The 139,338-nt window shown below is 37.2% G+C and overlaps 21 protein-coding genes and 1 non-coding gene across 41 annotated transcripts in view; 12 read left to right on the top strand and 10 right to left on the bottom strand.

The window, feature by feature from the left end:
* The window catches only part of LOC109723540 (glycine-rich protein 5-like), a 16,442-nt gene extending 10,880 nt beyond the window's left edge, over positions 1-5,562 (top strand). Inside the window, exon 2 of one of the 2 annotated variants that reach the window (XM_020251956.1) lies at positions 5,011-5,562. In XM_020251956.1, coding sequence (XP_020107545.1) covers positions 5,011-5,414 — 404 coding nt within the window. In that variant the 3' untranslated portion in view covers positions 5,415-5,562. Of the gene's footprint in view, positions 1-5,007 lie in introns of both variants that reach the window. The other variant, XM_020251954.1, reaches the window with a different exon arrangement.
* LOC109723388 (rho GTPase-activating protein 5-like) lies at positions 12,375-17,152 on the top strand. 4 transcript variants are annotated; one of them, XM_020251729.1, is made up of 6 exons: positions 12,375-13,276; positions 14,897-15,017; positions 15,098-15,217; positions 15,582-15,812; positions 16,315-16,597; positions 16,682-17,152. In XM_020251729.1, the coding sequence occupies exons 1-6, from the start codon at positions 12,810-12,812 to the stop codon at positions 16,909-16,911; spliced, it is 1,452 nt and encodes a 483-aa protein (XP_020107318.1). In that variant the 5' UTR covers positions 12,375-12,809; the 3' UTR covers positions 16,912-17,152. The 4 variants fall into 4 exon arrangements, with proteins under 4 accessions (XP_020107318.1, XP_020107319.1, XP_020107320.1 ...); XM_020251730.1 differs by having other exon boundaries at positions 12,376-13,276; positions 16,758-17,152; XM_020251731.1 differs by having other exon boundaries at positions 12,376-13,276; positions 16,315-16,669; positions 16,758-16,880.
* LOC109722810 (protein FANTASTIC FOUR 3) lies at positions 19,053-20,657 on the top strand. Its single transcript, XM_020250955.1, has one exon. It carries the CDS (start codon positions 19,348-19,350, stop codon positions 20,101-20,103), a length of 756 nt encoding a protein of 251 aa, XP_020106544.1. The 5' UTR covers positions 19,053-19,347; the 3' UTR covers positions 20,104-20,657.
* On the bottom strand, positions 21,946-26,192 carry LOC109722950 (N-carbamoylputrescine amidase). Its single transcript, XM_020251127.1, has 9 exons — positions 25,964-26,192; positions 25,024-25,072; positions 24,069-24,160; positions 23,801-23,952; positions 23,668-23,714; positions 23,514-23,547; positions 23,157-23,323; positions 22,924-23,020; positions 21,946-22,779 (listed from the first exon to the last, which is right to left on the bottom strand). Exons 1-9 carry the CDS (start codon positions 26,056-26,058, stop codon positions 22,598-22,600), a joined length of 915 nt encoding a protein of 304 aa, XP_020106716.1. The 5' UTR covers positions 26,059-26,192; the 3' UTR covers positions 21,946-22,597.
* On the top strand, positions 26,796-28,899 carry LOC109722951 (40S ribosomal protein S25-like). Its single transcript, XM_020251128.1, has 4 exons — positions 26,796-26,952; positions 27,045-27,119; positions 27,221-27,355; positions 28,574-28,899. The coding sequence occupies exons 1-4, from the start codon at positions 26,950-26,952 to the stop codon at positions 28,685-28,687; spliced, it is 327 nt and encodes a 108-aa protein (XP_020106717.1). The 5' UTR covers positions 26,796-26,949; the 3' UTR covers positions 28,688-28,899.
* On the top strand, positions 29,453-32,988 carry LOC109722952 (small nuclear ribonucleoprotein Sm D2-like). Its single transcript, XM_020251129.1, has 5 exons — positions 29,453-29,570; positions 31,518-31,542; positions 32,169-32,243; positions 32,492-32,596; positions 32,690-32,988. Exons 2-5 carry the CDS (start codon positions 31,519-31,521, stop codon positions 32,804-32,806), a joined length of 321 nt encoding a protein of 106 aa, XP_020106718.1. The 5' UTR covers positions 29,453-29,570; position 31,518; the 3' UTR covers positions 32,807-32,988.
* Positions 33,003-34,795, bottom strand: LOC109722949. The gene has a single exon (XM_020251126.1). It carries the CDS (start codon positions 34,673-34,675, stop codon positions 33,449-33,451), a length of 1,227 nt encoding a protein of 408 aa, XP_020106715.1. The 5' UTR covers positions 34,676-34,795; the 3' UTR covers positions 33,003-33,448.
* LOC109722772 lies at positions 43,457-44,654 on the top strand. Its single transcript, XM_020250906.1, has one exon. It carries the CDS (start codon positions 43,633-43,635, stop codon positions 44,569-44,571), a length of 939 nt encoding a protein of 312 aa, XP_020106495.1. The 5' UTR covers positions 43,457-43,632; the 3' UTR covers positions 44,572-44,654.
* On the top strand, positions 45,610-45,681 carry TRNAC-GCA. Its single transcript has one exon. It is a non-coding gene; the product is annotated as a tRNA-Cys (tRNA).
* Positions 45,791-47,771, bottom strand: LOC109723292 (alpha carbonic anhydrase 1, chloroplastic-like). The gene is made up of 4 exons (XM_020251617.1): positions 47,617-47,771; positions 47,194-47,432; positions 46,764-46,958; positions 45,791-46,088 (listed from the first exon to the last, which is right to left on the bottom strand). Exons 1-4 carry the CDS (start codon positions 47,690-47,692, stop codon positions 45,939-45,941), a joined length of 660 nt encoding a protein of 219 aa, XP_020107206.1. The 5' UTR covers positions 47,693-47,771; the 3' UTR covers positions 45,791-45,938.
* LOC109722704 (glucan endo-1,3-beta-glucosidase 14) lies at positions 57,606-63,109 on the bottom strand. 2 transcript variants are annotated; one of them, XM_020250817.1, is made up of 4 exons: positions 62,090-63,105; positions 59,826-60,853; positions 58,813-58,952; positions 57,606-57,961 (listed from the first exon to the last, which is right to left on the bottom strand). In XM_020250817.1, exons 1-3 carry the CDS (start codon positions 62,160-62,162, stop codon positions 58,896-58,898), a joined length of 1,158 nt encoding a protein of 385 aa, XP_020106406.1. In that variant the 5' UTR covers positions 62,163-63,105; the 3' UTR covers positions 57,606-57,961; positions 58,813-58,895. The 2 variants fall into 2 exon arrangements, with proteins under 2 accessions (XP_020106406.1, XP_020106405.1); XM_020250816.1 differs by lacking the exon at positions 58,813-58,952 and having other exon boundaries at positions 62,090-63,109.
* LOC109722777 (protein BIC1-like) lies at positions 70,185-71,745 on the bottom strand. Its single transcript, XM_020250914.1, has 2 exons — positions 71,058-71,745; positions 70,185-70,466 (listed from the first exon to the last, which is right to left on the bottom strand). The coding sequence occupies exons 1-2, from the start codon at positions 71,471-71,473 to the stop codon at positions 70,394-70,396; spliced, it is 489 nt and encodes a 162-aa protein (XP_020106503.1). The 5' UTR covers positions 71,474-71,745; the 3' UTR covers positions 70,185-70,393.
* On the top strand, positions 76,205-85,854 carry LOC109722833 (transcription factor TGA2.2-like). Of its 3 annotated transcripts, none has more exons than XM_020250990.1 (13): positions 76,205-77,404; positions 77,518-77,740; positions 78,175-78,263; positions 78,653-78,726; positions 78,862-79,074; positions 80,101-80,154; positions 80,507-80,566; positions 80,681-80,758; positions 80,860-80,905; positions 81,011-81,282; positions 81,805-82,044; positions 83,732-83,874; positions 85,362-85,494. In XM_020250990.1, the coding sequence occupies exons 2-13, from the start codon at positions 77,592-77,594 to the stop codon at positions 85,405-85,407; spliced, it is 1,464 nt and encodes a 487-aa protein (XP_020106579.1). In that variant the 5' UTR covers positions 76,205-77,404; positions 77,518-77,591; the 3' UTR covers positions 85,408-85,494. The 3 variants fall into 3 exon arrangements, with proteins under 3 accessions (XP_020106579.1, XP_020106578.1, XP_020106577.1); XM_020250989.1 differs by having other exon boundaries at positions 76,207-77,404; positions 80,104-80,154; positions 85,411-85,854; XM_020250988.1 differs by having other exon boundaries at positions 76,207-77,404; positions 85,411-85,854.
* Positions 89,146-94,232, bottom strand: LOC109722835 (uncharacterized protein YnbD-like). 4 transcript variants are annotated; one of them, XM_020250994.1, is made up of 3 exons: positions 94,053-94,232; positions 91,092-91,674; positions 89,146-89,617 (listed from the first exon to the last, which is right to left on the bottom strand). In XM_020250994.1, exons 2-3 carry the CDS (start codon positions 91,627-91,629, stop codon positions 89,439-89,441), a joined length of 717 nt encoding a protein of 238 aa, XP_020106583.1. In that variant the 5' UTR covers positions 91,630-91,674; positions 94,053-94,232; the 3' UTR covers positions 89,146-89,438. The 4 variants fall into 4 exon arrangements, with proteins under 4 accessions (XP_020106583.1, XP_020106582.1, XP_020106581.1 ...); XM_020250993.1 differs by having other exon boundaries at positions 91,092-91,669; positions 94,053-94,231; XM_020250992.1 differs by having other exon boundaries at positions 94,056-94,231.
* Positions 94,749-100,344, top strand: LOC109722834 (ACT domain-containing protein ACR12-like). The gene is made up of 10 exons (XM_020250991.1): positions 94,749-95,017; positions 95,645-95,699; positions 96,212-96,334; positions 96,938-97,032; positions 97,570-97,648; positions 97,728-97,787; positions 98,508-98,563; positions 99,295-99,400; positions 99,492-99,560; positions 100,011-100,344. The coding sequence occupies exons 1-10, from the start codon at positions 94,818-94,820 to the stop codon at positions 100,071-100,073; spliced, it is 906 nt and encodes a 301-aa protein (XP_020106580.1). The 5' UTR covers positions 94,749-94,817; the 3' UTR covers positions 100,074-100,344.
* Positions 101,624-102,539, top strand: LOC109723171 (germin-like protein 2-4). The gene is given in 2 exon segments (XM_020251446.1): positions 101,624-102,001; positions 102,004-102,539. Coding segments are annotated over 2 exon segments (636 nt in total). The 5' UTR covers positions 101,624-101,703; the 3' UTR covers positions 102,342-102,539.
* On the bottom strand, positions 102,764-107,342 carry LOC109723170 (pentatricopeptide repeat-containing protein At5g16640, mitochondrial-like). 5 transcript variants are annotated; one of them, XM_020251443.1, is made up of 4 exons: positions 104,857-107,342; positions 104,686-104,772; positions 103,669-103,957; positions 102,764-103,554 (listed from the first exon to the last, which is right to left on the bottom strand). In XM_020251443.1, exon 1 carries the CDS (start codon positions 107,171-107,173, stop codon positions 104,927-104,929), a length of 2,247 nt encoding a protein of 748 aa, XP_020107032.1. In that variant the 5' UTR covers positions 107,174-107,342; the 3' UTR covers positions 102,764-103,554; positions 103,669-103,957; positions 104,686-104,772; positions 104,857-104,926. The 5 variants fall into 5 exon arrangements, with proteins under 5 accessions (XP_020107032.1, XP_020107033.1, XP_020107029.1 ...); XM_020251444.1 differs by having other exon boundaries at positions 103,669-103,834; XM_020251440.1 differs by having other exon boundaries at positions 104,686-107,342.
* Positions 113,274-114,726, top strand: LOC109723441 (protein SELF-PRUNING-like). Its single transcript, XM_020251797.1, has 4 exons — positions 113,274-113,589; positions 113,727-113,788; positions 114,070-114,110; positions 114,262-114,726. Exons 1-4 carry the CDS (start codon positions 113,389-113,391, stop codon positions 114,477-114,479), a joined length of 522 nt encoding a protein of 173 aa, XP_020107386.1. The 5' UTR covers positions 113,274-113,388; the 3' UTR covers positions 114,480-114,726.
* Positions 121,684-122,270, bottom strand: LOC109722748. The gene has a single exon (XM_020250873.1). The coding sequence runs from the start codon at positions 122,213-122,215 to the stop codon at positions 121,841-121,843; it is 375 nt and encodes a 124-aa protein (XP_020106462.1). The 5' UTR covers positions 122,216-122,270; the 3' UTR covers positions 121,684-121,840.
* LOC109722747 (probable aspartyl aminopeptidase) lies at positions 123,180-133,313 on the top strand. 2 transcript variants are annotated; one of them, XM_020250870.1, is made up of 10 exons: positions 123,184-123,442; positions 123,532-123,622; positions 123,699-123,834; positions 124,521-124,793; positions 125,011-125,161; positions 125,275-125,514; positions 126,156-126,288; positions 126,375-126,556; positions 127,547-127,659; positions 133,057-133,313. In XM_020250870.1, exons 1-10 carry the CDS (start codon positions 123,248-123,250, stop codon positions 133,163-133,165), a joined length of 1,623 nt encoding a protein of 540 aa, XP_020106459.1. In that variant the 5' UTR covers positions 123,184-123,247; the 3' UTR covers positions 133,166-133,313. The 2 variants fall into 2 exon arrangements, with proteins under 2 accessions (XP_020106461.1, XP_020106459.1); XM_020250872.1 differs by lacking the exons at positions 127,547-127,659; positions 133,057-133,313 and adding an exon at positions 127,147-127,443 and having other exon boundaries at positions 123,180-123,442.
* Positions 133,320-134,735, bottom strand: LOC109722749 (protein LITTLE ZIPPER 3). Of its 5 annotated transcripts, none has more exons than XM_020250874.1 (2): positions 134,210-134,735; positions 133,320-133,766 (listed from the first exon to the last, which is right to left on the bottom strand). In XM_020250874.1, exon 2 carries the CDS (start codon positions 133,735-133,737, stop codon positions 133,507-133,509), a length of 231 nt encoding a protein of 76 aa, XP_020106463.1. In that variant the 5' UTR covers positions 133,738-133,766; positions 134,210-134,735; the 3' UTR covers positions 133,320-133,506. The 5 variants fall into 5 exon arrangements, with proteins under 5 accessions (XP_020106463.1, XP_020106465.1, XP_020106464.1 ...); XM_020250876.1 differs by having other exon boundaries at positions 134,287-134,735; XM_020250875.1 differs by having other exon boundaries at positions 134,466-134,735.
* Positions 139,276-139,338, bottom strand: part of LOC109723289 (purple acid phosphatase 22-like) — a gene marked incomplete at its 5' end in the record, with an annotated part of 1,952 nt that continues 1,889 nt past the window's right edge. The window contains one exon of the mRNA XM_020251614.1: positions 139,276-139,338. This exon is cut by the window's right edge and continues 1,058 nt beyond it.

Below are 139,338 nucleotides of genomic sequence, written 5' to 3'. Positions count from 1 at the left end.
CAAGCCTAACGCAAAGGCCCTTCCAGAATTTAAAACTTTTTAATGGTACCAAAGTCTAATCTTCGTCTCATTTTAAAGTCCATATTAGGCCCACACAGCTTGGCCCTAACAACTGATCTTACCAACGTAAGTATCATAAGAAAGACATGCCATGCGTGTTACTTGTAATCTTATAATGAAGTACCATACCAGATCATGTACACCAAAATTACCAAGTTTTGTATATAAATTATGAAACCTACATTTTTACTACATGCGTTTTATCTCTAGTTACATTCCTCAAGTGATGAAATTATGGTTTTCATTATCCTCTCTTAAATTAAAGTGTAATTCGCACATTATATCATTTCCTTATCTCCACATTAGTCCATACTTGCTCAATTCTATTCAATGCATAATCTAACAATCAGAGAAGCAGTACACTAATAACAGGTTTCTCCTAAACTGAAAACAGAACCAAAAACTCAATCTATATGTAATTGTCTTTTTAGCACTAATTATTATATGCCTGATAATAAATAAATCTATTAATGGAGCTCTCCATGACGCGTGTGACACCACCAAAGCACCAACATTTGACTCAGGACAGAACAATCCATCAAACTATAGAGCTAGAATGAGCTATTTAACTCGAGTAATCTCTCTACTAAAGATTAGGCTTAGCTGGATTTGGAATAAAAATATTTATTAATAAAGTTATTTGATATACCAGTTCATTATTTTTTTTGGTATGATGGAAAGTTAAAAGTTTAAATTTGTACGATTTAAAAAGATTTTGAATTTATAATGTAATAAATAACAACCTAAATATACAAGATATAATTTATATTATTTTGACAAAAGTATACATTTAAAGGCTTAATAAAAATATCTATCATGATATTTCATCACATGTTCTGCAAAGGAAAAAATGTACATTCAAATAAAACCGACAATAGTGTACCTCAACAATTTTTTTTTTTCCGCCATCTTACTTGAAAGCCTCTCTGTTTATTTTATTCTTGTTTGTAGTCTTAATTTATATTTTAATGAATGAAACCGTATAGCATGTTTATTTTTATTTCAAAAAAAAGTAATTATTAAATTTGTTTACATCTCTCTCTCTTCTAACCCACATATACAAGTTATCTTAATTAAAATTCAACACACAGCACCACAAAAGGGCGGTAGAGAGAGAGAGAGACGAGAGTAGGAGAGAGAGAGAGAGTCCCTCATTCGAAGCCTTCGTTTACCTTCCGATTCCAGTGCCCACTTCAAAATTCCAAAGGCACCCACCCACGGTACCCAACTGGTAAAGGAGAGAAATAAAGAAGCGGGAAAAAAAAAATGTGTTATATTATTTGCTAAAAAAAGATAATGATTCCCACGTTACAATCCAACTCCGAAAACTCCTTCCTTCAACAACTTCCACCCCAATCCTTCCAATCTCCTCGTCCTCGCTCAGCCAAATCCAAAACAAGCAAAAGAATTAAGAAGGACAGACCCCCCACACATGTTCACAAAAAATCCATTTTCCCGTTTCCCTTAAAATGATCCCAATTTTCTTTTTTTCCTTTCTTCCATCCGTATATTTGCCCAACCCACACCCCAATCTCGTCCCTCCACTATACGCATAAACCAGCATGACCGAGAGTGCTAGGTCCCCTCCTCAGCTCCCTTCCTTCTCCAAAGCCCGTTTCGCTTTCCCTGCAACCTCTAATGATTATGGTGCTCAGACCCATTTAAGGAATGGGGTTTAGGGGAGGGGCCCAAGTAGGAGAGGAAGACTGAGAGAGAGGAGGAGGAGAGGTAGTAGTAGAGGAGAGACAGAGGAAGAAGAGAGAAAGAAGAAGAAGAAAAAGAAAGAGAGGAGGAGGAGGAGCGAGGAGAGACAAGATGAGGACAGTTTATCGTGTTGCGCGCTTCCTGTTACGCTGCTGAAAGTCGCTGCTGGGTGCAGAACGGAAGGGAGGGGCAGCTCCGTTACGATGGAGATCGGAGTGGCCCCACGGATGTCCGATCACGTAGGCGCACAGTCACCTTCGACCGCTTCATGGACTTCCTCGGCCTCCCCGTCGATGCGAGCCCCGAGGTCCCCGTAGAGCCCCAGAGCGCTCAGCGTTTTCTACTTCTTCTTCTTTCCTCTCCTCCCTCCTCCTCCATCTTCTTTTTTCTTTTTTTCCCCTTTTTAGGATAGCTTAAAATGCAGGCTTTTCCATCAGATTTGGGTTTTTTTATTACAACAAGATTAGAATGTCAACGATTTATTAAGAAAATCTGATTTTTTCGATGATCCTGATCTTTGAATTTGAAAGTGCGGATAGAGTGAAGAGATGTTTTTTTTTGCGGGGGTGACCAGGCTTTAATGTTTCTATCAGGTTGAGTTAGATTGTTTTCTGGGAAGAGAAAGAAGAGGAAGGTTCCGATTTTGGTAATGAGATCTCTTTGAAGATTCACGATGGATCCCCCTTTACCACGTCAAGCAGTAACAATCATAAATGGTGTTTTCAATTTAGATGCATTGCTGTTCTTCAGCTCTAAGTCCACCACTTTCATATCATTTCTCTTCTCTCGCTATTTAAAACATGCCTGTACTTGGAGGGGTCACATTATTTTTTTTACCTTTTTCTATAATAGGCTGAGCTTTTTATCACACAAATGACAGAACGCACCACTATAATTTCAGTCTTGAAAGTTGTTCTCAGCACTGCAATTACACATGTACTTGTTTTCGTCCTCAATTTCTGCGGCAACGAGAACACAAAGCCATATCGGCTTAATTTTCTTCCGAATGTTTCATCATCTTCTTTGTGTTTTCTTTCTTAGCCGATTTTCTTTGTGTTGTTCTCTGTCTAAGACTAGACTCTTTCCAAATCCATGCATCTGACCCCACTTTTCTAATCAATCTACTTGATTAATCCTCTGCAAGTTATCGTTTGTAAAGGGATTCTCTTTCGCAAGTCCAGTGGGAATGTTGTGCTTGGCGGCCGGTTCTCGGTTTTAGTTTTTAGTTTATTTTAGATTTTTTTCTTTTTATTATTTGAATAACTTGGTCTTGCTACTTGTATGCTCACGCAAACGCAACAGAGTGTAGGAATCAAGATTGGATTCTATGTTCAAGAAGAGCGACTTAAGGAAAGCAATTGTTTCTCTGTTTAAGTTTAATAATGCCCTTTTGCGGTATTTAGGATTTATGATGTCAAGATCTTTGGTTGGATTTGTGCGTTGGTTGTACAAAAACTCAGCGGCATTAACATAAGTCCATGGTTCGTTGGGATTGGACAATGTTTCAAGAGTTAGGTAGGATGACTGATGTGGAGATTAGGGTGTCATAATGAAATCTTAATGTTCATTTACGTGTTCATCATATGAATGTGATGTCCACTTTTCTTCTATTCAGGTGCTATCTTTTCTGATGATTGTGATAATTTGATGCAATGTGATCTTGCCAGATTCTATACAAACCAGGATGCTAGAGTAATAATCCAGAGTCGATTCCTGTTCCATCTACAGAGGTTTTACATCTCTGATTTTTTTTTAAAAAATCCTCCTCCACAATCACAGGAACAAGCTCACTGCAGCCACTTTCTTTGTCTGTCTATGCTATTCTGGAACTGAGAGGTTCATTTCTGAGATATCAAGGAGTTCTAAGATTCGTGCAACAAATAGTGTTAACTTTTAACAACCAACCTTGCATGGGTTCATACCAATGTGATATATTTGTCAACTGTGGGTTCCTTCCTTTAATCTACTTCTTTTCGATTTTTTGTGCAGTGCAAACGTATTGGTGTTTCCCGTATCATGCATCTCTTTCTTTTGGAATCTAGTTTTTAAATCATTGAATTTAAAATTTAAATAGTAATATGAAATTCCTCTAGAGAAATCTAGTTGTAGAAATCTTACTCTTTAAGTTTTTTATGCATTACGTTTTAAACTGGTGCGAATAAACTGTATTTTAAATCTTGGTAGAAATTTAGTTTTTAAATAGTAATATGAAATTCCTCTAATTTAAATTTCACTTTTAAATTTTAAATATTTAATTTTTAAAATTTAAATTCATCGTATTTAGAAATAAAACTATTTCTAAAATTTCTATAATTTAAATTAATGCATAATTTGAGAAACACTAAAACATTTAAAGTAGATTCTTAAGTTAATGCCTAATAATTTCATAAATTTGGTTAATCAATTAATTTCCTAAATTAGTACTAATTAATGTATAAATTTAGGACCTCAATTAAAAGTTTCTTTAAATATTGTATTATTTAATTACCAAACTAACCTTGAATAAAATAATCCTTTTACCTGCTAAGTATTAAAGTTACATTTTTACCCTCTATTAATGAACGGTTAAGATCTTTTTTATTTTTTTTTAAAAAAGTACCGAATCATTTCTCTAAATACTTAACTCCGATTAGTTTTTGATATTTTTACGCTTCTCGTATTATACGGTTATGATTTTTGGTGGGACATATTTATTATGACAAAATTGAAAAAAATAAACAGTTCTTTAGAAGGATATATTTGAAAATATGAGAGCTTTTGTAGGAACAATATATGAAAGATTAATTTTGTAGAGATACATTTGTTATTCACTATATTTGTAGGAATCTATATGAAATTAATCGTAAATAATAATGAGCACGAAAAAAAAGCCCAACTGGGGAATTTGCGAGGTCCATTGGATTGTTGTACAGTACACAGGCCCAATCGTAACAGGCCTCAGGCTGAAGTTTGGTCCGATGTTTCGTCGGCCAGTCAGAATCCAAGAAGCCAATGTTTTATTGGGCCAGGCTACATTTAGAGTGGCTTCATCTGAATTTCAAAATTCTCTGTCGTAACTTGATTAGTCTCCTTTTGGACCGTTTCGTTTTCAACCTAAAACAGAAAATTTTGAGTAATCAACATGAGCAATCCAATGTCCAAATAGGTTCTACAAAAATTTATTAAATGATTAAAAGCAATTATACAACCAACATTGCTGTAGTGACCGGCCAGTATTTTTCGCCAACTGCCTATTATCTGCAGCAGATATGCAAGACGATTCGGGAAGAAACGTAGCACATGCCGAGAGAAGAACCTTAATATTTGGAGGCCGCACCGGCGGAGGCGGAGGCGGAGGCGGAGGCGGTGGCAGCGCACGTGGCGGGGGCAGTGGAGGTGGCAGCAGCAGTGGCGGTAGCAGTGGCAGATCATTCGGTGGTGGTTTTGGTAGTGGAAGCAGCTCAAGAGGATCACCTCGTGGCAGCGGCGGTGGCGGCGGGGGAAGAACACGCGGCGGCATCATACCGGTGGTGACAGGAGCGACCGACGACTCCCACGGGCATCGAGAGCACAATGCAGCAGCTACTGCTGGTTCTCGCGGCTGCTTTGTTGTGGCTTTTTTCTGCTGCTTTCTTGCTGCTGCTGCTGCTGCTGTTCTGAGGTTTCTGTAGGATTTAGCCTGTCATTACTTGGATATACTAGTGTTTCTTTTTTTCTTTTTTTGGTTTTGTAAATAAGTGGATATATGATCAGTTTTGATAGGTTAGAGATGTATACCATTGTTTCCTTTGTTGGGAAACTTGATGGTTTTGGTTAATGCATGGGTTAACAAGCTATATATAAACCAAATTTTTTATAATAAACTGATTAAATTAAATATATCATAGAATTAAATAGTACAATAAAATAATTTTTGAAGTTCATATATTTGTTTTAAATATGCTATAATCTAAGTAGGAGGTGTGTATATAAATTTTTTTTAAGAAAAAACGTATTATCCGCTTTGTTTTTTTTTAAAAAAATAAACTTAGCTAAAAACATAAAGCAACTTAGACTTCAGATTTGAAAGTACCAACCAATGCTAGGTACTATTCTTATAGAAGTGTTCAAATCTGATTTTTAGGATGCAAATAAGAGAATTTGCGGATTTTTTTTTTTTTTTGAGAAAAAGGTAGCACGCTACCTGCTTCATTCACTAAGAACAATGAACTAAGCGTACAAGATGGAAGCAGCTTAGACTTCCTTTAGAAAGAACTTAGGGGAGTTACATAAAAGGGAATAAAGAGACAAAACAAAGACGAGAAGGGAGTCAGGGGGAGAGAGGGGGAAGACAGTAAATGGCAACGTTGCACGATTTATAGGAGCGAGATCCAGGAGTCGGACAGCGATGATCCTCTATCCAAGGCTCTAACAACGTTCGGTAGAGTTGAAGAGAAGACAAAGCTGTTTTGCTCGGTTCAGACAACCCACCAGGTTGCCGCTAGCTTGGTTAATCCTTTAGCTCTTGCGATGGCATCCGGGATAAGAGATAGAGAACTTGCGGATTAGAATCAGTTTCCATTGGTGGGGTTCACAAAATGGGCGAATCAACACAATTTGCTATGACCGACCGTCCCTAGCGCAAGTGACAAAGAGTTTGGTGGTTGGTACTCGAGGTCCCAAATTCGAATCCTAATTGGTTCACATTTTCAACTAAATTTATTTCTAAATAAAATAAAATAAGTAGATAGTATGCTAAAACAATTTGCGATGATCAGTACGTGCCGTATCGATAGCATGCGGGCATATCTCATGGTAATAGTGCGACACAACAATTTTGACTAATTAAATAAGGCGACCTCTTTAAATAGAGCCTAAGAACCAAAGTTTTCTTCTAATTTTTTTGAGAGAAAAGTTTTCTTCTAATTTTAAAAGAACACATTTTACTTCTACTCACATAATGCCGAAATTGTGGGCAAGTTCAATGATCCGAAGACGCTGAAGAATACTACATCAGGATCTTGGTTCCTTATCAATAGCAAATCCTAGCACTAAATTTTATTATCACAAGGGCGAAAATTTTAAAAGCAAGAAGATAAGGCAACTTTAAATGTATAATAAATTCGTTTTAAAAGAAAATTACATTAAAAGCGGGCCCTCGTTCGAAACTGGAAAGGCGTAAACTGAGAATCCGTACAGCCAATCAGGTTCTAATTAGAAGATCTTCGAGTTCATGCCCAAATCTTTCTTTTGCCAAAAAGACCCTCAGCTTCCCACTATTTATACTCTCCACCCCCCCCACGCACCGCTCATAGGCTCATATATACTTCAGCAGCCCAAAAGAGAGAGAGAGAGAGAGAGAGAGGGAGAGAGAGAGAGAGAGAGATGGGTTCGTCGAAGCCTTTCATGGTGGCCGTAGTGTTGGTGTTGGCCCTTCTCGTGGTGGGCCCACCAATGGCTGCTTGCCACGTGGCTGAGGCCCCAGCTCCGAATTACAGCGTCATCATCCCCGACCTCGTGCCGGCGCCGGCGCCGGCGCCGGAAAGCGCTGCGTCCTCCTCCGTTATCGGATGCGGCGGCGTCTTCATGCTCGCCGCCGCCTCCGTTGCGATGCTGCTTCTCTGAGTTGTTATGATTCATGCCGCATAACCAGAGACTAGAGAGCGTTCGCTGTGATCTTAATTAATTATTCATCTCTATATGGTCTGTGTGCAGTTGCGCGCTCTCTGCTTTGATGGTGCAATTATTATATTATACTTATTAGAGGGCGTTTTCTTTTGGGTTGAAGTATCGTGTGTCTCTGGATGATACTATAGTTATTATTATATAATGTTACAAAGCTTGTGTGTTTTTGTTATACATTCGTATGGTCGATGAGTAGCATAATCCGATGATTTTAGTTTCTTTTGGAAGTCGACCTCCTTTTCAAAAAGATGATTAAAAAATAGAAATGAAAAATGGAAGAGGCAATAATCTATTCAATATGAAATTAGCCAGTTTAATTGTTGCATTAGAATAAGCCCAGCCCAAGTACAACCCAAAGCGATTATTGGGCCGAGATTCGGCCCAAAAGCCAAACGCACCCTCTTGCATTCAATTTGAAGCTGATTAGCCTCTCCGTACTTCATGCGGTGGTTAGTTAACTAACCCCTCCGCGTGCAATAATAGCCTTCAGCATGTTTTGTAACAACAGTGTTTTTTCTCTTTTTCTCTTTAATCTTATTTTTCTATCATCTCCATATCCGCATGCTTTACAACAAAGATGCACTATAACAGCTAATCTAATATCATCCAAAAAAGCTAGAGCTTCATATGCACTGCTTTCTTTAGGATTCGAAACGTGTAATAAACTATATAATGGTACTTATGGTCATAGTGTTACTCACGCATTTCTACCGGAGGAAATGCAGGCTTCTCATGCCCAGTGACAATGAAATTTGTGGATTTAAATGGGTCGGATCAGTAAATAAAGTTAAGAACGATAATTTATAGCTTTTATACATTCAAACATTCTTTCATAAGCTTTAGAAATTAATTTTTGTACTTCCATTATGTCTCAACGGTTGTGTCAGTAATTATCCCGCCCTCTTTTGAATTCAAATTGATGCCCTCGTTTTCAATGGACTGTTAGCTGCAGCAATACCTCTGCTTTATGTTATTTAAACTTTTTGTACTACCAAANGAGAGAGAGAGAGAGATGGGTTCGTCGAAGCCTTTCATGGTGGCCGTAGTGTTGGTGTTGGCCCTTCTCGTGGTGGGCCCACCAATGGCTGCTTGCCACGTGGCTGAGGCCCCAGCTCCGAATTACAGCGTCATCATCCCGGACCTCGTGCCGGCGCCGGCGCCGGCGCCGGAAAGCGCTGCGTCCTCCTCCGTTATCGGATTCGGCGGCGTCTTCACGCTCGCCGCCGCCTCCGTTGCGATGCTGCTTCTCTGAGTTGTTATGATTCATGCCGCATAACCAGAGACTAGAGAGCGTTCGCTGTGATCTTAATTAATTATTCATCTCTATATGGTCTGTGTGCAGTTGCGCGCTCTCTGCTTTGATGGTGCAATTATTATATTATACTTATTAGAGGGCGTTTTCTTTTGGGTTGAAGTATCGTGTGTCTCTGGATGATACTATAGTTATTATTATATAATGTTACAAAGCTTGTGTGTTTTTGTTATACATTCGTATGGTCGATGAGTAGCATAATCCGATGATTTTAGTTTCTTTTGGAAGTCGACCTCCTTTTCAAAAAGATTAAAAAATAGAAATGAAAAATGGAAGAGGCAATAATCTATTCAATATGAAATTAGCCAGTTTAATTGTTGCATTAGAATAAGCCCAGCCCAAGTACAACCCAAAGCGATTATTGGGCCGAGATTCGGCCCAAAAGCCAAACGCACCCTCTTGCATTCAATTTGAAGCTGATTAGCCTCTCCGTACTTCATGCGGTGGTTAGTTAACTAACCCCTCCGCGTGCAATAATAGCCTTCAGCATGTTTTGTAACAACAGTGTTTTTTCTCTTTTTCTCTTTAATCTTATTTTTCTATCATCTCCATATCCGCATGCTTTACAACAAAGATGCACTATAACAGCTAATCTAATATCATCCAAAAAAGCTAGAGCTTCATATGCACTGCTTTCTTTAGGATTCGAAACGTGTAATAAACTATATAATGGTACTTATGGTCATAGTGTTACTCACGCATTTCTACCGGAGGAAATGCAGGCTTCTCATGCCCAGTGACAATGAAATTTGTGGATTTAAATGGGTCGGATCAGTAAATAAAGTTAAGAACGATAATTTATAGCTTTTATACATTCAAACATTCTTTCATAAGCTTTAGAAATTAATTTTTGTACTTCCATTATGTCTCAACGGTTGTGTCAGTAATTATCCCGCCCTCTTTTGAATTCAAATTGATGCCCTCGTTTTCAATGGACTGTTAGCTGCAGCAATACCTCTGCTTTATGTTATTTAAACTTTTTGTACTACCAAACGCAGATTCCTTCTCTTCAAAAGAGGAGGAAAAGGTGGGCATTTGCTCTCCCCAACTCACCATTGGCCCATGGCAAAACAAAAAAAATGCTTTTTGTATTTTAATTTTAAAACCTCACACCCCTATGTGGACATTTGATCTCTAGTGAAGTTTATGAATCCCAATGTGCATGCAACAACAAAAATAGGTTAATTTGGATGCAACTTACTAAGGTCAATCCTTTGAGACCCTCACATTGGTGAGATGCCTTAGAAATGACAAGGAAAGAAAAATGTGGGGATATCTAAATTGTTTTAGGAATGTGGGTTTGGGATAAGGACATCCACAAGTCAAGCAAAGTTGCTGAGCTGATCCTATTGTTTAGCATTGGTTTGGGATAAGGACGTGTAGAAGTTAAGCAACATTGCTCAGGTGGTCCTATGGAACGCTACTCAGGTCCACCAATTTGTCTCCATTCATTCAACTTTTAGCCTCTTACAAACCAAACAAGTTTGTAATACCACATCCATGTAAAGCTTGCATGCAATGCGAGATGTTTAGAACTATCAATGGAGAGTAGTTAACGAAACCCACCGACACACATTTGCTTAGAAGCGCTTCTTGTTCAATGTTCTGTTTTTGCTGCTGTTTAAGAAAACATGCGCGAGTCCAAGATGAACACTATATATGTAGCGCACTTCTGAAAATGCACCTCATTTGTTCTCTGCTACTAACAGAATTTAATTTGAGGAGTAACTATACTGTTGTGGTCTTCTAATACGTTTTTTTTTATGTTAGACATTTTTCTATCGAAGTACTAGGATAGTGAAAATTTACAAACTAATATATTTAGAAATCGGAACTGAATCAACTTGGTTAAACCGAACGGAATCGAATTACTTATTTTACCAACTTTTTTGGATCGTTCTTACACGTGGAGTTCACAAAGGAATAGAGGACCGGAGAATCATTACCTGTAGTGTTCACAAAGGAATAGAGGACCAAAGAATCGTTACCTCTTTACATAATCTATCAATGGTATTGGACCAGAGGAATTAGCTACGGAAGGGAGGAAGAAAGAAGAAATTTTTGTATATTACAATGAATTTTATGATATTCTTCTCTACACAAATAGAAGAGCAATATACCTAGAGCTGGATGGGCAACTTTGAATCCAACTTTATCCATATCTTCCCGGACAAATTGGAAAGAGATAAAAAACAATAGGGATGGATGTAAAAATATGAATTCAACATTATCCGCTATCCACGCCGCTCATCCTTATCCAGAACGTATTCGCTCAATCCTGATGTGAACGAATCATATCGAGTCGAACCCAAATCAATTGAATTTAACCCAATCCAATATGGACACACTACATGGCATCATTCTTAATAAAATAAGTGATTGTTTCAATCTCAGTTAAATAAAACAAATGCACTAATTTATTGATTGTTAGATCTTGCTACCGCTTCGAACTCATTGACCATCACTTTACCTACCAAGCACGAGAGAATGTACCTTGCAAGGAATCTCATCTCTCAAGCAAGCTAACGCAAAGGCCCTTCCAGAATTTAACTTTTTAATGGACCAAATCTATCTCGTCTCATTTTTAAATCCAATATTAGGCCCCACCACAGCTTGGCCCTAACAACTGTTCTTACAATGTAATTTATGAGAAGCACATGCCATGCACGTGTTACTGTAATCTTATTAATGAGGTACCATACCAGATCATGTACACCAAAATTACCAAGTTTTTGTATATAAATTATGAAACCTCTCATTTTTACTACATGGTTTTACCCCTAGTTACATTCCTCAAGAGTGATAATTATGGTTTCAATTTCCTCTTAATTTAAAGTGTAATCGCAATTAATCCATTTCCTTATCTCCACCATTAGTCCATACTTGCTCAATTCTAGTTCCAAATGATACATACAATCAGAGAAGCAGTACACTAATAACAGGTTTTCTCCTAAGCTGAAAACAAAACATAACCCAATCTATAGGTATTGTCTTTTTAGCACTATTATTATATGCCTTGATAATAAATAAAATCTATTAATGGATGCTTCTCCATGACGCGTGTGACCACCACCAAGGCACCAACCATCTGCTCAGACAACAATCCATCAACTATAGAGCTAGATGAGCTATTTAACTCGAGTAATCTCTCTACTAAATTTAGGCCTTAGCTGGATGTTGGAATAAAATATTTATTAATAAAGTATTTGATACCATTTTATTTTTTTTTGGTATGATTGAAAGTTAAAAGTTTAATTTTGTACGATTTAAAAGATTTTGAAATTTATAATTTAATAAAATAACAAACCTAATATACAAAATAATTTATATTATTTTGAAAAAAATAATTTAAAGGCTTAATAAAATATTCTATCATGAAATTTGATCACATTACTTGCTAAGAAAAAGAATAATACATTCAAATAAAACCGACAAGTAGTAGTACCCAACAATTTTTTTTTTCCCGCCCATCTTATTTGAAGCCTTTGTGTTATTTTATCTTTGTTTGTAGTCTAATTTATTTTTTTAATGAATGAAACTGATAGCTTGTTATTTTTATTTCAAAAAAAAGTATTTATTAAATATGTTTTACTCTCTCTCTCTTCTAACCCACATATAAAGTTATCTTAATTAAATTCAACACCACAGCCCACAAAGGGGGTTAGAGAGAGAGAGAGAGAGTCCCTCCAATTCCGAAGCCTTCGTTTACCTTCCAAGTTCCAGTTGCCCACTTCAAAATTCCAAAGCCACCCAACCCACTACCCAAATCTGGGAAAAGGGAGAAATAAAGAAGCGGAAAAAAAAATGTTTGTGGATATTATTATGCTAAAAAAGATAATGATTCCCACGTTACAATCCAACTCGTAAACTCTTCCTTCAATCCAACTCCACCCCCAATCCTCCAATCTCCTCGTCCTCCTCAACCAAATGCCAAAACAAGCAAAAGATTAAGAAGGCCAACCCCCACACATGTTCTAAAAAATCCCATTTCCCCCCCTAAAAATCCCAATTTTTCATTTTTTCCTTCTTTTCCATCCTATATTGGCCCACCCCCCACCAATCTCTCCCTCCACTATACGCATAAACAGCCATGACCGAGGTGCTTAGGTCCCCTCCTCAGCTCCCTTCCTCTCCAAGCCCTTCGCTTTCCTGCAACCCTAATGATGGTGCCTCGACCCATTTAAGGAATGGGGGTTTAGGGGAGGAGGGCCCAAGAGAGGAGAGGAAGCGAGAGAGGAGGAGGAGGAGAGTGGTAGTAGTAGAGGAGAGACGAGAGGAAGAAGAAGAAGAAGAAGAAGAAGAAGAAGAGGAGGAGGAGGAGGCGGAGGAGAGGAAGAGAGAGGAGCAGTTATCGGTGTTGGCGCTTCTGTTTACGCTGCTGAGGAAGTCGCTGCTGGGGTGCAAGACGGAGGGGGAGGAGGAGCTCCGTTCGATGGAGATCGGGTGGCCCACGGATGTCCGCCACGTGGCGCACGTCACCTTCGACCGCTTCCATGGCTTCCTCGGCCTCCCCGTCGAGTTCGAGCCCGAGGTCCCCCGTAGAGCCCCCAGCGCCAGGTTTTCTACTTCTTCTTCCTCCTCCTCCTCCTCCTCCTCCTCTTCTTTTTCTTTTTTTCCCCTTTTTAGTGAACTTAAAATGAGCTTTCAATCAGATTTGGGTTATTTTATTAACAAGTAGAAATGTCAACATTTTTAAGAAAAATCTGATTTTTTCGATGCTCTGATCTTTGAATTTGAAAGGTGCTGTAGAGTGAAGAGATGTTTTTTTTGGGGGGTGCCAGTTTAATGGTTTCTATCAGGTTGAGTAGATTGTTTTCTGGGAAGAGGAAGAGGAAGAGGAAAGGTTCCGAGTTTGGTAATGAGATCTCTTTGAAGATCACATGAATCCCCCCTTTTACACCAGTCAAAGGTCAACAATCATAAAATGGTGTTTCAATTTTAGTTGCATGCTGTTCTTCAGCTCTAGTCTCCACTTTCCATCATCTTCTCTTCTCTCTGGGCTATTTTAACATGGCCTGTACTTGAGGGGGTCACCATATTTTTTTTACCTTTTTCTTATTAGTGCTGAGCTTTTTATCACACCAAATCGACAGAAGCCACCACTTAATTTCAGTTGAAAGTTGTTCTTCAGCTGCAATTACCAATGTACTTGTTTTGGTTCCTCAATTTCTGCGGCAACGAGGAAACAAAGCCATTCGGCTTAAATTTTCTTCGAATTTTCATCATCTTCTCTTGTTTTCTTCTGTACCGATTTTCTTTGTGTTGTCTCTGTCTAAGACTAGACCCTTTCCAAATCATGACATCTGACCCACTTTTCTAATCATTCTACCTGGATTAATCCTCGGCAAGTTTCGGTTGGTAGAGGGGATTCTCTTCCGAAGTCCATGGAATGTTGTCTTGGCGCCGGTTTCTGTTTTTAGTTTTTAGTTTTTAGTTTTTTTTTTTTGTTATTTGAATTAACTTGGTTTGCTCTGATGCTCACGCAACCGACAGAGTTGTAGGATCAAGATTGGAATTCTATGTTCAAAGGAGACGTTAGATAAGCTATTTGTTTCTTGTTTAAGTTTAATAATGCCCTTTTTGGAGCTTTTGTATCTTCAAGATCTATTTGGTGTAATTTTGTTGCGTTGGATTGGTTGACAAAAACCTCAGGGCCATTAAAACGTAAGTCAATGGTTCGTTGGGGATTGGGACAATGTTTCAGAGTTAGTAGGTAGGGGATTGGATATGTGGAGATTAGGTGTCATATGAATCTTAATGTCATTTAAGTGGTTCGTATATGAAAATTGTTATGTGCCACTTTTCTTCTATTAGGCTGCTAGTCTTTCTGATGATTGGAAATGTTGATGCAATGTGCTTGTGCCATGATTCGTTACAACCGATGCTAGTATAATCAGAGTCGATTCCTGTTCCATCTAGAGGTTTATCATCTCTGTTTTTTTTTTTAAAAAAATCCTCACTCCTAGCAATCACAGGAAACAAGCTCACTGCAGCCCACTTTCTTGTTCTTATGCTATTCTGGACTGAGAGGTTTCATTTCTGAGATATACAGGAGTTCTAGTTCTGCAACAAAAGTGTTAACTTTTAACGCAACCTTTGATGGGTTCCAATACCAATGTGATATATTTGTCACTGTGGGTTCGCTCTTTAATCCTATTCTTTTGATTTTTTGTGCAGTGCAAACGTATTTGGTGTTTCCACCGTATCAATGCAGTGTTCTTACGACCCCAGAGGGAACAGCATCCCAACAATACTCTTGCTAATGCAAAGACGTCTCTATGAACAAGGCGGGCTTCGGGTATTTTTCCATTCCTATTAAATTGATTGATTATAATTCTCAATGCTTGTCCTGAAATCTATCCTTGATTTAATTGTAAGGCGGAAGGTATTTTCAGAATTAATGCCGAGAATAGCCAAGAGGAGTATGTAAGAGACCAGCTTAACAGTGGAATTGTGCCAGATGGTATTGATGTTCACTGTTTGGCAGGTCTGATTAAGGTAATCTCGTCAACCCTTTGCTGTGTTATGCATTTCACTCTTCGTCTTTGGCAGTGTTTTCTTCTGAATCATGACTAGAAAAACCTACCCAAAACCGTGACAAGAAAGCTTTTCTTTGGCATGCATGAGCAACCAATGTTGCACTTTTTCTTTGCAATTTCAATTACAGAATATTCTGTTCAAAAAGTTGTGAGCCTGAGCATCTCAACTGGCCGCCTCTTTTTCATAGTGTTATGAGCTTACCATATGCGATGAATAATGCTGCAAACTTTTCTATTTTATGTTTACATGGGCATATTATTCTCATCCGATGTCTCTTTCCTATGAATTCTCACTTTCTTCTTGTCTTCTTTATTTTTGATAGGCCTGGTTTAGGGAACTTCCAAGTGGGGTTCTGGACTCTCTTCCTCCCGAGCAGGTGATGCAGTGCCAATCAGAAGGGGATTGTGCTCAGCTTGCTAAACTTCTTCCTCCCACAGAAGCTGCTTTACTTGATTGGGCCATTAATTTGATGGCTGATGTTGTCCAAGAAGAACAAACTAACAAGATGAACGCACGCAATGTCGCCATGGTATTTGCTCCGAACATGACACAGGTGCTTCATCCAATCTTTGCTCTTCTGAGTGCAGCAGTTTTTATGGCATTTGAACTCAACTTGTTTTTCCTTTTTTTTGGCAGATCTGCTCCTTTCGTTTGATTTTTTTTTTTTTTCCCTGGCCCCTCTATTTATGTGGAGCTACCAGCTTGGTCAGTCGTCTCTTTTCGTTTTCATCATCTAAACTACAAATCTGTAACAAATCACCAGGAATATCTTGCAAAGTCAAAAGAGAAAGCTATGCCTTTGGTCCATAAGAGCAGTACTAAATTAGTCACATGCTTGTTGGTTGTCCATTTTACCGTCCTTATCAAAACTGATGACATGTATACTTGAAAGAGAATATTGAAGGTAAATCTATTTGGCAAAAGAGAATGAGGTCAAAATTGCTTAAACATTTGCAACTTAATTGGATTAAAAGTAGCTTAGGGTTAATTTAACTCTTCCACTTGGTCTTCATTTTACATACTAATAGCCGGAATATCTCTACCAATTAATGCAGATGGTAGACCCTTTGACTGCATTGATGTATGCCGTGCAAGTGATGAATTTCCTCAAGATGCTGATCACGAAGACACTCAAAGAGAGACAGGAAACCAATGTAGATGATGCTTCACTCCCATGTATTGACCCATCTGATGAGAATGGCCCTAAAAATCCCCCACTTCTTCTAGAAGTTTCTGGTGAAGAAGGATCCGAACAACTTTTCCTTCCCAACGAAGCTCTTCTGGACAGCCCAACAACACACCTTCGTGAAGATAATTTAACCACTGATAAGCCATCTGGTAGTTCTCCAGCTTCTGAGAAAAGTGCTTCCCCAGGAGCAGCTGCAGAGAATCCGGCTAATGAACCTCTTTGTGAGATTGCAGCTTTAACAAATGGTACAACTAGCGGCCCTGAAACTGCTGCTAACGGCTCTAACGTAACTCATGCAAATTCTCGTAGGAACAAAACAGGACGATCAAGCCATAAAAAGGGTGCAAGAAAAGCTAAAGGCCATTCTGCTGGCCGGGCAGCACTTCCAGCTGAGAAGTCAAGAGGTGCCAGCATCGTTTGTCGTATAAATTCAAAGGTGGAGCGCATCGAAGCATGGAGGTGAAACATTTACCCAACTGACATGTAACTTTCTAAATAGGATGGGCTGAGTTATTTTGTTTTGGCTTTTGATGATTCTGTTTGTGGTTGAAGAATGGTTTTGTTGATTAAACACAATTTCACAGTACACTAACTGCTGCTATCTTTGTGGTTTCTCATGCACTTGTATTTGAGTGACTAAAGAATGTGCTTGTTTCTCTTGTAAAATTATTTCTCGTGTGTTTTTAAACTGGAATTTGTGGCTTCCTGAGAGGCTTGCTTGTTTGGCTCCCATAAAAGTGTGTCATTTGAGTTGAACTGTTGAAAATAACCACCAACCAACCGTCTTTTAATCACAATATTACACTAGATCTTTTGTTGGTGGAACTCTCGAAACACAATTTTAGCTTCTCACTACACGAAAAGTTTCAGATTCTTTCGTCTGTCGAATCTCAGGCTACTATGATGGGCACTTAAATGGACTTACTCTAATGCCCCTCCGCAACCAATTACAGAAAATATAAGCAAGCAAACATGAGTTCTATCCGTCCATCTTACCTGTAACAGTTGCCCTAAGATAATTCCATAAATGGATGGTTACTTTGAAAGTGCTGGGTTTGTCTACGCCTTCTGCATCTTGGGCCTATCATGGAAATCTATTGTATTCTTTGACAGGAACAGCATCCTTATTCCTTGTGGGTTCGTATATTCCTATTCATCTACACATTCCCCTTTCTTTCCTTACTTCTCATTTTTTTCTACATGATTGATGAATTATCACCACTGTTATTCGCATGAAAGATACAGGAACGAACATCGAGTGGTGGCACAGAGACAAGGAGGGGCTGTTATCGGCCCATGCAAAGAGCCCGGGCTCAGACACGTCGGCTCTTCGGCTAACACAAATATGGGTGGCTCCGATTCGCGACTGCGTCGTTGTTAGCCCAGAATCTTATCATCTTCGCCCGTAAATTGGGAGAAAAATATTTGGACCACATCCAGATCAGCGAGTCATGCCAAATGACAACTCGATTTTAGCTTATGCTTCGGAGAATTGAAGTGACTAAAAGCACTTCGTTAAGCTAGGACTAAATGTGGGGACCGTACGTATGATGCTACTTACTAACATATATGTTCCAATGATGTTGGAAGAGACGCTAATAAAGATTTTGTTGAACCCACTTTAGATGTTTGTGGCCTAACGCACGGATATCTGATACCAAACTCGTCTTTCTGATCCTCAGAATCACAATACACAACTATTCGAGCAGTGTTACTCTGGCTCCTAGAAGTTGCCTAATCTAAAGCTTTTTTAAAACAACTAATTGAGTTAAGTTGTTTGAAGCAATATTTTTAATTTCCTTTTTTCTACGACTCTGGAGCAGCTTTTTTTTGCTACATCAAAAGTAAAAAGTATCTAAACTTAAAGATTTTACATTGGGAGCTCAAAAACTCATTTTTTATTATTATTTGTATTTTTTTTTGAAATTGAGCTAGAATACTTTTAGAAGCACCACCTTCTCGATGCTTCTAAATTTTTAGTCATTGGATCTACTACTTGATTATTAATAGTCTTTGAATCAAACACTATTCCATCTACCCCATCATCCCAATCCTACATTTCTTCATCTAAAGCTAAAAACTCAAAAGCACCACCTCTTTAGTGCTTTTCAAAGTATTCTAGTTCGACTCTTTTTTTTTGTCCTTTATATTTTTCTGCAGAAGATGTTTTTAATATGCAACTTGATTGCGTTACAAACTATTCAATACAATAATAATAATAATCATAAATCTTTCTATCATTATAAATTTATATTTATATCCATATAGGATCTAATTGTTTTTTAATTACTCAAACATACTGTAAAATATTTTATTTTCTAAAATAAAAATTTATTCGAAAAGTTACTCTAATAAATAATCTAAATCTGGAGCTAAGGTATAATAATACTATTAATAGTAAATAAATAATATCTGGTATTAAATTTTGGCCGCCCTTTGAATAATAATAATAATAATAATAATAATAATAATACTATTATTACTAAATAATAAATTTTAGATAAATAATAAGATACTATGCATCTGCTATTAATAATAGTGGTATAGTTTTTCTAGATAGCTACATGTGGAGAAGCCCAAGCCTAGACACCACCTGCTCTTGAGCAGAGGCAGTTATATAAGCGGCCAAGCCATGCAGAGGAGTCTCAACCCCTCTCTATCTCCACTTGTCGCCTCGCTCCTCCCTCCTAGTCCCTCCCTTCCTCCCTCCCTCTTTTCCCTTCCCCTCCCCACCTCTCCTCTCCTCACTGCTGCTACTACTCATTTATTATCAACTCCCCCACCCCCCCGTATATACTCTCCACCTCGCTACTCGTTTATTATTATTTTTTTAATTTAAGAAATAAATAATTGGAAAAGGAAAGAAAACAGAGAGGGGGGTGCGCGGGGGGATAAGAAAATGGCTACCTGTGGGAGCTTGAGATCGCTGTTCGAGAAGCCGCTGCTGGAGAATCCGACGCTGATGGAGTCGCTGTCGTCGTGGAACCAGATCAAGCCCAAGAAGCCCGCGGCGGTGGACCCTGCCTCCTTCACCGAGCTCTTCGGCGAACTCCACTTCCAGGAAAACCCACCTCCCTCTCCCTCGCCCTCTCCCTCCTCCCCCGCATTCTCCGATCGGATCCCGCCGCCGCCCAAACCCGATAAGACGCCGCCACCCCCGACCCCCAACGCCAACGCCAACGGCTTCTCCAAGAGCTCGTACGGGTGGCAGCTGTGCACGGAGGGGCTCGGATCCGAGAGCTCGGACGACGTCGACGACCCGATGAAGAGCGGCTGCGACGACGAGGGGACGGGGGAGAAGGCGGAGTCCGAACGGAAGGCCGCTGTCTCTAACGGCGACGGGGGTGGTTACCCGTGCTGTTACTCGGACGTTAGGGCTCGGAACCGAGGGGGTTTCCCGCCCCCGATCTCGTCGATCGGGAGGAGCGGGAAACCGTGGGTGTGCTTTAGGCCGTACAGGGAGGAGGGGAGGTTCGTGCTGCGGGAGATCCGGATCCCGAGCCAGGAGTTCCTGCACGTCTCCCGAGAGGACGGGAGGCTCAAGCTCCAATTCGTACACCCCGATGAGGATATTGAGGAAGGAGACGACGAAGAAGAAGAAGAATATGAGGACGACGACGACGACGACGGAGGAGGAGATGCAACGGCCGGGTGAGATACAGTGATGGATTTAATTGGATTGGATACTTGGACGGATGAGATTTTGCGTAAGCAAAAATCGGTAAAACTAGCTTGGCAATGCGCACAAGAGCTTTTCCAGGGGGGAAAGTGTTATTATCAGTGTAAAATAAATATGATCTGTTAAAAATGAGTGGTGGGTGAAAAAAAAAAAAAAAAAACAACAGAATTTGAAACATTCGACTGGTAATCTATGTGTGTAGTCGGCGCCTGCCCTTCCAACTCAAATCGGTGAAAAGTTAGCTCTTGAGTTACAACTTACAACTAGTGTGGTGGTTTGAATTCGAAATACCAGACTGAGAAAAGTGCCTGCTAAATGAAAATTTCAAAGTTCTTGTTCAGTTATTTTCAAGGAAATGCAGAGTCTGGCCCAACTATGCTGATTTCTACAGTTAAGAGTAGTCAGAAAGCCGTGGAGAGCCGTGGTCCTTCATTAGATCGAACTATTCTGCTCCCGAAGAAAAATAGATTGCCCGTATCCTGCAATTTGTACAGATGTGCACTGCCAATCTATATACCTTCTTCTCGTCACTTAAATTTAATCTCAACTGGTGTAAAGACCCGCGCGATGCAGCGGGTAGTTAATAAAAATAAAATTTAAAAATTTTAATAAAATTTATATTTACAGTTTATTAATATATAGAAAGTTATACAATATTAAGCGCAACCAATTTGCATAACTAAATTCACATGGTGAGCAGGGTCACCGGCGCGGATCGGTTCAGTGGGCACTTATATGGGCCGCAGCTCGGTTTCGCGGGACGATACTTCTCGAAGGAGACAATATTTTTCAGAGGCTCTTCTTCTTCTTCTTCTTTCTCATCATCTTCGTTAACACAAAGAGAGAAAGAGAGAGATGAGTGTGGAGTGGGAGATTAGACGATGATGTTTTTTTTTATGGTGCATACAAAAGAGTTACAAAAGAGAGGGGATAGGAGATTAATGGAGGAGGGGAGTGGATTAAAGTTATAAAGCCCACTCATTGATAGAATATTAATATGGTGCATGTAATTAAATATTGCACCTTACATGTAATTAGAATAGTGGGGAGGTGAAGATTTCGGCATTGAGAAGAGGAAAATGTGGTTTAATTTAAAGTTGGGTTTAAAATTACATATAATTAAATGTTGCATCTTGCATTAATTAGAGAAATGGGAAGGTGAAGAGTTGTGGTTTGATTTAAAGTTAGATTATAAAAATAAAGGATAATATGCCTATTGTGGCTTCATATGGGTTTATAGATTGCCTACTTTTTAAGGTTAAAAAAACTGTAACTTAGTAGAGGATAAAAGAATGACAAAAAGAAATAAAAGCAGCCTCCCTAATTTCAAGACAACGACAGAATACAGATATGCTTTATGTGGTACGGAAATTCACTATAAATAGAAGGATGGTGGCTACTATTCAATTAATCACTCACCTAATTCTAGAAAATCACTATCATTATAATCGAGCACCACTTACATTCTAACCGCACAACCTTTTATTTAACAGCCGAAAATTTATAAGTATAAAAAAATTATACTCGTAAGAGCATAATAATCCTTGTCGTATTAGTAATACATTATTATTGCCCTATAACAATCTAAAAAGTCTAAAATTATAATATAATAAATTAAAGGTCACCAATCACAATATCATGCGCCTCATTATTTGAGAACTAACAGTGCAATTTAGCCTTTATTTACGAACTGAAAGTTGGCCATTGCACTTTCTAGATGTACAATACAAAATGCATGCCCGTACTTCATCTCGTCGTCTCGCAGATTGAAAAGAGATGCACTTAACAAGTTTTAATAAAGCAAATATGGGCGTGGCATTTAAGTAAAACAAATTTATCTTTGATGAAAGAACAATGACCAGCAAACAATGACAACCACATCACATGATTCAGATTCCACGGCAGGTAAAGTAAGCCCATCAAAGGCATGGACTCATAAACAACCCCCATCAAAGAACCCTCTACATAGCAATATATCTAATCACCTTTGAAGCTCCCTACCTGCTTGGTCCTCGACCACCCATTGTGGCAGACACTCGGCTGAAACCCAACAAGCAAGATTCACAAGAATCGCGAGCCTTTACCCATAAAGAACCATACCAGAAAAAAGTAAGAAAAGGCACATGTGAGCATCAGTAAATGTAGTGGGAACACGATTTTTCAAAGATTACCCAAATCTTCAACCTTTGATTTTTTCCCCCCCGAAGATGACATTTCAGCGGATGCTTCACAAGATTTTGTTCACTCAAATCAGTATAATTGTGCAATTTACCTGTGCCCTTTCGATGGGTCACTAGGAACACACTCTGTCACAAAAGATGCAACACCATAGCTGGATGAATCCAGTGGTGTCACACGAGTAGGGAGGAGATATTTTTCTCCCCATGCGTTCAGCAGAGGTGGATCTTATTTTTGACAGTTTAAGATTGATCTTTGACATAAGTTGCACACTCACTATATATCAGACCCATCAAGGACCGGAAGAAGGCTTTTGGCCATCCGAAGTCAAAAGGACTTTGTATAAATCCGGTCGCCGATCCCTAAATACGCCCCAACTGTGCCTCTGATACTTGATTTTGTCCAGGTCGAACTCAGCTACTACAATGTCTTCATCTTTGTCATTTGCAAGAACCACTATTTCTCCTGCTGGCCCTGTTTTTCACATGATTGTCAGGCTTTATACTGCAAAACTTGTGCTATTCAAAGAAGAGAGCTTTTTCAAATGCCATGCCAAATTGAAAGTAAGATGATTTCACAATATACCGTAACAAGACCGTATTAGATGACAATAAATACCTGCTATGAATGAGTTCCCATAGAAAGCTATCACACTATCACCATGCTCTGTCTTGATCGTCTCTGTTCCAATCCTATTAGAAGCCACAATTGGAACCTGCATTATCCCAATCACACTAATCCAATTAATGGGGGAGAACCTACAACCATCGACGAAATAAGATTGCTCAAACCATTTGAGTTGAGCCATTTGCATAATGATTAAATGATCAGGAGAGTAAGTGGATTATTACCAGATTAGCCCCAGCATGGCCTTGCATCACGCGCTTCCAATGCTCACGAGAGTCGAGTGTTACATCCTGTGGTTCAGATCCGATCGCTGTAGGATATAACAATACTTCTGCACCTTGAAGAACCATCGAGCGAGCAGCTTCTGGAAACCATTGATCCCAGCAAATTGCTACAGCAGAAATAAGCCAAATTGACTAGATTAATAACCATCTGTTTGTAACAAAGCCAATAATTTTTAATGTTTTGCAGCGTTCATAATTAATAGAGCAGTTTAAGTATGCCACACTCCGCATTCCCTTTTCAACAACTAATATAGCATATTATGTTGATGACGAACTAAACGATGAGGAACGACTTACCAACTCCAATTTTCGCAAACTTGGTAGCAAAAACCTGCTTCGAGTGGCAGCATGAGGGCATTGTTAGTATCAGAAGGGAAATAAAAAACCAAATATGTTTAGAACCTCAAACTACAATCTATGAATAAAGAAATCCGAATGAAACAAATTTCACCTTGAAACCAGTGTCACCTGGATTGAAATAGAATTTCTCTTGATATCCTGTATAAGAAAAATCATAAATTAACATGAAAACAAAAAGAAAGCAGAACAGCAAAAGTCAAACAACGATATGAAAAGATACATGCCTGGTCCATCTGGAATATGTGATTTTCTGTATAATCCAAGATCCGTTCCGTCGGCATCAATGATAGCTACAGAATTGTAATGAGCATTATTTGCTTCCTCGAAGAAACTCACAGGAATCACAACACCCAACTCCTTTGCAAGTGTCTGCATCCTTTGAACGCAAGATCCAATACAAGATTTTCTAGAGTCAATACCCTCGAAGTTTCCAAGTCAATATTACACAAGATTTGTACACTCAATTAAGATGCAAGAGTTGCTCAGGCCTACCTTAAAATTGTAGGATTCCCTTTGTAAGGCTTAGCACGTTTAAAGAAATCCTCCCTTTGAGCTTGACAGAAATAATAGCCCTCAAACAGTTCCTGGCGTATTTGACATTAGGTTTACAAAAAAAAGAAACAACAAAACAAATGTGCATCTGTTACTAATGTAGCTTATTTCAATTTTCCTTTCTCATGTTCCATTTTGTGTCTGAGATATATTAGAGTGATATGAACTTTCATTCATCATCAATCATGTCAAGATGGGTCCTATAAACAGCTAGCCACAACTTGCTATATGAAACTTCATCATAACAAAATGAATGCCATGCAACAGAATGCAAAAGAATAAATAACCAACCCATTGTGTGAGAAAACTATATCCCAAGTGAGATTCAACATTAAAAGACAACCTCCATTAAGACCCACAAAAAACACGAAGATAATTGCACCAGAGTTGATTTGGTTTTCCGTGGGGATAACAGCAAGAAAGGGAACAAGGATCTAGCTAAGTCAAAGACATCATATTACAACAAACATTCAGGTTGATGACTGCGTGTTTTCATATTGAAAAAGGTCAAACAAAAGAACAGAAATGCAAAACATATTTTGGGGAAAACTGAATTATTCCATTTTTGACAGTTTCAACTCTTCAGGCAATTATCTTACATGAAGCAATAAAGAGTACATGCAAGATGAAATCATTGAACAGGGACAAAGTACGAATATCAAGCAATTATGGAATCAAATTAATTGTATTAGTTGCTGTGAATCATGCAATTGCCTCAGCAACAAAATGAACATAAGCAACTCATAATCTTCTAACACCTTTCAAAGCTGAAGATCTAAAAAGAAAAGAAAGAAACACTCTCAGGTGAAGTCCCGACTATAATTGCTTAAAAACAAGATAGAAAGAACTTGTGAAGTCTCGTAACCGATCTAAAGAGAAGTTATATGAATTACACCTGAATAAGAACAATGTTGGCACCCTTCTGATGAGCTTCTCTAATTAACCTGCAAAGGGCGGATACCACCTTAGTGTCTAATTTAAATTGTAAGGGAAAATCAAGTGCAACATTAATATTTAAGCACGTAAGTAGATAAGGTGTACACAGCATGCACAAAATGCCTTTGTCCCAGCATCTCTAATAGAGGGGGAAAAAAGAAAAAATGTAGCAACCAGCTAATTTCTACACAAAATACTCCATCTCAGGACACAATGCAGAGAGTGGCTTATGTTGATCTCAAAAGGTTCTTTGCAGTTCCCGTTCCGTAAATGTGAAGCTCAAATTTTCATAGAGAAATACTATTATCCCCATCAGCGCAGTAAGGAATATTTGGAATGTAAAGCAAGACATACGGTAAAGGTTATTAGTCAACACATCTTTAGAAGGGATAATCCATTATTCAGAAAAGCCTCTACCAGTCTAAGATAAAACTCCAAATACTCACATCCCTAACAACTCGGCTCGGAGCAAAATTCCAACTGAAACTCGAAGCGTGATCTCTACGAACATGATCTTATAAAATTGAAGCCCTCGGGCTCGTTCGGTTCAGGGGGCAAATTTTATGCCCAGATTGAAACACTGGGTTTTTAGTTTTCACTAGCAAAATAAGTGAAATTAACGCATAGGATTGGCATCCGTGGAAAATTCTCGTTATGTTATCTGACTTATCCTCGGCCAAATTGAGCTAAGGAATATCATCCATTCCGGTGATCCACGGTCCCTCTTCAGGGCTTCTACCTACTCCTAACGGGAAAACAAAGAACGAAATAGAAATAAATACTAAAAGTGACCGTATAATAGCGACATCACCTTTAGAAACAATCGCCCCATGTGTTTCATTCATTCATTAGAGAACAACACAAAAAAAGAAAAAAGAAAAAGAGGGTAATGGAGGAACCGTTCGGCGCGGTCGACGTTCTCAGATTCGGAGTCGGAGCAAGCGAACTGTACGGCGGCAACCACCACCTTCCGCCCACCGCCGCCGTTCTTCATTTTTTTTTTTTTTTTTTTTTTTTTTTTTTTTGTTCTTCTTTCTTCTCCTTTCCCACTTTCTCTCCCGTTAGCGGTCCTCCGGACTCCAATTAGCGGTCAATCCTGTACTAGTCGACTTACCGACTATGGTATAAGACGCTCGATAATTGGAGAGAATATTTTGCTTTATCTTTCCATATATAGGCCTTGGGTCTTGGGCCTTAGGCCCAGATTGTGTTGTTACTTTTCAAAATTAGTGTAGCTGATTGTGGCAACAACCAGAGCAAAACACTTGGGCATTGTTTGGTTCCAAAATTAGGAGAAAAAAAAATAATGACTTTATTTTTTTTTTTTATTTTCAAATAAAAAAATTTTAATTTTTCTCTTATGATTGGGATCAACAAGTGTATTGCAGGTATATTCAACTAATAAGCAATTCTTTGGTCACGCTTCAAAGTTTATTTGCTGTTCAACTTTTGGAATAGTTCCTTTCTCAAGAAGTAAAAAGTCAGAATTCGAACAGAAATGTTCGGCCGAATAAGAACAGCAAGAGGTTCATTCTCTCCAATACTCAAATTCAATTATACAGAATTTATGTTGAAATTTTTTAAACTAGGGAGACATAGATTAGATTTTGGGCCTTGAAAGGCCACACCAAATAAATTAAGTTCAGTGTATAGCTCGGCCGGGTCCAGTTTCACCTTTAGGTCGACCCAATTACGGCGTATACCGTCCCCTGACCCAAAACAGGCCCACTTCCCGACCCAATCTAAGCTGAAACCCTAGAGGGAAGAACAGATTTTTCGGCTTCTCCCCCCTTAAATCACAACAAACTCTTCGTCTCCCTTCGCCGCCGCCGCTCTCCTCTGCTTCGCAAGCTCCAACACCCTAACCCTACAAGCCCCATTCGCGATGGTAACAATTCTCTCTCTCTCTCTCTCTCTCTCTCTCTCGATCGAATCCATGTCTTGGTCTCTAACATATATAAGCTTTGATTCGTGGCTCAGGCGCCGAAGAAGGAAAAGGCTCCTCCTCCGTCCTCAAAGCCGGCGAAATCCGGCGGAGGGAAGCAAAAGAAGAAGGTAATGAGTTAGGGTTAGGGTTTTCTGGGAGGAGGGGGGGTTTTGTCGTTGTTCGATTACGATCCGCTTCTCAATTTTTTCTGGTGTTTTCGGAATTGCAGAAGTGGAGCAAGGGGAAGCAGAAGGAGAAGGTGAACAACGCCGTGCTCTTCGATCAGGCGAACTACGACAAGATGCTCTCCGAGGTCCCCAAGTTCAAGCAGATCACTCCATCCGTGCTCTCTGAGAGATTGAGGGTAAAACACATCTCTACTACTGCTCGATATTTTGTTTGTTTACTCAAATCCCTTCTCAACCGTGATTGTTGTTAGGCGGAGCAAATTTCGATATCTGAATGCTTTGCAATTTAAAGTACTGCTAGTGTTATTTGATCTTGTTTCTATTCTCTTTGTTTGATACTTACAATGTGTTGTTGTCTGGAAATTATTTTTGCTATACGTACGGTGATGTTGTTGTTGTTTTTTTTTTATTGCTTCTCTTTTCTGTGTTACTATATTATTTGTTTTCTATGTTGCAGATCTAGTGGTTATCTCTTTCGTAGGTTTTTGATGCAGTATAATAGATTATATATAGCTCGAAATTATGAAGCAAATGACGAAGAGTCAAACTCTTTATGGCAAATTGTGTGGCCTGACGCATATGCCTTTGATATATCTAAAGACTTTAGGAATTTCACTGTAGTCTCATGTCATGTGTAGGAAGATATATATAATTTTAAGTGTTCTACACTCATGAGCAGCATAACCTTAGGGCTTGCCTGATAACTTTGCATCTTATAGAGCTGATTTCTTGGTTTGATTTCCTTATTTGGCAAGTGTTGGGAAAGCGAGCTAGTAAGATGGTACTTTCAGACCATGGGTAACAACAGCTAAATCGGTGAAGTGAAGGAGATATTTTTCATCTTTCCTTAATTCCCTTATTTGTAAATTTGAAATTTACAATGTCAGATCATAGTGCTCACTTCAATGCAAGTTAAACATAACAAGCTGCAAACATTGTTCCCTGTCTAGCTATCTAGATTGTATTATTGAATAGCTTATCTCTCCAATAATTTAGCAAATATCTGGTGGATGATTTTTAAATATTATTCTATAATGTGGTGGATTCTCCTTTTTTGTAATTACTATCATCACCAATATTGCCGTCATGTTGAACGCATTTTCCTTTCTGGTACTCTTATTCTCTCAATTATATTGTAATGTACACCTGAAAATCATATGTTGAATGAACGAAATGTGTTTACTTCCGGATTTATTGCCTATGGTTAGTATATCTTTTGCTTTTATAGTTGAATGCCGTATTTTTGGTTGTCTCCCATAGCGTGCTTATGTTGTCGAAGTTCTGTTGGATTTACTGAATAACTTTTTTTAATTTCTAATATTATTGCTCTGTGTTCTATTGTTCGGGTTGTTTTTCTACCTAGATTGCTTATATATGCTTCTATCTGTTTTCAGATCAACGGATCCCTTGCCAGGAGGGCAATAAAGGACTTGATGGCAAGGGGCGCTATCAGGATGGTTTCTGCCCATGCCAGCCAGCAGATCTACACTAGAGCTACCAACACCTAAGATGAAAAATTAGATGCTTTCTTAAATCATTTAGGAGTCGTAATCTCTGTTCTCGTATCTTTGCCTCATTTTTGTGTGTTAAGCGACTTTTTGCTTATATGTTGCACTTCTTGCCGCAGAACAAGGCTATTGAAATTTGGATTTGTTCCCTTTTGAGGTTGATTTACTTCAGCTGCTCTTGTGCTATCTATGGTACTCCTGGTTCCTCTGTCCTGAATGGTCTTTGCTCTGTTTCCTGTTGCTGAGTCGACATAAAACTGAAATTGAGAGATGATTGGGTGCCTATTATTGGGATGCCTCCTTTTCGTGAATATTACTGCAAACTGCGATGACTGGAAAACATTTTCTTATTTATAGGGTTCTAACAGTTTTTTTTTAAAAAAATTGTTAGATTATCTAACAAAGATTAGAACGTAACGAACCTCCATGACTAGCATCTACAGTGTACGGTTCTAAACTGCTGAATTTGACATTTCTCTGCTTATGAAAATATTTAGAGCTGACCTAAACTGCAGTTCCAAAATTTTCTGTAAACAAAATAGTTTGTTTGAATTATTATAAGGAAGCTAAATCACACAACATAATCGAGCACAATTCAAATAAAATGGAAGTTAAATCACACGACAGAAGCGAGCACAATTCAATGCCCGTGAAGCGGCCCACCATTCTCTTCGGGCCGGCCCACTTCTGCTACATTACGTTGCCCATGAGCACTTCAGGGGCATTTTCGGAATTCTAAGATCCCTCTCCATCAAAACCCCTGCGCCTAGGGTTTTCCTCCTCGCTATTCAGATTGCTTCTCTGCAAATAAATCTTCTCCTCCTCCTCCTCCTCCTCCTCCTTCGTGCAACCGCTGTAGCTCACCGACACTCACTCATCTCAGGTGAGTACCTTTCCCTTCTATTGTCCTCATTTTGTGTTCGAATCCGGTGGTTGCAGATTAATCTTACCGTTTAATGTTACAATCCTTGTTCGATTGAAACGGAGAGAAAGAAGGGGAGGTACTTGACGCGATCTGGTTGCTGTATTTGATTTTTTTTTTCCTTTCCCTTTTTTAACCACCTTTTCTAGTTAACATAAGCATACGGTGTGATCAGATGACTAGATTTGTCAAAATATCGTCCCTCCAACTTTCCCCAATTTGAAGCTTTATGTGATGTCCTTACATCTTCCTTGCTAGGTCTTCAAATGGCTGCTCCTTTTGCTTTAGAATGAACTACAAAGTTGAATATCGTACCAGTGATAGTAATAGTATAGAACTAAGATGGTTGCTGATTCTTACTCATTTGAAGGATATTTGAAGTTAGTTTCAGAGTTTTGAACTTTACCTTTTTACAAGTCCAATTTATGTGAAACCTTATCATTTTCAACTGATTGGCAAAAACTCATTGATTGTCCAGTTCGTAGTAACTCAACCAGCTTCCGGAATCAGAAACTTCTTTGTGACTTTCACCATGTGTTGAACTTCAATTACAGCGCGCTTTTATTAATTACAAAACTCAACAAAGAAGATATGTTCTGAGAACACGTGTGTGTGTGTGTGTGTGTGTGTGTGTGTGTGTGTGTGTGTGTGTAGAGAGAGAGAGAGAGAGAGAGAGAGAGAGAGAGCAAACGGGCTCTGTTGCCACTCATTTGTTTTCGATGATCGAGTCTTCAAATCGACGATCAATACTGTTTAATATGATTTATATCACTTGAAGTATCTAGAAATGAAATTTCAAATCTTTTTTACATCATTAGCCTAATGATCATAGCGTTTCAAAATTTATAATTTTAACGGTCAATATGAGATGTTCTCATTTAACGGCGTAAAGATATCCAAATCAGTTGAATTTTGATNAAATTTCAAATCTTTTTTACATCATTAGCCTAATGATCAAAGCGTTTCAAAATTTATAATTTTAACGGTCAATATGAGATGTTCTCATTTAACGGCGTAAAGATATCCAAATCAGTTGAATTTTGATTAAAATTTTTTTAAAACTATTTAAAATAAGATCATACTCTTGATCTTGATTAGAAGAGTCCTATCATCATTTTTTAAAGGATATTCATTTTCAACCGTTCATTTTTGTGTCTATTTGATGGACAAGAGAACGATATCGAAAAAGAATGAAATTTGATTTCTAGATGTTTCAAGTGGTATAGATCATGTTCAAATTGTGTCGATCGTCGATTTGGAGGCTTGATCATTGAAAACAAATGGGTGGCAACGGAGCCCTTCCTACCGATAGTATTCCAGTATATATATACTTTCTTTAAAAAGAAAGATTTATAAAGACATGACAGAAAGAGTCAATTTTTAGTTCATGCACTTATGAGGTTCTTAGGGCGTAGATCTTTGTACAGAGTTGTGTTTTTATAATTGTGTTATGAAGTTTATTCCTTATCTTAAATATTTGTTTCCCTCGTAATGTTTCTTTGTAAAAATAGCTATTGTTTCTATTTTATAGAATAAATTCTTGTAAGATGGTACATGAATAGTTATTTGGTGTCATATAATCTTTAAATACTCGTGTTTATTTCCTCTCTTTTACCTTCTGTTATTGCTGTTGTCCTCATTATCCAAGCTAAATTTTCAATAATATGGAGTCCTGGAACGTATTTTGAATTTGAATAGTTTTCACAATATTAAAAATCTATGAAATAGCTAGCAGCTTGGCGTCAACCCTCCGGTAATCCTATTTTTGCACATATTTTAGTCTTCTGATATCCTAGTATGCTTTATTACATCTTTTACAATTCATTTATGCTAATGGAAGTAAAAGTAGAATTCCATGATTTTCGGTCGGTATTTCTCTAATGCCGTTTTCTTTTCTTCGCTTTGCAGGATGTCAATGGAGGAGGATACAACTGTAAGTTCTTTCAACTTGAAACTTTAGAATGCTTATATATTTTAATTGTGAAGGTGCTTCATCCTTAAATCACTTTTGTATTGCTTGAACTATTACTAGAAACTAGTCCTCCATACCTAGAGTTTCATCATAATTTGCTGTAATGCTTATGAGCCTTACCTGAACTATACAACATTTTAAAATGAGTGCTTAAATTTGAAAAGTTTGACTTTGGAATCTACCCTAGCCATTACGTTTGATTTCAAAGAAATACATCAAATTCTATCGGAGAGTAATGGTTTCCTCAAAAATGTTAAAAAATGTTTCATCAGGTAACAAAATATTCATAGTATTAATTACACAACTTCTGCTTGAGTGGTACTTAATATACTATTTTACCGTGTACATTTGTAACAACCTAGTGACTATAGTACTGGAAATGAAGATACTCGAAGGGCCAACTTTAGTTGTAGATGCGTATAAGCTGAACTTTCTGAATAATGTGTCAATCGTTAGTGCAGGCACCTTATGCTAAAATGTATTTAGTCATTGTTTTTTTTTTCCCTAATTGTACTTATCCTAACACACTTTTTCTTACTATTCATAATCCCTTAACATTACCATTTCTTACATCTTATTGATGACAGGTAAAGAAAGAGGAAGAGGAATTCAATACTGGTCCTCTATCAGTTCTAATGATGAGTGTGAAGAATAACACACAGGTAAGAGGCATCACCTTTTCACCAGTCATGTTTATGCAGTTATAGTACAAAAGAATTGTGACACTTTATCTAGCTTGCTTAGAGAATATAATGCTAACAATCTTGCATAGTGAGTAAATGCTTCTTATCAGCCTATGTGAACTCTACTGTGATTGGGAAGAGAATAATAATTGCCCTCTTTCATTTCATGGAATAACCCCTTTTGTGCCACAATTCTAATTTGTGAACTTGTCTCTCTGCTGGATCAGGTGCTCATCAACTGTAGGAACAACAAGAAGTTACTTGGTCGTGTCAGGGCCTTTGATCGTCACTGCAACATGGTTCTTGAGAATGTGAGGGAGATGTGGACTGAGGTATATTCTTCATGCACAGCGACTTCTTTCCTTCCTGTCCTGTCATTTTTTTTTTATCATCTCAACATGTGTGATGATTTTTTTTTTTTTCAGGTACCGAAGACTGGTAAAGGCAAGAAAAAAGCACTTCCTGTGAACAAGGATAGGTTCATCAGTAAGATGTTCCTCCGTGGGGATTCTGTTATAATTGTTCTCAGGAATCCAAAATGAGAGAGGGACTTATCTTTACTCTGTAGTATCTTTTGAGAGAGTTTTGTAAGAAAGGCAATTGAGATTCCCGCTGAGAGCAAATTTATCTCTTTTCGAAAAGATATTTTTGTATGCTATTACTTCGTAGTTTTTAGCGTATGAGGTTTCATCTCACTTCCTAGCAAACTGGAGTGCTTCTCGTACTGATTGTTCTTGTGGGTGGTATGGTTACAGCATGCCTTTATATGCGAAGCCTATGCATTGTGCGGTAAATTCTTGTAAAAAGATGTAGCGAGCTGTATGCAGTATTTCTGCATTTCGCACACTAGTGGAGTGTCACAACTGTTTTAGTTCATTAGCTGTAATATACATACATCATGGTGAATTTGCCAATTATACATACAAAATATGACATGTAAGCATAGTTGCAAAGAGTCTGGGGACTCGGACTCGGACAAACGAAGTACGAAGGGATATGATCGGAAGAAGAAGAACACAAACTAAATTAACGTTGTTTCATATAATTCCAAGTTGGTAGACCACAAACAGCATGGAAGGGTAGACATTAATAAATCAACCCACCGTCACCACCTATTTCAAGATATGTAGTCAAGTAAAAGAACTAAGAGAAGGTGTAGGACTCGGTTATCGTACTACAGCGAATCAAACTGAACAACAAATCGGGCAATGGATCAACCCATTCTCATTGCACTCCCCACACTTAACCATCTTCTTCTCCTCCTCATCCAACACCTTGCAGCTCCCGTTGCAATCCCTGCACATCACAAACCTCACCCCTCCGCACCCTTTGCACCACTCTTTGGCCCTCTCAATCCCCTCCAACATAACCCCCATTTTCCCGTCCTCTTCTAACTTGAGCACCTCCTCCGCTCCGCCGATCAATCTCCCCTTCACAAACAAAACTGGGACTTTCACTTCCCTCGTACCCATCAGCATTCTGAGCTCTTCTCTATATCCCGAATCCATCGAAAGGTCTCGCTCCACAATCCGAACGTCGTGCGATTCGATCGTCGATCTGACGGCATTGCAATCCTCAAAGGTTTTTCTGATCCCTCTCAGTGTTGTCGTGTAGAGAACAACAGAGTTTTCCCCCCCAGGCAGGCACTTCAATTCAAAGGAATTGAGAAGCAAGTTTGATTCTTGTGCTTTTCGACTACCGGGTTCCGAAGCTACCACCTTTTTGATCTGCTCTCCTTCATCGAAAAGGAGGAGCTCCCTTTCCATGGAAGCGAGAAGCTCCGGGTCGAAGAGAGGGCTGAGGCTCCGTCTCGACGAAGAAACCGAAGAATCATTCCCTGACCTGTGAATGCTTACACTCAAAGGAGTACTTGCGCTCAAAGGAGTGCTCCTTTTCGGAATCGTCGAACTGAGCCCCACACATTTCGAATTCTCCGACGAATTCAAGGGTTTCAAGACCCGATTCGAATCGAGATCGGATTTTTCCGAACTCGGCTGGAGTGGGCTGTTGTTGTTCTCCCTCCCCAGCGTCTTCCTCTTCGGCTTCTTCGGCGAAGCCGCGACAATGGCTTTCGCCGGAGACCATAGATGGATCGAAACGTGAGGTTTAGCGGGTTTCTTCTTCTGAGACCAAATGGGCGCCTCTTCCTCGAGATCCTTCATCAGATCCCACGCATTGATGATCTCTGGAGCTGCTTCTTTCGAAACCCTCTTCTTCGATTGGGGAACAACGAAAACATGGGGTGATCTTCTCCATTCCTTCAATGCGCTCTTCTCTTCGTGGCGTTCGAGGTTGAGCAAGCCATAGGTGGTGGAGGTGAGGGAGACGACATGGTTTTCGTTGGTGGGGAACTCGATCTCTCGATCGAAATCCGCGGTGGTGGCAAGTAATTTGGAGGAGATGCAACCCATCGCTGTAAAAATCAAAACTTGGTCTCTTTCTTTTTCTTTCTCTCTCTCTCTCTCTCTCTCTTATCTTCTGTGTAGCACTCTTCCTATTATGGTAGTTTCTTTATACTCTCTATCTCTTTCGCATTTGCTTTTCTTTTTTCTTTTTAAAAAAAGCTTTGGGATCGGGGAAGTTCGCGTTGTGTTTGAAATGCAACGGTCGTGGATTTCGCACTTGTTTTCTAATGAGTTCGTGCAATGATGCTCCCCCAACGGTCCGAAAAACTAGATCTCGGGGATTCCGACTCCACCTTGGGCCTTCTAATGGGCCGTACGGAAGAAGTTCGTAAAGATCTAAGTGGTTCAAAAGTGAGCCCAACTTGAATTTGGCCCAGAACAAATTACAATTTCTGTGATTTTATGGGTCAAGGCCCAAGGAAATATTAGTCTTAGAATATTAATTTGAACTTTACCAGCATAATAATTTTCAACTAACATCTATAGAAATAAGTTTAACACAACTTGATGATGGTTTTTTAATTTTTAAGTAATGAATTATATATAGTGACTCCACTAAGAATAATTTAGGAAGAATAAGTTTTAAAATGACTCCACGACATGGAGATACCAACATGATCAATAAAGACATATTGTGATCTAAAATGGAAGCTTCTTCTCTGGGGCCCGATGTGGACCCATATAGCACTTGAGTCGCCAACACCGACCCTTTTGCGAGTGCTGATGCGTGGCTTGACCCCCTTCTCTTTGTTGACTCATATTGGTTTAAAATGTTCAAAAAAGAAGATTTATAATAATGTTTAATTGATGTGAGTGGGACAAAAAGGCAACCAAGTCCAATCAAGTAAACAATTCATTCTTTCCCAAAATTAAATTTTGATCTAAAATTGTGCAATACGAAACTTCCAGAAGAAAGAGTTTCCAGAAGATGCTTTCAATTTACGACAAACTGCGGAGTACTTTTGCGACCAATTCTAATGCATGGAGCCCTTATGGCCTTACCATTCAGCAATTGAAGTCCCACTTTGTTTGTTTAACCTTTTCATTCCGTTTCATAATTGTGCAGTACCCGGATTGATAACTTTAGAAAATTATAGTGGTTAAAGCATCAACATCCTACAGTAGAAGTTTTGGTGATAATTTTCTCGTCCAAAACAAAGATGTCCTTCCGTGCAAAAATTGACAACCTGTTCCTATGGGAAGCTAGCGGAGCGCTGGAGCAACACAAGAATGGCATTATCTGGACAAGCTAAAACCATTTTCGACCTCTTTTTCACTGCGGGCTGCTGGGAGCTATGGAACGAGCGGAACAGAAGAATTTTCAATAATCGCCTTTGCCAGAGTGAAGTTTTGAGAAGAAGTGTTCTTTGTACGGTGCGACTGTGGAAATCGACAATTCAAACGCTTCAGACGTGACACTGCTGATATTTTCTTCTCCTTTAGTATTGCTTTTCGTTTTTTTTCTCCTATTTCGACCTTGTTTTGTAGGCTGTCATGCACTCTCTATTTGATGCCTACCGTGTTTTTCTTATCTCTCTTGTCTCCTAAAATAGGGTATATCTCTGTTTAATAAAAAAAAATAAAGATGTGCTACAATAGAAGCTTTGATGATTAATTTTTCCGTCCAAAACAAAATGTTTGTGTTGATAACACCTCAATCACGCTATTGATATTTTGAAAGCCGATATTTTTTAAATATTTTGAAAGGTTTAATACTGCGGCACCATAGAACTCCTAAAAATTGAAAGGCATGAACAGCATATCGATCGGACCCAACGCGACTTGGTCTGACCTGTTAGAAAATTGCGTACGGTAAAAATGCAGCGGAAAAAGAAATCAAACAAATTTGATTTTTGAAAACTCTCGAGATCCAATCTCAAAAACCACGCAATTAGGATCCCTCATGTTTAAGATTAAAGAAGAAAAATAAGATCGAATCTTTACTTTTTTCGCGGATAGATATTCTCCTCAATTTGATGATCGTGGAATTCGGTTCTCTTGAAGCCGCACACGCGTCCGGCCTCTATAGGTATCCACACGAGATTCTTGATTTGATCGATGTCCTCACAGGGGTGCTAGCTCCCTTACAAAAGGACGTCTTTCTTGCTAGAAGATGGAAGAGAGAAAAGAGGATAGATGACGGCTAGGATTTTTTAAAAACTCCCGTATATTATATATAGGAATATAGTCCTATTCCTAATAATATAATGACAATTAAGGATAAGTATAAATTTNCTCTCTCTCTCTCTCTCTCTCTTATCTTCTGTGTAGCACTCTTCCTATTATGGTAGTTTTTTTTACTCTCTATCTCTTTCGCATTCGCTTTTTTTTTTTCCTTTTTAAAAAAAGCTTTGGGATCGGGGAAGTTCGCGTTGTGTTTGAAATGCAACGGTCGTGGATTTCGCACTTGTTTTCTAATGAGTTCGTGCAATGATGCTCCCCCAACGGTCCGAAAAACTAGATCTCGGGGATTCCGACTCCACCTTGGGCCTTCTAATGGGCCGTACGGACGAAGTTCGTAAAGGTTTAGTGGGCCAAAAGTGAGCCCAACTTGAATTTGGCCCATAACAAATTACAATTTCTGTGATTTTATGGGTCAAGGCCCAAGGAAATATTAGTTTTAGAATATTAATTTGAACTTTACCAGCATAATAATTTTCAACTAACATCTATAGAAATAAGTTTATTTTTAAGTAATGAATTATATATAGTGACTCCACTAAGAATAATTTAGGAAGAATAAGTTTTAAAATGACTCCACGAGATGGAGATACCAACATGATCAATAAAGGCATATTGTGATCTAAAATGGAAGCTTCTCTGGGGCCCGATGTGGACCCATATAGCACCTGAGTCGCCAACACCGACCCTTTTGCGAGTGCTGATGCGTGGCTTGACCCCCTTCTCTTTGTTGACTTATATTGGTTTAAAATGTTCAAAAAAGAAGATTTATAATAATGTTTAATTGATGTGAGTAGGACAAAGAGGCAACCAAGTCCAATCAAGTAAACAATTCATTCTTTCCCAAAATTAAATTTTGATCTAAAATTGTGCAATACGAAACTTCCAGAAGAAAGAGTTTCCAGAAGATGCTTTCAATTTACGAGAAACTGCGGAGTACTTTTGCGACCAATTCTAATGCATGGAGCCTTTATGGCCTTATCATTCAGCAATTGAAGTCCCACTTTGCTTGTTTAACCTTTCCATTCCGTTTCATAATTGTGCAGTACCCAGATTGATAACTTTAGAAAATTATAGTTGTTAAAGCATCAACATCCTACTATAGAAGTTTTGGTGATAATTTCTTCCTCCAAAACAAAGATGTCCTTCCGTGCAAAAATTGACAACATGTTCCTATGGGAAGCTAGGAAAGCGCTGGAGCAACACAAGAATGGCATTATCTGGACAAGCTAAAACCATTTTCGACCTCTTTTTCACTGCAGGCTGCTGGAAGCTATGGAACGAGCGGGACAGAAGAATTTTCAATAATCGCCTTTGCCAGAGTGAAGTCTTGAAAAGAAGTGTTCTTTGTACGGTGCGACTGTGGAAATCGACACTTCAGACGCTTCAGACATGACACTGCTGCTATTTTCTTTTCCTTTAGTTTTGCTTTTCGTTTTCTTTCTCCTATTTCGACCTTGTTTTGTAGGCTGTCATGCACTCTCTATCTGATGCCTACCGTCTTTTTCTTTTCTCTCTTGTCTCCTAAAATAGGATATACCTATGTTTAATCAAAAAACACAAAGATGTGCTACAATAGAAGCTTTGATGGTTAATTTTTCCGTCCAAAACAAAATGTTTGTGTTGATAACACCTTAATCACGCTATGATGATATTTTGAAAGTTGATATTTTTTAAATATTTTGAAAGGTTTAATACTGCGGTACCATAGAACTCCTAAAAATTGAAAGGCATGAACAGCATATCGATCGGACCCAACGCGACTTGATCCCACCTGACCTAGCATAACTCAATAGTCCAACATGGGTGATCAACTCCTAATTACCATCTTAAAGTTATTGTAGCTGGGTTAGCACGCGCGTAGATGGTTCCGTGGTGTTTGTTTGTGGTTACCGACTTAGAAAAGATGTCGTTTCTAGAAGAGTAGAAAGAATCCATGTATTGTATTTTGTACGGATCTCGGCTGCTGCTGCTTTTTTTTCTGTGGGAAGCTGTGAAGAAACCTTTGTCCTCCTCCCTTCCTTTAAAATCTGCTTTTGACTTTTATAAGCTCCATTGTTTGACCTTCCCTTTGGATTTTAGACTCTGGTAATTTTGTAATTTTTGTTTCCCAAAGAAAAATGGTTTTCAACATTTTTCAAAGTCGCAAGACTCAATCCAAACATGTAAATTTGGTTTTGTGGATTTCTTTTTCTATTTTTAAAGAAAAAAATAGCACGCTACCAGTTTCATTCATTAAATAAGTGAATTAAGTTACACAGAGTGAGACAGCCGAGCCCTTAGAAAATAAAAAGTCAAAAGAAAAAAGAGCAAGAAAGAAGAACCCAATACAAAATAAGAACAAACAACAAAAACGAATGGTGTGCCAAACACCAAGCTCACACAACTCTATAAAAATCGGCCCACTCCTTCACCGGTAGTCCAATACGGTGAGCAGAAGGGATAGCGTCTATTGATAGATTTCGAAAGATAACATTATTTCTTTCACTCCAAATCGTCCACCATGTGGCTGCCACAAGAATTTGGACCTTCGCAGTGTCACCCTGTGACCTCTTCACTGCCAGTGCCTCCCAAGCGGTGTTGACATTCTCTGTGAAGGTGAAAACATGAGAGTCATCAAGGAGTGAAATAAAAAAAAATCTACTAACAACACATCCCATCAACAAGTGATCTACCGTTTCCAAATTATCAGCACAGAAAACACACTTGTTATTTTCTGATCATCCCTTTTAATCAGATTGTCTACGGCAGGTAGTCTTTTTTTTTAAACTAACCAAAGAAAAATTCTGACTCCCAAATGATTGTGTGCAGAATAAAGTTCGGATTCGAACAAAAAATAAGTAGTATTTTTTTTTAAAAAAAAAAACTACACAATGGTGTTGGATCTAATTAATTACTACTTAGAGTGGACCAAATCCTATCCCATCTAGTAGAACTGTAGAAACCCTGTCATGGGAGTGTTTGGGTAGAATCTAATAAATGCTCAGTAATGGTTCGGGATAGGTATGAGTAAACTAAGTCCTAATTAAGTTATTAAGGTGACTAGAGTGGCAATAGGAACAGGATAGGAGACCTATTTGAACATGGCTCTTACAATTAGACCCTAGTGGCCATCCTTTAGAAATAAATAATTAAAGATGCTCTAATATTCCAGCTCCATAAATTTCGAGGCTTTTAAGTGAACGGGACTATTTTACAAATGAAGTTAAATTTGGTATCATAAAAATTTATTAAGTTCTCAAGTTCAAATTCTATTTGATTCACATGTCAAGCTAAATTTATTTTTTAAAAAATAAATGAAACAGATAGCACGATACTATTCTTTCAACAAAAAAAATTCGAATTATAATTAATATATTATTTTTAGATAATAGTAAAAGTATATTTTTAAAAGATTTTGTGCTAATATAATTGTACTTGATTGACCTGGGAGCTGTTGATCTAGGCAACACAGGCAGTATATTTCGCAATTCTCTTTACACGCTATAGAGAAATGTCCGAAGAATTGTAATGAAAAGCCAAAAAAATTATGGATGGGCCCTGCAGAACTGCCCAGTCTACTAGTACCTAATAACTCGTTATGTTTAAATTATTATTTCAAAATTTTTAAGCTTAGTTATTAGTAATAATATGCTAGTTACATATAAGTCTTTTATATTCTTCCAATTTTGACATAAAGATCACTTTCAACTGCTAAACCAGGTTTGATACTAGTTATAACAATCCGATCTTTTAAATAATAATTTATTAGATGTAAACAATCGACCTAAGATATTTAAATTTATTAATTTTTTTAAAGAGAAAGATAACATGCTATTATTTATTTATTTTTTAAAAAAATAAATTGAGCCAGAAATATAAATCCACTAAGATTTAAATTTGAGATTTCGAATACTAATTATCTAATTTTTTGCCATTTGTGCTAAGAATGGTCCGTGCGTAAATTCAATTGTTAGTTACAGTACATCTTTCGTATATTAACTTCTCATATTTTTCAGATAAGTAATGCTTCAATACATCATATAAATCTTGACCATTTATTTTTCTTAATAGATGGTTTAGATTTAATATGACTCTAGAGATGACCTACTATTGAAGCATAGACACAATTCACCAGGTACCTATTTAAAGAGTATTTTGGTCTTTGTAAAATTTTTGGGTCTACAAAACCAGTTTTATCCAACTAAAAATACTGTGACCTTTTCAAATGCCTACAACAATAGTTGGATTTCAAATTACAACCAAATTGTAAATTTAAATTCAACATTTAAAACTTAATTATAAATCAAATTCAATTTTTTTAAATATAAAACACAAATTTAAAATAAAACTTTCAGTTTCAATTCAAAATTTTAATTTAAATCAAAAATTAAAATTTGGCTTTAAGATTAAAAGTTCAATTTAGATTCAAATTTAAAAGTTTAATATAAATTTCAAAATTAAAATTTTACATTACAATACCAACTTCAAAAATTAAATTTAAATTCAATAATTTTTTAAGCTAAATACTTAACAAATTAAGTATTATCTAATTTGGTAAGTTACCAAAGTAAATCAGATTTTTAATATTTATAGGATGCTGACAAATTTGGTATATATTATTTATTTTTTTTCAATATTGTCATATTGACTATTCAAATTGGTAACCTATTCAACAGATTACTTTATATAAAATTTAATTATATATTTTATTAATTAAGAATTAAATTTTAACATTTATGATGTATGGAAACATTTCTCTTTTCATATTATCTGATACGGGGATCTGGATCTCAAACCGTTCATTCGGTGGGAATCTCGATGACTATGAGACGACCCATAGCCCGGCTATCTCATGAATGCGTCCCATATATATATTTTTTCTTTTGCATTCAAATATATAATGTTCCCTGCGGTATGGGCACGTGCTACGATCTACCGAATTACCGAGATTATTATCGTCCATATTTTTATTTTTTTATTAAATAATAACCGATGGTATGGAAAAAAAGTGGGCCCCACTTGTGGAGAGTCCAACGTCGGAAAATTAAGATAGTACAAAAATTCTAAATTCCGACGTCAATCTCGAGATTGTACACGCCACCCACCCCGTCTGATTATCGAGTTCGTCAACATGATTGACTTCTTCTTAAAGAAACGAAATTGAAAGTAAATTTTGTGACTAGCAAATTCAATAGTTTAAATAAGCCTTCTGAACTATTAATGCTAAAAAATAAGACTACACTAATTAGTGCGATAGTGGAATGTAAATTAATTTATCCTCGTTTTTTGAATGTCTAAATAGTATTATTTTTTTGTATTATTCTCTATTTGAATTCTTATAAGAAGCGTAATATACAACATAATGAGTGATTTTTTTAGAATTTTGGAATCACCTCANTCATTTTATAACCTAATCTTAACGTCCGTTAGAAAAAAGGGTATTCATGATAATTTTCTACATTTGAAGGGATATATATGATATTTTTAATTTTATAGGGGTATTTACGATATTTAGATATTTAAGAGGGGTAGTGGTGAAATTGCCCTATATTCTATATATTTTTTCTTTTGCATTCAAATATATACTGTTCTCTGCGGTATGGGCACGTGCTACGAGCCTACGATCTACCGAATTACCGTGATTATTATCGTCCATATTATTATTTTTTTATTAAATAATAACCGATGGTATGGAAAAAAAGTGGGCCCCACTTGTGGAGAGTTCCCACGTCGGGAAATCAAGATAGTACAAAAATTCTAAATTCCGACGTCAATTTCGAGATTGTACACGCCACCCACCCCGTCTGATTATCGAGTTCGTCAACACGATTGACTTCTTCTTAGAGAAACGAAATTGAAAGTAAATTTTGTGACTAGCAAATTCAATAGTTTAAATAAGCCTTCTGAACTATTAATGCTAAAAAATAAGACCACACTAATTAGTGCGACAGTGGAATGTAAATTAATTTATCCTCGTTTTTGAATATCTAAATAGTATTATTTTTTTGTATTATTCTCTATTTGAATTCTTATCAAAAGCGTAATATACAACATAATGAGTGATTTTTTTAGAATTTTGGAATCAGCCTCACTCAAACTTTAATCATCTTATTTTATTGAAATTGATTTATTGAATGGGTTTAAGATAAATCTAACTTCTCCTAACTTCTGCTTAGGAATAATTAAGTCTTCTTTCTCAGAATTAAACTATCTAATTTAATTATGAATTTTGGATTAAATTGATTGTTAAAACAACAGGGTAATGCAAAGCACATTTTTGTTAACGTGATAAATAAAGGAGATGCGATGAATTAACATAGTTGATATAATTAGAAAAGCAAATACAATTTAGGGATCATGTGGATCGTACGTACGTCCTAATTAATTAATTGGATGATAAAAGGAAAAAAAATAGTATTTTTGTTGTGAATAGTTAGTCTTTTGTGTGTGTGTGTGGTAAGTAGTTACGATGTTGCAATTCCCTCGCAAGCCAATTCAATTTGGGCTATGCATTGATTGGATGGTCGCGTGCGCCCACCCTCTGCGAAGTAGACCTTTTACGCAAATACATACACCTGCGTGATACGACCTCGCCCCACTCTATTACTTACTATCCGTGTGAAACTGAGAAACCCAATCGCATATCCAATTCCACCTTATGTGATTATGTCCTCCCCCCCTCCTCTTTTCTTCCTTGTATAAAAACTACCTTCCCTTGTTCCCACGTCTCCTTTGCCCCCTTTTCTCTCTCTTTTCTCTTCTCTCTCTCTCTCTCTCTCTCTCCGTGTTTCTCGTGTGAGATGCCACAGGTCGACCTCGAAACCCTAGTTTGCGGCGGCGGCGGCAGCGACGGCAAGGTGTCCTGCGAAACCCTAATCGGCGGCGGAGGCGGAGAGGAGACGGCGGCGGCGGCGGCGGCGGCGGAGGACCTGGACCTCCCGGCGGAGTCGTATAGGCTGCGGATCGGGGAGGATGTCGATTGGACGGATGTGAGCGCCGTGTACGATCGGGACGACTCCACGAAGGGGAACACGAACCCTAAGTCGCAGCAGCACCAGCTGGCGAACCCTAGCAAGGCGAGGTCCAATTCGCAGCGGTTCTCGGGGAATCTGAAGGCGAAGGCGCCCCCGATCATCGGCCTCCCGGGGAAGATCCAGCACTCGAGCTACCTCGGGAGCAGCGCGCGGCGCCCCGCCGCGGTGAGGATCTTCCCGAAGAAGGCGAGGACGGGGGCCGGGGGGAGGAAGCCCGCGGTGCCGGAGTCCGAGCCCGCCTCGCCTAAGGTCTCGTGCATCGGGAAGGTGCTCTCCGAGAGGGAGAGGGACCGGCGCAGGCGGAGGCGCCGGGGATCGGCGGAGGAAATGGAGGAGGACGACGAGGGGCGGAGCGGCTGCTGGGGAGGCTTGGTGGCGGCGCTCCGCTGCGCCGCCCGGTGCGGCGGCGGAGGCGGCCACGGCGGGGATACGGCGGAGGACTCCGCGCCGTCGCCGTCGAGAGACTCTACGGCGAACCTGGGGAGGGTTGCGGCGCCGGAGGAGGCGGCGCCGCCGCAGGGGCCGCCGGGGCTGGGAGGGATGCAGCGGTTCTCGTCGGGGAGGAGGGAGGCGTCGTGGGGAGGGGACTTGGGCGTGGAGGGCGACGGACGCGTGGCGTTCTCGGCGCCGTTGGATCAGGAGGAGGCAGCGACCCGGCGGAGGTCGGTGGGGTCCATTGAAGATGCTCAGCACGATTCGGATTGAGGGGGGAGTGGGGGATCGTCCTTTGTTTGAACGAACTGCTTTTGTACCTGCGTATCCTAAAAAGTGTCTTTTCTTTTCTTTTTCTTTTTNTTTTTTTTTTTTTTTTTTTTTTGTTTCCGCTGCTCTTTTCAATTCTCTTTCACCTATATTTTGTTTCCTTTATTTTACTTCTCATTGAAGGGCTTGTAAGTACCACTAGAATTAGATTGGATTGGATTGAATTTTTCTGTTTTTCGTTTTCCTTTTTTGTACTTTTAATCCTTCTATGTACAGTTTTTTGGAGTGCAATGAAACTATTTGAGTTTATATGGATTCCGGGGGCATATTAAATGGCTTGATTCAATTATTTTTCATGGACGGTCCTTAACGCGCAAGTGGCAAAAATATTTGGTAGTTGATACTCGAGACCCAAGTTTAAATTCTAGTTGTTTCACATTTCCAGTTAAGTTTATTTTTAAATAAAATAAACGAATCAGATAGCATGCTATCTTTCTCTTAAAAATAAAAATTCAATTATTTTATGTGCCTTCATGTTTTTCTAACAAAATGGTTTCAATAACAAATATTCGCTTGTCGTTCCAATAAGTTAGTTCACAATCGTGCATTGTAATCAATTGGAAGAATAAGTTAGTTCACAATGTGGCAGGCAAGAAGTTAAACTAAAAGGAATCAATAAGTTAGTTGTTCACAATCGTGCATCGTAATCAAATGGAAGAATTTTCTGTATCTCTCCCGAGATTCAAATAGCTTTATTCAAATTATATTTTGTCAAACTATATATTAGAACCTGTGAAATGAATGATCGAAACAGCAATACTGTTGAAAATGTGATCATATTTTTAACATATGACTTGTTAGGGGCAGTTGGATATATTAAGCCTCTTTGTCCATTGATGGACGAAAATAAGTTCATTTCAAAATTTCAATTGGAAACTAAATTTCCCTTGACAAGTTAGGTGCAAATTTGTAATCTGAGCTCGGGTCTTAATCAGTAATGTTAGTGATATATATACATATTTGTTAACAATTGAACAATTTGGGTCCATAGCTCAGTGGTAGAGCATTTGACTGCAGATCAAGAGGTCACCGGTTCGAACCCGGTTGGGCCCTTTAAAGTTTAAATGTTATAATTCTTTTTAAACAAACTTTAACTCATTGGTTTGAACCCCGTTGGGCCTTTTTGCTTTTTTGTCCCAAGAGATGAACAAATAAATTCTAATTCACACCAAAAAATCCTTGAAATCAGGAAACACCAATTCATAGCAAGTGAAAGATTACACCACACAACACTCACAAATCTCAAACCCATGATGGTGATCAGATGATCACTCACATTATGCCTCAAATTACGACGCTGCTTTACAGGACTAATGTGACTTGCTACCGTAGTACCGGGCCTCGTCGAAGAACTCCACTGTCCTTCCGTTCAGCGGCTGTGTCGGCCTCGAGTTGTTCTTGTACTCCGCGGGCAAGGGAGCTGTAATTAAATTTGCTTGCTCCTTGGTCAATTCTCTCACCTGTAAAAGGATCACACAATTATAGGAGAAAAGAACAAATTTTACAGGATCACACAATTGTAGGAGAAAAGAACAAATTTACGATCTCTGATGATTCCGCCTTACATGATTGAGTTAGAGAAAACTTTTGGATAGGTACCTCTACATTTGAATTGAACTATTTATCATCAAAAAGCTGGAGAGAGAGAGAGAGAGAGAGAGAGAGAGAGAGAGAAAGTTATTGCTATTTATTCTGAAACAACTGGGACATTTTCTGGAAGGTGTGGATTCTGCTCTTAGTGTGGTCTTTAACTAGAGTGTATGGAAACATATATAGGTTTAGTGGAATAGGACGGTATGTGATATATTCCTACATTAAAGTGCACTAATTTAATCTCTCAAGCTTGTTATATGTACCAATTAAATCCTTCGTTGGGTCTACAGTCTAAGAAAATGCCACATTAGCACTATCACTAGATTCCATTGCTAAAACTGAAAATTTCACGACGGAATTGAAACTGCGATCAAACTCTAGGAACGAAATTGAAATAGATCAAGGTTCAAGGATGAAATGGAAATCACGGACAAACTGCGGGGACCGACATTTTGCATCGGAAACTCTTGGGGACCAAATTGAAATTCAGGTCAAACTTTTATTAAAGGACTAAATCCATGCTAATCCTACAAAATATATACCTTGCCAAGGACGTTCCAGATGACATTTTCAGTGCAAGGAGGCGTGGTGAGGGACCCAATATATCTGAAGTACTTGCGGGAGCGGCGCTTGAAACTCTTTGTCCGTGGTCCGCCGACCGAAACTTGGGCCTCTTCATCTTCCGAGCAGGAGACTTGAGCCAACTCGGCCAATTTGTCCTTTAACTGCGCTCCGCAAACAAATCAAGCTTGTTTAAGAACAAAATACAAAAGCACCGTTACGAGAGTAAGTGTTGTTCATGAAGTATTAAAATCAGTATTCTCTTGTTGCTCAGTACAATCAATTGTTTCTCAAAGTTCACCNCAGAAGATCCCAGAATTTTTTTTAAAAAAAAAAAAAAACAAAGAGAGTTATCTGCAAAATACAGAACAAATTTACCAGGATTACGAATATTCGCATCATTCAATGAGAGAAGAAGATCGAATTTGAGGAACAAACCCCGACGTTGAAGCCGTTATTAATGAGAGTGGCATTTGTGGCGACGTAATCCCTGAGCAGAGATCCTAACTTTGCGTTGTAAACCGCATCATCCTTCACGATGTTGATCGGAGACTGGTTGCTTCCCTTGGTGCATAGCGAGAACTCGGGGCTCAAGCTTCCCCAGTTCTTCGGGCCGGTGGATCCATCATTATATCCAAATCTCACAAAATCTGTCATATAAAAATGAAAACAAAAATGAAATGATAACATGGTAACATCAAATGCTTTGTTTTCTTCTTCTTCTTCTTCTTCTTCTTCCCATATGTAGCTTTTTTTAGAGTAGAGAAAGATAATTACAAAAACAAATCAAAGTGACAAAGTGTTGTACATATATGCATATATATATATATATACCATGTGCACTAGAGAAGGCAACAAGAAAGGATGATGCGAGCAGGGCAAAGATGGCATTGTGGATAGCCATTGCCATCTCTGTTTCCTTCCTCTCCTCTGTGTTGTGTACTTTTAACTATTGTCTTAGGTGAGGAGGTGGGCTTAATATATATATTCGAATACAAGCTATATTTGCATAGCAACAAGAAAGGGGTTAGTTTTAGACCAAGCTAAAAATAAGATTAAAAGTTTGCAAAAGGAAGGTTGAAGCTTGTGGTAGTTGTTTCCCCGCCAACCTCCTCCCCACCCTTTCCCGCAGCTAAATATAGAAAGATGGTTAAGCTAAAGATAGCTCTACCTATTGATCACGGTGATGACGTAAAATCACGATCACAATCATCAGCGGAAAAGCATGTATGTAATAACTACACGAGATCTTAGTCCTCCAAATTAAAGAAAAGTCATATGTTATTTTTTTTTTCTTTTTCTTTTTTTTTTTTTCTTTTTTTTTTTGAGAGAGAGAGAGAGGTAGGTAGCACGCTATCCGCTTCGTTTATTTCATTTAGAAATAAGCTTAGCTAGAAATGTGAATCAACTAGGATTCGAACTTGAGTCTCGGGTGCCAACCACCAAGCCCTTTGCCACTTGCCTTATAAATTTCTAGGGCAAGTGGCAAAGGGCGACCCAAGTTCGAATCCTAGTTGATTCACATTTCCAGCTAAACTTATTTCTAAATGAAATAAACAAAATGGGTAGCGTGCTACCTATCTCTCAAAAAAAAAAAAAACTACCCACTATTTTTTTATTATTCTTAAACTATATATATATATATATACATTTATACACAAAAAAACAAAGGGACAATGGGAGATTGGACAGGTCCACGTAAAGATTCTAATCCTATTAGGCTTAGCCCATTTTGGTTAAACGACATTTTGATAAGTTGGTATATAGACCAAGCCTGATGTGAATAGGCAGGGCCCAGATATTGATCCAAGCCAGACCTAACCCAGAGGAGTTTGCTCCACTTTTAGGCCCGAGTAATTCCGTTCAAATTGGCTTTAGGTCGTACGGAAAAATTCCTACCCAAATGTATGCTAGAGATTGGAACGAGCCTGATGAACCCGACCAGGCGCATTAGGCTCAAATGTTGGGAATCGTATCAGATGGATCGGGTCGAATTTGCTCGGGCCCATGTTAGGATTAGAAGAGCTCCGTACAATAGATGTTTGTCCAACAACACCAATTGCAACGAGGACAAGTTGTAGTAGTAGGTGGCCATTTCTCTTTCCTGCGCAAGATCAACTGTAACCCTCGACAGCTCCACAGAGAGAGAGAGAGAGAGAGAGAGAGAGAGAGAGAGAGAGAGAGAGCACTCATTGCTGTAACAGCCTGTAACGCATTTTACCTCCTCAACGCGTTTCTGATAGAGCGGATCATAGCAGCGTCCGGGAATTAGGGAAGTCGATGGATATGAATATCCGAAATTTTATTCGAATCCGAATTCGAATAAAATGGATATATCCGACGGATATAGAAATTAATTCGGATATGGATATAAAAAATAGAAACCCGACGGATATGGATTCGGATATAGATTTTGATTGTACCCGATCTGAACCCGACCCGAACCCAAATTTATTTTGTATTTTATATATATATATATATATATATATATATATATATATATNATCCGAACCCGAATCCGAATAAAACAGATATATTCGATGCTAAATGGATATGGATTTGAATATGGATATCAAAAATAGAAACCCAACGGATATGGATTCGTATATGGATTTTGATGGTACCAGACTAGAACCCGAGCCCGAATTTATTTTTTATTTTATATATATATATATATATATTTGATATTACATTTGAATTTGTATTTTAAAATTTTAGATTTAATATAATATATTTTGAAATATTGAAAAAAGAAATAAGTGTTTCGGGTTCAAATTTTCGGGTTCGGATTCGGGTTTCGAATTTTTGGTCAGGTTCGGGTTTGGATATGGATTTTTAAAATCCGTCGGGTTTGGATTCGGGTTCGGGTCTCGGGTTTGGAGTCGGGTTCGGGTTCGGGTTCGGATTTTTAAAAATCCGCCTCGAATCCGACCTGTTGACATCTCTACCGGGAATGTTTGTTTCTTTTTTATTTAGAAAAAGTTAATTAGCCAGTTATTTACCATGTTAATTTTAAAAACAAATTCAATAAAATGTGTCAAGCAATTAACTTCAAAATTAAAATTGTAGTGAATTGTCACTAAATCTGTAGCCAACTACGTTAAGTACTGTCAGTTTATTACGAAAGATGTCAGATATCTTTGCACTAAAAAATTTGTCGTCCATGAAATAAATAAATAAATAAATAAATAGCAGTGAATTGTCATGTATACACACTACTTTCTCAAAAATGATTATTAAATGGATTTAGTTATTATAAAGAAGAGGAAAGAGGAAGAGCATGCATATTTTCTTGTGCTTAATTCGCTGCAGAAATCGAGGCTATCATTCACTGCTTTGTTTTAAATTCATCTCTTTTGCTCGCAAAAATATTTCGGCCTGCGCCGCCCCCACTAAGGCGGAAAGCACTGCTAAGCAAGTCGCGGCAAGTCGCCGCGTCGGCGGATCATGGCCCACTATATATGGTCCATAGCCTTTTTTTTTCTATTTTATTGGGAAAAAGAGATCCCTACGATGAACCATTCATTATCATTAGTATAATAATTACTGTACAAATATGTACATTGAAGGCTAAGTTTCCTATTAAAAAGAAAAAAAAAAAGGGTCGACAATAATAAAGTGAGCCGCAAAGAGCACAGCTATATTAATTATTTTTTACTTCAATACATTGAATAAATTATCTCTAGTGGACACGGGGAAAGCAGTGAAAGGTATCTTAGTGGGGTGTGGAACGAGAAGAGAGCCTCCACACTTTTTATGCCCGCTACAATAAGCAATATCGATTGCGTTAGCGTGACGTAAATGAACTCGTCACTGTATCTGATATCTCCTCACGGTTCGATCAACTTCTTTAATCAGAAAGAAGAAGTGCGATTCTTAATTAGTTTGGAGTTACCAACACCAACATGCATTTGATCTTCTACCTGTAGACAATTAATTTTGTATATTTTGTAAGTAGAGATATCATAAATGTCTACTTCATGCATGCCTTGTATGTCCATAATTAATAAGTTGATCACTCCACATTAACAAGAGAGTGCCAGAAGAAATATATATATAAAAGCTGCTAACTTTTTTTAATCAAATTAATTCATGCATAAAAACATAATTAATTTTACAAAGAATAACAATTATAGTAGTACCCACCGTCCCTAGAGCAAGTTGCAAAGGGTTTGGTGGTTGGTATCCGAGACCCAAGTTCGAATCCTAGTTGATTCACATTTCTAGCTAAGTTTATTTCTAAATAAAATAAACGAAGCGAGTAGCATGCTATCTATCTCTCTCAAAAAAAAAAAACAATTATAGTAGTACTATATTCAAACATGTATATAACTAAATTTTTTAGTTAAGCGAGTTTTTAATTATAGATATATCACATTCCGATCGAGCACGTGTTATTCGACTATATTTTCGTAACATATTCATGCTTGCTTTTTTCGCGTTCTTGTAGTAGTCAAATTCTTTTCTCCCACTTGATCAGCCTTTTATTATAGGATTAAGAAGTTTGAAGCAGTCCAAAAAGAAAGAAAGAAATAAATAAAAAAAAAGATAAAAAGGAAAATATTCAATGAACGGTGAATATTTGGTATTAAAAAAGAAAAAAAAAAAACAATGAGATCGTTTTCGGACCCCACTAACGAGGTGCATGCGTGCTGAGCCGGTTGACGACACGATCCCACCACAAAGCTTAAAGTTCGCCCCGAAGCAGGCATTGCTTCTTGTGGGCCACGTCTCTCTCGCGCAACCGCCCTAACCCGTTTAATTAGCCCCTTCGACTTTCCCATATTCTCAAATTTGCCATTATTCCTAGTACTGTATATTTTGAATAATGAGTTGAGCTGTTGTACTATCTTGGATAGTATTTGCTGTTAACTTTTTTACCTCTTAAATTTACAATTTTATTATTACTATTAATAATAAAATTAATAGTAGTTCTCGGTTAGGGAATAGGACTAGAAATAGGCCCTTATCCCTCGTTTATATCCAAACGCTAATTTTTTATTCGAGAATAGTAGTTCTTGGTTATCCCCATCAACACCTTCATTTTCTATATAAAACTATCTAAAATTGTTCTTATCCCCGGGAACAATCCAATTTTCATTCAAATACTATTTTTTTTTAACCCCATATTTGTACTTATCCCTGTAATAGCTAGTTCTTACTTATACCCGAACCAAACGGTACTATAATGATTAAAAAGTTGATAGTAAATGTTGATTAAATTTCTGTCATTAATAGTACAGGAGCTTAATTTGTTGAACAAAATCTAGGTTAGCCACAATGACCAGAATGATCAGATTAATTTTAGACAAGGTTTAAAGGTAACGACAGTAATACCAGTACAACAAGAATTATTATTGTTGATATATTAGCAATTGCATTAAATCTAATCACTATCCATATAGTAAACTTGGTGGATTCAAGATTTGTAAATAATTATCTTTTGAAACAAATTATGAAAATAAATCGTTTTAGAGGGAAAGGATGAGGAGCAGCGAGAATCTAGGTCGGCTAAGAATGATATTTCATTTAATTAGGGTTATACCTCCTATTAAAGAAAACAGAACAAAACCAAAAACAAGATTGAGATGCAATTGAGCTAGAGTATAATCGTAACTTAATAGACTAAATAAATTAACACAATGATGAGTAGGAGAACTAAATTGATCACTTCAGTTTTAGCNAGAGATATCATAAATGTCTACTTCATGCATGCCTTGTATGTCCATAATTAATAAGTTGATCACTCCACATTAACAAGAGAGTGCCAGAAGAAATATATATGAAAGCTGCTAACTTTTTTTAATCAAATTAATTCATGTATAAAAACATAATTAATTTTACAAAGAATAACAATTATAGTAGTACCCACCGTCCCTAGATCAAGTGACAAAGGGCTTGGTGGTTGGTACCCGAGACCCAAGTTCGAATCCTAGTTGATTCACATTTCCGGCTAAGTTTATTTCTAAATAAAATAAACGAAGCGAATAGCATGCTATCTATCTCTCAAAAAAAAAAAAAACAATTATAGTAGTACTATATTCAAATATGTATATAACTAAATTTTTTAGTTAAGCGAGTTTTCAATAATAGATATATCACATTCCGATCGAGCACATGTTATTCGACTATATTTTCGTAACAGGTTCATGCTTGCTTTTTTCGCGTTCTTGTAGTAGTCAAATTCTTTTCTCCCACTTGATCAGCCTTTTTTTATAGGATTAAGAAGTTTGAAGCAGTCCAAAAAGAAAGAAATAAATAAATAAAAAAAGAGATAAAAAGGAAAATATTCAATGAACGGTGAATATTTGGTATTAAAAAAGAAAAAAAGAAAAAGAAAAAAAAAACAATGAGATCGTTTTCGGACCCCACTAACGAGGTGCATGCGTGCTGAGCCGGTTGACGACACGATCCCACCACAAAGCTTAAAGTTCGCCCCGAATCAGGCATTGCTTCTTGTGGGCCACGTCTCTCTCGCGCCACCGCCCTAACCCGTTTAATTAGCCCCTTCGACTTTCCCATATTCTCAAATTTGCCATTATTCCTAGTACTGTATATTTTGAATAATGAGTTGAGCTGTTGTACTATCTTGGATAGTATTTGCTGTTAACTTTTTTACCTCTTAAATTCATAATTTTATTATTACTATTAAATAATAAATTATATATATATAATGATTAAAAAGTTGATAGTAAATATTGATTAAATTTCTGTCATTAATAGTACAGGAGCTTAAGTTGTTGAACAAAATCTAGGTTAGCCACAATGACCAAAATGATCAGATTAATTTTAGACAAAACCAAAAACAAGATTGAGATGCAATTGAGCTAGAGTATAATCGTAACTTAATAGACTAAATAAATTAACATAATGATGTGTAGGAGAACTAAATTGATCACTTCAGTTTTAGCTTTATTAGGCTCAAAATGCACATGTAATAACTATGCGCTTCTTATACCACACATGTACTCGAATACTTGGAAAACAATAGTGGGTGTTTCTAGATGCGACAATGACATTTACTCTCTCTACTCTTCTATACACTTTTTATACACATCTACGGTGCACAACTATAAAAAGAGGGATAAGGGCCTATTTGTAATGAGATTACGAGTAAGGATCTTTGGATTGGTCAAAGTCGACGCGGAGTAACCTAGTGGTGGTAGTGGTGGCCATTAGATCATATCATTGTTGGTCAAAGCACTTTGCTCCCCTGTGCGAGGGGGCGCGGTCACTCTCAATTACCTTCCCAATCCCAACCACATGTGCCCCCCACTAATTACAAAACCCCACTGTTTCGTGCACTGCTGTTTTTTTTTTTTTTTTTTTTTTTTTTTTTTTTTTTTTTTTTTTTTTTTTTTTTTTTTTTTTTTTTTTTTTGTTTTTTTTTTTTTTTTTGGTATGAATCAATGTATGTAGGGAATTTTTTACATCATTGGTCACTGGACTTTTTGTAAAAGTTTATTGCAATTGCTGAATTTTAACTTTCTAAAGCTTTTATGCTAAATCTTATTTTGTGTTTCAACTGTGTTTTTTTATCAGCATTTATTAGACCAATTCTAACAAAGAATAATATTACAATCAACTCAAATAATTTTGAGATAATATAGCAGCCATGTTAACTGCTAATTTACTGTTATGTTATCTTTTTTATATTACTCCCAGATTTAGTTAGACGTATTAATAATTTCTGCTAAAGAATTAAATAAAAGTTTGAGAGAAAATCACGTTTATAACTACATAGTATTGTATGCTTTCAAACAAATATCAGAAATTTCTACAAACCAATTTTATAAGTATATATAATACATCTCATTCGTAGCAATAAGTAAATCAAAATTTTCTAGTGATCGTTTTGTTATTAATTTTTCCGTTGATAAAATGAAAAGAGAAAAAATGATTAGCCTAGGGAGCGGCCTAATTAAGTTATGAATCATAGGTTAACATTAATAATTAGCCCATTTACTTAACCAACCCACCCAAACTGTATGGAGAATAAACAAAAGGCAAATCGGTGGGTCCCGGGAGTGCACTTTGTCGATGGCATTCTTGCAATAATATCACAAAGATGGTGACATTTCTCTCACCCCTCTTCTCTTAAATACCAACCCTCCCTCTACCTTCCACCACCCTTCTCAGGGCTCAACCCAACAACGCAACTCAAAAAAAGAAAAAAGAAAAAAGAAAAACTTGCACTACACAATTCCTCTAAACCTATGTACAAACGGAGTTGATTATTACAGAGAATTTGCGTGCATGGGGAATTGCTTTGTAGTTGAGGAGAGAAAGGTGGCGAGCGTAACGAAGATGGAGGGTGGTGGTGATCATCAAGTCCCCATGGCCCAATTAGGTGGTCGTGATCATGATCCGACGGCCGGTGTGGGAGGAGGGGGCCAACTGAGGATAAAGCTGGTTGTGAGTAAGCAAGAGTTGAAGGCTATGTTGAGCAGAGAGGTGATCTCCCTCGAGGATATGATCTCACTGCTGCACAAAGAAGCAAACAAAGGAAGTGAGAGAGACAAGGAAAGAAGCATGCAAGGGTGGAGACCTGCTTTGGAAAGCATACCGGAAGGGAATGATTTCTCATCCTAGCTATATAGGAATCATCTATTATATATTGCTTTTCCTCGGAGAGTATATATATATATATATATATATATACATATAGGGTCCGGCTACTATTCTATTAATAGGATTGGGACCCTTGTCCTATCAAGTCGATTTGAATGATCGAAACTTCAAATTAATAATTATACATGTAAATATATATCTATATATATTTGTAGTTTTCTGGTTGCAAGGGTTCTCTTTCTCTTTTCTTGGCACCTTTGGATGCTTAGAAAAGGCAGAGATAACCCGTAAGCCTTATAGTGCAGTGGTTTCTCTTCTTCCGGGGTACGTTGCATGAAATTCCTAACAGGGATTGAAGTTATACCCGAAGTTTGTTTTTTGTTTTTTTGCTTTTCTTTTTTTCCCTTTTCCCCTGTGAGTTGAGTAAGTTACCTAAGTGAAGGCTTTATTTGGTGGAAACAATTATTTTTCTTGAGTGACATGGTAAATCTTACAGAGGAATGTTATAAATCACTGAGCATTGATCACCTCTGCAAGATTTCTGGTGGTTTCAAGTGGATATATTTTCCTTTCTCTCTCTTTTGTTGTTGTTTGTTGCTGCTGCTGCTAGAAGACGAATTACATATTGCTTTACAATTTGCCCCTTTAACAATTTCCTGCCTCAGTGTATCAAAAGGCAAAAGTGGTAACTCTACTGTGGGGTGTTACAGGTTCGATTCGGGGTTCAATTGCTAGTTCTTACATAATCTGAATCTGAATCCAATCTAAATATAAGGTGTCAGATGGGCTTGGAAAATTAAGTATTAGATCCAAAACTTCGATTAAAAGCTGAATCCTTAAATGAAAAGCAAAATAGTTATGCCCACTTCCAGAAAATGGATGGTAGTAACTCAAATAATTGATTTTTGCCATCATTGGGAGATTTATTTAAAATCTATATGCTCATGAAGGAAATCTAGCTAGGATCCACACCGAGTTCTGGTTGGGCTCAGATTCATGCGCTTGTTGGTTTATTGGGTCACATCAACAACATTCATTATTAAGATAAGGGTTTGAACACATGCTGATTTTCTATTACGCCATCGCACTCAAAGTTATGATTGCCATGGCATGGTGTTAAGGGTGCGTTTGGTTTGCATTATGAAAGATTACTAGGAATAAAAGATATCCGAGAATCTTATTATTATTCATTCTATTATTAAGAATGTGAAATTTTTATGTTTGGTTTGCACGGTAATATTAATTAGCCATATTATTTAATATTACAAAAAATAAACAATTAACTAATTAATTAATTAATTTAATTTTAGATAATATTACCAAAAATTTTAATATCTTTTTAGAAAAAAGGAAGAGAGAGTATAAGTTAAAGAGAGAGAGCATAATTAAAAAAATAGAAAGAAAAATATAGTCGAAATTAGAGGGAGTGAGAGAGTTGAAATTTTAGAAAGAGAGAGAGAGAAAGCTTAGTTTAGAGAGAGAAAAAAAGTTGAATTTTAAAGAGAAAAATAAGTTTAGAGAGAGATATAAGGTTAGAGTGTAAAGAAAAATAATATCAATTAGCCGGCGGGTAAGAAGAAAGAAAGAGATTAGACATATTATAATTACCCCAATTCATTAATATGAGGATACCCATCCTTCCTAAAGGAAATGAGATTAGTACTTTGGGATGAATCTTATTCTCAAGTGAATCCAATATTACCAACTAGATTACTTAGTACGTTTAGCCAAATACCGTCATATTTTTTTTATTCCCATTGAATTATTAGAAATCTTTAAAAGATAGCGCGAACCAAACGCACCCTAAGTGTTATCCAAATCCGCAATTGAAATATCTTGCTAAGTCTAATCTTTGCCTAAGCTTACATGGGATGAGCTCAAAGCTGAGTGATGCTGAAAGAGACACAGCACATCAAAATAATTTCATTCTTGAAGGAATAATTCTATCATCAGTGGCTTATCTTGGAACAGGAGAACATTGAAAGGGATAAAAGGTTTAAGACCACTTTTATTTTTTATCCTTGTAAGAAGTGACACCATAATCATAAAAACAATCTAGAATGAAGATTTTCCAAATTCAACTGACTATTGCAATCTTGTCCGCTATTGTTTATTATATAGGAAACAGTAGTAAATTCACTAAACCCAAGTTATTTTGTGCCTTAATAGAAGAAAAAACGCTTCCCTTCATGCATAGCTTGAACAAAATGGAGGAACATGAATGATCGCAATAGAAAATATAGTGCAGTGGGTAAGTTAATGATCCTTCTGTTGGAGTTTGTCCTTTAACCATTTATTCAATGTCATAGAAAAAGAAAAAAAATAAAACTTTTTCTATGAGAAACAATATCCATCAAAAGCTAAATGCAATTTTGCACACTAGACAATGCTTGTTCTTCATCAAGCAGTAGTTAAGCTTAGGTATGCATTCTAGCTTTCCCCTACTCCTTACTGCTGATTGAACTGCAGATTAAAAATTCTGGAACGAGTTCAATAAATTTAGTCAGTTCTATTTCTAGAACCATATTGGAGTCGGCACCGCCAAGCTCAACGTAATAAGGAGGTTTCGGCAGCAACTATATACATTTGAGAGTGAACTCAGATTGACCTGCACAAATGAAGACACATCTTGTTTAGATTAATATCTAAATAGGATTGCTGTGAAACATAAGAATAAATGCAATAATTCCTCATTGAAATAGTAGCTACATTATACTCCCGTGACCAAACAAAAGGGCGATGATGGGACGATAAACTTGCCAAAACGGAAAATTCTTAGAGAAGGATGGACCGACAAAACAGACTAAAGCCTTATAAGAAGTAGAGCTATCAGAAAAGGAAAAGACGATGAAAAGAAAGGGCGGTATGATATCTGGAATTTTTGGTTGCATATTTTGCTCCAAGGTGCTTGAATAAAAGGATCAAAAATAGTGCAAGAGAAGACAAATGACCCTTCAAAGAGCACGACCATAAAGGAAAGCTCCTGTTTATCATGAAGAGCCTAGTTGGATGTCGGAACAAGTTATAAGGGGATAGCATTTGTTTGGCAGTTCTTTCGTGTTGTGATTACAGCATAGAAGCTCGACTTTAAACCATTGCATTGCGAGATTTTGATAACGGTAATGCTGTTAAGAGATCTAATTTTGATATTAAACAAATAAATTTATTAAGTTTGTTCACTATTCAATAACTGTCGTTTATCAGATAAAATAAATTTGATCTTCCCATACCAAAAGCACATCTGCTAATATCACTTCCAATAATTATGATTTTCCAAGATAGTGCATTATTCTATGAGGTGATTTATTGTATTTCTAAGGAAAAGAGATTACATTTTTCTAATTGCTCTCCTGTAGGCATCTTTTAGTGTCTCTTAACAACAAAAGAAACTAAGCTAAACTAAAGGAGATAAAGAACCAAAATAAAAAAGGGAAAAGAATATTCAACGGAGTAATTTACCTCACTAATTTCCGATATAATTGCTGGAAACAGAACAAAAGAGTCGATAATTCCCCCACTAAAATCATCTGAAGTATATGCTCTCAGGCTAAGATCAAAGCTGTTGATACCAACACAAAAAGGCCCAAGAAGGGAACAGCCTGGAGGAAGCGAAAAGCCAAGCAGAATGTCAAATGGCTTAAGATAACTGTCGATTCACCAACATTGAAGTAGCTTTAAAATAGATTGTAGATTTGTAGGTCTAACTAAAGTTAACCACCAACTTACTTGTAGCACTTTAATTGACCTTTAGCCAGACACTAAGGTCGAAAGAAGAAACAATTTCCGATATAGTTAGCTAAACTGGCCAAATGTTATGGCAATTTGCTGATGCATGTCTAGTTCCATATTTACTCAAAAATGTAGAAAGGTGTTAACCTGATCTTCTTCAGAGTGGCTTTATCAACTGCTATGCAAATCTACTACTTGGTGTATCCTTGGTGGCTCTCAAACTTTAGTCACTTAAGTATGAAACATGTTGGATATATGTCTTCTTTTGTATAGGGCATAAAGAGATTTGTTTGGCCCATAGATTTTCTAAATGCGAAAGAGACATGAATATAGAAGTTGGTTCATAGTGCAGTGGATCTATCGAAGTCCTTTAACTGTGAATGGGATGATTTTAATTGGATGGTGAAGTGTGTTTTCATGAAACTCATGCATGTTGTGTTTGTCAAAAGCCTGGGTATAGGCTAATTAAGAATGTTGATGCAAGTTGCAAAATTTGATATGTGCACGTATGCATATAAAAGGATTGCCATACTTCACAGGTAATCAGAATTAAGTCGCAAATTGCCTAACCACGTAAATTGATATCTCTTCTTTGTGTATTTCTTTTCTATTTTTTTTTACTAATTCTTTATTCGTGTAGTTTGTTGACAGCACATGCAGGACAATCCTAAGCCAAAACAAAACAGAGAAATGGAAGAGAATGAAAATGATAGAATTTGTATAGAAGAATGTGGATATCTTACCATTAGCTTGGAAGATGATGACATTGGTGGAAGATATCCACGTAATCCAATATTATAAACAGGGGTGCCATCAGGATAAAACAACCCATAATTCCTTTCTGAGGTTGGTCCCGGTTTTAAATCCTCGTTAAACAATGCGAAAACAAATATATCAACTGGTGCAGATGGTTTTAATGGCGTGCCTTGGTTCATCGCTATTCTCTGCAACAAATTCCCATTATATATTGCAGCATATTCAGGGGTGGCTCCTACCTCATCAGGATCTCCTCTGGATGGCCACCCTGTCTCTGATATCCTCACATCAATATCCGTGTGCCCCATAGCTTGAATAGCAGAATACACTGAATCGATCTGAGCATAAAGCATGTTATCATAGTTCAGTTTTGTATTTGGGTCAATTACTCCTGGATTGGGTTGGAAGAGCACATACTCCAACGAAACACTGCTAGGGTCTGCCTTGTAAGCAAAATAAGGATAGGCATTAATGAGAAATGGGGACTTAGCCATCGAATGGAAATTTAGGAGGGGTTGGATGTAAACTGCAAGATCCTGGCGAAAAGAACTAGCCGATGGAGGATAAGAGTTCCCCAAGATATCAAGGGAATGGGCAGTAGTGACATTTACTTGCTTGTCCAATCCAAGAGAAACAAGAACTTGATATACAGATTGCATTGCTGGTAAAATATTGGCCATTAAAGTAGTATTATTGCCAGTGAAAACCTCATTACCGACAGTGATACAAGTAATGCGGGTATGTGGAAGGTAAGGCAGGACATGTTGTTGAACCCATGCTTGGGCTTTTGAAGGGTCAGTCATCGTTGCTACATTCTCATTGCCGATTCCAACTATGAATTCAACATTAGTATTGAGGAAGGCACTTAAGACATTCTGGTCAGCATCATAGAGCTTTACTCTGCTGACGTTGAGGGATTGAAGGAACCAGGATACTCTGCCTGGGGAAGGGAGATTGTTAGCAATTTGCCCATAGTTGATCCCAACCGTGAGTGCAAGTGATTGGCTTGATGGATCTGCAAATGTGACAACTTTGAGAATCTGTTGCAACAGCTACATGCAGGGGAATAATTATTGAGCCATTTTAGAACGCACTCCATTCAAGAATATAAATAATATTAGATGAGAATTATGGAATTTTCTTTCTATGTTGAATCAGATCAGCGCATTTTTTTAATAATGAGTTCCGAAAATAATTACAGAACAAATAATAAGAAATAAGATCATCAATAATATATACTCTATTGTTTTGAACAGAGACTCGCTTAAAGGCGGTTACCACACAGAAAAAAGAATTAGGCATTTAATATTAAGGTGATGAAGAAAAAGGCAATTGTTTATTCTGCCCAATATATTATTGTCCTAATCTATGTTAACCACAGATATTTCTTAATTCTATAACTGGAACAAACTTCCACTGTTCCACATGATCATGCGATTATGGCGGTGCTGGAAAGTACACTTTTGATACTTTCATTCACCTCAACTAATAAATATGATAATATTGGTAGTACCAAATTCTCTGGTTCGTTTTTTATTATTATTAACAGAAGACCTACATAACTAAGCAACACTAGTTTGGCTGGTCATACTACAATCAAAACCATGAATTAGTTTAATAATGAGCTCTTCCAATTTGGATCCTGCTCAGATCTACATACACGCGATATAATGGACACGAGACCTTATTTAAATACTTGACGCCCCTACTGTAGCACTGATTAAGCACCTAGGGACGATGTGATTAAGCGCCTTATGAATAAATTATAGAATCTAAGGACAACTTAATCACACTATTTTTACAAAGATTACATAATATTAATTTTCCTTTTAGAAGACGAAAAGTGAAATGGATCTCAAAAATTGCTTAGAAAATTTACAAACTTATCTTAACAATGCCGCCTCAGTGGTTGAAATTGTTCAACCGAAATATAATGCCCTGAATTCGACTTCTTAGGAGCAAATCTTAAAACTACGCACACTGAATAAATCAATCAAAAAAAAATTAAATAACAATCCCGGAGAAACTAAAAGATAATAGATGCTCCGCTTATCGACAGGTACATCAATCGATCGCCATTTTCACAATGGATTTATTGCACGGCGCGATCTCTAGAAATGTTAACATGAAATGCGACGAAGGCGATGTAATCCGAGGATAATGGAAGAGGATTCGCTATGTTTCTCGAAGGATCGAGAGAGAGAGAGAGAGAGAGAGAGAGAGAGAGTGAGAGAGAGAGAGAGATGCGAACCTGAGAGGAAGAGGAGTAAAAGAGAGAGGAGATGGAGGAGGAGGAGGGAGAGAATGGTACGCGTCTCCGCCATTGTCTCCAGGGTGTGAGCTTCGATCCCCACTGACGCGTCTGCCGCTTCCTCTCCCACTCCACTTGCCACCTCATTTAAGAATCTTGTTTTGGTGGGGGGAGAGAGCCTTCACGAGTCTCGTGCTTTCTCACCCCGTTTCGACACGTGTCGTTACTGTTCCCGGCGCGTGTGGTCATAAGAGCATTAATCTGACCTCTCTATCCCTGGAATTATCTATTCTCCGACAACAGCAGCTAGGGGGGATGGGAGGGTAATTTCGTCCATTAAGAGTTGAGCCGGTGACAGGGGGTGTCAACGGAAAATAACGTCTTCCACTAGCGAGGAAGAAGGTGGGGTGGGGAGGTCACCGACAGGTGGCGGTGGGAGAACGTGGGAAGAGGAGTGGGTGGCCGACGCGGGATGACGCAGTTCCAAGTAGATCGCACGTGTCGTTGCTTCCAACTCGGCAACTAAGTCTTATTGGGCCGAGGAGTGGGCCCACCTTTTGGGCCCGGCCGTGCACCGAGCCAATGGCTATTCGTTGCTATCCCCGCTTTCTCCGCTTTAAATGAAACGCCGTTTAGTCCGTCCTTATTCTGTATTCTGTTGCTACTCGCTAGGCGAGCTACCCAGAATCCCAGAATGGAAATCAAATAATTAAAAGTCAGCAAATATAAAGCCACCCGGAATTCCCAAATGGAAATCAAACGAAGTATATACTGCTGGTGAATCAAGTATCATCCAAGTAATGCATGTACGAGAAGCATTTATCATAGCCCTTTCAACAAATTTCGCTTGCACCAAAAGTGAGAGCACCAAATTGATACTTCTACTTTCGGGCCTCAAAATCTCATTTTGAGATCCTGCTGCGGTATAAAATTATGAAAATGATTTCCACTAAGAGCAGATGAAACCAAACAACTATTTAGTCCTTTACTGTACTCTATCACCCTGTGCCCTGTGGGTGGAGGAAAAGAGTACAAATATTTTACTTGCCAGATTCGCCAGAGTGACGGTGAAGCTTTCCACTGCTTTCCTCTCCATCCGTCAAGCTTGCCTCAACATCCTTTGCTTCCAGAGATAATACCCTGGACCCGGTCCACGGCATCAGTCAAAAAAACGCCCCTTACCAATTGATCGAGAGACGAGAGGGATAGAAAATCAACTTATAAATCCTTGAAGTAGTCTACAATATCAAGAAAAAATCTACATGTCAAAACAACATTAATGTTTTCAAAAACCAATTGCCGGAGCATCTAAAAAGACTATTGCATTTCACACTTACAAACTACCGTCACGTTTTTAAGAGGTTTAGATTTGGGTTCTAGAGGAGAGCCATGATGCACCAGGTTCAGGTAATGGTCAACCTTTTCTTACAGCCTTCTCTTGCATAATAAGTCCTTTAAAACATATAAACTATAATAATAAAGGGCTAAAAAGAAATACCAAAATGGTAAAAAAAAAAAAAAGCTGGTCTCACACAGGATTGCAACTGTCAATTGTGGACAAGGTCAAGGTGTAATGACTTGAACACCATGATTGCCAGATCAGCAAACACACCTTCGGCTGAATAGCCCTGTGAGCAAACCACTAATTTTTTTTTTTTAAAAAAAAACTGGTTAGAATTTGGTGGTTATCAAAATAATTCGACAAAAGAATAGAGAAACAAGAGCATCTCCACTGAACTTTTGATTGAAAAATCACATGCTATGTCTTAAGAGTACAAAATAAAAAGAAAAGGAAAAAATATTGAATAAGTTTGGCATACGGGCCCTTCTATTATTCTCACTTCCTATCATGATCAACAAGCTTTTGGGGCTTTATCTTGTGCCTATCCTTGTAATCTGTCCTCTAGCCAAAAAGTTCTAATTATTGCATTCAACTATACTTTCTTTCGGCGATGTGATCAGTTGCTGCAATATTCTTGGCGGATATTGTCAGGCTTGAATATGGGCAGCAGGTTTTTTGCAATCTATGTCTGATTTTGACTTGAAACAACTTTAACACAAACATATTCCAAGTTATCCACAGCAACATCAGCAGCTAAAGCTTTTGTAGCAGTGTTATTTGTGTAGAGCTGTATCAAAAAGGACTATCAGGTTTTTAATTAAAATCCTCAAGCAGCTTCCCCTTGCAGCAGAGACAGAAGCTTTAATTTGGAGAAGCTTTTGGAACACAAAGGCTTATTTTAGTTTCCTAGTTCCTGCAACAACAAAGGTTTTTGGTTTTCAGACAGCTGATTATAGCTTCCCAAATTACAGATGCTGTTTTAGCCAACTGGCCAAACAGACGCTTGGGTTTGAAGTAGAGAATTATTTAACTAAAAAAGAATCCAATGGACCATAAGAAATACAGGTAACAAACTACAGAGAACTTGAGATCCTGACAGCCAAGACTCAAAAGCTTACATAGAAGATTACCAATACCAGATAACAGAAGCTTAAGGACGATCAAAACAAACTTCAAGTCAGTAATTGCATAACTAACTCTACGCAGATCACATGAGATCTCAGTTGTGAATCATTTGAGCAATATCTTAATCCCTTTTCTTTCTTTTCTTTTATTTTGTTTATTTTGTTTTTTTTTTTTTTTTTGAGAGCAATTTCTTAATCATTAAAAAAGTTGCCATGTTTATCTTCCTTGCATGGTGATGGCCTGCCTCAATGAATGGAGTTTCTGAGAAGTCCCAAGAGTCTCATGTTCCCTAGTTACTATGAGAAAAAAACAGACGAAAAGCTAAGCTAGAAGGATCACAAAGATTTTATCAAATGCATAGAGCCAAATGGTAAAAGAATTAAATGGTTCAGTTAGTCTCCTAGCTCCTTATCTTCTTGCAATTCGTAGGTAACTTAAAGAGTTGCTCCAATTGTCTCACATTCTACTCTGAACCACGATCGCCCAGTTTACCAAGTAAATATTGCTTTAGTGGTGGCAAATATTATATCAAAACACTACTATTAGTTTGAATGAGGATATGAAGTACAACTAGGCATCAACTATAGCAGAATCTGTGATAAATACTTTGCCAACTCTCTTGGGAACATTCAGATACGATATTTCCAGCATGAGATCCTTGTCATGTCCACCATGAATTCCACAACCTACTGTTATTTGCTATTTACATCCCCCACTCGACAAAGTACAAGAACTTCAAACTACTAAATTATCGCACTTCTCCAGTAGATTACGCTCAACATGCTCTATTTGATAGAAACCATTACTGTAGAAAATCCATGTGATTAGGAGCAAAAGAGCGATGTGATAGCGTCAACTCGCACACTATATAAAGCCGAACTATATTAAAGACATAAATCAAGACCCAGCAAAGCTAAAGCCATAATATCTGGACTTCAATACTACTCTTACGGGGTTTTTCAAGACAGAAGTTCAGACCCATCCAAAAATGTATTTTTCGATCCAGATAAACCAGCTATGATGATTTGAAAGCTATAAGGGGTTACGACCACGGTAACAACTTTGCCATTCAGCTCCATCACTAGCGATCTCAACAGTATTTAAACTCACTCCACAATAGAACAAATTCTTTACATGAGCAAATCTACTCGAAATATTTTGATCTTCATGAAATGATTAGTTTGTTCAAATCTTTCTAATCTTTGAGGTGTTGCTCACTACTTCCCAAGATTGTCAGTGAACTACGAGGAGGACTGCCAGTTCTTGTGCTAACCTCCCTTCCCATAAGAAGAAGCATCTTTTTTTTAGCCCTCATGAATCGTTCTAATCCTAAGGTTCTTAGAACAAACACAGACGCATGCCATAAGTCTGTATTAGACAAACAATACGAGCACGCAGATATAGTTCCAAGGGAACTTCGCACAAATTTTCAACCTTACACATTGTAAAGAGTAATCGACTTTAAAAATGACAAAAACTTCATGGTTTCATAAAGCAAATACGCAAATATAATATTGAATACATTGAACATATTGTACAGATTACGAATCTAACTATTTAATAGCGCGAAAAGGAGCTTATTAGCAGAAAAAAAACAGAGAAACAAGGAGAGGCCTCCTTTTAAACATCGAGTAAAACCCTAGAAACCTGGAGCGGGACATAGATACGTTGAAAAGGAGAGATCGTACAGATCGTGGCGGCGAACGAGAGTTGGAGAGAGGAAGAGCGCACGGCGGAGAAGAAGAGCAGGGGACGAGAGAGAGAGAGAAGCGAGCGCCCGAGTAGGCGATAGTGACGACCCTAAACAGAAATTCGGTGGCGAAACATCCAAGCTTGCCGACTTCACTTATTAAAGTGATATCGGTGGCGGAAATATGTGCTTTTGCCGAGTTCAGTAATTGTGGATTTCTAGGAGAAAAGAGTGGGATGTAAAGCATATACTTTATACATTAAAAAATTTATATAATTTTTTTTGTATTGTTGGTATTAAATAATTAGAGTTATGATAAGACTAGTATAATCAAATGAATATTTAGATGAATGAAATGTAAGACTTATATTTACTTTGAATGTATGGTTAGTATTATTTTTTTAGGATTCATGTAAAACACTATTTTTAGCCAACTTCTGTAGATTTATGGTAGGGTAAAATATATGGGTAGCATGTTTATGTTTATGATATTACAATTTGATCTGTATTGTAGCGTGGGAAGTATTTATATATACACAAAATTTTATATCATGAAAAATATCTAAATATTCCAAAATATACGTAAAGCGTTACAGTATAAAAAGTATCTAAATATTTCACTCGGAGTGAATATGACATAATTCCTAAACACTCTACGGATTTTCTATTCAAAGTAGGAATATGGATATTTTTACAATTTGTAAGGTGATAGTGGAGACATTTATAATCTATAATCTTCTATAATAACTTTAACTATATATCAATTGCCAGCCCTTGGAGCCGTGTCGGAATCATATCAATTTAGAATCGTGGGGCCCATGTACACTAAATGCTGGGGCCCACCTACTTCACACTTCTTAACTACGAAAAATTATTAAATACACCTGGCCTACAAGTTTATAAAACATCTAAGCCAATAAATTTAAAATTTTATAGTGGGATTTTAGGAACGAGGTGTATAAGAATTACTTAAACAGCTGGTGCAAGGAATAATTTCACTCTATTTACTATTCTCAACTGTGAGAAATTATTACCTACACCCGCACCCGCCACGGCAAGTAGTGTACTTATTTTTTAATAATTAATATTACCAAATCAATATCTCATCCTATAAATTAAGATTACAAAATCAATATCCAATCCTATAAATGTAATTTATGCCGTACAAAAAAAAAAACTAATGTATGACAATTAGGGAGTTTAAATTTTTATAATTGGGTTTAGAATTATGATGTATAAGATATATTTATACATCTGGTGAAGAAAATAATTTTTTTCTCTACTATCTGATCTTCCTATCATACTATTCTATTAATTAAATACTAGTCAATTAATTTAATTAAATTATTTTAATTAGTTTTTTATATAATTTTCTTATATTTTTATACATAGAATAATTTAATTCCTAATAAGCTTTTACAAAAATTTATGTGGCACAGATCTTCCAATGTTAAATTTTTAATTGATTTACTTATTGAAATTTTGTATTTATATTAATTTATTAATAATCAGCTGATAAATTGTTTAAAATTAATTAAAAAAAACTAAATTTTACTACTAAAATATTTTAGATTTGTGGCATTGGATGGGAACTTAACTATATTTATTATTATTCTCTGTTTTTTTTTTGTTATAATAATGTACAAGAATCTGAGGGAGATATTTATTAACCTATATACATTTTCAATATTTTTTACCATATGGCAAGTTATTTTTCACCCTTACTAACGCGTGACATTTCTCATTTTTTATGAAAGTTGTTCTTTATCCTTACCAGCGTGTGACCCTTCCTATTTTCTTCATTAAACTTTTAATTAATGCATCTAATTAATATATCTAAACGGTTTTACTACCAAACTTTCGATTAATGCATCTAAATGGTTTCACTGCCATCTACAATTCTTACATCTCTCTCTTCAATTAATTCATTATGATCCATTTTCTTCCCTCCACCAGACTTCTAATTAATACATTTAAATTATTCATTGCCATTTGCTAATTAATACATTCAAATTATTCATTGCCATTTGCAATCCGCACCTATTCATCTCTAATTAATTTATCAATTCTCTCTCCCTCATTTTTTTCTACACACAGTCACTTTCTCCCCTCCCTCTCTCACTAATGTGTGCCTATCTCCCCTCTCTGTCGCGGCCGAAAGGATTGTTGTCATCTTCATTATTACCATCGCCAGAGAAGGCATCGTCGGTCCCATTCCAGGCACCAATTGTGAGGGACCTTTAGTGACTGTGGTAAATAAGATATACAAGAGAATGTTTAATGTTCTCTTATTATTAATTACTTCTATAATTTCTACCCGCTGTGAAGGACGAACTCCTTCACTAATTTATCATTATTTTTTAATAGTACGGCGGGAAACTCAGGTGGTGAAAATTTTAAAAATGCTGAGTCTCCTGAACGGGACAGCAGGGGCAGGGCCCTTTCCCAGTCCCATCCGTTTCCCAAATCTTTTCAGTTCACACGAATTGAGAACGGCACCCATACGTTCTCTTTTGCCGAGTTTGGAGATTAAAATTTGCCGAATTTAGGAGTCTAGCGAAGTCTCTTTTTATTTTGAGAAATAGGAGTCTAGCAAAGTCGGTGGGGAAAGACACTCGTTCGCCGACTTTTTTTATAATGACTCTTACGCAAATTTCGCTGGCCAAGAGCCTTGAAATGCCGAGTTGCCTTGAAGTCAGGATGAGGCTCACTCCAACCCTTTGATTACTGATAAACACTTCATGGACCACTTCCTTTTGGAAAGAAACAAGGCTGAGCCTGAAATGAACCGATGAAGCTACATAGCTACATGTTTTTTTTTTTTTCTTTTTTAAAGAGAGAAAGGTAGCATTTTATTCGTTTCGTTTATTTTTAAAAAAAAAATTAATCACCAAGTTTTTAGCTACTTGCGCAAGGAATGGTAAATTACATATCTACATGTTGGGGGGAAAAATAATGGATTTACCTCTTTTTTTTGGGGTAAAGATCGATAAGTGGTTGATCTTATTTTCAAAGATATCTGGTTATGTACTTAAGCAATATTAGTGACTTGAAGATTTGGTTTACAATCTCCCGGTGTGTTATGTTATCTGTTCTTAAAAAAAAAAAAAAATCAATTTTTGCATGGAATACATAGATATTAATTATATAATATTATAAAGGCATAATAAACCTTCTAGTCCATTTGGTTCAACTTAAAATCGTGAAAAATAATTTTGCATAGAAAAAAAATTTGATGGGAAAATTTTTTTTACATTTAATAGTGTCTGGTTAATTTGTAGGAAAAAAAATAATTTTTTATCGATATTTATTTTATTGAAAGGAAAAAAATATTCACATTTATTTGGTTCATTAGAAAAAAAATGAATGAAAAAACTTATGCAGCTTAAATGTTCTTTTTCTGTCGAAAAAAAAAGAAAATTGAAAATTTTAATGTTTTTCTAAATCCATATAAATACTTTTATGAAAAAATATGTTTATGTTGAATCAGGTAAGCAGAAAAATATTTCTCATGCCAAATTTTAGTTTGTTTTATGTGGAACCAAACGCCCTTTTAGTAAAGTCTCAAAGTGTGCGGAGGAAAAAGAGAAAAAACAAGACATTACAAAAAACTAAACATGAAACCATGAAAGGACAAATTGCTACACTTTGAACCACGCGACAATAAAGTACAAATACGCTATATCATACTGGAACTTTCAAAGTTTTCTGAATGAAAGTAATTACTTTGATAGATGTTTTTGTTTCAAAATACTAGGGTGCATTTGACCTAACTGAAACTTTATGCAAGCGATAAAAGTAAAATTGTTTTAAAAAACACTGCAAGGTTGGTCTCTGTAAAGATGTTTCAGTGTACTAGAACTAATAGGTTTTAAGAGGCTATAATTTTTAGCCTAGAAACTCATTTAAATTTTCTATCAGAGCAAAAATTCAATATATTTATTTGTCAAACGACGTATAATTAGTAACCAGTGAAACAAATATCATATATATACATCTGTATTAACTTCATTAAAGCATTATTAACACTATAAGAATATTTGTTTTCTACAAATTAACCTACTGGAAGACTCTTTATTCCTTTGAAAGTTCCAGATATACTTCACATATAATATGGAATCAAACGAGAACACTCTGCATGCCAAATCTATAATTCCGATTGTCCCTTGAGTGAAGGTTTTACTGTAAAAATTCTTGGTCTCTGCTCTCCGTCATGTCTCCTGCAGCAAAATGATTACTTTAGATTTAATTCGACACCCTTGTACTTATATTTTGCTATATATGTAAGTATACAAATCAAACAAAGATAGGCAGAATCAATTGTAAATTATTATATAAATTAAATTTATATTATCTTAACTATAAATATCCCAAATCTCAACATGTATATATAGATACAGGTGATAATACCCACAATATGTAATTTGATTACGTGGTTACTTTGGGCACCTTGAACCAGCTCAGGCCCCAAAAGTGCCACATGTTATGAATACAACAACAGATACATGAATATTCACCAGCAAATTGTTTGAAGATCAATACATGCATGCATGTACCGGAGTTCTTTAATAAGTACATTTGCCATTTAAAGATGACATAAAATTAAGCATCAAACTAAATATTGTTAAAAGCATTCATCTTTCTCCTAATAGCAAGCATAATCCTGGTTCGTGCTTCTTATTAATCCTTATTATCTTCTGATCATTTGACTAGTCAAATAAACCAATTCGTACAGTATCTAAGACAGGCCAGAATGAAAAACTGAAAAGAGCTAAGAGTCCGCAACAATCATGTAAAGACTCGATCCGCACCGATTTTGGATCTGCAAAGGCCTCGCACTTGTCTGGCGCCTACACTCGCTGACCAGGGCCTCCCTCGCCGACACCAAGCCGGCGGGGACGAGCGAGCTATCGAAGGCGGCACAATCCACCCAATCCTTCAGCAGGCTCTCCTGACCCCACATCTCCGGTATCCAAACTTGACCGCCCATCTCCCTCCTGTGCCTCTTCAGCCTCTCCCTCGCGCACTCCGCCGCCTCCTCCTCCTTGGCCGCCGCCGCCGCCGCAGAAGCATCTGAGCTTCCGGGCTCATCCAAATTCTCCGCCTCGCTCTCTACGGCAGTAACGGCCTCCGTCGACGGTTCGGAGACATTAGTGTGCTCTTTCGGCAAGTGGGTCGTCTCTATTTTTGGCAAAGGCGCCTCCTTGGAGTAGTCCGAGGGCTCCATGCAGCTTTGGTCACGAAACCTATGGTCCTTCTCCTTCTCCTTACTCTTCTTCTTCTTCTTCTTCTTCTTCTTCTTCTTCAACAAAGCTCAGTACTTAGTTGTCGGGGAAATGAGTGGGGAAGGGGGAGGACACGTTAAGGAGAAGAGTATGCATATGGTGTGTGGAAAGGGAACGTGGCCGTGTTGGGAGGGGTTGTGTGGCTTCTCCTGTATCACAATTCATAGGACGGAGGGGTGTGAGGTTGATGAGGGTCTGGGCATTTCTGGGGGCGCAATGGAGAGGGTGGATTTGATTGGATGGATATTTTTTTCCCTGGGGGGTGTTGGGTCACAAGAGATTCTCTCTAGCTGTGATGTTGACCCACCGTAATGGAATTTATTGAAGGGAATTTGGCTCGTGAAATTCCCCCACATGCGACGAGCACTTCTATATATGGACTCTCCTTTGGCAACTCTATTTGTTGCAAATTAAGTAAGATATGTTTCATGCATCATTAAACATCACGTTGAAATTTCCTATATAATGAACTATGCTAGCCTTTTGATTGAAAAGAGTTTATTGTTGGTGGGTCATTTGGGACTTCAGGAATAGAGCGATTTTCAGAATAATCCAAACTGACCCAACAATCGATATCTACAAAATTCAGCAGCTGACGGACCTGTGAAAGAAACTTAGTCCAGAGGAGTGGCCAAACTGTTAACATTTTTTTTTTTTTTCGCACCACACGTTGAGGCTCTTGTTGTCTCACCCATATAGCTTAATTCACCTTCTTACTGAATAAAACTGGTAGCGTGCTATCCTTGTCTCAAAAAAAGAAAGTTTATTGTTAAATATAAAATAGATAAACACCGTTCTCCAACAGTTAAAGAACGGTGTTTATATATTTTTATATTTAATATTTATGCCATTTAATTCTTCTCAAGCCTCCGCAAAATGATTTAAATATAAAAAAAAAAAAGCTATGCAAGAGGAAAAAAACAAGCTGGTGAGTATCAGAGGAAACGACGAAGAAATTACTCCGAAAGAGAAGTCGATGGTAGTTTTGTTAACTACGATATGGACACGCCATCCGCTGCCACATAATCTATGAACCAAACAAATTGAAGCTTAGTTTATGTAGTGGTTAAAAATACTTATTTTATATAAGGAATGCTTCAATACATCAGGTAAATTAAATCTAGTCGTTTATATTTTAAGGACGAGATTGACTTTTGTATACTGGTTACCTGCTCAATAGGTTACCATTCATAAGGGTAATATGAGAAAACAAATACAAACTAATTACCAAATTTGATCAACCATATACAAATATTTATTTTTTTGTTTAATTTTTTTACTTACCAAGTTAGATAGTGAAATTTGATAAGTAATAAACCTTTATAAAATTGAATTTAAAAATCAATTTTAGCTTAAACTTTATAATTGTGTACATTAAATTCAAATTTAATTTTAATTTTAATTTTCATAATGAAAAAATTTATGTTTAAATGAATAGTATATTTCAATTTAAATTGTTCATTTGATATTAAAATGACATGAAATTTCAAATATATTATCTTATTTTAAATTGTAAATCGGAATTATAAATCTGAATTATGTTTGAAATTATGTTTGAATTATGTTTGTGGGTGAAAACTTTCCAAAAATTGAATGAGATATTTTACAAAGATGGCATGTTATGAGTATAGAAATTTACCAAATGTCATTGCAAACTCCATGTAATGAAATTTTTTTAGCCCTCGTTAAAGAGGTGATTGGTACCGATGGTACCAAGTGCAAATCACCCTCTTTTAAAAGATGCATTATTACCGTCAATTTAAAAAATTTTAATGGTTAAGATTTGTTTGGTGTATAGGAGCATTGCTCATTTTATATTATAATTTAAAAAACCCTTTTAAATAGGGTATACCCATGTTTAATAAAAAAAAAAAAGTTTTAAAAATAAAAATTATTTTAATTTTTCTTCTTATATTATAAATTATGGTTGTAATCGAAAATTTTAAATTATTGAAGAGAGGAAAGGAATTAAATGCTTTTATTTTTATTTTTTGACCTTCATACTATAAAAACTAATGTTTTTTGATCACACTATACCAAACTAGATCTAAATAGTAATATAATCCAAAAAAAGCGTAACATTTTACGCCTTAGTTGTTTTTTTATTTTGATAAAATTATATGATGAAAACTATAATGATGACGGATTGTTCCCATTAATACACCATGGTTTTTTTGCACTTCTTGAAGAGAGAAATTATTATAAATTTATGCAACTCTTGTCTTTCATTCATCACTTAAAAATTAAAAGAAAGTTCATATGCATCAATCATTTGCAGGAAAGACAAGTCGATCCACACAAAGATGCAGTAAACAGTTGTGCTTCAAAAAAGGGATAATTAACACTGTTATAATAAGAGTATTTGATTTTCTAAACCGCTAAGTAACTTTTTTAGAATAACTCATATGTTGTATCATGCTATTTGCTTCTAAAAATTTTGCTAATCAACACAACAGTATTTTAGGCCCAGTTTGGATTGAAAAATAAGTTATCGGTGAATAAATTATTTAGTATAAAACTTTTCTTGTGATAGAAAGTAAAAATTTAATTTAATTCTTTAAAAAGTCTTTCACATACGATATTCATTCTAGATAACACTCTTTGAAAAATAATTAGAAAGTGAATAGAGATATTCATTCTAAGATATTTGACCGTACTCTTTATCTATCAAATACTACAAATTTTCTGAGTATATACATACTGAACAAGATTTATATGCCATTCACACATAATCTAATATCATAGTCTACATCTCCATCTAATCTATAGAGTCGGTCTAAACAACAAATTCCTTCTTTACAAGCAAAGTTCAACAACTTTAAAAGCATCAGGTTCTCCTCAGATTTTAGCGGTGACGTTGCAAATCGGCGTCAACGGTCACGATCCGCCAATTATTAAATGTGTGCCACGCGCGCCTCTGGGCCCGACGATTGTAACGGCCGAATAACCCTTACATGCGGCCCATTAGGTATTATTGCATAGGCCCAATTAGAGGCCTTCTTGTTGTCGGAAACGGCCATTATTCAGGCCATATCGGCGACCCTCGCGCCATACAACAAGCTGTGGCGGCTTCCTCCGCTCTCCCCTCTCGTTCGCCCACAATAATATACGCGTCTCACCGCACGTCCGCCATTGCTCGATAAAATGCTCTTCACGACGAAACATTGAGCTGCCACACTTTACCGAGGTGACAAATCCATGCTTTTGATTAAAAAGCCATCTCGTTTGCCTCTAAACTGTGATCTCCTTTTGTGATTTTTAATGTTGTTAACGAATGATTAGTATATTATTGGCCCTACACGATGATCTACATCAGTTAGTACCCTTATTAAATTTCATGCTTAATTCATGATGGTTTCGCAGTTTGTAGAGGCAATGCTTGAAGAATCCTGAAATATTTTGGTGGTACCGAGTTATATACTGCAATTGTAGTTTAAAATGCCGTTATTTCGTTCTCTTCCTTTACAATTTTGGCGCACAATTATGGCTAGAAGTGTTTAACTCCTCCATACATGTAAAGCACACATTGCTCGAATCCAACTAACACACCAAAATTCTAATTATTATTATTATAGCTAAGAAATGGCTTTAGTAATTGGCTAGCAGCATTGTGGATTTAGTAGTATTCCCAGAATCCCAGCAAGCAAATGATTGGCTAGTGTCATATTGTTTGAGGGAGGAAATATTAATTAACATCCGATATAACAAGACATGCATGCATATGCTTCTGTGAGTACCTTGATAACGATTCTTCCAGTATGCAAGTAGCTAGTGTGTGTTCTTTGGGAGAGACATGAAAACCTTTTTAAAGATGCTTTTATTTTTAGCTCAAAACAAAGGTAGTCAATTGCCCTGTATGCTTTGAAGTGTCTTCTCACTCTCTTAAATTACATGTAGTTATAGTAAACAAAAAAAAAAAAAAAAAAGGTAATCAGACTGTAGCAAATATTGTACAGTAGCTTATTAATTTCTTTCCCCGTCTAATCTTACATTAATTAAACACGGGGGGTAAAATCATCAGCTTAATATAATAGATATAGTTGTCATATCATGCTGTTCTTCTTTTCTTTTCTTTTTTTTTGGAGGGGAAAGATGTCAATGCATGTTATTTGACTTCACATTCTTTTATCTTTGAGGGCATTTAAAAAGTCGGATGATTAGACCTAAATAACATCAGATGCAGGGGCTAGTGTGTGATGCTTCTTTGGTTTATAAAGTGAACTTCCTCGCTCCATGTGGGTTGCTCTAGAGCTATTACTTTATTTTGGAAACATCAAATCTCATAAACTGCTGAGGTGCTGTAGAAAAATGGACCGGAGCTAACCCCAGCTACTTGCCATTCTGGAGGTCTGATTCTAGATTTTTCTACCCTAAAAATGACCAGCCAAATAGACTCTCAACTAATCTTCCATCCCAGAAACATGATGTTGTTTCCTGTCAGAGCTAAGATTGCAAACTCTCCTCAACTTTTTTAGGGTCACCTAATCCATGGCCCTTTAGAATTTGTGCCTAACCTTTTTTAGGCGCCTAACCGAATTATCCACATCGTCTGTATGCGTTGACTATGACTGCCCCCCGATCCACCGCCCATGCTGCACCTCAACCTCCCCGAGTGCGAACTCCCCCCCCGCTCCTTAACGCCGCCCCTTGGTCTCCGTCCTCCCTCCCCCCCCCCCAATCATTGACAACCATAGAAATAATTGATGAAGGATAGGTGCAACAATTAAAAAAACAGATAGAATACAACTTTCTCCATCCAGATTTTTTTTTCACTAAGAAAGGCATAAGGCATATATATAATTATATCAGAAAGGCACTTCATTATACAATTATATCAGAAAGGTACTTTGTTATTCTATTTTTGTAGACCCCAATCGGTGAGTGGCAAATCCACGCCACCATGCCTAATAGAAATATTGAACCCTAGCTAATAAGGGAGAGAAAGAGGACAACCGCCCCTAAAGAGCATAAAAATGAATAGATGATCACCACTGAACCTTTTGTTTAAAAATCTGTTTGAGGAAAAGAATCTTGTGTGCGGCATGGCTTTAGGTATTGTTGACAAGGCATGGATGTTGACCCTTCAACAAGAGGATTTAAAAAAAAAGAAAAAGAAAAAAGAAAAACAAGAGAAAAATAAGAGGAGGATAATACACCACAAATTAGTCCATTTAGAAAAGATTTTGGATTATCAAGTGGGTTAGATTATTGTAGTGTTTTAGTTGAGAGGTTATTGGGGCGATGTGTGGATTTGAGTGGTTAAAGTAAACCGCATAAAATGGAAGCAGACAAAGCTCCCATGCCCCCATCTCTTATATTATTATTATATAATAATGGAGGGGTTGCTTGTCTCCTGTTGAATGCTGGTTTTGGTTGAGTACTTTTAAATCCCCTGGAAAAGAAGGGCCCCATAGGGCGGGCCAATGGGAGATCACAGTCGGTAACAAGGAGTGGAGTAGGAGTCAGTGATTCCAGTGGCTCCTTCCCAAAGACCCAACTTTTTATATTTTTGCCATCTCTCTCTCTCTCTCTCTCTCTACACACTTTTGAGGCAAGGCTGCAAGGACAAGATCTTCTCTGCGCTGTGGATTAGTTTCAGAGGTGAAATTATTGCTAGAGATCAGAGCGGACAAGAACCTAAAGCTGCAGAGCAGAAGAGAGACAAGGAGAAGAAACTGATGAATGGTCAAGGTCCAACATCAGATTGATTAAGTTTCACCTTACCATAGTGTTCACTGCAACAAAGCTGAAGCCCCAACATCGAATTCCACCACCTCTCTCTCTCTCTCTCTCTCTCTCTCTCTCTCTTTATAGAGTTTGGGTCAAGTAAGTTTCCTCTTCTCTGGAGCACAAGAGAAAATGAGTCCCCCATGGTATGACCTCTTCTTAATCTAGCTTAGCTTTTGATATCTCCCTCCTCGCTTTATCTGTCTGTTTTTGTTTTCCAACCCTCTCGTTTTTTTTCTTTTGTCTTCTCTCTTTGCAGAAGGGAGCAAGAGGCTTGATGAGGAGCTTGATCAATTGAAGTTTTGAAGATCTAAAGCATGGGAAGCATCACTGATGGGAGTTGAGAATGTTGTAAGGAGGGAAAAAGTCTCTCAGATGGCAAGTCATGGGGTTGGTGAAACTGGGTTTCCAGAAACTGGGCCTTCAAGTCAACCTCTCGGATATGGAGCCCATGCCATCTCACCTGCCGCCATGAATTTTTTGTAACATTCTTTCACTATTTCTTCTTCTTCTTCTTCTTCTTCAAAATTAGAGGGAGAGATACAAAAGGAAAGAGGAAGAATAAGGAACAAAAAAAAAAAAACTTTACATGAATTGTATTTCTTAATGCCTTTTTTTTTTTTTTTTTTGCCCTACAGTTTTATTTTATTTTTTTCATATTCTTTTGGTTGTTTAGTACTATTACATAGAAAGAATTAGATAGCTTCCTATGCTGAGCCTTCTTCTCTTTGTTATGATAGTGCAACCAGTACTTTTTCATGGGCCAACACTTGTTCCCACCATTATCATAACTTTTTACAGATTTATTTATCCACAAATTTCATTTTCTTTTTTTTTTTAAAATCTTTTCATTCATGATTTTTGTCTATACTATTTTCATATTCATGAACTGGGTCTTTTGCTGATTGATGATCAGTGATCAAGATGGAGCTGCTTATTTTGGAGAGCTGGAAGAGGCTCTCATGCAAGGAGTTGTTGGCATTAGAGGCGATGGAGAAAGAAAATGTATCTCTCTCTCTCTCTCTCTCTCTCTCTCTCTCCAAAACATAAGCCACCTGCCCAGAAGTGCACTCCTTTCATATTCTACCGTAGGAGTGAAGGAAGTTTGAAATAGTCCTCATAAAAGGCTTCTTTGCCTTTTCCAATCTCGGTGGTCACATGAGGCTGGGAGAAGTTGGAATATATGGTGTGATACACCCCACTACACAGAAACCAACTCCCTCCCCTCTATTAGTATCTCTCTGCAACACTTGCAGAAGGAAAGGAATAAGTTCCTTTTCTAACACTGACACCTGCTCATTTCCGTTTCTTTCTGATCCTTAGACAGCTTTATTGATCTTCTGAATCCTCTCTCTCTCTCTCTCTCTCTCTCTCTCTCTCTCTCTCTTTTGTAGCCTTCTTCACCACCAGACCCCCAACTCTTGATATCTTCCCCTCATGGCCAATGAGATTCCACCAAACTCCCAAGGTATGCGCGTACCTTTGCATTTTGACTTGGTTTATTCATGAAGAAGAGAATCAGGAAACTATGTAGAAAACCAAGACTCGTGTTGTTTGGCCCATTTAGGAACCTAATTGCCTTGTTTATTTTAATGGCCCCCAGGGGAATGCACAATCAGCAGAAAGCACTGATTCAGGATCAGCTCACCATACAATTTCCCACCTTGAATCTGCCGAATCCCCAGGGAGTAGCAGAATGGCTTCCTCAGAGCTACGGCAGCAGCAGCAGCAGCAGCAAGGGCTGGTGGTGACAAGTGCTTCCCCGAGAAGCAGCACAGGAGAAGCAGTTACTTACCCGCACAGAACCCAAGAGAAGGTACTGTTTGAATGTTCTCCTTCAATTCTCTTCCCCATTATTGCAGGGCCCTAATCCCTAGAAAGAAATAAAGTATCTGTTAGTACATTTAACTTTCCTGTCCCAAGGTGTCTTCAGTTGACTATAATAATAGTCATGCTTTTATTATTACTTACGTGGCCTAAGAGTAATGTAATGCTAGTATTATTGTCAGAACTAGCATTATTGTCAGAATATCAGTAACTCTATCGGCAACTTTTCGTTAACTCCCCCGGATCCAACCTCACCTATCTTAGCAAATTTTAATAAGATCTTTAAGAGAAACCATAGTAGCACTCTAATCGATCATAGCTAGCGCGGTTAGTTAAGAATTTAATTGTTGGTATTTAAAAATTTTCATTTGAAAATTAATTATTTTATATAGTTGAATTTATTTTTTAAAAAATAGACAAAATAAATAATTTACTATTTTTTTCTTAAAAAAAAAGAAAAAAAATCATGGGAGCACTCTCATACTAATGGGAGCTTAAAACCCGAGGCTTCAAGAACTAATTCCAATAGCCATTTACGGGGTTTGACCACTAATAAAACCATTCTAAGAATAGTATTTTGGCACACATATCCCAAGGAGCATTGTGCCATTCTTGGTCTTGTAATCTTGTTAGGTTGGATCCTCAGTATTTACTGACTCCAAGAAGATTGACTCAGAGGTTGACCATGGGACAGAATCTGGCTCTTTTACGGGAGTGGATTTGCTGTAACATGTTTGTTCGTCATGGTGCATCTACAAGTTGAAAAAGGAGTTTAGGCTTTTATCAAGCCTATTGCTTTGTCATCATAAGGCGTGTAGGACCAATAAAAAGGGCATTTTGCTCTAGTGGATTTCTCTATTTTTATATATCTAAGTGGGCATCGTTAAATAAAAAAAAAGTAAAATGTCCAGCTCTCTCTAGTAGCATTTCTCTTTTATTTTTACCTTTTTGTCTCTTCTGTCTCATCTCTCAAGCTGTTAAAACCCATTTCATACACGTGCATCTCATGTGACAGAAGAAATCAGCTGGTTCCTCTGGGGAGAAAGATGGCAAGATACTTGACTCAAAGGTCATGCATATCTCTCTCTCTCTCTCTCTCTCTCTCTCTCTCTCTCTCTCTCTCTCTCACACACACACACACACACACACACACACACATTTGTACTTGAGCTTAGTTAGCTGGAAGGGTCACTGAGTGACTCATCATGCATGACTACATATAATGCAAGCATGCATGTGTATATATATATATATATATATATATAGAATTGAGCTCCTATGCTTTTAAAAGTACCAAGTTCTCTCTCTCTCTCTCTNTATATATATATATATATATATCTACATGCATGCATATGAACCATATTAATTATATGGATGGAATGTATATAACCAGCTGAACCATTATGCTTCTTTCTCAACAGACACTGAGACGCCTAGCTCAGAATAGAGAAGCAGCACGTAAAAGCAGACTCAGGAAAAAGGTATCTTAAATTGGCTTTGATCACTAGCAATAATCACCCTCAAAACTTTGCGAAATGGCGGAACCTCTTCTATATATGGTAATTTTCAGATATTAATGATTTTAATATTGCCAGGCTTATGTGCAACAGTTAGAATCCAGCAGAATAAAGCTTGCTCAGTTAGAACAGGATCTTCAGAGAGCGCGCTCGCAGGTATAAAGGAGAGTATATAAAGTTCAAATATTTTGCCTTTCGAACCACGTTTGTATCACTGTTTACAGTATACAACTTTATTTAAACATTGTTTTCTTTAGGGTCTCATCTTAGGGGGAAGTTCTGCAGGTGGAAATATCAGCTCTGGTACATACTATGTTCATTTTCATCAAAACTTTCTACGACGAAAAAATAATAATAATAAAAAATGTAATTCTACCTTATACTTCACATTAATGTATTTATGTGTAGGTGCGGCGATATTTGATATGGAATACGCTCGATGGTTGGACGAGAACTATAAACATATGACTGAGCTAAGAGGAGTCTTGCAAACCCACCTGACTGATGGAGAACTGAGAGTCATAGTAGATGGATGTCTTACACATTACGACGAGATCTTCCGGCTGAAAGGTATTGCAGCAAAATCCGATGTGTTTCACCTCATTACTGGGATGTGGAAGACGCCTGCGGAGCGGTGTTTCCTCTGGATGGGCGGGTTCAGACCCTCCGAACTCCTCAAGGTCCAACATCAACCATCATCACTATATTTGATTAACCATTTGGTTGAACGCCCTTAATTCCAAGTTCCGACCATTAGTCGTTTAGAAACAATACCACGAGCATCGAGTTTTTTCCGTTAAACCCCTCAACTACAGTTGCCAACAAGAAATGAATCAATTATAAATCTCAACTAATGTGTTATCTGCTTCTGAAAAATCCTGTCAGGTTCGGTCCCAGCGTAAGGGTTTCAGCCAAAAGTTATATAATATTGATCTCGGCAAGGAGTGAAACATTCTATTAATTAGTGACTCCTATCAGAAGCTTTTCTAGATAAAACCACGCTATTTGATGCCCAAAAAAAAAAAGAAAAAGAAAAATCTGTTTCCAAAACCATAAATTTCGCCAACATATTTGTCCTTTGTAAATAGTTTTTCCATGATCGTACATTGCCTGCATCTTCGCTTCAAAAAAAAAAAAAAAAAGGAGGCCAGCTTCAGAATTCGATGTTAATAATATTTCTGTGGTTATTTATGTTGATGCAGATATTAATACCTCAATTAGATCCTCTAACTGACCAACAACTAGTAGGGATCTGCAACCTGCAGCAGTCGTCACAACAGGCAGAAGAAGCTCTCTCACAGGGCTTAGAGCAGCTCCACCAGTCTCTCTCTGAAACAGTGGCGAGCGGATCTCTTATCGAATGCATCGACGTCGGCAACTATATGGGCCACATGGCCATTGCATTGGAGAAGCTCGCCAACCTCGAGGGGTTTGTGAGACAGGTCCTTTCATTCTCTCTACCCTATTTTCTATATACGTGACATAAACTTAATCACTAGATTTAAGACCTATATTCACATTTCTCTTAAAAACTAGCGTCCATCGAACCATCATATTCATGATCGCATAGAATCTTGCATTCCTCGAACCATCATTTTCATGATCACATGGAATCTTGTATTCCTCGAACCATCATATTCATGAGCACTGGTTGTCGAAAACTACATTACTATCAAATTATGCTGTTCAATAGATGTTTTTTTTGAGAGATAGGTAGCATGTTACCTGCTTTGTTTATTTCATTTAGCTGGTCAATAGATGTTGGACTTAAATGTCATGGGAGTGGTTACCTATATTGTTTTCTAATCAACTTGAACAGTAAATTTTCGGTCTGAATTATTCAATACCAATGGGTACGTCTTAAGAGGTACATCCACATTTACAGGTATAATGGACACTTTTAGACTGCTTATGGTCTTACAATTAATGCAAGGTTCAATAGATAATTTAGACTGAATCAAAATATTGTGTTTTTTTTTTCTTTTTCTTGTTCTAATATGCCATTGTGCTCTCTTAATTAGCATACTCCTAAATCATATGTTTTGAAGATGTTATCTGTAGATAACAACTTTATTGTTTTTCCTATGCGCTTTGCTAGAGAAAAAGACCACAGGTTTTTTTTTTTTTTATAGTAGAATTATAAGAGCTTGGCCCTTACACTGTTCCCCAGATTATATGAGACTCGAACCCACACCCTCTCTGTTGCCAAGCGATGGCTTAATTGACTTAGCCTTGAAACACTATAATGGTTCGGCTCAGTTTAGTTTTTTTTTACTGCACCAACCGTTCCTAGAGCAAGTGGTAAAGGGCTCGATGGTTGGTACCTGAGACCCAAGTTCGAATCCTATTTGATTCACATTTCTAGCTAAGTTTATTTCTAAATGAAATAAACGAAGCGGGTAGCGTGTTACCTATCTTTCAAAAAAATAAAAAAAAGTTTTTTTTTACTGCTCATGAGTGCTTCTTAAAATATTCTTTTTTTTTTTTTTTTTCCTGCTCTTTCTTTCGCTGACCTTCACCAATCACCAGCCATCTGCTCTTCCAGACTTACTTTCTAGCCTCCCCCAGTGAAGCCAGCATTAATTAAGCTACCTTTTGATGTTGTATGGCTTTGCAGAATGTTCAGAAGTCGCTGTCTCTAAACAGTACTAAGAAAAGGACCCAACAACCAAACCCTCTTTGAGTTGTTTTCATACCCATCTTTGAAAGTGTCCAAATTCCATGAACATGACAAGCTCCACCCGTTAATTCAAATGATGCCTTCATATTTATATCTATCTGCCTATCAGTTTATTTATTTATCAAATATATCTATCAATATAATTTATTATATATCAATTATATATGCATACACAAATACACAATGTTTATTATCTCAGCTTTTCGCTGTCTTAAGGCGCTGACTATTCTTCAACCACCTTTTAATCTTAATTTATCGAACCTTAATTACTCTCTCTTGAAGCCATTTCCTCAAGAAGTAAATAGCTTTTCCATCTGAGTCAGAAAGGCATTTCTTAATACAACATCACTCACACCAATTCAAAATGAATAGAATTTATTATAACTGATGCATATTCGGACTCGAACTAGTTTTGTCAACCAAACTGACTTATTTTATAACTCTTGCAGGCTGATAATTTGAGACAGCAAACTGTTCATCAGCTGCACCGGATATTAACAATCAGACAAGCCGCGAGGTGTTTATTAGCAATTGGGGAGTACCACAGCCGCTTCCGTGCCCTCAGTTCCCTCTGGGCTACACGCCCGCGAGAGTAAGCACTACTTTCACGGTTATCATCTGATACAATCTGCTTTATTTTGGTCTACGGTGGTACCATGTATGCTTGTCAATCAGTAGATCCACCTGCAATAGACGTATTATTGGGTCGATTGTGTCAACTCATGGAAGCACTCATTTAATGCTATCTTAATTGATATATGACCCACTCAAAGGATGTGGTGAATGGAGGACCACACTCTTACCTGTCAAACATCAAACAAGAATGATGGCTACTTTGACATAAATGCACTGCTCAATCTGGGTCCAAAATATGCAACAAGGAAGTAATGGACCACAGTCAGATCAAAAGTTCTTAGTCTCTTTCTTTATTGCTTTCACATATATATATCTCTCTCTCTCTCTCTCTCACACACACACACACACACACATATATATATATATAGTAGGACTGCTGTGCTCTTAAGAGCACAGAGGCCTCCGTTTCCCTGAGCCATTTTCGATAGTGGAATTCCAAATCAATAATCGGCTTTGTTAGACTTAATCTAGTATATTTGAAGTTTATAGAAAATAATTTTTGTGATTTTTCAATATTATTTACCTAGCACTCAAAAGGATTTAATATCAACGGCTGAAAATAAAAATCCTATAGAAAGTGGTGATATAGTATTAAAATTTTCGATCAGAGATATTGATCTTGTTGTAGATAGTGTAAAAAATTTTGAATCAAAATTTTATCTGATTTCAATGTTTCTACACCGTTAAACTTGAAAATGGTAGATATTAACCACTAAAACTTATTAATTTTGAATCCTCTTTCGACTACTAGGTAAATGATATCGAAAAATTGTAAAAATTATTTTCTAGAAATTTCAAATATGCTAGATCAAGTCTAGCGGAGCCGATCATCGATTCGAAAATTCTATCATCGAAAATGGCTTAGGGGCACGAAGGCCTCCGTGCTTCTAGGAGCATAGCAGTCCTGCTATCTCTCTTTCTCTTTCTCTCTCTCTATATATATAGAATTACGCTTATATACTATTATAGTATCAAACACTTGGTGCTATTCAGTTTTCGGCCATTGGATGAAAGGATAAGTGGATAGGATGATAGTGGTCCTCTAGGATTGAGTAGATGGTTTGTTGAATAGTATAATCTAATGGGTGGAAATAATCAAATGATAGATCTAACGGCAGAAAATTCGATAGTACCAAAAGCTTGGTACTATCGATAGAATAATAGCTGAACTCTCTCTCTCTCTCTCTTTCTCTCTCTATATATATATGTCCTACGGGACCACTATTATACTAATTCTACGTACAAATCTTCATCTAAAGGTCAAACCTACAAGCGCCAACGACTTGTGCTTTTAAAAGTATAGAGAGCTCAATTCTTTCTCTCTCTCTCTGTATATGTAACCTTTCATCACAAAAGCAAATATTTATTTAAGCAGTGTTGTCCCTATGATCGAATTTGGTCTCCCTTATAATTTTAGCTGCGTCTTGTTACTCAATTTTTCAGTAGGTATGTGAGGATGGCATTCACAAAATTGTGGCTCCCTTTCTAACAGGACCTTGGTTCCCGACGACAGCAACTGCAATGCGGCGGCAGAGCTACAAATAATTCATCAACCGGCGCAGAGTCATTTTTCAGCCTTCTGACTGAGGTATATTAGAAGATAACTAATTCTCCTCCGCCGCAAATTTCCTTGATCATTTGGGCTCAGAGCGGTGGCGATCGCAGTTCTAGAAATTCAAGGGAGATCCGGAGAAGTTGGAATGTTATGTAACAATCAATCCCTCGGATCCAGCAGTAGCCAAGAGAGGGGCTCAGGAGTCAAGTGAGAGGTGAAGAAGAGAATTAAAGAATGGCAGGATAGATCTGTATCAGTTTGAACACTTCACTGATGAATCATTAATGGATGACTACGTACTCTATTGCAGTTGCAGTGTAGATGAGAATGAACGAATTTTTTCTATCAAGTACTACTGCATTCATATGTTTATTATCTTCATCTCCCACATCTCCCATCTCCCACAACTTGATGAGAAAAGGACAAAACAGGAGGTTTCTTTCAGCATTTCCAGCAACAACTTTTCCAACTTTACGGCTTATTTTAATTTTTTTAAAAATCATTTTTATAATGTATAAATCGTGGGCCACGGACTATAGTGGTTGTCATTTATCAAAGGGAGGGTTCCATCAGATCAAATTGCAGACATGGGGATTTTTTTTTTTTTTTTTATCATAATTACAAAACAATATCCAATCATACTCATTAGGCACAATGAAATTGATTTGGAATATATCTTGTACACTATAACTGGTACGAAGATTTTTTTTTTTTTTTTTTTTTTGTTTTTTCCTCCCACCAACCGGGGCCCAGAATAATTTAGAAAAACCCCTGTAGAAAAGATTCTTCTGACACTGACCTGTTATTTTATTGAATTATTATATATTTTGTTTCTCAAATATTTTGGATCCCTATAAATACTCTATCTGAATTATTGATATATTAATAAACTAATATTTATTTTGTTTTGAATTGTTAATATCTTAACATATATTATAAGCAAGAAACTTCGTTTGTGCCTTATTTATTTTTTATTTTTAGAAAAAAATTTGAGTGTCAAAAAATGTATGAACAGACAGCAAATTATATGCAATCCTTACTTGGCAACAAAATATAAAAACTTTCTAATTTGAATTTTTTTTAAAAATAATTTATCATCAATCACTTAGTTTGATGTGTTTTAAAATAACCGACTACAATAATAATTAATAATTTTTTTTCAATATATTAAATTATATAAATTTAGAAAATAAAAAATTAATAACTATATATACCAAATAAGGGCTCAATAAATTAATTTATACGGAAAATCCAGAGTACTATTTGAACTCGCAGAAAGAAAATTAATAATAAAAATAAGGAAAAACTTCAAAAACTCCCCTTGTGGTTTCATTTTTTCTCACTTTAGTACCCTGCGGTTTTAAGTATACCAAGTTAGTACACTGTGGTTTCGCACTTTCTCACTTTAGTAACCTATAGTTTAAAGTGTATCAAGTTAGTACCCTGTGGTTTCGCACTTTCTCACTTTAGTATCTTGTGGTTTAATATTTTATTCGGAGAAAAATAAAACCACATGATACTAGTTTAATACAAAAAAAAAACTACAAAATACTAACTTGATACACTTTAAACCATAGAATACTAAAGTGAAAAAATGCGAAATCATAGGGTACTAACATGATACACTTTAAATTATAAAATATTAAAATAAAAAAGTACGAAATCACAGAAAATTTTTTTGAAGGTTTTTGTAAAAATAATAATTTGAGAGTGAGCAAAGCATTTTTCCTTTTCTTGCGGATGCGCTGTCCCTTTTGGCGAATTCATAGTTGGGTTCAACAGTATATTGATTGAAATTTTGAAACAAACTAGAATAGTGTTCACCAATCACCACTTGTCAGAGGGTGGGGCCCTCCTGATGGGACTTGTTCGAGGCCATGTTCTTTCGATAGCGGGTCGCGGATCGTACCACGGATAAGAAGCCCCATTGCCTTATGTAGCGTCTTGTCAAAGGGACGAAACCATTATTACTCTTTTGTGTTGTTTTTTTTTTTTGAAGAGTGATTGTCCCTCCACATGTTGTCTCCTAGTTAGAGAAGCAGTATCGCTGAATCCAATTCCTACTGTATTTATCAATTAAATATCTTCAATATTATATTATAATTATATTTTATATTAATACTTTATTTATTTATTTTTTTTATATTTTATATTAATACTTTATCAATAGTTTACATTTATAGCAATAATATTTCAAATACCTAAAGCTGTAGGAAGTTTTAATTAGTTTCTGGCACGAATCAAATCTGCAGTAAGCTCATACAGCAGAAAATCAAAATGCAGCAGCAACTCATTATTGCAGCAAAGTCTTTTAAACCATGCCGACCGTACATAATGTAAGTGACAAAAAAATACAATTTGTTGATTGATATTTGGGATTCTAAATTTAAATTTTAGTTAATTCATATTTCCGGCTATATTTATTTCTAAATGAAATAAACGAAACGAATAGCATATTATTTATTTATCAAAAAAATAAGTCTTTTAAACCATCGGTTGAGAAAAAAAAAGGGCAGATGGATTTACTATACAAAATCACCACTGATGTACTAAAAAATGCTTTACCAAAAGAAAATATAGTCAAGCTTAGCATTTTTTTTTTTTTTGAGAGAGATAGGTAGCACGCTACCCGCTTCGTTTATTTTATTTAGAAATAAACTTAGATAGAAATATGAATCAACTAGGATTCGAAGTTGGGTCTCGGGTACCAACCACCAAGCCCTTTGTCACTTGCTTTATGGACAGTCGGTCGAGCTTAGCATTTTTAATGTGATATTCCTAACAATTGCTAGGGTCCAGAAAATAATCTCTTTGATCTGCAGATTAGCAGTGCAACTAATTGGCGACGGGACGAAAAGCATTATATTTGAAATAATAATAGCTGGAGTCCAAAAACTGATGTCTATTATTTTTAGTACCACTAAATGATGACTCAGTCAACAATAACTCTCCACTTTATTATTGTTATTATTATTTTTTACATACAAAGGGGGTAAGTGTGGGTTTCAAATTTGTAGTCATCTCATTAATGCAAGTGCTAGAGTTAAAAACCTTATAATCTATCTAAAAGCAGAATAATAATCCCAACAGATTGTATCAGAACTTAGAAATTGTGGAATTAGCGTTCAAGGACATCTTCTTGTGCAGCAAAGGTAGATAGAAAGAAACATCCAGAGACTTAGAAGATAAGCTTTCCAGATTTCATTCTTTCTTTACAAGGAGAATTGAAGGGTAAATTTCTATTTATGCACATATTTTACTTTGTTATATTATGATTAAAAAAAATAATATACATAATTATTTTTTAGTTTTATTTTTGTTTTACCGAAAAACAAGGTAAAATTTATGAAAAATTACGGAGTTGTATCTTGTTTAATAATAGATTCTTAAAGTCAAACAAAAAAAAAAGTAAAATCATGGAGTAGTTACCTGTAACTTTACAAACCACCGGGTGGCAAAATAAGAAAGCATTAAGCCACAAAATAATTAAGTGTAAATTTTTAAATCATAGGGGGACAAAGTTAAAATGCACTATATCACAATGGGGTAAATTAGAGTTTACCCGAAGTTAAAAAGATTATGTTAATAGACGGCTGAAAATAGGGGGCGTAAGAGAAGTAAAAGGTTTAAAAGCTGTTGGTAAGAGAAAAAACAAACGAGTAGCGGTTCGAATATATAAAGATGTCTCTAAATATATATTGTTTGTGTGTATCAGCAAAAATCTGAAACAAACGGAAGTGGCTTCACAAGGAAAAGGTAAACAAGCATGCATGAATGGCGATTACTCAAGATAGAAGCATAAGACTAAAAACACTGACATGTCGGCTTCAGCATACCTAATGGCTCACAATAGACCATTGTTTGCATAAAGAGATCCATTTTAAAGCTAAAATATGTAGGGAAAGTTGCAGGATAGATGCTTCTCCAAGGCACATAAATAGTCACAAAGGTGAGAGCAAAATTAGCTACCCTGTTTTTGATGAAAGCCTGTATTTGGACCATTCTTCCAAGTTTCTCCTGTGAAGAACATTCATTCTGATTTTTGGTCTTTTTTCCCGAATAATCTTCTCAGCTTCTTTCCAGTTATCAGCCAGACCTAACGCAACCAGAAGGGCAGACATGATGCAGACACTTCTTCCATGGCCTGTTGCGTGATCCATCAAAACCATAAAAAAAAGAGTAAAAGTTATGTTATTAACCACAAAAATTTGAACAGGGCTCTGACAAGTAAAGATGATCATAAACCTTGTTTAAGTGAGAACATGATAATGCCAGTAGGTAGCATACGCCCGTGTAAGGCTTAAATGTTGCCAAGATAGACATTTTCTTAGGCAATTTTAGTTGCACAAAAGACCAGAAGAATATACAGAACATAATAAACGCTTTAGTGCACATTAATTGTCATCCCAAAGAGATCCTATAAACCTCACAAATTTTCTTGTAGAAATATGCACCTAGCATATGCTATTATAAGAAAGTTAAGTTACAGCACAACATCAAGAAATCGCATAACGACAAAATGAAATTGTATGACAACCAGAAAATCTCTCAATTTTGCCTTTTCTATCGACCGTCTCTAGCGCAAGTGGCAAAAAGCTTGATTAAGTTTATTTCTAAAAAGAAATAAACGAAGCGGGTAGCATGCTACCTTTCTCTCGCAAAAAAATTTGTTTTTCCTAGTTTCAACTAGATGCTATGATATACTTCCTTCTACCTCCGTCGCAGGTCAGGTGACAATAGAAGAGTGAAAAAGGTGCCTTTAACATGCTTTATTATATGTCCTCTAATGATTCAGAAAATAACAAATAGTCAATGCATAAAAGAGAAGATGTATTGCGCAATGACTACATTCCGGAGCCTCTTGTATTAAATGTCAGCCAAAGAGTATAATTGTCGCATCATATATGCCCCCAAAATGAAGAGCCCTAAGTACCAGAGAGCATTGATGCCTAACAAAATTAATCCAAAATGTAGAGTTTCGTTTCTATCTTTCCATAGATAGCTGAAATATGAAACTTATTCTTGATTCCCAGGCCCAAGAAGCGGATGATAATTGCCCTCAAAGCCTAAGACTGACTGAACTTAGAGTTGTCCGTAAACAGAGTATAGAAAGGCGTCTGCGCCTTGCAGCTAACTCATAATAGAAGAAATCACTATTTTGCAATAAATGAGGTTGTCAAAGTTGGAAGTTAACAAATCGAATAGGCAACTAGCCTTATTCAAGCTTATATTTCGTGCATGCCATAATAGAGAACTTCAAGCATGTAAAATTAAATGCTTGATGATAACAACAAAATAAATACAACTTTATGTCTCTCTGCCAACAATCAGTGGTCACAGTGGCTAAAAATGCCAAATTGAGATCTTTCAGCTGGACGGAATAAAGAATTAGGCAATAGGCACTCAACTAATGCTTATATTGAAGCTCCAGGTGCTGAGTTCCCTAATTTTAAAAGTAAGAACAAAAACTTTCTTCACTTACTATGCAATAACTTCAAAATAACTATAAACATCATAGCTGAAAGTTCAGAGAGAGAGAGAGAGAGAGAGAGAGAGGGATTACAGACATATAGTTCTATGAAACTCCTATGAAATTAGGAGAGATGTCAGAACCTCACCAAATGCGCAGTGGACGTAGATGGGTTTCCTCTCGGCCCTTTTTCTACACGCCCAACGAACTGCAGATTCAATTTGTGATGGTGAAGGAGACCTTGTATCCCATGTAGCAATGCATAGATATTCATCCTTTGGAATAAAGGAACTTCTCGGTAATTCACATGTGCAATCAATAACTGCCGGTCCACCAGGTGGCAACTGGTCTAAAGAATAAGGCCACCCTCCTACATATAAACCTTCAGAAATTTCATTATATACTGGTTCTTTGCTCTTCAATCTTCTCACATATACATAGGCCCGAACAAGCAGCAAAAATGGCGCAAAGATAAGTTTTGACCAGAGAGGGAATCTCCCATCAGAGTTCTTTCCCAAGATTAACGGAAAGTTAACTGAATTATGAGATGCAACAGCAACCAAAGAAGCAATCAATGAGTCGAACAGGATAGGCACCATGATCAATGTGTTGCGGGACAGTTTCAGGCAAATAGATGCTAAGAATAGCGTTGCTGCTGCCAAACCAACCATCTTGGATATTCCCATTCTTGGTTCTCCGTCAAACACTTTAATCCCAAATTACTGTCTAATCTAGCATAACATCAGGAAAACTACAGTGAGCTTAAGCAGGTATATCAAGCCTTAGTTACAGTTAACTACAAGGTGCCTTTTACACTATACTTCTTCTATTTTCTTTCCTTCTCTTTTCGTTAAGTTATCCTATAAACTACTAGTACTATGTAATCCCTGCACTTTATTAACAGATGCTAGTCGACATCCGGTATCGTTAGCAATGTGCAGTGAAAACACCCATAAAATTTAGCGTGCGTTTGGTTCGCGCTATCTTTTTTAGATTCCTAGTAATCCAATAGGAATAAAAAAATATGACGATGTTTGGCTAAACGCACTAAGTAATCTGGTTGGTAATACTGAATTTACTTGGAAATAAGATGCATCCCAAAGTACTAATCTTATTTCTTTGAGGGAGGGTGGGTATTCTTATATTAATGAATTGGAATAATTATAATATATCTAATCTCTTTTTTTTTCTTCCCATCCGCCGGCTAATTGGTATTATTTTTTTTTACACTCTAACCTCATATCTCTTTCTAAACTTATCTTTTTCTTTCTAAACTTTAACTCTTTTTCTCTCTCTAAATTAAGCTATTTCTCCCCCTCTTTTTCTAAATCTCAATCCTCTCATTCTCTCTAATCTCGACTCTATTTTTCTTTCTATGTCTTTAATTATACTCTCTTTTTTTTTCTAAAAAGATGTTAAAATTTTTTATAGTATTATTTAAAAATAAATAAATAAATAAATTAATTAATTGTATATTTTTCGTAATCTTAAATAACATGACTAAATAATATGACCGTACGAACCAAACACCGAAATACTACATTCTTAGTAATAGGATGAATAGAAATAAGATTCTTTGATATCTTTTTACTCCTAGTAATTTTTCATAGTGCGAACCAAACGCTCCCTAAAAGTTATATATATTAAAGTTAAAAAACTAATAGCACCAATAGCTTGGTGCTATTGATAGTATTCCAGCCTAGTTTTATATATATATATATATATATCTATAATAATTATATATATTAAGAGAGAGAGAGAGAGAGAGAGAGAGAGAGAGAGAGAGAGAGAGTTGAGCTAGAATACTATCGTAGCAAACGGGCTTCGTTGCCACCCATCTTTGTTTCGATGATGGAGCCTCCAAATCGACGATTGGCACCGTTGAACATGATCTATACTTCTTGAAGTGTTAAAAATCAATTTCATATATTTCGATATTGTTCTCTATCCATCGAGTGGACATAAAAATGAACGGCTGAATGAATATTCTTAAAAAAAATGATGATATGAGTCTTATAATCAAAGATCAAGGTATAGATCTTGTTTTAAATAGTTTAAAAAATTTTCTAACAAAATTTAATTGATTTGGATATCTTTATGCTGTTAAACGAGAAACACGTCAAACAAACCATTAAAATTATAAATTTTGAAACCCTTTGATCATTGGGCAAATGATGTCGAAAAGATTTGAAATTTGATTTCTAAATACTTCAAGTGGTATAGATCATGTTCAACGGTGCCGATCGTCGATTTGGAGACTTGATCATTGAAAACAAATGGGTGACAACGGAGCCCGTTTGCGATCGATAGTATTTTAGCTCAACTATATATATATATATATATATATATATATATATATATAAAGATCCTAGGTGACCATGTTGCTCTTTTGTTCTTTTTCAACTTTAAGGATTATTCTTATTAGTGAACATTGCTCAACTGTTGTGGGCTTTGACAGATATCAGATTAGACAGAAAAAAATAAGGCTACTGTAAATCCTTTAGGATGCACTAAAAATGGGAAACTACATAAAAAAGATGCAGAAAATAGACAAAATTTCAGAAAATATGGAGAAAAAATTCACGAAACTAACCTTAAGGAAGAAAGAATTTTGCCAGCGTGTAAGAAAAAAAAGAAAGCACACAGGCTAGAGGAGATCACGCAAACCTAGAAGCACAAAATCAAATCCCTAATTTTTTTAAAAAAAATATTTCCTCCAAAAATTCCTAAACAATCTCTAAAAATCTCTAAAAGTAAATTAAAGTAATAATCCGATAATTCAAAAAATAAAACTTTTAAATCCTAATTAATTTTCTAACTACATCAGAAAATGATACAAAGACAATACATTCTCTCCGATAAGCTCCGAGGCCTCGTAAACCCGATTAGAACTAGAAAACACTTCGTTCTCAATTACCTCATCAAAGAAATTCTTGAGCGAAGTATCTAGTAGGAAGATCTAGCAATGCATTAACAACTGCTTCAAAATAAAAAAAAAACCCCCATAATTTAAAGAGAAAAAATTACGAGCACTTACTACTACTACACACTCAAAAATCGAAAATATGTTAGATCAAATCACGAATAGAGTGGAGAAGGGTTAAATTACCACCTAATTGGAAGAAGAGGGAGGGGGGAGGGGGAGTAGAGGATGCCGCGAGGCGCTCGAGCTCACGAGGGCGTCGCCATTGGAGGCGAGAGGTGGAGAAGAGGAGCTCGCCATGTATTCCTCGTTTCCCGAAACAACGGAAGTTAAAGGAGAAAAGGGTAAATTACAAGCAGTGGTGGCAAAAAATGAAAAAAAAAAAATGTTGTATTCTGGTTTGACCAGTTCAGGGGTCCATTGAGGACGTGGTAGACATCGACCACGCGAAACCTTGTTGTCGACATAATCAGGCTCGGAGAGCTGACGTGTGGTCTCGCGCGTGCGACATCCGACGTGGCCTCTACCACTCATACCAGGCTCCGCTGAGAAACCAATCGGCCAATCGGCAGCGTCGGCCCAAGAGGAATGGGCCCCATCTCGAACCTTATCGGCCTACAAAACGACAAGCTATTACCTAAACAAGGTTCACCACGTCATCAGTAAACCTCACGGTCATTCACTATTCATTTCGATCTTTTTGAACGTATCCACATCTTAGAAGAAAAAAGATTTTACATTTTTAAAACTCCGAGATCAAATGAACGGTGGATATGCCAAAAAGAGATAAGATGAAGGGCGGAGGGTTGGCCAGTCTACGGATGACGTGGTGGACTAGGTCCATACAATAATTCCTTTGATAAAACGGCCCTCATCCCCACCACCTGTGAGCTTCCCCCGTGAGACTTTTCTCGACGAAAGGCGACAGCTCCACCACAGCAGAGTGCGACAATGGCTCTCGCGAGCTTCTTCACCTGCTCTCACCCGCTCTCCTCCTCCCCCTCCCCCACCCTTCCTCTCCTCCGATCTAGGGTTTCCACTCTAGGGTTTCTCCGATCCTACCACGCTTATCGGATCGAGCTTGGCAAGTTCTCCACCTTCCTCCATGGATCTCTCCCAGCAAGCGGTGGCTTCAGCGGAGATTTCCGCGGGTAAGCTCGGATCCTCACTCTTGATGTGTTGTGATCATGAATCTGAGTTTTTCAGCGATATAATCTTATCGTTGTTGATTCGATTCTCCTGTTTTTGGCTCTAGGGTTAGTGATTTATGTGATGTTGCTTTCTTTCGCTTTCTTTGGTTTGACTTCGTAGTTTCTAGACGAATCTAGAGTTCAGAGCACTTTTTGTGAGCTATTGTGATTTTTTTCTGGTTTAATTTGGTGAAGCATGGATTTTTTTTTTTTTTTAAGTGGAGAAGCTGTGATTATACCAGGTTTTCTTAGTTAATTATTGTTCGGAATCGTGTTCATTATGTTTTTGCTGGAAAGTAAGTTCCCGGAGCTCCTTTCCTCTCATACCCCTCTGAGGAGACCCAACTCCAACTTAATCTGATCAAATCGATGTTTCTACCTCCTCCGGAGCAAAAGGATGCACAAGGAGTTGGATGCTTTGTTTGATGGTTCTTTCTTACATCTAGATTTATTCAGTCAATATTTAAATTTTTTATTTTGTAAGAACTGCTTTTATGTTATCCGAGTTTTTTAGCTTGATGCTCTGTCTGTCGATGTTTCCTTTGTTTAGCATGTTGTTGCTGACGATGTACTAAATATATGGTGTAGGATCGGCTCCCAATCTTCTATTAATTCTGTGGACACTCTGGGATCTTCTTCAATGGTAAGATATATTCATCAATTTTAATTAATAACAAATTGTTATCATTGTTTGAGTAATTGTATTGTACTTCCCATATCAGCTGTCGAAAGGCTACCTAAAATCGTACTGACACTCGGGCAAAAATTAAAAATTAAAAAAAGGGGCCTAAAACACATAGTTTAATCAGAACTCACAATGCTTATTATCTATGTCAATGCCACTAATGTTTGTCTAAGCATATCTATTAGACAAAAAAACAGCTATCTTTATATTCTTAAATGATACTAAGTGGGTAATGGAAAGAAGAAAGTGAAGAAGCGAGACCTTGTAACTAAAGTCTGCACTTGCTTTTCATAATTTTCTTTAGGAGATCCTATGCAAGCCTTGGTTCTGTTTAATTCATGCAGACAGTAAAGCTTGTTTGGTCATCTTTAATTTGCAATTCTTATCCTCCTGTCTGTGGAATATATTTGATTTTCATCCTTAATATCGAATTTAAATGAATTTCACTATTATGAATTAATTATATGTAGGGGGCTGAACGAGAGACTGATTCGGTTCCTATGCCGATAGTGCTGATAGATCAAGACTCAGATTCTGATGCAACGATTGTGCAGCTTAGCTTTGGGGATCGTCTGGGGGCACTTCTTGACACGGTTAACTTAATATTTTCTATTCTTCTTAACTTATGTTCTAGTACCAGTTAAATCTGTTTGTTGAATGTCTTCAACTCTTTTGTATATTTTTCCCGGCAGACGACAAAAAGCAATCTATCAATTGTGTGGTGGAAGTGGAGCTGTTGTGCTTCATTCTTAATAAATTTTTATGAATATTTTTTTAGATAACTTTCATCTTTTTGAACTGATATATGTGTTGCAACTAAGTCGATTGATAACGAGTGGAGAACTTTTCAAACACAATCTATTTTATAATCTTTGATCCTTGTGATAGATCGAAGCAAGGTTCACCTTGTGGTTTTGCATGGCCATAGATTAGAATCAATTAAAGAGAAATACTTTTCTAATATTTACTCTGATGTTCATGGTGCATATTATTGCACCAACTCATAGGCATGAAACATTTACATCTTTACATTGCCTTCTCTGTATATCAAGTTATCAACTAAATACTGGATTGAGTGACTATGGAGTTCGCCAGCTCAGTGTGAGACTATACTTGTACATAGACATGACAGGCTTGCAGGTTATAGTAGATAAACAGAAGGGATTTACTTTTATGTTGGTTCTCATCATCTGCAGATGAAGGCGCTCAAAGACCTAGGCCTTGATGTGACTAAGGGAACAGTGACAACTGAGGCATCTGTTGTACAAACAAAGTTCTTCATAATGCGACGGTAAGTACTTAACAGTTTTATTCTTTTGCTTTCTTTATTTCAACGTGCATTAGTCAACCTGTAAATCTTAATAAAGCCTAGGCTATCTATTGTCCTATATCAGCCTTCCTTCCAACTTGCTTGTGCCCAACAGCCCCTTTTTCTTGCAATTTTTTATTTTCCTTTGTTCCTTTCTTTCACTTTAAGTGTGTCCCTTTCATTTCTTAATATGCAATTACTGTCCTGGCCTTGTCCTGCATTCGCTGTAACTTCTAATGCACAAAAACAGCAACGATGGATTCTGAACTTCTGTATCTACCTATTGTTTTGAATGATCATTCACGCAGTTGCAACCTGAGTTATTCAGTTTTTCTAGTAGTCCTGTCCTTATATTCACATAAGATAACAACTAAGAAGGGTGTTCTTGTTTTTCAGCATTACTAAAAACTTTTTACCCCAACATTGTATGCGTATGGAATGCCTTGTCTTTATGTAATAATATGACAGCGGAATAGACTATTATATTTGCGTCTAATTGTTGGTTTTCAACGTCTGTAGGGGACGAAAAGTTGAGAATCCTGACATGTTAGAAAAAATTCGTCTTACAATAATCGGCAATCTTCTGAAGTATCATCCAGTATGTTCACTTTCTATGCTGGTTTAAATAATCCTTTCGGAATTTTATCTCCTAACTACATTTAGCTATATATTTGTAGGAATCCAGTGAGAAGCTGGCAATGGGTGAGGTTTTCGGAATAAAACCTCCAGAGAAGAAGGTGACTAGATCTAATATTTTATGAGAGAAACATATTTCAAATACTTCATGCTGGTTGGTTCCTTGTGAGGATTGAGAATTGGATGCTTTCTTGGAATCTTTGTTTATTTATTTTGCAAAAATTCTTTTGAAATATTTTATCAAATGTCTTAATGTCAACATTTTATTTATTAATAGCTTGCCACACTAGTTTCTGTAGAGTTCTGTTGATAGACTTTTGATACTGTCTCATGCGTCAAGTATTTGATCAGCACTGCAAACAAGGGACCACCGATGAATCACATATTTGGTAGTGTAAGTTCAATCTGAAGTTGATCATGGAAATTAGGTTGGTACATGACAGGAAAGCTTTCTTACTGGCTTCCACACCTGTTTCTTGGATTTATCCACTGTGATTTAAAATTCAGCTTTTATATTCTGATGGAATTTGAAGTAAAAAGCTTTCTTATTTTATTAATCACCAATCAAGTGAGTCGGCTTTCTGGTAATATTATATTCATTAGAAGCATGTTCTAAACCACACGTTTTTCATTCTTGCCATGCAAGCTCTAAAGTTGAATTACCTTGGCATTTTCATGTGTTGTTTGGCATATATGTAGTGATGCATTTGTGCTAGCAGCTTGAGATTTCAATTGTTAAATAAGATTAATGCCTTCCTTATTGTGGTGTTATATGATATTTTAAACTGAGAACCCTTATCCCTTTATCTCTTCACATGAAGCTTGATGTTGACGTTGCAACACAAGTACTTCTTCAAGATGATGGACCAAAGAGAAGGTTTGTCACTTAAAACACCGGTATTCTCTTGCATCTATATATATATGATTGTGCAGTAACTGATACTATGCCTTAGCATCGTATTTATCAAGAAAATTTTTATACTAACATATGGCATTGTATTCTTTGGAAAATTTTATGCTGAGCTGCTTGCTAGAATATTTTCAAAATGATGACCTTTCGCCATATTGTAGAGAGAACAATCTTTCGTTCAAATCATCTGCTTTTCTGCTTCACGCTAAGCAAAAAATATGGTAGAAATTGCAGTTCATTTCGTACCTGCATCGTTTCTAAGTGATCACAGTACCAGACTGCTAGATTCATATATCGCCATATCGGCTTCTAATTTAATCATTTTTAATTAAATCAAGGTGGTATTCATTTTCTTTTTAACGTGCAAATCTTGGAGGACTACTTACAGATGCGTAGGGATGTGTGCATGAGTGGTGCTTTAGTTGTCCTCTGATGGATCAGTAATCGTCTGTTGATTTCTATACGAGTTATTGCATCGAAGAGATTTATGAGCATGTATAGATTTAGAGGTCTTTACATTACCTCAGTAAACTGAACAGAGCTGGCTGAAGCAAACATGTTCGGTCTATTGGACAGTCGGTTTGATTGGGATAAGGAAATTAGATAAATCTTCCCCCTCGGTTTTCCATTTTCAATTTATCCATTATCACCCCAAAAGGAAGTGTTTCTTATCCCTCAGAATTTTCTGCATTCTCCAGCTTGCTTTACATTGAGACTGCTGATCGACCTGGTCTACTTCTGGAAATCATCAAGATCATAACTGACATAAATATTGATGTTGAATCAGCTGAGATCGACACTGAAGTATGCTCCATCTCTTTTCACCCTTTAAAAGAGCATCTGTCATTGGCTTTTTTTTTTTTTTTCCTGTATTCTTATCCTTGTCATCTTACAGGGTCTGGTTGCTAAGGACAAATTCCACGTAAGCTACAGAGGTGCAGCAATCGACAGTTCCTTGTCTCAGGTGAGACTTTTCGGCCTTCTTTCAATAGAGTATGTTTTCTTTTTTGAGAAGTTCTTGGAATAGTATTACTGCAAAGTCAGTAATTCTTCTAACCGTTAGGTAAGTATCCAGAGAGATTATATAAACATATGTAATGCTGAAATTAACTGTTGGAACTATGTAAACATATGATACTTTTATATGAAATTTTGTAGGTTTTTCTTGATGTTGTTTGGTTTACAGAACTCGTCACTTTTGAATATTAAGGAAAAAAGAATTCCTTGTTCAATTTTGTTTCTAGTTGATAGATAAGACCACAAATATACAGTTTGCTGATCTTCCCACAATAGTAAAAGGGGGGAAAAAATAGAGGCAAAATTCACCCCCGAGTAATTTCTCATTATGCACTCATCTTGAGGGGTCATTGGAGCAATGAACATTTCGCTCATAATCTTTTTGTGTAACATGCAGGTGTTGACTAATTGTCTGCGCTACTACCTTCGAAGACCCGAAACCGAGGAAGATAGCTATTAATACCTTCACATTCGTGGAGACTTACTAAATTGTGGACCACAGCTGGTGTTGGTTCGCTTCTATTGTACCCATGAACTTCCTGTAATTATTTTAGGCATGTTGACTGGAATCGTTACTGCATAAAACCTCAAACCATTGGGCTAACTTAAAACTCTGTTGGGTGTGAACTTGGAAGCTTCAGCCCGGGGTTTTATAGCCTTATCTTCGACTGCTGCTGCTGAATAAGAGAGAAGTTTATCTTACATCTCCTAAACAATGGGCCTTAATTTTATTCGGTCCCGTTTTCAGCACATGTTATATTGAGAGGTGGCTACCAACTTTACCCCGGGGATATCAGGCGGTGATATGCACAAATTTTGTTTTGTCCGGAATAAACAAGTCCATACTATTTCAGATAGGTTTTTTTTTTTTTTTTTTTTTTTTGGTCATATTCTGAGAGTGACATATGTATATTTTTTTTTTTTTTTTGAGAAAAGGTAGCATGCTATCGCTTCATTCAATAAGGAACTTAACTGAGCTACAAGGTGAGGCAACTAAGCCTCGAATATTTCTAATAGGTTTGCCGCTTAAGAGTGACTGCTTCTTGCCTTCTAACTGGGCAGAACTGAAAAATAGCTCCTATCAAAAATAGATATGAGATACCAGTTCTTATACATATCTGATAAATTGCAGAACAGGGAAGGAAACACCAGGATGGCATCCCTTCTGATTCTCGCATCTCTCGTGGAGGAATAATGTATAGATTAGCAAAGATAACCACCTGTAGTGTAGTTTATTGGCTTCTTCAAGGCTTATTTGGTTCCACGTGCCACCTTAATTTGCAATTACTGCAGCTTTTAGGCAGGGTTGAAGTTGCAAAGTGCAGTGCTATTAAGGCCCAGGTAGGATATTCAAGCTGTGGACTAAACGTGGGCTTTACCATGTCTGGGATGGCATAGGTGGTTTTCTCATGCTCAAACAGCTCCACATCCATACGTGTAAAACGAACATTGTGTGAGGCTCATGGCATTGTAATTTAGAATTTATAAGAGAACATATTGATTGGCAACCTACTTTTACGGCTATACGGTCCGAGTTTGAATCTTGTTTCTCCAAGGAATGTGCGCTCTTCCGGAATCTTACCAAACTTAAACAAAGCAGCAAACAGCTGGTAATATGACTATCTGAAATTTCTTCATTCATCATAATCATGAAAAGGTATGCGGATTTTCCAAGCCATCCCTTGTTTATTGGAGAGGAGTAAAAGAAACTCTTTAAGCTGCGCGCTTATGATTAAAGGAAAGATCAGTAATAATCCTAATAAATCATAACTTATATACCCAATCACCATACCCACCTTACTTACAAAACTTCGCTAAGAAATATCCTCCACAATCGCCTCTCCTACCTCTTACGTATAACAGAAGCCTCTCCCGACAAATCAAAAATCAACGTTGCTATAGCCGACGACAAAACCAGGGAGTCAGGGACCACCCACTATCTAATCTGCCAAAAAGCCAACGCACATTTTTATTTTCACATTATAACGAGAGCCCCGATACCTTTATAGGTATTTTATATAAACGCCTTATTCCAATAAAAGCTTTAGTAGCCCTGGTCCAGACTCCAGAGACACCGAGGTCACTAGCCCATGGCGCCCCTCTTCTTCCTCATCCTCCTCGTCCTCCTCCCCCGGTCGACCGCGGACTCGGACCCGGTCCAGGACTTCTGCGTCCCCGACTCCGGTTCGGGCCCGGTCGAGCTCGCCCGGCTGGCCACGTACCCGTGCAAGAGCCCCGCCAACTCCACCGCGGGCGACTTCGTCTTCTCCGGGATCCGGGCCCCGGGCAACTTCTCGAACCAGATGGGGTTCGCGGGCCTCTCCGTGGGCCCGGCCCAGTTCCCGGGCCTCCACACGCTCGGCACGTCCTTCGCACGTGCCGACCTAGCCCCCCGCGGGCCACCGAGACCGCGCTGGTCCTCGCGGGCCGCGTCTACGCCGGGTTCGTGGACTCGGTGGGCCGGGTCTACGCCAAGGTGATCGAGAAGGGGGAGGTGATGGTGTTCCCGAAAGGGATGATCCATTTCCAGATGAACGTCGGGGACAACCCGGCGACCATATTCGGGAGCTTCAACAGCGAGAATCCGGGCGTGGTGAGGATACCGAGCACGGTGTTCGGATCCGGGATCAAGGATGGGCTTCTGGAGAAGGCTTTTGGGCTCAGCCCGGAGGAGCTTGGTGAGCTAAAGAAGAGATTCGGGCCCAAAGGAGAGATCATCTCGGAATAGAGAGACAAGGTGCGTAGAATTTTGTGGATTTATTATTATTCACAATCCAAGCGGGAAATGATGATCCAAGCGGGAAATGATGATTACTATTACCACGACGATGGTGTTTTTCTTGTTGGTGTAAAATGATGTCATTTCGTTGTAACATTTTGAGGTGCTCTGTTATGCGAAGGCCCAAAAAGGCCACGAATTTGTCAATCTCCTGGGCTGGAGAGTGCAGAGACAAGTACTTCCTCTACCGTCTGTCTATCGTGTGGAAGCTGGCAGAACTTTCTGCAGCAGCCAGCAGCTTACCAAAACAACTCTGACTGCCCGGCGACCGTAAATCCATTTTGTTGAATGATAACATAAATATTCTTCACACAGCGGACCTTCTTTCTTTCGGCTAATCGTATCTAACATTTCAAGCGCAAAAAATAATGAGAAATAGAAAACCCATAATCAAAGTGCGATGGGGTAGGTAACGCATTCCCATTACTTCAGCAACAAACACACAACGCAAATACCCCCACTCCACTGAGAGACTATGCATCACAACGCATCGACTCCGATCTTGGATTTGCTTCCACCTAGCTATCACTTTTTTCCATCCAAATAGGGACTATTTTCACGGTCCATTTTATTGGCATCCTTTGAGATCGTTGCCTAGTTACATGTGACGGTCTATCACGGTCGAGGGGGAGGAACATACGCAGAAAATTTACAAATTATTTTCAGTTTGACTAGCAAAATTAAAGAACACGGCATCAGAGTAGAGAAAATACCAACCCACCATCACTAGGGCACGACGAGACAAGATGACTTGCTAGGTTGTTTTTACTCCCTTGAGAAAGGGAGTCTGTATATCTAGGCATTTATTTTCTTGCTTTGAGACTTTTGGTAAAGGATGCATGCTTACCATCTTCAACCGAGGTGAAGCATTCGCTTCGTCTTTCTCTTTCAGCTCTCTCATAAGTAAAATGCTATTTGGTTCTCGGAAAAACACTCGCCCTTCTCATCCTCATTTTCCTCCGCTTCAATTATCCTCTGTTGCACAGAGGGGAACTTTTGTATCGAGCGACCTTGGTGCATACATTGTCTTACTTTCATTCTTACTGTCGCATATTACCGCTCTTCTGAGAGCAGCACAAGCATCTGAATCTTTCTCATCCAAAGCAATTTGATCTGGAGAAGTAAGGTTCAGCCATCTTACATGAGCTTCAAGATATCTGACCTGATTGAAATTCCAATATATTTTTTAAAAATTATTCCAACAACAGTACTCAGGAAAGAAAAGAAAAATATGGCAGCATTTATCATTTTTCACATAATTAAAAGACATACTGACCTGAAGAGCAAGCTTCAAAGCCACAAGAAGCTGGTAATATTCACCGTATAAAGGTTGGCACCAAATCTCTGACACTCGATATGTTCCGGGTAACCCAACATACAGAGCTATTCAAGTACGAGGTCTGGCCAAGCCAGCGAAGCCAAAAGAGTATAATCTTGACATCCTGTGAACATTGTGAAAGCTCACAATTTCAAATCAAAGCACGAAAAAGATTGATAACAAGATAATTTCCACGGATGCTCTTTTTTCCTTTTCTTTTCACGGATGCTCTTTTTAATCTGTAGTACTGCACAAAAAAGTTGCAAAATCATGCTAGAGTGATAGTCGAATAAGTTACTAAGGGCATGCCTGTTCTACTGAAAGTAGAGGAAATTATTAATACTCACTTTTGTTGTTTGGTTTGGCCTAAATTAAATTTACCGGTGACTCTACTTTCCCAAAATATCGTAACTAAATTCGTTATGAGGGGTGCTGAAGTCAATTACGAGAGAGAGACCAGAAAAAATAGTAAAAAATCAAATGTTGTAACTTTTTTTGCCCTCTAATTCACTAGTGTGAAAATTTTCAGTAAAACAAAAAAGGAAAAAAAAAAACAAAAAGGAATAACTACAGTTTCAAAGCCATTGACTTCCTATCAGACAAATAGCGGTGGAAAAAAAAATTCCACTTGAATTTCAGTTTAATTAGAAGTGATTTTCAACCTAAATTCAATCTGAAAATCACTTACGGACAAACAAACAAGCCCTAAGCATCAAATAGATCCTTGTGTACTCTTCTCTTCAGATTGTTTTGTTAACAAATAGCCAGAGAATGGGAAAAAGAGTAACTAAAGCTCTCGGTAGCTCTCATTTAATCAACATCAAATCATTGGTCCATACCAATGAAAGCTAGCGTGCAACTTTCAAATGATTCCCCTATTTTAGTTTTATATATGAAAGAGTGCTGCATAGGCATAATTTACTTATCTAAAGTTGAACTGAAAATGAAATACAGCAGAAAGTGAATCCAACTGACCTTGGCCAAAAACAGGATTTCCCTTTATCTTTTAGGTTCCTCCTCAAGCATCATCAATGTAGATCAGTAGCTCATTCTTGTGACCAACTAAAGGAATTTTTTTTAAAAAAAAAGTTTTACTTTTACCTGAAACCAGATGAGTACCTCATTGATGAAAAATAACAAGCATACCTCCTGAGTTAAATACAGCACCGAGTCTGGGATCAACCATGAGCAAATAGTTCATTAGAAGCCGAGTGGTTCAATTTGCTTCCAATCCAGACGAATTACTGGCTGTCTTCATTAGTATTTCAAGAACCTTCATGGCATTTGGAAACTGTTTCTTTCGACCTTTGGCACTTGCACGATTCAAAATCTTTAAGGAAATGCTATCTGGCTGGATTCCTTCTATTTCCATTTTGCTGAGAAGTAAGAAGACATCCCACAGCCTGCCCATTCTAAACATAGCATCCATTATTGTATTGTAATACGAGACACTTGGTTTCACTCCATTCTCCAACATCTGGTGCTCCAAACTCAAGGCAGCAGCTATATTCCCCTCTTTGCAAAAACCATAGCTTAGAGATGCATAAGTGACAGCATCAGGCATCACTCCTTGGCTGTACATTTCCTTTAACAAGCGCTCAGCTGTAAAATAATCAGCTTTCTTAATTGAAGCATGTATAAGAATATTATAGGAAGTAGTATCTGGATCAATTCCCATGTATCTGAAGTTGTGCAATAATTTATATTCATTTATAACCAACCCTTTCTTGCAAAGGCAGTCAAGAAGAACGTTATAGGTTAATGTGGTAGGCTTGTGACCATTACATATCATATGTTTCAGAAGCTTAAAGCTCTCAATAAACTTCCCGGAATTACAAAAATACCGAATTAAACACGTCATGCTAACAGCGTCAAGCTTGACTCCTTCAATGTCCATACGATCGAGAACCCTCCGGATAATAGAAGAGTCTCCCTGCTTGCACGCTGCAGACAATATCGTATTGAAGGAAATCAAGTCGGGTCCAACTTCATCGCAATGAAACTGGTCTAACTTCTCTAAGGCCTCGTCAATGTTCTGCTCCCTAACAAACCCTTTCAAAATGGTGTTATATGTCACAACTGAGGGGGTGAATCCTTTCTCTACCAAGGAATTTACAGTAGCTAATGCCTCTCTAGCTTTGCCATCACAGCATAAGCTGTGGAAGTATATGTTCCAAGTGACAACATCCGCAAAACTGGTGCTTGAAAGGATTCTACATAAAAGAGTTTGGCACCTCTTAACATACCCAGATCTCAATAAACCTCCAGCTAAAGCACAATATGTGAAACGATCAGGAAGCAAACCGTTCTCTTCCATGCAATGGACCAATTTACGGGCTTCTGACATCCTGTTATGATAACAAAGAGCATGGAGAAGTACATTATACAAGACCAGATCTGCATGTTTGTTTTCTTTTCCCAGTGTATGAAAAATATCCAGGGCTTCGTCGATCTTATTATACTTACAAAGAAACTTGATGTATATAGTGTATGTAACAACAGAAGGCTTCAATCCTTCGTTCCGCATTTGCTCCAAAATTTGATAAGCCTCTTTCAAAAGTCCTTCCTTACAGAACCCAAGAACTAACGCTGTATAAGAATAAAGATTATGGCAAAATCCTTTCTTCCTCAAGGCAAAGAAAAGAGATAACGCAGTGCAGCTCTGACCGCACTTGCATAAGCCAAGAAGAATAGGATTATAAGTATACACATTGGGCTTAAAACCCTTATTCAAAAGCATTGAGAAAATGTCATAAGCCAGACTAACTCTGCCAACTTTGATGAGACTATATATAAGCCTGTTCAAAACTTGCAAGCTTAGCGGATAATCCAAGTGTAACATCAAACTTAATACTTTGCAAGAAAATCCATAACTCCCTGAACTTAATGACTTATTCAACAATATCTTCAGCGATGTAAAAGAAGGAACGAATCCATAGCTAGACATTTCCTCGAGCATATTTACAGCATCTTCCAATAACCCCAATCGACAAAATCCATTAGAGAGCACATTGAAAGTCCAAACATTCGGATACGGCCCGAATCTCTTCATTCTTTCAAAAATCCTCACCAATTCACCCCCCGAAACATTATCCGATTTGAGATAACGGTAAAGCAGGGCATTGTAATCGAGAACAGTGGGTTCCATGTACCTCATAGCATTAAAAGCTCCCACCAAGTCCCCACCTTTTGCGCATTCCTGCATCTGTTTTCGGAGCCCGATTAGGGTAGGCTCCAAACTCTCATGGCGCCCCAAAGCAAGGTTTTTTCCGAGAAATCGCTGAGGGTTTTGATAGAAGCTTTGATCGTGGAGTGCGCAAGCGGGTTCTGGTTCATAATTGGGCACTTCTTCGGGTGAATTCAAAGCTAAGATGGTGCTCAAATAGGATGAGATGAGAAACTCACAAGCAGGATTTGTCGATCGCCGCCAAATACCAATCGAGTGGCGAAGAGAGCAGAGCATGGAGATCGAAGCGAACAAGGGAGGAGATGAAGAGGGCGATATGCACCACTCTGCAAAACCCTAAACCCTACTGCTAGTCTAAAGGTGGACCTTTCAACTAGATTTCTTCGCTCCCAAGCGGCGAAGTTCCCGCCTGAGATAAACCCTAATTTCGCACCCGATCGTTAAGCCCTTGCGCTCAGGCTCCACGAGTAAAGAATGTGGGCTTCGCTAAAGCATCTTTGGGCCATCTCCTTTGATGGGCCGGGCTTGCACTTTACAAAGAAGCTATTGTGTGAACCGGGTGCATTTGTACATATCCCGTGAACCGAACCAAACCAAACTAACTATCAATTAATTAAGCATCAAAGCTTTAACCCCTTCAAAAGCTACAGCATTTTGGGAGTGGCCATTGACTAGGTGCGACGGATGGAATAATCTGCAGTGTAGAAGCTGTACAAGTGCATCGCGATAATTTCTCATTCATAGGCCATCGTCTTTTGTTGATGCATGGGCCCAAACCTGGGATTGGCCGAGCCCCAAGCCTACCTTTTTTAAAGCCCAACTAACAATCCAAGCCACCTTTTATCTGCTGGGTCGGACACTGTATCACTGACTTATTGCATTAAAAAAAGGGGGGGGGGAAATAGTGCCCAACCCTTTTAATATAATAGGGAATTGAAAATTGTCAAAATAATATTTACTACTATTGTCAGGCATATGCATATTATATCTACCAATATCAGTTCACTTTAATATATCATCATAAATAAAAAATTACTAATATCGAAGTAGCATCAGAAATAAAGTGCCATTAAAGGACTACTATAGATATCAGAACAATTTACTTCAGTTTATATATTATGGTTCTTCTTGTCAGTGCCCGCTAGAAAATCAAGAGCTAACAAGTAGCAGCAGAACGAGTCCGACACCATGCACAAGATCAATAGAAAGTGTTATTTTTATTTTTATTTTTTTTGTAAAAACATACTTTTGTGGTTTAAGATTATAAACTCTAATTTAAAGTATTTGCTTTAGCTATGGATGAGATCTTTAAGGAAAATTTTCAATATAAAACATCCGCGTCGCTTTTAAGAATAACTTTACTCAAAAGGCAATTGTGCACCATGTCGATCAAGAACGATAATTGCATGTCAATGTCCAGAAACATCGAACCTGCATATATACAAGCCCCGGCTGCGCGAAAGCAATGCTCGAGCAGCAGCTTTTAGTTATGTTTCAGAATCAATGCTTCTTGCCTTCCCACAAAATCTTGTTAGTAGTGTTTTGACAGTACTACCGACCGTTTCTAGAGCAAGTGGCAAAAAACTTGATAGTTGGTATCCGAGATTCAAGTTCGAATCATAGTTGATTTACATTCCAGCTAAGGTTTTTTATAATGAAATAAATGAAGCGGGTAACGTGCTACCTATCTCAAAAAAAAAGAAAAAAAAAAGAAAAAAAAGTGTTTTGACGGTGCTCAACCTAAAGCTCAAGCTAATTAGCCCGTCCCAAAGCTAAAATCTAACTAATAATCCTGATATTATGCATAGGGCTTTTGAACTATACCAATTGCTTTGATCGGCTCATAAAATTTCCTTTGTCGTTTTTGCTTTTACCTTCTTTTTTTTTTTTTTGAAACTAAACTTTGTTTACTCACACGCCAAATCAAAGCAAAGCTAGAGTTCATAGCCTGTATCCCACCAAAAAGCCAACTAGGATATAATCTTACTTTTGTGTTACTGTTCAAAACCTCCCATCTAAAAACATCTAGTTGTTTTAAGAATCGGAACAAACTGCCTGGTCGAACCGGTCGGACTGTGCCCAAGTCTCTAGATCAGTTCAATTCGACCCATAAAGCCATAAAAGTTTAAAACCCGTGTTGAACCGGTGGTTCAACCTACAAACTGCCTGGTCGAACCGGTCGGACTGTGCCCAAGTCTCTAGATCAGTTCAATTCGACCCATAAAGCCAGAAAAGTTTAAAACCCGTGTTGAACCGGTGGTTCAACCTACAAACTAGTGAACCAATGATTTGGCCTAATTTAAATTAAACTAGTCCGTACTATCACTTATCACTTATCACTTATCATACATTATTGATTGGACGGTTTGATCCGTTTGTTTAGCTTTTTTTAAAGAAAAAAGTTTATAAAATTTATATATATATATATTACTATTTTTAACTTGATTATGACATTATGCTCTCGTCACTAATTCAGCCGGTTGAACCACTCATTAAACCAGTTAAACTGTGATCTGGCATTTTTACTGTTCGTAATGGGTGTTTCGAGTTTTAAAACATTAAAAAAACTTTATTTCGCCAAAAAACAATAAAGACCTTTTTTTCTGAGTGAGGCCAATACGTGATGGAACCATTCAGCCAGCTCGATCCTCTAGTCTACCTGTCACATAAAGAGAGATCTATTTTTACTGTTATTGGGGCATCACCATCAGATAAATGGATTTTTCCTCGACAAATATAGTAATCTGTTGGATATTATAGATTTGATTCTGTGTCACGTTGGTCGTTCAATAATCCTCCTAATTGGATCAGCTTGTGGTACAGTGATCATTCACAATCATATTAGTACCATACCCTGGTTTTTAGGATTAATTACAATCTTAGTTTCTGAAATTTGACCTTAATTTTTTTTACATAGTTAATTATTTATATAATTTAGATACTTGAATTTGTACAGCTTCATATATAACTTTATTTCATCCAAAAAAATCGTTATTTACCACCTCTCCATAGACTGATTTGTCAGATTAAAATTTAGGGAACAAAACCGACCGTCCCTAGAGCAAGTGGCAAAGGGCTTGGTGGTTGGTACATAAGACCCAAGTTCGAATCCTAGTTGATTCACATTTTCAGCTAAGTTTATTTCTAAAAATGAAATAAACGAAGCAGGTAGCGTGCTACCTATCTCTCAAACAAAAAAAATAATTTTTTTGATAAAATACAAAATTTAATTTAATTGCTTAAAGTGTAATATCTTTATAACTTCAAGTAACAACTATATCTCTTTACCGATAGTTACATATATGTTAAAAATAACTTCATATTACAACAAAAAAAAGGGGACCAATATACTGATGCTGGGTCTTTATCAAATGTAGCTCAAGTTGCTTATCTTCTCCTGCGGCAATCAGATTTATCCTCGTTCTTATTAGTATACAGTTATGCGTAAAGCAACGAAATTCATTGGTAAATTAATAATTTTTTAAAGAGAGAGAGAGAGAGAGAGAGAGTCGAGAGAGGAGATCCTCCGCCCATNAAATTAAAGTGAAAAGAGAGAGAGAATACGGCGGAATTAAAATACGGAGCGAGTTAACCGATGTGAAAAGAAAAAAAAAAAGAGATTTAATATTAAGATAAGCTAACTTATCCGACTATCTTAAAGACTTCAAGAAGTGCGTTTACTTTTTAGTCACTATTAGGAAACACAACGTATTGCTAAACTCTTACTGTCGTCAATGTCACCCGGATGTTAATGTAATTATGAAAATCTAGCTGCGACTCGTATATTAATGTAATTATGAAAAGCTAGCTTCAACTCGTCATGGTACATTAATTTTTTAAAAAATTCTCTATCTATCGTAATATGGGTGAAATAAATAAAATAAATTTTTATTTAAATCGATTTTTATACTTAATTAATTTTAGGCTTAAATCCCAGAGACTATAGTTAGTGGTTCGGGAAACAGTAAATACTATCCCTGCCAACCATCCAATTAATTAAAAACTATATAGTAAAACGCTTCTTTAATTTCACCTTTGTTTCACTCATAACTTACCAACACCTAGAGTTTCCTAGAGTGATACGCTTAGGTGTTCAAGGGTTGTACCGAAACAGAGTACTCGGATCTATGAAAAACCCCGGGTAACAAAAAAGGTAATACTCCAACAAACTAGTAATTGCCTGGTTAATTGTGACCCCTTGTCGAATCAGGATTTAAGGAGGTTAGGTTGGAGTATAAAATTAACGCGGTTGGCCCAAAGTTAACATTGTTAAATCAGGAACTAAAGGGAACAAAAAAAAAAACTCTCTATCTATCGTACGATCGACGAAACAAATAAAGTAAATCTTTATTTGAATCGACTTTTATACTTAGTTGATCCTAAGCTTGAACCCTAGAGCTCATAGTTGGTGGTTTAAAGAACGGTGAACGAGATCTTTGCCAGCCATACATAATTCTATCGACAAAAAAATAAGTAGTCGGTGCGCGATACTGATCTGTTTTCGTAGGATTCAAAAAAAACTAGATCGAATATAAAAATGAAAGCCGATGTCAATAGGTCTTATCTTATCAATTACTCGTATTTGTTTTTTAGACTTTAAAAACAATGTCTTACATTGATAGATAGGTTTTGGCCTAGGTAATGGAATAGAAACCTACTGCTCGATTGTTTATGTGAGATGTTTAGAATGCCTAAGTTGTCCTTAGGTTGGGTACTTGTGTGCGTTGTGAGGAATTAATGGAGGGGGAAAAGGAAACTCGGAATAGAGTGGAGGGGTAGAAAAAAAAAAATCAGGGGTACGTGGTTTTCACGGGAAAAACCCACGTATCTCATTACAGATTCCAACGTAATAAAAAACACACAAAAAAAAAACTTTTTCTTTTCCTATATTCTACGGAAACCTACCATTTACCCCTGTCGTCACGGACACCTTCACACCACAGTGACTTTCCCTTTCCTTGTACCCACGAGCACCGGATGTCGCCACCGGAATAAAAGAATAATCTTGTGAGACCAGAGTCACCGGTAGACCCAAAACTGTTTCTATTGGGTGGTTTGAATATGAAACAGTAAATTAATAGTTTGACACCGAAACAGGTAGAATATGGGTGGGTGTTGCTTGAGATAGGTGCATGGTGCATGGTAACACATAAGAAAAATCTTTGTTCCAGAGTGGAGGAATGCCACAAAGAAGTACTTTGCTAGCTCCACCATTTATAGAAACTAAACCCCTTTGTTTTCCTTATCAAGAACACATGGATCTCTTTACTTTGAAATGACATCTCAACACTATGGCCACTATCACTATGTGGGGTGGTGGGTCTCCCTTTTATGCTCTCCCCTCCTCCTCCTCCCCCTCTCTCAGAGAATAATAACCACTAATGGTAAGTCATTTGGGTGCAGTGCTGTTTGGGAAGGTTCCTATAGCACCCAACTCAGCTACTCACCTTTTTTTACCTTAACAAAAAAAGAGTGCAACAGCTACTTCCAGTGTGGTGCTTGCTCTACATGTTCACAGGCTCCAGCTATTGAATCCTCCTTTTCCTAATTAACAATATATTAAATGGATGTTAATTAGGAAGGTTCCATATGGAGAGTTCACATTACCTGTTCCCTCGTCAAATTAATATGGGCCAATGGTAAGAAAAGTTAGTAGTAGAATAAACGAATTAACCATCTCCAATTTCAAATTCTTTTGCGGCTTTTTAATCAAGCAGAATTTACGGTTTCAGTCTGAAAGCACTTATTATCATGTTAAGAACTTTACTTTTCCGGCTATTCCTCATTAATTAATTAAATTAATTTGCTTAATTACCTGTCACGTCGAGATGTGTGAATTAATAATTAGTTGATCCTTCGAGTCATTTAGGCACGATTTTGAGTACTAATTGAAAGATCTCGAACGTACTTTAATTAATTAGGTAGCTTAACAATGTACCTAATCAATACATGATTAAACGGCGTTTATTATCTAGTGTAGATAATCATTTTAGTGGAGTAGACAAAGGTTCTTTCTGAAATTAAGAGCTAGCTACTACATGCATGCAGTTCTTTTTTGAAAGAGCGCATGCAATTGATTACTTAGCTGTTCATTGTAGAAGATAAAACAGGTTTAAGGGACCTCTTTTGTTTATCAACGAACAGTAGGATCGAGATAGATTCATCCTGTTGCTTTTTAGCTTCTATATTCCATTATAATTAAAAATGCTACACTTGTGGCTCCTGCTTCGCAGTTCTCTTTTGAGCTTGGAACTTGATGTACAGCAGTACTTGTCTTAAGTGCTATAAATAGAGGCTTTGCACTTTCATATTGCCCAATAAGAAGCCTTCTTCTCAAAGGCAAACAGCCTCCTCAATCCACTAGCAACGACCGAGCCACTTCCTCCACAACCCTACATATACATATATATGTATATATATATATATACATAGCTTGTTAATTAGTTTATATATATTTCTCACCTTTGAACGACTGAATTAACCGATCGACCATGTCGAGATTGCTGGAGCCTCTTATTGTTGGGAGGGTGATAGGAGAAGTGTTGGACTCGTTTGAGCCGAGCATGAAGATGGTGGTCACCTACAATTCCAACAAGCTGGTCTTCAATGGCCATGAGTTCTACCCTTCCGCAGTCGCATCCAAACCTAGAGTTGAGGTCCAAGGCGGAGACATGAGATCGTTCTTCACACTGGTACGTGCCTATATCGATCATGTACATATATAGTTATTAGTTCTCAATTTCAAGTTTAAGGATCCCAGTAAAATTTCTCTTATATATACGTGTGTGCTCTTCTATAGTATTTTTACTTCTATTTTCATTCTTGTCAGGTTATGACAGACCCAGATGTGCCGGGTCCGAGTGATCCATACCTAAGGGAGCACCTGCACTGGTAAACCCTAACAACTAATATAAACCGTTCCCTATATATATATCCTCTATTAATATGTGTGTGGTATATGAAGAAACGTATTAATTAAAGATGTATCTTAATTATTATGCATGCATGAATGCACGTAGATTGATGTTGTGTTGTCTACTTGCCTTTAATTTGTAAACCCTCCAAACATGTAACATGGGTATAGTTCAACTTTTCAAGAATACTGAAGAAAAGTTATCTGCTTTTCAAGGCAATGGCAACGTGTTTAACCATTCCCCTTGACCCTTGCACAGGATTGTAACCGACATTCCTGGCACAACTGACGCTTCTTTTGGTGGGTCATCTCTCCACTCTTGTGTGTTTATCTCTAGTTTCCTGTTAAGAATTAATAATGCCACATATTTCCCAAACTAGAGGAAGACGAAAAGCAACTATAGTTTGGTATATATGCTTAATTAATTAATGGTACTACGTACTGTACACAGGGAGGGAGATCGTGAGCTATGAGAGCCCAAGGCCCAACATAGGCATCCACAGGTTCATCTTCGTCCTCTTCAAGCAGAAGCGGCGGCAGGCCGTCAGCCCTCCTCCCTCCAGGGATCACTTCAGCACCCGTCAATTTGCGGAGGAGAACGACCTCGGCCTCCCCGTGGCTGCCGTCTACTTCAACGCTCAGAGGGAGACTGCCGCCCGCCGCCGTTAAAACCGCTCTTTCCATTCTTCTCCTACATCACCATCCTTCAACTACAACCGCATATGATATCACGCAAAATAAAATTACAAGCTCATGAAGGCCTTTGTTGTCACCCTGTCTCTCCATGCCTATATATAACTGAAATTAAGATGGCTAGCGTGCATTGTATAAGCTAGTGTACTCTACCTAGAACTCAAAGTTGGTTAACATGCATTGTGTAAGTGTAGTAATGTTGAGCAGTGTGCGGGTTGAATTAGCATGTATTGTGTGGAGAAGCGTACGTACTTCTTCTTCTTTTTCTTTTTTTGTTCTTTTGGGAAAGGGGACGCGTCGATCGCAAAGCCGGGAGGGAGACAGAGAAACATGCGATCCACCCCGTGTCAAATGTATTCTTTACTTTACTGTTTCCCGGTCCTTGATTTTGACTGGGATATGCTACTTTTCCTTGTGTACAATCTCTTCGGTATCTTATGATTAGATATCGTGGTGCTTGATTTCCGAAGCACTCACAGGGCTTCTAACTGTTTTACACTGTTCGCTATGTGTTTCCCTCGATTCTCTCGTTCTCTCGATCTCGATCTCTCGATTCTTTCGATCTCTCAATCTCGATTCTCGACCTTGTCCTCGTGTGGGCAAATGCTGCAACTCTCCACCTCCACTACGTTTAATTGTTTATTGAGCACCACCATAGGTACTTCTTATGCATTGTTAATATATTATTATAAGTTGTAAATTTTCTAATTAATGTGTGCATCCTTAGATTTACGAACACAGTAGTAATATATATAAAACTAAATATAAAGAATTCAAAGCATTTTTCTTTTTAACTAAGAAAATTATTATATACTCTTAACATATCGTCCTTATATATTATTGCATGCGCTTTTGTGCTTGATTTGAAACGTATTTAATTATTTCGTATAATTAAGCAGCTCAAAGTTGCAATATATTTAATAGGGCCAACAACAATATATAAAAATACACTGCTAGGTACCTGAAGAATCTTCCTTGGTAATTTATTTGCTAATAGTTGTAGCATCGATTCCCGTTGGGCGCAAATGACTTCTCTTTTCCCATCATTTGGAACTTGTTCTGATTGGATAGAATGAGACGATAACAACGTCAATTTCCTCTTACAGCATGAGAATCACAAGTGCCTACTTTGGTAGGAAATCAAGATAAAGTTTAATTGATTTATAATTCAAAGGTTTCAAGCTTATCGAATCTCTGGATTTTTTTTGTAAAAAAAATCTCCCCCAAGAACTATGATTGGTTAAATATGATCATTTTTACTCTCATTTGTCATTATTAACTTTTCATGCTCAAATTAACCGTTTCTAGAGCAAATGGCAAAGGGTTTGGTGGTTGGTACCTAGGTCTCAAGTTTGAATCCTAGTTGATTCATATTTTTAGCTAAGTTTATTTTTAAATGAAATAAACGAAACAAATAGCGTACTACCTATCTATCTAAAAAAAAAAAAAAAATTTCGTGTTCAGGATTTATTTTATGGCATTTAACGGCTATCCTTGTAATTAGTTTGATAGGCAGAGGCTATCCTTGTAATTAGCTTGATAGGCAGATTTTACTAAACCAGAATCAAGGAGCACAAATTGTTTGATTTCGTCGTACTATATATAGAACTCCTCCCAAATCACTCAAATCATTGGCTAATAAGTTTCCAAATATATAAGAGAGAAAATCTTTCTTGAAAATTAGCCAATGAGTTACAAATCTAGTATCTTGGAAATATGCGAGACTAAGAATTTAAGAAATAGGCTGGGTAGCTTGTCAATTACTGTACATTAAACGAAGCAGATAGTATGCTGTCTTCCTCACAAAAAACAAAAGAAAAACTTGTATCGGAATAAATCAATGATAATTTATTTGGTATAAAAAATTTCTTATATAATTACAAAGTAAGAGTTTGATTTTTGTTCCCTATAAAGTCTTAGTCTTCATGATGTGGTGGGGTATCAAATGTTTTTTTTTTTTTTTTTTTAGAGAGATAGGTAGCACGTTACCCGCTTCGTTTATTTCATTTAGAAATAAACTTAGCTAGAAATATGAATCAACTAGGATTCAAACTTGGGTCTCGGGTACCAACCACCAAGTCCTTTGCCACTTACTATAGGAACGGTCGGTATGGGGTATCAAATGTTACTTACAAGATTAATTATGTTATTCCGAAAATATGATTTGAAGGTCGAATATGCTATTCTATTTTATACGTCTGATCATACTCCTAACTTTTAATTGTTATAAAAAATCTTGACACTCAATCACTCAATAGGATATCACTGGATAATTCTGACATTGGATGCTCGGTCAATTACATCCAGGTGCCAGAGAAAGATTGGCTCAGCTGGAAATTAGGCAATTAAATGAGGATCTATTCATATGTCAATTTTTTATAATGTTCATGTTTTTTAAATAGCACAAAAGACAACATTTTAGACTTATTATGTCTTGCTAACTCGACAAGCGCCCGTTGTATTACACTCGTGCGCCAATCTCATTTTAGGCTATTGCTGAATGGGCGCTTTCTCACAATGTCTAAAGAATCTAAAAAGTGGATGTAAAATTTATACTTTATTTATTTGGGAGTTAATATTTTTACAATAGTCTTGTTAATCTTTTTTTTATATTAAAAATCTAAAAGTAGTGTTTGCACCCTTGGATGAGTAGGGTAAGATTTGCACCCTAATTGCGGACGTACAAGCAATATTTCTAATGTCTGATTATCATACATTTTTAGAAGAAATCTACAAAAAGAAAAAAAAAATAATGTAAAAATAAAGCAAAATTGCTTACTTTCGCAAAGTGAGACAAAAAAAAAATCTTCGTTGAATAAGCAATCCTGCATATATACCCTAAAGTGTTTGTATATATATATATATATATATATATATATATATAGTTGAGTTGGAATACTATCAGTAGCAAACGGGCTCCGTTGCCACCCATTTATTTTCGATATTGGAGTTTTCAAATCGACGATCGGCACCATTGAACATGATCTATATCACTTGAAGTATTTAGAAATCAAATTTCAAATCTTTTGAACATCATTGACATAATGATCAAAAGGTTTCAAAATTTGTAATTTTAATGGTCGATATGAGGCGTTTTCTCGTTTAACAGTGTAAAGCTATTCAAATCAATTGAATTTTGGTTATAAAATTTTTTAAACTATTTAGAACAAGATCTATACTCTCGATCTTGATTACAAAATTTCTATCATCACTTTTTAAAAAATATTCATTTTCAGCCGTTCATTTTTATGCCCACTTGATGAACAAGAGAACAATATCGGAAAAGCATGAAATTTAATTTCTAGATACTTGAAGTGGTATAGATCGTTTTCAACGGTACCGATCGTCAATTTGAATGCTCTATCATCGAAAACAAATGGATGGTAATGAAGCCCGTTTGCNAAAAATTCTACTTAAACTTAAATTTAATAAAAAGAATTTATTATAATACTTAAATATAATTTATTATAAATTTTATTATAATATTTAAATATAAATAATATGTATTAATATAGTATAATTAATAATTTTATAATAAAAATAATGTATTATAATATATAATATATTATATTTATATACTTTAGTTTTAATTCAATTTATAATTTTAATTAAGTTTGAAATAAAGCATTGGAATAGCGCTATTCTACCAAAATGGTGGAATAACAAATTTCTTGCTATTCCGGGATAACCGGAAATAGCAAGGTTTGATCGGGATAAAATATTCCGGCCAGTTTTCATTCCGTTTGGCGGAATAGCGGAAATAACTTTTGTTATCTCCGCTTATCCTCCCAATTAAACGGGGCCTTCGAGAATATGTACAAGTAATATATATATCTCATTATATTATGCACTATAGCCAATCGAAACATTTTCCTTTCATAATAAATTAAGAAAAAAAGATTTGTATCTCTTTCGACAGAGGCGATCGAAGTGCGTACACAGTAACACATATGTCCACATCCGCGCGCAGAGGTCGATGAGTTGTCGTATGAGGAATCACAGAGGAACCAGAAGAGGGGGAGTACATGGACGTCATACGCGCCACGTGAAGGGAGGGCGCGTGTCGAACCCTTGCGGAGTGCGAGCGGAGTTGGGGGAGAGCATCATGACTCATGAGCTCGGTCCCCCCCCCCACGTTTCGGCCTACGGGCCTCCGATTCCGCTCATCCCTCCTTTCTCTATTCCGCCCGTGCGTACCCTCGACGGGCCACCAGCGACAGCGACAGCGCGCCGGCCCAAGTACCACGGCCCACGGCCTACTTTGGGTAGCTCCTGTGTACTACCACACCTAGCTCTGGAGAACCACGACCCAATTTTAGAATTTTTTTTTTATTTTTCTTTAATACCCACGTGTATCCATTGTTTGGTAAGAAGGATACCAACCAACGGCGTAATATTTGAGTGATACTGGTCTGCCATAACTGCTTAATTTACTTTTTTACTGAATATGAAGCGGGTAGCGCGCTCTCTTTCTCTCTCAAAAAAAAAAAAAAAAAAACAATAGTGGAAGTTTATTGGAATAATATTTACTTAACACGTGTTTTTGTATCTCATTAACTACAATTAATAACATACGTTTGATTCGTCTTTGTATAGTAGCAGCTATCTATATGATTCCGGGCATAGTGTTTGACCCGCACAGTTTTATGTGAGCCATGTTAGATTCGAACCCGGTTTGTTGGGCAGGGCCGGGCCTGAAAATCCGAGTCCTGAGAAGATTGGAGTGGGCCTGACTTCTTCTTTTCTTTGGTGTTGGCTTGAGAATTTTATTATCTGATCCGGATCTAACCCAATCAATTTGCAACAGGGTCAGATCTAAAAGATGTTTCCACGCTAGTTCTGCACAAAAACTTTTCCACCCAAAATCTGGCCCAGCCTGGTCAAAACCATTTCACTCGCCTCCGCCTATTAATCTTTCTCTTATTAACAATAAATATCACTAAAATATAAAATAACTAGACTTCGAATTTGAAATTTCAAATACCAACTATCAATCATTTTTAAAGAAAATAAAGCACATAATGTGTTGCCTTTCACTCTCTCTCTCTCAAAAAAAAAAAGAAAAAGAAAAAGAAAAATCACTCATGCATTACAATAGCCATGGCTAAACACATTTTTTTAAATGAAATTGTAAGAGTATTAAAAATATAAGTTTTAAGTTAAAGCGCGAGGTAAGACCATGAGAGAATTAAAATATTATATGTTTAATTTATTAATTTATTTTTCTTTTTTTTTATTTCTAACAGAAATGATATAACATTTAGGGAATGTTCGGTTTGTAATTGGAATAGAAATGAAAAATAGAATTGAATTGTTTTGAGATGAAAAATGAAATGGCGAATTATTCAAAAATATTTGGTTCATTATTAGAATGAAAATCAAAATGAAAATCTTGAATAGTGTCGGTGAAAGAAAATTTTGAATAGTTTACTTTGGAATAAGCCAATCTGAAATTCAAAGCCAGATTGGATCATAAATGGATTTAGCCATTTCCATTCCGAAATGGAATGAGAATCGGAATTCGATTTCTATAAAAGAGACGGCAACTATCGGAATCGATAAATTTTATTCCGATTTCATAGTCTAAAATAGGTGAACCAAACATGCCGTTAAAGTTAACTCAAATCCCGGTTAATGAAATTTATGGCTTCACTCCTTTATCTTCAATTGTTTAAGATTCCTGGTGAGCGTGAAATATTAGTTGGTGGATTGCACAGAATGAATCACTTCAATTTCTTGACTCTATTTTTCGTGAGGCCGGTCCTTTTCTTTTGAAATATTTAATAAGTTTTGTAATAAAACAGCAGCAAAAGGTAAACTTTTTTTTTGTGATAGAAATGCTATGAATAAATACCAGTGAAGTTATCAACGCATTGTGTCGGACTAATAGTATAAAAGATAGAAAATTGATAAAATAAAAATTTTAAAATTTTTTGACTTGCCATGAGGTATCAATAAATATAAGTAGTATGAAAAAAAAAGTATAAATAGATCTTCTTCTTCTTTTTTGTGAAAGCGATTAATTTACATGACAATAAATTGTTTCAACACATTAATTAGAAAGTAAGCAGGTGGAAAGACGAAGTATTGAGTGAAGATGGGAGGTAGAAAGGCAAAACATAAGTAGTGTTGATGCGAAAAAATTAGCTTGCCGACCTAACCCACGTATAAGCTAAAGAAATAAGGATACGTGGTACACCAGGAGTCGGCAATAAGGCGTCTGAAAGTTGAGAACTTTTAGATAGGAACGGTTGAGAAGTGGGCATAACTTCCATGAGAAGTTGGCGTAACTTCCACGATCATGGCTACAACTACTCCCCCCACTATTTTCAACCAACCAATAATGTGGGTTGATATTACTATAAATAGTAATTTCGAAACCTGCAATGGGGGTCTTTCTCCTTCCTGAACCAGAAGACCATCTTTATGTCCTCTACAATTTTATCGCTTTTCTAGGAGTAGTCTATATGTAATCTTTTTCTTTTCCGCATTTACTGCTTTCCTAGAAGTAGTTTTTGAGTTAAATCTCTAGAGTCTGTATGCCTCACGGGCACACTCTGTTGTAAACTAGATATTCAGAGTATGTATGCCCTTCGAGCACATTCTGTTTTATTAATATATAAAAGCATTCGGCTCTTTCAGCCGACCAATTACTGATGTGCATTTCATAAATTTGGCTCATCAGCCGACCTAAAACTCTGTGCATTTTATTAATTCGGCTCATCTAGCCGAACCGATTCTACAATAAAAATTTTCGAACTCGGCTGATCCGATCCCTCATCAGCTAAATCACTTGATCCAGTGATCCAGTCGAAGGGGGTAAACTTCGAGGGTCACCATCCGAAGCCGACGCGCTTCCTAAGGAAGATTTTTGTCCGGGTCAAAGAGGACGGAATTCGACTCCTAACAGGTAGTGAGAAGGGGAGGAAAGGTAAGAATGAAAAAATATTGTCATGTGGTAAATTCTATGAAAATTAATGTATAGATATGGATGTCTAGAGTGTGACAGACTTGCTTGACTCATCTATCTTAGATGAATTAACCAAAATTGTTCTTATTATCGATAGCAGAAGATACTGGTTTTCCTTCTGTATTTAGACTCGAAAATGAATCGCTTTTGTTGCATCTCTGTCACGCTCCGTATGGAAAATTAGCTACTTTATGTACATGGTAGCACTTCTCTTCAATGTCATAAAATTGCAAATACCTTTTATATATATGTAGCACTGCATAGTGGAGGCAAACTAAAGTACAAACAAGATCACTTCTTTCATGCTAACAGTGTGTTTGAATTTAATCAAGTGCGCTTTGAATTATATATCGCACTTCTGTTTAGTTCAGAAATGACCATAGCTCACCTTCCGTGTGTTTCTTCCATCGAAACTCCCGCAACGAGAATCAACCGTTGGATATTGTGTGTAGGCAAACCTCTTTGAGGGAACATTCATCCTGCTGCTGCTGCTGCTGCTGCTGCTTTCGATCGGTATTGCATTGCATATATACTCAACAGGAAGAAGGCAATTCGCAAGAAGTGCTTCTGCGGTAGTCTGACGGTGCTCGTAATACTGCAGTGTCTCTATGCGGTTAAGCACCTCCAAATCGAGCTCGAAGAACTCTTCTTCGTCATTCTGGTGCTCTTCATCTTTATCCACCACTGTGACTTCTTGCTTTTTGGTAGCCTTGTGCTCACTCTCTGTGAAAGTGGTGGCCATTTCTGTTGTTTATTTCCCTTTTGCTTCTTGTGAATTTATTGTGATGTGGATTATTATATAGATGGTTCTTTTGGTTGGTGGTGAAACTGGTGGTTCCACTCACCTTCTCTCAACTAATCAGAATTGTTTAATGGTTTTGACTAAAGTTAATTGTGGCGAAGGTAGGAAAGATGAAATGGTTGGAAACAAAACGATTATGGGTGAGTTGCTCTTCGGCTTCGTAGTTGTGTGGTGGGCCTTCCATTCATTGTTAAGTGCATGCCGTATGAACATGACGAGGGAAAGAGCTTGCGGGTACAGAGTTGTTGGTAATCTCCACGCTGAATGCCAAAATTGTGTTATTTTCCGGCTCTAAAAATGTTGTTTTATTGCTGTTTTTGGATTTATACTGCAAATTAAGTACTAGCGATCGAGGACAAAGTTCATCTCTTGGAACAACTTAAATTATAACTAACCTTTTTCAATTACAAAAGCAACGATCACCTCATGTTATTCTCAGATGAAACAAGTCTCATAGAAAACTTTTATTTAACACCCCTCCGCAACTTCCCCTGACCACTTTTTTTTATTTATTTATTTTTTTTTGGCTCTTTTTCATGCAGTTTTCAAGCAGATGGTGCCCGAGTCTTACGTGTGCACATCAATTTCCAACTTTGTGGGCTTAATTCCAGTTACCAAGAAGTTGGACTGTTTGGATTGGGTGAACTGCCGAAGAACCAGGAAAATAGTACTATAATTATTTATTAGGCTTCTACGCTACTTTAATTTTTAAAATGAAATACCTAACTCGATTTAATCTGCAATTATTAATTCATGAGTTGAAGTGTACCTGGGCCCGACAAAAAAGAGGGCCTAAACTTTGACGGGCTTGGGTCGAGACAGGATCCGAGCGCAGATTCGGCCCGTAAGCCCATGTCTGAGGTAAAAGCAGGTTGAAGACGGGCCACGGCCCATCAGCAGCCCAATTGCGGCGATATCCAAATCTCCGGCCATCCCTTCTTCTTCGATGCTTGGAGAGCAAGCTCGTAAACCATGGCGTTGAGTCGTCTCCAACTACTGAGGCCTCCTTCGCATCGTTCTCTTCCCCTCTCTTCTTCGTTTCCCCGAATACATCATCCTCCTCCTCTCTCCTCCTCGCACCTTCGCTCATGGCGCCGCTCGAACACGCTCTCCTCGTATCGTCTCCTCTCCTCCTCCTCCTCCTCCGACGATCATCGTCCTCTTCAAGTGAGTGCCCTAGAACACACCCCCCCTCTATCACTCATCTCATCTCATCTCATCTCATCTCATCTCTCTCTTTATCGTTCATCCCGCAGCTAGATTCGAGCACTGGGGAAAGCTCGACGTCTGTCGTGGGCGATCTGTTGGATTACCTCAACGAATCATGGACGCAATTCCACGCCACTGGTACGCCAACGACATGTTTGATTTGGTTTCTCGTGGTGAAATTGATGAGTATTTTGGTGATGTTTTGTTGTATCAGCTGAAGCGAAGAGGCAATTACTCGCTGCTGGATTCAAGTTGCTGAACGAGAACGATGATTGGGACCTCCAACCTGGTGGGCGCTACTTCTTTACTCGTAACATGTCCTCGTTGGTCGCTTTCGCAATCGGAGAAAGGTAAGTTCTCTTTAATCATCTTACTCTACACACTTTATGGGTAGCTGATTGATGAATTTATTGAATTAATTTGTTACATATACTGTTGTACTCTAATCAGGGACACAATCATTGCTTCTTTGTGGTTTGTAAACGATTAAATTAACGGATTCACTTTACTTGTTGTTGTTCCATACAAGGTAGCCCACGAAAAGTCGGCTTCCTTGTTTGATTTCTAATCATTCGGTTGAACATAGGATGCTTCTTACACTTTTTCTGTATGTTTCATATTTTTTATTCAGAGGTGCTTGTAATATTTAAAAAATGATGATACTTTATTAGTATACTACTGTAGTGTAGTATGTAGTATTGAATGTTCTGTAAGTTAATACGAGTTAGATAATGTTGGATTTCTGGTTGCACTCAGCTCGGAAACGTTGTATTCCATCTCTATAGCCATCTTCCGGATGAAGTGGTTTTACATCCTGTTGACATTATCCATAAGTTTTGGCTGTATATGAATCAGAAGACCTTTAACCATCCATACTTTATTAGATTGTACCATTTATTTTCGTAATATTGAATCTGATTGATTCCTTGAAGCATTGGTACTATCCTCATGTCTACATCCTATTTTATTGTCTCTTATATTCTATTCATAATTTACTTCCTCATCACAGGTGCCATTGATATATTTTGTTATGCAGGTATAGAGTTGGCGGTGGGTTTAATGTGATTGCTGCCCATACAGATAGCCCATGTTTAAAACTGAAACCAAGGTCTGCGTCAACCAAATCTGGGTACTTGATGGTAAATGTCCAGACATATGGAGGTGGCTTATGGCACACATGGTTTGATAGAGATCTAAGTTTAGCAGGAAGAGTAATTCTTAAAGCTGGTGATGGTTCATTCATGCATAAGCTTGTCAAAGTGAGAAGGCCTTTACTACGCGTACCGACATTAGCCATACATCTTGACCGGTTGCTGCTAGTTTCCTTCTAAATATATTAATTCTGTTTCTCAAGATTTTCCCTAGAGTTACACCTTTGATATATTGCACTTCACCGCACGTTCATATATTTCCTGGCAAAGCTAGTTTTATATTGCTCCCATTCGTGCTCTAATATCTTATTTTAACACTATTTTTCTTTTTTGGTGGAAAGTTGTTTTTACTGACTTACCAATCCTTGTTTCTAGCTCAGTGAACTCTGAAGGTTTTAAGCCAAACCTAGAGAATCACCTTATTCCACTTCTTGCAACAAAGCTTGAGGATGCTCAAACCAAATCCGAGGACAAAGTCAGTTTGGCAAATTCCCCCAAAATTGCACATCACGCACTTCTTTTGAAGGTTATATCAATTTTTTTTTTTGCTTTAATTAACTTGACATGTGGTTTTTCATGATTTACCTATTCTAGGTAGTCCATAATTTTGGTTTGCCAATCTGATCTGTGTATTTACAGGTCTTGGCAGAGGAACTCAAATGTAATGCTGATGAAATAGTGGGTATGGAGTTGAATGTCTGTGATACACAGCCTAGCTGTCTTGGCGGTGGAAATAATGAGTTTATCTTCTCTGGTAGACTTGATAATCTTGCTTCGAGTTATTGCGCGCTCAGATCTCTTGTTGACTCATGTAAATCACCTGGGGATCTGTCAAATGAGAAGGCCATTAGGATGATTGCTTTATTTGATAATGAAGAGGTATACTACTGTAATCAATATTCAAGTGTTGGTATATGTGTCTGAATGTAATTTTGACTCATTGTCTGTTCTGAAACTGTTTTATGCAGCATGTTCCTGGTTATATATTTATTCTCCTTGCTACTTTCCTAGGCCCTTTTTTCAAATACTTTATTCTCAGTTCAGAAGGAATGTTTGGAGGTAAGGTGGAGAACAACAAAGATTTGGAGTACAACATGTTAAAAGAGTGTGATATTTATATATAGATCTTCTGGCCGCTTATCCAAATGCGCAAAAGAAGTGGCGGGTAATATAAGATATTCTTGGAGAGTGTAGTTAAAGGTCTAACACAATCCAAGCCTCTTCTCACCAAGTTTAGAATTGGCTATACAACACAAATAAGATATCCGGGAGCCTCTGCCAAAAGATTAAAATGCTGGCCTTAGCACAAACCCTTTGGATATATGATCGGCGGAAGGGACTCAGAAGTTGATGGTTTCTCTTTGATTTGTCAAATAGATGTCATGTTGTGGTCTATAGCAAACACTATTAAATTTCCCCTGCTGGCCTGCTGGTGTTAATATCTTGCTCATACTGTGAAGTTTAAAACAATCATTTATTTTTTTTAATGACGTCACATATATCTAAGTGACAATTTTCAGGTTGGATCAAACTCGCCACAAGGAGCAGGAGCACCAACAATGTTCCAGGCTATGAAGCGTATTGTTGACAACTTATCTCATCAATCAATGGGAGAGAGTGCTTTGGAGCGTGCAATTCACTCCTCCTTTCTTGGTATGTCTTTATGTTTTGACGACTTCGTACTTTATGATAATTCAATAAGCTGTCAAATATGAGATCTCTCTATTTTCTCATTACAGTGTCTGCAGACATGGCTCATGGGTTGCACCCAAACTTTCCTGATAAATATGAAGAACACCACAGGCCAGAGCTACAAAAAGGGCTTGTTATCAAGCATAATGCTAATCAACGCTACGCCACAAGTGCTGTAACGGCTTTTCTTTTCAAGGAAGTTGCAAGTATGCATAACCTTCCAGTTCAGGTACTCTCTCTGTGACTGGACTCTACATTTGCTGCTTTTACTTACTTTCTTCTCTCCGCATGTTATTTGGATAAAATGAAGTGTCTAGTTGTGTTACTATGTGGCAAGTTATTTATTTTAGGGTAGTGAAAACATCATTGGCTGAACTAAGTTATTTCAGAACCTTTTGAAAGCAGCTCATGAGGTTGCTGTTTACTTCCTACATTTGAGGGGTGGAAAGAAACTTTATTTTACATGTCAAATTAGGAGACATAAACAAAAACAGACATCTCTATGAATTTTGCTTAGATTGCCCCTTTTGAACATAGGTCTCTGGTGGTGCTCGGCTTTGCCTAGAACAATTATCTCTGTAGAGTTGAACAGAAGAATGTTCAAATGTGTATCTAAGGCTATTCGATTCTCCCTAGACCTTAGAATAGCAGGATGCACAGGCATGATCTTGGTTAGAAACTAATGAAAAGTAAAATGCTATGTCTGCATGAGTAGCTTGTGCTTCTACTTGTTACTCACAAAACATGTAACACCAGTCATTTACGGGAATTTGTTTCAGATTCTTTCTGTAACTGCTGTTAATTGCTCTTGAAATCTAGGTGTCACTGCAAATTTCGCTACTTCCACTCGTGTCAATCTACTATGCTAATAAACATTTGTAGCAAAACATTGAAAAGATCTAGAATGCCCAATTTATATTGCTGACATGGTGTACCTAACCAATAAAATTATATCCCTTGGGTCCACCTGTTCAATCATAGTTAATAGAAAAATATTTTTGTTGTATTTTTCTTTCAAGAAGAGAGATGTAATTGGCTTGTTATTGATGATGTAATGCAAGTGTGACGCAGTAAATTTCCATCAAAATATTTGTGATAACATGTTAGTTCTTTAAACAACCCTCATGCTTGCTGCTTGATTTCTCAAATACACGTTGGACTCAAAATTAGATACCTGCAATTTCGCGAACTTGACTTACATGGAGAAATTCATGCGTAGGAATTTGTTGTAAGAAATGATATGGGTTGCGGTTCTACGATCGGCCCCATCCTCGCTTCTGGTGTTGGTATACGAACTGTAGATTGTGGCATTCCACAACTGTCCATGCACAGGTCTCTCTCTATCTCAACCTTGGTCTGCATAATTTTTCTGCTCTCTCTATTCTACATGCAGAGTTGTTGCATTTTATTGGGCACGTACCAAGCTGTAGGATAAATATAGCTCCGTCCTCTATATTATAGAGTGAATACTTATGAATAATAGCAAATTGTTGAATTGTTTCGTGTGTAGTTAATTTTAACGTGGTCTTTCTAGTTTAAGGACATAGGTTATTTTAAAAAGTAAAGAGGTCTGAATAAAATACTAAAAAATCATACCACTAAGACATCAGATTGAACTTCAAATCAATGAAAGCTACCAAAAAGGACCGAATCAAATCTAAACCCAATTTGTTATTATCAGGTATTATTTCTAGGAGCCAACTCTTATAAGTTGAATCGTATTAGGATCGGGTTTGGCCGGTCAGAGTTAGGGGTTGCAATTCAGCTCGTTGTTCGTGAGCCAATTCGTGTTCGGCTCGAAATGAATTCGAGATTGAATCGCTTATTTAGCAAACGAACCGAACATGAATTGAATTTTTCAACTTGTTTAATAAACGAGCCAAACACAAGCTGGAGTTAGTTTTCTCGTGTTTGGCACGATAACAACTCGAATATATATATTTTTTATTTATATGATTTATTTAATTTATATTTATATATATAAATAAATAATTATATATATAATATATTTATTTATTATTTGATTTTTAGTAAAAAAATAATAAAGTCGAGCTCAATTATAAAAAACTTATTTANAAAGAAGAGCTTCAAACCCCTGTTGCCAAGCTCCAGCAAGCTAATCTGAACATCAGGGGTCGAGCTGGGAGCTTGTAGAAAAGCTTGGGAAGTGAAATGACCAAATTCTCCCTACTGCCACGCAGCTGCTGCCACTGCTGCTTGCTGTACCGGTACAACATTGATATTGTACCGGTACACAATGCAGAAATTCGAAGATAGGGCCACAGCAATGCACTTTCTTGCTTCTCACATTCCGATCACACCCAAACTTGGTCACCAATTTCTCCAAACTCTTTAGAACATGTAGGATGGTTTCAATTATCATTCCCATACACGAACTTCGCAATTTACTAAAGTTCAGTATATTACATATACTTATCGGATTTTCGCGGATTTTCTCCTAAGTACTATTGCTAGCATGTATTAGTGGACTTTTGTATATCATGTTTCATTGCTCAATTCATTAATTGATTGTGTTTCTAAAATCTGAATTGGAGCTTAGAATATTACTTAAAAAATACATGTTGGACTTAAATTTAACTTAGGAGAAAATTAATTTTAACAAAGTAATTAAAGACACCCCACCTATATTTAATTTGAAATAATTTCTCCGATTTTAAATTTTAGTTAAAAATTAATTTATAAAATAACTATCAAAACTCTTAAGTTTGATTGAATTTTAAAACAAAATTATTAAAATAATTTAGCTGTATAAATACTAAAAGTTAAAAAAAATTAATAAAAAAGGTTATTCTTTATAATATACGTATATAAGACTACTTTATAAATTTTTGTATATATTTCTTTAATTATAAGTTTTTTTAATTTTAAAATTAAATAATTATATATATTTTAATCGACTATAGTGAAGTGTTAATATATTATTTTATGCATTAATGCGGTGTGTCGCGACGCTCCAACGGGACAAAAATTCTATGGGCAGCGTGCCCAAACTAATTAGTTTGGGCACGCTGCCGGATGGGCGCCGCATGGCACAGGTGCCACGCGGCGCCCATCCACCACTGCTCTCCCAGTAATGGGGAGAGCACTGGAACTTTCTGGGTGCACCTGGTGCATCTATACCAGGTGCACCATAATTGTAATTTTAAATTTTTAGTTTTTAAAATTATAATTTTATGTAATAATTTATTTATTTTTTTTACTAGTTATCATTGTAGAAATTAAAATTTTAAATTCTATTTGGTTTTGAAAAAAAATTAGGAATAATAAAAATTATCCATGCTATTCCATGAAACCAAAAATAAATTTATTTTAAAATTTTAATTTTCTAAATCGATAATCATGAATTATAGACCATATAAATTTTAAATCATAACATATATGCTAACATATTAAGTTACAATTTTAAAAAATTTAAAAAATTACAATTATGGTGCACCTGGTATAGATGCACCAGGTGCGCCCAGAAAGTTCCACTGCTCTCCCCATTATTGGGAGAGCAGTGGTGGACATCCGGCAGCGTGCCGCATGCTGCCCATAGAATTTTTGTCCGCTCCAACGGATCCAACGTTTAGCATTTTCTTCGTGAAATGACACTTATCAACGTTACCTAGGGCTTGGATTTGACACCTAAAGCTTCGAGATATGTTGTAGCTTAAAGTCATCTTGTATACATATTTTATTCATCATAAAAGATAATTTGGAATTTTTTTAAGAGCGAGAAATATAGTATACTGTATACTATTTATTTTCGTTTTTTTTTTTAAATATAAAGTTAACTATAAATGTAAAGCAACTAGGTTTAGAATATCCAATATATTTAACAATATCAAGTTGCGCAATTGTGAAGTAGGAAACTCTACTGCAGATTCAAATTTATTCTGAACTTAAATTTTATATTTTTCTCCAAGGTTTAGATTTATTTCTTCTAGATTTATTAGATTGAGGTTAAAACATACTCTACTATACAGATTCATTCAATATGTTTCATAAAACTCCACAGCCCAAATTTATTCTTACATAGTCTAGATTTATTCGATGATCCAGATTTACTCTCTCAACTTAACGGTCCAAAGTCATACTTTGCGGTCCAGATTTATTTGTCCAAGCTTTTTTAACTTATTCTACTGAAACTCTATACTTCATATTTACTTTAAATTCGAAATTTAAATTGCACGGTCCATAGCTGTAATTTTCACAAGGTTTAAAGTACAGATTTATCTTGTTTAGATGTATTCAATTTATTCAATTAAANGTGGACACCCTGGCCAGAGTGGTCCATTTTTACTTGGTCATCATGGCTTGTTGGCACCTTGCATTTCTTTGACTCTTGTTTGCGGCATTTGTGCTCTGCGGTACCAGTGAAACAAAATTTTCTTTTCCACTTTATATCTGTAAATTAAACGTTATAATCATTGCAAATGGGCTCAAATAGATCGCTGATGGGACTCCGAACTTGAGAGCTGATGACGTATATGGACTTATGGTCAACCTGTCGGTACCGAAGGACCATATGTCATGTCCCTTTTGATCTGATGTTATTATGGTGGACCCCCCTTCGCTCTCTCTCTCTCCCTATCTCTCTCGGTCTTTGAGAGGTGTTTCATGTTTGGTTCCGCGTTGAAAAATCATTTTTGGTATAAAAATTATTTTTGATTTTTTTGGATTTGAAAATAAATTGAAATTTTTATTTTTTATATTTTTTTTGGCGGAAAATAAAAATTCAAGTTGTGTGAAATTTTTTTTATTCAATTTTTTTTTATCAATTAAATAAATATAATTTTTTTTTTTCAACAGAACAAATGTTTATATTTTTTTTTCTCTATAAACGAAATATTACAAAATGTTAAAAAAAATTTTACGAAAATTTATTTTTTACGATTTTACGCTGAACCAAACGGACCTAAACTAAGCCGGAGGAATTTGCATATGGTCTTCCTATTATTTAAGAAATAGATTGACCTCTCTTCAGAATCTATGAGATCTTTCTTTGACTTTGCATACCCTCGTCAGCCTTTTAGATCTCGGATAAATCTCCGATCAAAGACATCCTTTCGGGATCAAATAGATGTCCAGGACAGTTACTAGAATATTGCCGTATAATATTCTTGTAAACAAGCTGCATATCAATAAGTAGAGTGACTGACCCTTCCTAGCACAAGTGGCAAAAAGGATTGATGATTGGTACTCGAGATTCAAGTTCGAATTCTATTTGATTCACATTTTCAGCTAAATTTATTTCTAAATGAAATAAACGAAACGGATAGCATGCTACCTTTCTCTCTCTTAAAAAAAAAAGTGTAAATTTTATATTTTATTTATATAAACAACTAATTCTTTTTTTCTGATCTTATCATTTTTTTAATTTTAAAAATTTAAAAGAGATTTTTAAATTTTTAGATGGTTGGTATAGAATGTACTTCTTACTTGCAGGATGTCCGGATAGAATATTTCAATAAACAAATTTGTGTTTCCTCTAAAAAAAAAAAAGAAGTAAACAAAGTATGGATTTAACCGTCCTTTATCCAAAGGTGAGAAACTTTGGAAGATAAAAAAATGGGTGAAAAATGTAGGAACCTCATCTGAACTATTGACTCATTTTGAAATGAGCTGAGTTTCAAAATTTTTAATTTTACTGTATAACTTTACATTTCTTTTGATTTTTAAAAAACTCTCAAACATTCTTGTCAAAAAAATTATGTTAGAATTTAACATCCTTTCTTAAACAATTTATAGAACCTTTCGTCAAATAGAAAAAGATATTTTGTTTTAAAATTGTAAATGTTCTGTCAAAAAAGAAGTTTAAATTCTAATTGAATCTATGAAATGAAATATACTATAAGATTTGGTAATAAAACCAAATTTTTTAGAGTTCTGAGCACCCGTTTCAAAATTTGGTGTAGTTCAAGTAAGGTCCATGCTTTTTTAACTAAATGATATCAGTGAACTGTGAAATAGGACTCTGCTCTGTTCAGCAAGCCAATAACACCATCTAGCACTCACTAATGGTTGGGTTGAAATTCCGTGGTTAGCAGGTCATTCGGCAAATTTATAATTGGTCATTTTATTTCCTGTATTTCAATAGACAAGCTTGCTTATGATTTTAAAGACGAGTAGGTGGTATGCTCTTTGTTGATTCTAGGTCCGTAAAACCAGATCAATTTGTATTTTGTAACAAAGTTTTATATAGTCCATGGAAACGGCAGTACAGAGGACTGCTCAGGGTTGCAACAGATTAGAATACTTTTGAACTTATTATGATCTACTTAAACGGTTTATTTTACTTGACAATCAAAGCTATTACCAATTTATACATCGATAGAACTGATGTTGCCAGACACCTACCCTGTAACTTGAGTTTGGTGCATTCGCTGTTTTCAGCTAATATACTAACTTCAATACAATTGGGAAAATCTTAATTCATGAACAATCATCATGCAACTAACAATTTCATTTGCAGAATTCAACTTGAAATTATGGACAAACTTACGAACCGGATAAACAACTTAAAGCTACTGCCCGTAATGCTTGTTGGCAAATCACTTATGCTTAGTTACTGGGTAGTGCGTCAAAATAGGACAACTCGTGGCTTAAATTTTAAGAAGAACAGGATACGGCTTATTGATATTAGAACTTATGATCTGAATAGAAAATTCAAGATTTTGCATATGCAGTCTTTGAACTCTTCTTTTATGCGTGTAACAAATGCAGTGTTCGTGAGATATGTGGGAAACAAGATGTGGATACAGCTTACAAACACTTCAAGGCCTTTTTCCAGACATTCGCTGACATCGATAAGAAGCTAAGTGTGGATTTTTAAGTTACCTTGCATTGGTTCCAATTGTTTCTTTATATAGCGGAAACATTTTTACATCAGTTAAATTGGATGAAATCATGCAATAAAGTAAATTTTCACCGTCAACATAAAAACATTTACGACTCGAGAGTAGAATTCTAGAATTCCAGAATTTGAGTTAGATTCAACAAACAAAACATATACTGATATTTATATATAACTGAAACTGCCCTGTAGGCTGTAGGCTGTCGATGGATCCCCAGTACACTACATTAGGTTTGTAAAGCTAACATAACATGTAACCCAAAAGCAACCCAAAAAAGAACCCTTTACCCACCCCCACATACAATTGTCATGGCATCGGATCAGGGCTTGCTGGTATTAGGAGCCATGTTGGGTGTGGGCGGCGGGCTGGCATTGAGGTCGGGAACGGGGTTAGGATTTGGAGCAGCATTCGACTTGGCCAGTCTTTGCTTCAGCTCCGACAGCAGGGCCTGGTTCTCCTGATTCAGAAGCTGCGCCTTCTTCCGCAGCCTCTCGTTCTCCTTCATTATGTAGCAGTTCTGCAAATAGAGCTTCGAGTTGATCCTCTCCATGGCTTTTGCTCGTAGGGGAAGTAGTACCCCTGGTGGACACAGTAAAACAAGAAAAGGTCAGCGTGTGAGGAATAATATTGGTTGGTAGTATGTTAGTAAATTAATAGGATGGAACTGGGAGTAGAAGTAGATAGACTTTTGGTGGTATATTCTGAACAGGACGGACTGTTGCTTTTCCCAAAGATGATACACAAAAGGAAAAGCCGAATGCGCTACAAAGAGTTAAAAAAAAGTAACAACATAGGAGACCCACAAAGCCCATTTCTCCTTTCCTTTTACCTGCATAGCTGAACCTTCTAAAGTCAAAAAATAAAGCTCAAAAGACTATGGGCTGCGTGCTATGGCAGCACCAGGAGAGAGAGAGAGAGAGAGACAGACAAATGTGGCGACATAGAAGAAAACAAATTTAGCATAAACTGGAGGTTAGTATAAATATATGTATATTTTTTAAGGTGTAAAAACTATTCAATACCTCGATTAGGTACGTGTAAGTATGGTTACTAGCTAGAGAGGAAGGCCCTACGTAACCAAAAAGGATGACCAAATTACATCAGTTTTTCCCACCATAGGAGTTGAGGAAGAAGTACACCATCGACCCGGTCCTCCTAAACAAGAAAGCATACTATCCTAACCAACGAGATAACATATACCAATAGGAGAAACAGAGGAGGCCCATAGGATATATATTATATATATAATATAAGCCATGGTTTTTCCCGAGTGATCACCTTTTGGGTGCTGGGACTTGAAAGTTCAAGAAGAGAGAGAGAGAGAGAGAGAGAGAGAGAGAGAGAGAGAGAGAGAGAGACGTATAGAGGGATTAGAAGCGACGAAGAAGATGATGTTAGAATGGGAAGAAGAAGTGCGTATGTGCGCTTTCGGGTGGTGGGGTGTGAGGGGTTATTTATAGTGCTCAGGGTGGGTTGTGCTGTGATTATATATGCCCCTCTCTCTCTCTCTCTCTCTCTCTCTCTCTCTCTCTCTCTCTCTCTCTCTCTCTCTCTATATATATATATATATATATATATATCTCTCTCTTAATTGTGTTTTGTGTGGACTATGGAGGAGGGGCACAGGAATCATGCATGAGTGTGTGTAAGCAAGCAAGGGAAAGGAGTGGAGGCGGCCGGTAGGGGGCGAGAGTTTAATGTTGGCAAATGATGATGATGGGGTTGGAAGGGAAGAGCGGGTGGCGTCACGTGATAGCGCGGGAGAAGGGGACTCGGTCTGGGGTCTGGGACTCTGGGGCGGACTAGTAGTAAGGGGCATTTTGGGAATTTCGTGGGCCTTTTTCCTCCCCTCCCAAATGATGATGGGGTTCGGCCGGCCCAAGATTCGCAATGATGGCCCTTCCGGGTCCTCGCCCCCTTCCCCCATCATCATCATCACCCCTCATCGATGCTCTTTTGGTCTTTTTCCATTATTACTCCTCATTATTAATTATTATATCCCCCCCCTCCCCTCCCCTCCCCTCTCATTTATTTTCACCATCATTTCCCCCCCCCTTTTTTTATCTTTTATATATTTTTTTAAACTCGGTTGGAAAGATGATCACGAACTTATATCTTCTGGCTCCCCGACTAGTTGTGTGCAATCTATCTACTGGATTGAGTTTGGCCACATATTTCTTTTCTTCTATTATTTAGACTTCTGGTTGATCCGCTAATGTAAGTCCCCTCCTGGGCGGCTGGGCCCTAGTTATTATTAATTAATATTATCCATAATTATAATGCAACAACGTCTGGCCAACTCTTAACTCTTATGTTATGTTATGTTATTATCTGAAAACTATAGGTTCTTATATTTTTAATGTCTACTTCAATTTAAAATGCTGAAGTGTAGGCATTTTGGATCGAAATAATCTATGGTTGAAGAGTTTTGTACATTCGTACTTGCTGCAATGCATAATGTCAACTTTGGAATGTAATAATATTAGGCTGCTTATGTATTAGAGGAGTAGCTGGCGCCTCCTCGTAGTTTAATGAGGGGATTGGGTTCTTTATTTTATTTTATTTTATTTTATTTTATTTTTCCTCCCTCTTTTTGGGGTGGGGTGGTCGAGTTGGTAATTTCGCTGGGCCCTCGTGGGCCTCGTTGGAGATAAGTATACGTTTCTGAGGGTAACGAGCGCCCTCTGAGGGAACGCCACTGAATTGGCCCACCTGGGCGCCATGGGTGCTTAACGTGAGCGAGCACCTTACGTTTCCTCGGATCGTTTTGCCTCCCAAGGGCTGTGCGGTGAGGCCATGGGTACATTAGTCATTTTCTAGGGCCAGGAACCTCGTGGACCTCGTTTGGATTGAGATGAAGATTCCGCTCTGTGGACTTTGCTTCTTCTTGCGTGTGAGAGGAAGCATTTTATATAATTTATTCCTCCCCGCGCCCGCACCACACCCCCCCCCCCCAACTTCCCTTTCTTTATTTAATTAATCCCATGGGCGCTGCTGCGTATGTTGTCGTTAGTCCCTTTCGACTTAGATATGTATTAAAATGTTTAAATTTTTTTTATCGTCCCTGTAACTAACTTATTCCATCTCATACCGAATCCCTCTAAAATCTCCGCTTCACGTTTGGATCTGTTAGAAACTATTAGAGCGTATTATTGTCAAATGAGGATCCGGATTAAATTATTAATCTATTCTAGGCCTACAAAACATTGGTTCTGTTTTGTTTCTGTTTTTAGGCGCAGCAATCTTCAGGAAAACATTTGTTAATGAGAAAGATCTAAATTTGCGCTAACGCAGGAAATAAAAATAAGGTTTTCAACCTCACCAATAAAAATTCTAATGTGGTATTTCTATTTCTGGTGCAGAAAGTTATTGAATGTGTTTTTATATAGCCCTTTTTCTAATAATAGCACTCACACATTTATCGAATAATATTATATTATTATACTCTATTATGAGGTCAAACCAACAGGCACTTTACTAAAGTGGAAAATATTTTTTCCAATTATAAAATTTCCCAATTTACTCCTAATTTTACTATATTATTGTATATTCCACTACATCTTTGCCTCCCTCTCAAATATGCATCCCAGATGTTTCGCCTTGCTCACATGGACGACTGGTGGTGTTCATGGGCTGATGTAGATTTTAGGGTTTCAATGAATGCACTCCTCTTTTATCCCCTGCGAGAGAAGATTTTGCATGGCTCCCAGAATCAAATTATGAGGAGCATTCAAGTGCCCCCCTCTGGACCTCACTAGTCAAAGCATATCCGCACCCCTATTTTTATACTTCTCGTACCTCCTCCTTCTTCTTCTTCTTCTTCTTCTTCCACTACTACTAGTGTTCCTCCTCCCACATCCATCATGACCAAAAAGCTCCTTGAAGGACACAGATTGCTATCTCACCATCATTACAGGACTTTTAACTTCCAAATGGCCTGTGCTCCCGACGGATGCNGGTATTTCTATTTCTGGTGCAGAAAGTTATTGAATGTGTTTTTATATAGCCCTTTTTCCAATAATAGCACTCACACATTTATCGAATAATATAATATTATATTATTATACTCTATTATGAGGTCAAACCAACAGGCACTTTACTAAAGTGGAAAATATTTTTTCCAATTATAAAATTTCCCAATTTACTCCTGAATCCTGATTTTACTATATTATATTGTATATTCCACTACATCTTTGCCTCCCTCTCAAATATGCATCCCAGATTTTTCGCCTTGCTCACATGGATGACTGGTGGTGTTCATGGGCTGATGTAGATTTTAGGGTTTCAATGAATGCACTCCTCTCTTATCCCCTGCGACAGAAGATTTTGCATGGCTCCCAGAATCAAATTATGAGGAGCATTCAAGTGCCCCCCTCTGGACCTCACTAGTCGAAGCATATCCGCACCCCTATTTTTATACTTCTCGAAACTTCTTCTTCTTCTTCTTCTTCTTCTACTAGTGTTCCTCCTCCTCCCACGTCCATCATGACCAAAAAGCTCCTTCAAGGACACAGATTGCTATCTCACCATCATTACAGGACTTTTAACTTCCAAATGGCCTGTGCTCCCGACGGAGGCATAGATTTGGCAATACAATAAGGATAGGAATGGGGTCACTTTGGGAAGGATATGGAGTGAGTTGAGCCTACCCAGGTTTGGTAGGGGAGCCCAAATTGGGAAAGAACAGATAGATTTGTGAACTGCACTTTTGCGTGCTATAAGATTGCGTATTGTAACTTGATATGGCATAGGCTATTTAGGATGGTATTAATTCCCGGGTGAGTAAGGAACTCATTAGTAGAAGCTTTTGGAAGGGGGAGAATATAATCTTTTACTCACAGAGGTAAAGATTGCATACGCAGAGTATTGCAGGAGCCATTGAGTTCATTTCTCTCTTAAATGCCTTCACATGACCACCGCTCAAAACTCATCATGCGCTTATGTCATGCTTTGCTGTAACTTCCTTTCCATTCATTCATCACACACCATCGAGGTGAATCGAACGGCCTGGATTCGATCTGTCAGTCCATAGTGGGCAGTGAGAGATCAGCTTTGTTTACATTATTCATAACCCATTTCGTGTCAAACTCATTTCTTTTCTTTCTTTTCTTTTTTCTTTTTTTTTTTGTTTTTTGGTGGGGGCGGGGGGATAAATCTGGTAATGGAGTTGGTCCTAAACCTTCTCCGCTCTAGATTTTTTTTTTGAAAAAATATGGTATTAGTGTCTGTCCCAAATCTTAAATTAAAAGTTCCGCTGTTCAATTGTCCAAATTCATGATTTTTTTGACATTCATCTATGCCTATCGTCACTGTCCATGTGTGTGTAACATGATTCGCCTAATATCATTATAAAAATATATTTAGACTATTCCCTGGAATCAATCTTTTAGTCAAGAGCATGATGGGCCAGTTTGAATCATGAGGGGGAATGATGGTTTAGGGATTTAATTTCCAAGAGGAGAAGGGAAGAGGACAAGGAGTGCTCATGGGAAGCAGAGTACAACACATGAGGGGTGTGGGGTGTGGGGTGTGGGGTGTATAGAAGGAAGCTAGGCCTGGGGGAGAGCTTCTGTGAAATCCACAGCCATTGTACAGCTCCAGCGAATAGGTCAGTCAAGTGACTGGCGAAGAGAGATGCACTGCTTCCACATGGTCTCTAATTCTGTATTATATCGTACCCTTCTGTTTCTATATCTAGTTCAACCCCGTGGGACTAGGTTCTGGCCTCTGGGACAGCCACAGAGTTAAATTAATAGCACATAAGGCCAATAAATAATGACTGTGAGCAATTTAGCTACAAAACCATGATGTCGAACAGTTTCAACAAGATTCTTAGTTGGTTTGCTTGGCAGGAATTTGATGCTCTTTCGTCGTTGTCGGCTGCAGAACAAAGCAGTGTTTTATTAGTTTCAAGACAAGATGATTTAGGATGTTTATTTTGACACTTATTAAGGATAGTATGTCCTTTGGCTTCTTCATTTCCTCGGTAGGTGAAACTGAAGCAGAATATATAAAGGCCTTTCTTCATTTGTCGAATTATCCAAGACGGTGAGGTCCGTCCGGCTATAGAAGTATATATAGAACAATGTAGGGGACAACAATTTGCATAGTTTTTATTTTTCTCAATGTAACACGGAGAGCTAATACCCAT

Source organism: Ananas comosus, linkage group 17, assembly GCF_001540865.1.
Source record: "Ananas comosus cultivar F153 linkage group 17, ASM154086v1, whole genome shotgun sequence".
Lineage (NCBI taxonomy): Eukaryota > Viridiplantae > Streptophyta > Magnoliopsida > Poales > Bromeliaceae > Ananas > Ananas comosus.
The sequence above is the reverse complement of the archived record's forward strand: the minus strand, read 5'-3'. Positions and strand labels throughout refer to the sequence as shown.

Bases quoted from the DNA above. Each gene is read 5' to 3' on its own strand.
- LOC109722835 (XM_020250994.1), bottom strand. From the start codon at position 91,629: ATGGGAATATCCAAGATGGTTGGTTTGGCAGCAGCAACGCTATTCTTA. The intron at 89,618-91,091 runs GTGAGGTTCTGA...ATCACGCAACAG, and splicing joins CTACGTCCACTGCGCATTTG to GCCATGGAAGAAGTGTCTGC.
- LOC109723441 (XM_020251797.1), top strand. From the start codon at position 113,389: ATGTCGAGATTGCTGGAGCCTCTTATTGTTGGGAGGGTGATAGGAGAA. The intron at 113,590-113,726 runs GTACGTGCCTAT...CATTCTTGTCAG, and splicing joins TGAGATCGTTCTTCACACTG to GTTATGACAGACCCAGATGT. The intron at 114,111-114,261 runs GTGGGTCATCTC...TACTGTACACAG, and splicing joins CACAACTGACGCTTCTTTTG to GGAGGGAGATCGTGAGCTAT.
- LOC109722772 (XM_020250906.1), top strand. From the start codon at position 43,633: ATGCCACAGGTCGACCTCGAAACCCTAGTTTGCGGCGGCGGCGGCAGC.
- LOC109722951 (XM_020251128.1), top strand. The intron at 27,120-27,220 runs GTAATGAGTTAG...TCGGAATTGCAG, and splicing joins GAGGGAAGCAAAAGAAGAAG to AAGTGGAGCAAGGGGAAGCA. The intron at 27,356-28,573 runs GTAAAACACATC...ATCTGTTTTCAG, and splicing joins TGCTCTCTGAGAGATTGAGG to ATCAACGGATCCCTTGCCAG.
- LOC109722748 (XM_020250873.1), bottom strand. From the start codon at position 122,215: ATGGCCACCACTTTCACAGAGAGTGAGCACAAGGCTACCAAAAAGCAA.
- LOC109722810 (XM_020250955.1), top strand. From the start codon at position 19,348: ATGGCTACCTGTGGGAGCTTGAGATCGCTGTTCGAGAAGCCGCTGCTG.
- LOC109722834 (XM_020250991.1), top strand. From the start codon at position 94,818: ATGGCTCTCGCGAGCTTCTTCACCTGCTCTCACCCGCTCTCCTCCTCC. The intron at 95,700-96,211 runs GTAAGATATATT...AATTATATGTAG, and splicing joins CTCTGGGATCTTCTTCAATG to GGGGCTGAACGAGAGACTGA. The intron at 97,033-97,569 runs GTAAGTACTTAA...CAACGTCTGTAG, and splicing joins AAGTTCTTCATAATGCGACG to GGGACGAAAAGTTGAGAATC.
- LOC109722950 (XM_020251127.1), bottom strand. From the start codon at position 26,058: ATGAAGAACGGCGGCGGTGGGCGGAAGGTGGTGGTTGCCGCCGTACAG. The intron at 25,073-25,963 runs GTTCCTCCATTA...CGCCCTTTGCAG, and splicing joins AACGTCGACCGCGCCGAACG to GTTAATTAGAGAAGCTCATC. The intron at 23,715-23,800 runs GCATGTATCTTT...TTTCTTATACAG, and splicing joins ACATATTCCAGATGGACCAG to GATATCAAGAGAAATTCTAT.
- LOC109722749 (XM_020250874.1), bottom strand. From the start codon at position 133,737: ATGGAGAGGATCAACTCGAAGCTCTATTTGCAGAACTGCTACATAATG.
- LOC109723170 (XM_020251440.1), bottom strand. From the start codon at position 107,173: ATGCTCTGCTCTCTTCGCCACTCGATTGGTATTTGGCGGCGATCGACA.
- LOC109722704 (XM_020250816.1), bottom strand. From the start codon at position 62,162: ATGGCGGAGACGCGTACCATTCTCTCCCTCCTCCTCCTCCATCTCCTC. The intron at 60,854-62,089 runs GTTCGCATCTCT...TCACATTTGCAG, and splicing joins TTTACTCCTCTTCCTCTCAG to ATCCATCAAGCCAATCACTT. The intron at 57,962-59,825 runs GTAAGATATCCA...TCATTTGTGCAG, and splicing joins CATCATCTTCCAAGCTAATG to GTCAATCTGAGTTCACTCTC.
- LOC109722747 (XM_020250870.1), top strand. From the start codon at position 123,248: ATGGCGTTGAGTCGTCTCCAACTACTGAGGCCTCCTTCGCATCGTTCT. The intron at 123,443-123,531 runs GTGAGTGCCCTA...TTCATCCCGCAG, and splicing joins ACGATCATCGTCCTCTTCAA to CTAGATTCGAGCACTGGGGA. The intron at 124,794-125,010 runs GTTGCTGCTAGT...CCTTGTTTCTAG, and splicing joins TTAGCCATACATCTTGACCG to CTCAGTGAACTCTGAAGGTT.
- LOC109723388 (XM_020251728.1), top strand. From the start codon at position 12,810: ATGACCGAGGTGCTTAGGTCCCCTCCTCAGCTCCCTTCCTCTCCAAGC. The intron at 15,018-15,097 runs GTATTTTTCCAT...TTTAATTGTAAG, and splicing joins ATGAACAAGGCGGGCTTCGG to GCGGAAGGTATTTTCAGAAT. The intron at 15,813-16,314 runs GTGCTTCATCCA...CAATTAATGCAG, and splicing joins TTGCTCCGAACATGACACAG to ATGGTAGACCCTTTGACTGC.
- LOC109722949 (XM_020251126.1), bottom strand. From the start codon at position 34,675: ATGGGTTGCATCTCCTCCAAATTACTTGCCACCACCGCGGATTTCGAT.
- LOC109722952 (XM_020251129.1), top strand. From the start codon at position 31,519: ATGTCAATGGAGGAGGATACAACT. The intron at 32,244-32,491 runs GTAAGAGGCATC...CTGCTGGATCAG, and splicing joins GTGTGAAGAATAACACACAG to GTGCTCATCAACTGTAGGAA. The intron at 32,597-32,689 runs GTATATTCTTCA...TTTTTTTTTCAG, and splicing joins TGAGGGAGATGTGGACTGAG to GTACCGAAGACTGGTAAAGG.
- LOC109722833 (XM_020250988.1), top strand. From the start codon at position 77,592: ATGGGAGTTGAGAATGTTGTAAGGAGGGAAAAAGTCTCTCAGATGGCA. The intron at 80,759-80,859 runs GTATAAAGGAGA...TGTTTTCTTTAG, and splicing joins TTCAGAGAGCGCGCTCGCAG to GGTCTCATCTTAGGGGGAAG. The intron at 82,045-83,731 runs GTCCTTTCATTC...TAACTCTTGCAG, and splicing joins TCGAGGGGTTTGTGAGACAG to GCTGATAATTTGAGACAGCA.
- LOC109723292 (XM_020251617.1), bottom strand. From the start codon at position 47,692: ATGGCAATGGCTATCCACAATGCCATCTTTGCCCTGCTCGCATCATCC. The intron at 46,959-47,193 runs TCTCATTGAATG...GCTTGATTTGTT, and splicing joins CCTCAAATTCGATCTTCTTC to TGCGGAGCGCAGTTAAAGGA. The intron at 46,089-46,763 runs GTATATATTTTG...ATCCTTTTACAG, and splicing joins TCTGGAACGTCCTTGGCAAG to GTGAGAGAATTGACCAAGGA.
- LOC109722777 (XM_020250914.1), bottom strand. From the start codon at position 71,473: ATGGAGCCCTCGGACTACTCCAAGGAGGCGCCTTTGCCAAAAATAGAG. The intron at 70,467-71,057 runs GTGCGGATCGAG...ATTTTGCTGCAG, and splicing joins CCTTTGCAGATCCAAAATCG to GAGACATGACGGAGAGCAGA.